General features: G+C 37.0%; 14 protein-coding genes, 1 long non-coding RNA gene, 2 other non-coding genes and 3 pseudogenes across 19 annotated transcripts; 7 read left to right on the forward strand and 13 right to left on the reverse strand.

Moving 5' to 3' along the window:
- The first annotated feature begins 634 nt into the window (after nt 1-634).
- LOC141825097 (root phototropism protein 3) lies at nt 635-3778 on the forward strand. 2 transcript variants are annotated; one of them, XM_074712491.1, is made up of 5 exons: nt 635-1032; nt 1163-1288; nt 1416-1485; nt 1661-2956; nt 3046-3778. In XM_074712491.1, exons 2-5 carry the CDS (start codon nt 1164-1166, stop codon nt 3610-3612), a joined length of 2058 nt encoding a protein of 685 aa, XP_074568592.1. In that variant the 5' UTR covers nt 635-1032; nt 1163; the 3' UTR covers nt 3613-3778. The 2 variants fall into 2 exon arrangements, with proteins under 2 accessions (XP_074568592.1, XP_074568591.1); XM_074712490.1 differs by having other exon boundaries at nt 635-937.
- A 4642-nt stretch (nt 3779-8420) lies between these two features.
- Nucleotides 8421-14038, reverse strand: LOC141824902 (superoxide dismutase [Fe], chloroplastic). Of its 2 annotated transcripts, none has more exons than XM_074712247.1 (8): nt 13934-14038; nt 13730-13810; nt 13455-13643; nt 11464-11635; nt 11205-11323; nt 9048-9074; nt 8917-8940; nt 8421-8836 (listed from the first exon to the last, which is right to left on the reverse strand). In XM_074712247.1, the coding sequence occupies exons 1-8, from the start codon at nt 14036-14038 to the stop codon at nt 8633-8635; spliced, it is 921 nt and encodes a 306-aa protein (XP_074568348.1). In that variant the 3' UTR covers nt 8421-8632. The 2 variants fall into 2 exon arrangements, with proteins under 2 accessions (XP_074568348.1, XP_074568347.1); XM_074712246.1 differs by having other exon boundaries at nt 8421-8851.
- Nucleotides 14039-14516: 478 nt separating this feature from the next.
- Nucleotides 14517-22397, reverse strand: LOC141824429 (uncharacterized). The gene is made up of 10 exons (XM_074711713.1): nt 22263-22397; nt 21567-21744; nt 21290-21447; nt 21029-21174; nt 19631-19693; nt 19441-19533; nt 18741-18902; nt 15570-15649; nt 15337-15488; nt 14517-15073 (listed from the first exon to the last, which is right to left on the reverse strand). Exons 1-10 carry the CDS (start codon nt 22366-22368, stop codon nt 14763-14765), a joined length of 1449 nt encoding a protein of 482 aa, XP_074567814.1. The 5' UTR covers nt 22369-22397; the 3' UTR covers nt 14517-14762.
- Nucleotides 22398-23387: 990 nt separating this feature from the next.
- LOC141825551 (BTB/POZ domain-containing protein At3g19850-like) lies at nt 23388-25229 on the forward strand. Its single transcript, XM_074712931.1, has 3 exons — nt 23388-23450; nt 23529-24626; nt 24725-25229. Exons 1-3 carry the CDS (start codon nt 23388-23390, stop codon nt 25058-25060), a joined length of 1497 nt encoding a protein of 498 aa, XP_074569032.1. The 3' UTR covers nt 25061-25229.
- Nucleotides 25230-25840: 611 nt separating this feature from the next.
- On the forward strand, nt 25841-26319 carry LOC141822746 (cypmaclein-like). Its single transcript, XM_074710079.1, has 3 exons — nt 25841-25933; nt 26017-26056; nt 26135-26319. Exons 1-3 carry the CDS (start codon nt 25841-25843, stop codon nt 26317-26319), a joined length of 318 nt encoding a protein of 105 aa, XP_074566180.1.
- Nucleotides 26320-26601: 282 nt separating this feature from the next.
- On the reverse strand, nt 26602-27671 carry LOC141825043 (GEM-like protein 7). Its single transcript, XM_074712411.1, has 4 exons — nt 27527-27671; nt 27370-27438; nt 27010-27284; nt 26602-26930 (listed from the first exon to the last, which is right to left on the reverse strand). Exons 1-4 carry the CDS (start codon nt 27651-27653, stop codon nt 26730-26732), a joined length of 672 nt encoding a protein of 223 aa, XP_074568512.1. The 5' UTR covers nt 27654-27671; the 3' UTR covers nt 26602-26729.
- A 1646-nt stretch (nt 27672-29317) lies between these two features.
- On the reverse strand, nt 29318-46185 carry LOC141825315 (uncharacterized). Its single transcript, XM_074712705.1, has 7 exons — nt 45865-46185; nt 37346-37587; nt 34688-35354; nt 34243-34603; nt 33201-33295; nt 30304-30498; nt 29318-30140 (listed from the first exon to the last, which is right to left on the reverse strand). Exons 1-7 carry the CDS (start codon nt 46051-46053, stop codon nt 29487-29489), a joined length of 2403 nt encoding a protein of 800 aa, XP_074568806.1. The 5' UTR covers nt 46054-46185; the 3' UTR covers nt 29318-29486.
- A 2475-nt stretch (nt 46186-48660) lies between these two features.
- Nucleotides 48661-56942, forward strand: LOC141824662 (uncharacterized). Its single transcript, XM_074711987.1, has 5 exons — nt 48661-49290; nt 52392-53340; nt 53432-53956; nt 54544-55002; nt 56543-56942. The coding sequence occupies exons 1-5, from the start codon at nt 48671-48673 to the stop codon at nt 56843-56845; spliced, it is 2856 nt and encodes a 951-aa protein (XP_074568088.1). The 5' UTR covers nt 48661-48670; the 3' UTR covers nt 56846-56942.
- A 757-nt stretch (nt 56943-57699) lies between these two features.
- LOC141825090 (single-strand DNA endonuclease 1) lies at nt 57700-70879 on the reverse strand. Its single transcript, XM_074712480.1, has 14 exons — nt 70753-70879; nt 70501-70658; nt 65203-65261; nt 64984-65117; nt 62918-62969; nt 62774-62846; nt 62583-62656; nt 61020-61079; nt 60552-60702; nt 59178-59286; nt 58982-59064; nt 58743-58843; nt 58521-58651; nt 57700-58277 (listed from the first exon to the last, which is right to left on the reverse strand). The coding sequence occupies exons 1-14, from the start codon at nt 70818-70820 to the stop codon at nt 57812-57814; spliced, it is 1719 nt and encodes a 572-aa protein (XP_074568581.1). The 5' UTR covers nt 70821-70879; the 3' UTR covers nt 57700-57811.
- A 5057-nt stretch (nt 70880-75936) lies between these two features.
- Nucleotides 75937-78441, forward strand: LOC141824859 (uncharacterized protein At3g49055). The gene is made up of 5 exons (XM_074712190.1): nt 75937-76840; nt 77030-77106; nt 77318-77429; nt 77512-77628; nt 77737-78441. The coding sequence occupies exons 1-5, from the start codon at nt 75968-75970 to the stop codon at nt 78106-78108; spliced, it is 1551 nt and encodes a 516-aa protein (XP_074568291.1). The 5' UTR covers nt 75937-75967; the 3' UTR covers nt 78109-78441.
- Nucleotides 78442-80875: 2434 nt separating this feature from the next.
- On the forward strand, nt 80876-87162 carry LOC141825027 (U-box domain-containing protein 33-like). Its single transcript, XM_074712393.1, has 9 exons — nt 80876-81133; nt 81277-81401; nt 81512-81630; nt 82061-82165; nt 83939-84431; nt 84819-84959; nt 85125-85655; nt 85743-86504; nt 86600-87162. Exons 1-9 carry the CDS (start codon nt 80923-80925, stop codon nt 86783-86785), a joined length of 2673 nt encoding a protein of 890 aa, XP_074568494.1. The 5' UTR covers nt 80876-80922; the 3' UTR covers nt 86786-87162.
- Nucleotides 83719-87589, reverse strand: LOC141825028 (uncharacterized). Its single transcript, XR_012601480.1, has 3 exons — nt 87438-87589; nt 84509-84590; nt 83719-84390 (listed from the first exon to the last, which is right to left on the reverse strand). It is a non-coding gene; the product is annotated as an uncharacterized LOC141825028 (long non-coding RNA).
- Nucleotides 87590-91066: 3477 nt separating this feature from the next.
- On the reverse strand, nt 91067-92442 carry LOC141823229 (protein RGF1 INDUCIBLE TRANSCRIPTION FACTOR 1-like). The gene is made up of 3 exons (XM_074710494.1): nt 92121-92442; nt 91722-91979; nt 91067-91602 (listed from the first exon to the last, which is right to left on the reverse strand). The coding sequence occupies exons 1-3, from the start codon at nt 92322-92324 to the stop codon at nt 91342-91344; spliced, it is 723 nt and encodes a 240-aa protein (XP_074566595.1). The 5' UTR covers nt 92325-92442; the 3' UTR covers nt 91067-91341.
- Nucleotides 92443-97241: 4799 nt separating this feature from the next.
- On the reverse strand, nt 97242-100778 carry LOC141823230 (rRNA 2'-O-methyltransferase fibrillarin 1). The gene is made up of 6 exons (XM_074710495.1): nt 100623-100778; nt 100450-100545; nt 99740-99817; nt 99462-99638; nt 97713-97781; nt 97242-97583 (listed from the first exon to the last, which is right to left on the reverse strand). Exons 1-6 carry the CDS (start codon nt 100761-100763, stop codon nt 97395-97397), a joined length of 750 nt encoding a protein of 249 aa, XP_074566596.1. The 5' UTR covers nt 100764-100778; the 3' UTR covers nt 97242-97394.
- Nucleotides 98194-98266, reverse strand: LOC141825830 (small nucleolar RNA snoR60). The gene has a single exon (XR_012601578.1). It is a non-coding gene; the product is annotated as a small nucleolar RNA snoR60 (small nucleolar RNA).
- LOC141825829 (small nucleolar RNA snoR60) lies at nt 98980-99051 on the reverse strand. Its single transcript, XR_012601577.1, has one exon. It is a non-coding gene; the product is annotated as a small nucleolar RNA snoR60 (small nucleolar RNA).
- Nucleotides 100779-102194: 1416 nt separating the features above from the next.
- LOC141824449 (7-hydroxymethyl chlorophyll a reductase, chloroplastic) lies at nt 102195-111871 on the reverse strand. Its single transcript, XM_074711742.1, has 19 exons — nt 111693-111871; nt 111510-111618; nt 111317-111401; nt 110093-110201; nt 109329-109413; nt 109182-109223; nt 108950-109028; nt 108482-108533; nt 108320-108382; nt 108020-108117; nt 107797-107832; nt 107664-107725; nt 105321-105348; nt 103505-103584; nt 103189-103258; nt 103031-103088; nt 102828-102889; nt 102655-102749; nt 102195-102574 (listed from the first exon to the last, which is right to left on the reverse strand). The coding sequence occupies exons 1-19, from the start codon at nt 111775-111777 to the stop codon at nt 102484-102486; spliced, it is 1389 nt and encodes a 462-aa protein (XP_074567843.1). The 5' UTR covers nt 111778-111871; the 3' UTR covers nt 102195-102483.
- A 3710-nt stretch (nt 111872-115581) lies between these two features.
- On the reverse strand, nt 115582-118552 carry LOC141824296 (uncharacterized; annotated as a pseudogene).
- A 14194-nt stretch (nt 118553-132746) lies between these two features.
- On the forward strand, nt 132747-134294 carry LOC141824447 (transcription factor MYC2-like; annotated as a pseudogene).
- A 2533-nt stretch (nt 134295-136827) lies between these two features.
- On the reverse strand, nt 136828-139159 carry LOC141823724 (putative phosphoribosylformylglycinamidine synthase, chloroplastic/mitochondrial; annotated as a pseudogene).
- Nucleotides 139160-140992: the final 1833 nt, after the last annotated feature.

Consider the following 140992-nt stretch of genomic DNA (forward strand, 5'->3'; position numbering starts at 1 on the left):
CATTATTTAACCAGCAGAATTTTTGTCTCAAATCCGCTCAGATCTGTTTTGTCTCATTGGGCAGAGTTTTTGTTTTAATTAGTTGGCATCAATTATTCGGTCCAGGTCGATTAATTTTGAATCGATTTCATAAAAAATTTTTTTTATCGATTATCAAAGTAGATAGTAATAATAATGATCTAACAGTTTAATATTTTTAAATCAATTATTTATTAAAAAAATTCATATGATAATATATCGTAATGGAAGCGTTCCGCCGTTGCACAGTATCCGAGAGCCACTGGGCTAATACACCTGAATACCCGTTTTATTAATTAATTATCTCGAAGACTGAAAGACGTTGACGCTTAGCGTAAAGAAACAGTACAAACCCTTTGAAAAGAGAATGTCGACGTGGTTTAATTCCTTCCATAAATGGAAGAAAAAAATATATATATTGGAAAAAATGAGGTCCTAGTGCTTCCAAGTATAGCAATTATACTGATTCGGTTAAGAGAATATTAATTATCAACATATTTACCAATTACCACCAATAATTGAATGATGTGCAGTGCCTTGGAGGAGGATCATCGGAAAGGTAGATCCACTCTCGAGCGGCTAAAAAACTAACATATCAATGGAAGAAGCAAACAGAGAAGCCACGAAGACCGACACATCGTCTTCGGGCAGATGAATAGAGGATAGAGATCGACCAACTAAACAGATCCACATCTTTTTCAGTAGATTTCTTTGTTTTTCAGATAAAGAGAAGAGAAAAAAAAATCTGGAAAACATCAGAGTATGAGAGGGCGCCCATGATACAACAGCTTAGAAAAGTCCATAAACACTATACATCCCATGTGATAATTTTATGATCATCCTCCACTCTCGCAGAGTGCAGTCCCCAACCCATAATTCTCCTTTTCTTGACTGAGCTCGCTGGCTATAATCGTCGCAGGTAATCTTCTTCATCTGAAGAATTTTATAGCGTTGTTGATTCAGGTACACATTGTTTGTGGCCTTTCCAGCTTTCTATTTGAGTCCGAGCTTCTTGTAAGTAATTTCTTGTGTTTTTTTTCCTGACCTTTTTTTAGTTTAGTTTAGTGAAAGCTTTTGCGGCAAATTCTTCTTCCATGTTTTGAGGCGTCTCTTTTGATTGATTTCTTTCTTCCAATCGTTCAAGTATGAGCATGTGGGAGTATGAGAGCGAGGCCCATGGCGGCCGAAGAGACCCCGGAGTGAGCTCGGTTGACTTCGAGAACAACGACAGCCTCAAGACCGATGTGTTCGAGCGCAGAGACCAGTCCTGGTATGTATCGATCTCATTCAACTGTCTCTCAGTAGAAGGAAGAGAAAACTTGTCTTTCTTTTTGGAGATGGCGCAAGTAAAATTGAACTAGCTAGATAATGAAACGATACAAATCTGGAATGTGCAGGTATGTTTCCAGCGATATTCCTAGCAATCTGCTGGTTAAAGTGGGATGTGTCAGCTTCCATCTGCACAAGGTTATCGAATCTTTTTGCTAATTTAGTTTCTTCTTTTCGTTTACTAACTTGTTTTGAGCGAAACAAAGAGCTAGCGTTTGAGACGATGAACTGTTTGATATATTCTTGATCGAGCGTTTGACGAAGAACTGTTTGATATATTATGTATGTATGTATTCTGGAATCTGGATGGCAGTATCCTTTGCTGTCGAGAAGCGGACGAATGAACAGGATCATCCAGGAATCATCGAGGGAAACTGAACCGAGCATGGTGGAATTGGACGACATCCCCGGCGGTCCGGAAGCGTTCCAACTGGCTGCTAAATTTTGCTACGGAATCGCTGTGGATCTGTCGGCCTCAAACATCTCCGGGCTCCGCTGCGCCGCCGAATACCTGGAGATGACTGAGGACTTGGAAGAGGGGAACTTGATCTTCAAAACAGAGGCCTTCCTCAGCTACGTCGTCCTCTCCTCCTGGCGGGATTCCATCGTGGTTCTCAAAAGCTGCGAGAGCCTGTCGCCCTGGGCGGAAAACCTGCAGATCGTGCGCCGCTGTAGCGAGTCCATCGCCTGGAAGGCCTGCGCAAATCCGCGGGGCATCCGGTGGGCGTACACCGGCAGACCTGCCAAGGCTTCTTCTAGCCCTAGGTGGAATGGGAGCGACTCCAAAGATTCGAACAGTCCCAGTCGGAGCCAACCGGTGCCGCCGGACTGGTGGTTCGAAGACGTCTCCATTCTCCGCATCGACCACTTCGTCCGCGTGGTCACCGCCATCAAGGTGAAGGGCATGCGGTTCGACCTCATCGGGGCCGCCATCATGCATTACGCATCCAAGTGGCTGCCGGGGATGGCCAAGGAACCCTCGGTGCCCGCCAGCGAGGAGTCATGGAGTGGTGGCACTCAATTAGGGAGTAGTACCGGACTCCACTTGATCATCGCCAGCAAAGAGGACTTGTCGAGCTCCCAAATTCGAGAGCAGCGCATGGTGATCGAGAGTCTCATCAGCATAATTCCGCCGCACAAGGACTCCGTCTCCTGCAGCTTCCTTCTCCGGCTTCTGAGACTGGCGAACATGCTGAAGGTGGCGCCGGCGCTGGTGACCGAGTTGGAGAAGCGAGTGGGCATGCAGCTGGAGCAAGCCACGTTGCCCGACCTCTTGATCCCTTCCTTCCAAAAGATGGATACGATGTACGATGTGGATTTGGTACAGAGATTGTTGGAGCACTTCTTGGTTCAAGAACAGATCGAATCATCCAGCCCGGGGAGGGAGCCATGCCTAGAGAAACACGGCATCTATGAGGCAAATCCAAGAAATGCAAGTGGGCCGACTGCCAAGAACAGAGTCGCCAGGCTGCTCGACAGCTATCTCACAGAGGTGTCGAGGGACCGCAACCTCTCCCTGACCAAGTTCCAAGTTCTGGCGGAAGCTTTGCCTGAGGCTGCCAGGACTTGCGACGACGGATTGTACCGAGCAGTCGACTCCTATCTCAAGGTAAGGATCGATGTACACATCTGTATGAATATACGGGTATCTATTATTGAATTGAATTGGCAATCTCGTGTGTATGCATATATATATAGGCTCATCCGATGCTAACAGAGCACGAGAGGAAGAGGCTATGCCGGGTGATGGACTGCCAGAAGCTGTCGGTGGACGCGTGCATGCACGCAGCGCAGAACGAGCGATTGCCTCTGCGCGTGGTGGTGCAGGTGCTCTTCTCGGAGCAAGTCAAAATCAGCAACGCCATCGCAAATTCATCGCTCAAGGAAACGGTGGAGTCTCATTTTCAATCCATGGTGTCCACGCGCCGGCAGCTACTGGAAGGGACTCCGCAGTCGTTCCAAGAGGGATGGGCCGCCGCCAAGAAGGACATCAACACGCTCAAGTTCGAGCTGGAGAGCATGAAGGCCAAGTACCTGGAGCTGCAGAATGACATGGACAATCTGCGGCGACAGATGGAGAAGGCGCCATCCTCCAAACCCAGCAAGCAGTCGTCGTCGCCGTGGACCACAGGGTGGAAGAGACTAAGCAAGCTCACCAAGATGTCGACCGAGGCGCATGAGGTTGGGTCTCGAATGCCAGGGGGGGCACCGGGAGGGGAGTCTGACAAGAAAGCCCAGAGGAGATGGAGGAATTCAATTTCATGAGCAAATTGTCCTTTCCTTTCTTCTTCCCTTTCTTTGACTTTTTTTTTGGTTCATCTTTATTCGCACTATCTATTTCTTTGCTTCCACAGTAGAACCGAACCGGCATCTCTCCGGAATCCCTGCATGCGCTTAATTAGAAAGGCGGTTTTTATTTTAGACTTCCTTTAAAAAAAAAAAGCATCCATGTTAAAAAATATTAAAAGAGTATTTTATTTTTCATCGTAAATGTATTTTTATTTATAAAATTTTTTTCAAAATTTAGTATGATATTTAATAATTTAATTAATCCTTTTGAGAACATTTACCACTTGCCTATAACCTCAAATCAAACCTTCAAACTACTCTAATATTTCATTAAAATTACTTGAATATTGATTAAAATAATTCTAAATTGACTAAAACTATTACACCTTAATTAAAATTATTTCAACATTATTATATCTTTTAATCAAAATTATTATATGCATATATCATTTTTGGTCAAAATTGTAATAATTTGCCAAGTGAATATAGAAAGTCCAAACAAGATGGCAACTGGCAAGAGAATATCTCTATGAGACTAGAGTAGTGACTTGCAGAAGTAGTAGTCTCTTGCAATCTAATGGTTAACTTACTAATGCTCTATTGAGATGGAAATGCTTTATTGATATGGAGTGAGAGAAGATTTATTAATGGAAGAAGAAGAAGAGAAAGTAAAATATTTATGTTCTTCTTTTAATATTTAAAAGGAATGAAATGTCATTAATGTAATATGTGTTACTTTGTTTGAAAGGAAAGAAAAAAAATGAAAATTAAATATATAAAGTTACAAAAATACTCTTACTTATTAAAAAATATAATGAGTGTAGAGGACGGAGGGGAAACTATAAAATTATGTAAATAATATTACACGTAAGAATTGTGATATGAAAGGTTGCTCTTTGGATAAGTATATATCTTTGAAGGAAAAGAAGAAGAAAAGATTAGGGTTACATGTCTCTATTTTTTTAAGTCTAGTCCTCAAAAAGATTTGCAACAAGGGTCGACATCGACGTTGTGGAGTGCGAGCGATTGGATATTGAACGGTGTCGATGCGCATTATGTGAAGAGCAACGATGCAAAGACAAGATACCTAAATAGATGAATTAATTTAAGAATTAATATTTTAAAATAAAGATAAAACTGAAACAAAATATTTTTTGAATTTTCCTCCTCCTTCTTTACACCCCAAATCAAAGACTAAGAAATTATAATGATTCATAAACAAGCAAGAGTAAAACTTATCCTTTTTTTTCCCTTCCCTCCTAATTCACTTTATCCAAAACACAAATTATAATTCTCTTTTTTTTTTTTGTTTATCTTTCCTTCACCATCTCTCAAATAAAGTGTAAGAAATTGATAGAAGTTTCAAAGTCAAACAGTCAATATAATTAACTATTATCGATTGAGTTGTAGACAAGTTACTTCCACAGCAATAATTCATTTCCTCATTACTATTTAATTATGTATATTTCTTTATATTTGTCTTGCAATATCTTGAAATATAGAATATTTGTTATAGAAATTGCACGAACAAATCAACTGCAAGGAAAGCTGTTAATTGTTATCCATTCTGATTTTGTTAGAGTTGATTGATCATACGACGGTGTAGTGGTAAAGATATTTGATTTGATGTGATTGGGACACACGTATATTTTATTTGATAAAAAAAAACACAGTGTAAAAACACAGTGTGAAATACGATTAATTATCTAGGGATCCGTGGGTCCATTGACGAAGCGATCATGCTATAGATCATAATTGAGTACTCAAGTGCCCCCAGGGGCGTGGCGTACTTGGTAATCGTATTTCCTCGTGTTATATATAGGTCACTTCTGCGGTTCGATTCCTCCGGGACGCGTTTCACTGGGTTTAATGCCTGGGGCGTGGCAGTCGGCTGTGCTGGTCGGGCACGTGGAAGTTTCCCACCGACCATTAGGGTAATGGAAGCGCATACGACGGTGCCAGTGAATCCTCCTGATTTATCATCGTTGGCCGATGGGAACTCTAGTTGAAGGCCGTGGGGCAGGGCCGGTCAGCTAAGGGGATTAGTTGGTGCCAAATGCCCAGATACCCCTTGTAAATAAAAAAAAAATAAATAATTGAGTACTCAAGTGAAACATGATTTTTATTAACGAAGACCAACTTGCGAAGGTCGGCTACTGACAACGTCCAATAGCACAAGCACTTCTTGAATTTAATTTGATAATCGATAAAAAAATTTTTTTATAGGATTGAATTCCTCAATTAACAACTAACATGGTTAAAGAAAATTATCACAGAAAGTTATCTAGTCGAACAACCCGCTCTAATTAATAAAATTTATGTGAGTTGATCTATGCTACGTGGTCTATATATCAGATGACACGATCAAAAGTCAATCTAGATGAAATGATGTATGTGATAGCCGATTAGATGGTTGGTCATCTAGAATGACTAAGTGATTGACAAGAATTAAGATAACGGTCATAGCGGCGGAGATGGAGTCCTTTAATCTGGACAACCAGTGGGATCAAGTTGGTCGACTAGAATGTGACTTTTTGCAACCATAAATAGAGTCCATGTCCAGAACATCACTTAATTACAACTAACAATCCATCAATACAAGCTTACAGTTCTTATTGTGCTCCTTAAACAAATTTCTACACGTAGTTCTACATTTAGGCAACTTGATATAATTATTATATATTACTTCTTTTGTCTGCCCTTGCTTACTATATTATTTAATATGGTGAAAATTTATTATCTCCACTTATCATGCGGGGAACTATCAACTGTCAGTCAAGGGGGCGTCGATCTCAACATATGCTTAGTCTTAGATTCTGACTTCGACATCTACTTGATTTCATATGTTGATCTCATCTCAATCTCAGATGGCAATTTCATCTTAGCCTCAATCTAAGGCGCATAGAGTATCGTGCCCCGAGTTCGCGACATAGTCTTGCGATAGGTATGAAATGCCAAGTTCCGAGTTCGTGACATAGCTTTACGACAAACACGGAGCACCAAGTCTCAAACTCGCGACATAATCTTACAACAAGCACGGAGCACCGAGCCTTGAGCCTCGAGCCTCGAGCTCTTGATGTAGTCTTACGACAGACACAAAATGTCGAGTCCCGAACTCGTGACATAGTCTTACGACATGCATGGAGCATCAAACTCCGAGCTCATGACATAGTATTATGACAGGCACAGAGCACCGAGTCTTGAATTTGCAACATAGCCTTACAATAGACATGGAGCATCGAATTCCAAGCTCTGACATAGCTTTACAATAGACATGGAGCACCGAACTTCAAACTCGTGACATAGCCCCATGACAAGCACGGAATACCGAGCTTGCGATATAGCCTTAAGACAAGTACAGAGTACTGAGCCCCGAGCTCGTGACATAGCCTTCCAATAGGCACAGAGTACCGCCCTGAGCTCGAGATCTTGTTATGACAATTTCATCCATATGTGGCACAGCGATGACACCTCATCAAGGTATATATCTCGACGGCAACTTAGCACAATCCAATCCGTCGGATTACACCTCTTTTCACTAGACTAATTAGGGGTGCTTGTGATGTGGTAGAAATCTGTTACCTTCACGTATCACATGTGGGGGGGGGGGTGTTAAAGTCATGATGAGCTATCAGTTAAAGGGGCGAAGACTTTAACCTCTATTCAGTCTCGAATCCCAACTTCTACCTCTATTCGATCTCAAGTCTCCACTTCGGTTCAGCCTCATGCGCCAACCTCATCTCAGTCTTGGGTCTTTTTTATCCGCTTCTAAGTTTAGCCCATAAACTTGATTCGTCCGTAAGATCATGAAATCCTAAAACTATTTTTCTCGAAAATAAGAAAAATATCTCGAAAGACATGGATAAATAGAGCATGTATATTAGAATATATCATAAACAAAAGTACGTATTTTGTAACATCTTTTAAACGGACATTGATATTTTAGAGATTGGATACATTAATAACTCTATTAAAGGTCACCTATACCCATAAGCATAGGTATGCACCCCCAGATTCTTAATTTTCCTAGGTTCTTAATCTCCTTCCTCTTACAAAATCTTAATTTGAGTGTCGAAGTAGCTTGTTAGAATTTAAACTTGGTGTCATTCTAACTTTCTCCTGAATGCTTTTCAGGTTCTCTTATCCTTTTCGACGATTACCTCTGGCGAGCGTACATGTCATGTCCTTTGTTGACTAGTGGCGTGTACATCATTTAAAGAATTTTTCATTATTAAAAAAATTCACAGCTAATATATTTTTCTATTGCATTAAATATTTTTTTAAAAAAATATGTTTTTAAAAAATCTTAAAATATATTCGTTTGCTGCCACGCGTTAAATAAGATAGTGTACCATTAAATAGGGTCTAACTGTTGGGACAACAACTGTTAACTGGTTTAGCATAAGACTGTCCAGCCAAGCCAGCTCCGGTCCATATGTCACTGCTATTTTATTTATTTATTTATTTTTATAATTAAATATTTAATTCTTACAAACTGACTAATTTTAAAATAGACAGTTGATCTCACATTCTGCTTACCAAGTTCAACATCACTAATAATTTAATAGCCATATACACTGCATGAGAATTAAATTTGATTATTTAGGAATGCATCCTGTCACTTACCACTGCACTAAACCCTGGGGGGCCACTGCTATTTAATTTCTGCTTGGGTATTTGGTGGCAAGACTCCCATAGCATCACAGCAACAATTGCCATTCCATGTTCTGTGCTGGGAATCAGATCCACAGCATCACATTGCAAATCTCAGTAAATTTCCGATGCTGACGGGCACAGATACTTCAACTTCTTCCTAATTAACCGAATACAAGTGTATTTCTGTAGATCAAAATGATACAGATAAAATGCTTATGCTAAATGAGCTAGAAATACACTCAACATAATACATCCAGCTACATCATCAAGGTAACTAACTTCCCACTGCAGAACATATGATAGTTGGCCAAAGCTTTCAGTCTCAGGATCCGATTACTCTTCATTCAGTTTCTGAGTCATCGCTCTCGCTGTCCAAGTACATCTCCACCGTCTCACTGCGAGGCACCTCCTCGTCATCATCTTCTCTCATCTCTTCGCGCCCTGTCTCTACTGCTTGTTCCATTGCAATCTGAAGCCTATGGCTGACAACTTCCCAAGAAACAAGCTTTTCCACAAATACTGAAACAAAATCAGCCCTTCTATTCTGCAGGTGCAAAAGCTGTGACAACACTGTTCTGTAAACATAGTAACTCCTTCCGTAAATCACATTTTAAGGAAACTGACCTCATAATCAAGGTAGTACGCATGCTGAGAGGAAATGGATTTCCACCAAGATTGGTATTCAGTTAATACAAAGAAATGTAGAAAGTGACACCAGGAAATACTCAAGAAAAATAGCAATTGGTAAGCTTTACCTCCCAGACATCTACAGCAAGGAGCGGCTGCAACAATATTACAATTTTTAGTTAGGTACGATCTAAACAGTAGCATTAGCATTCACAAAACAGGGGAACAGAAATATATTCTTACCAGGCATGCAACAAGAATGTTCATATAGAGATATACATTTAGGCAATATAGAAATGAAGCTACAACGATGGATACGGATTTTGGTAACATCAGTTTGCTGGCTCGTTAAGCTATTGAAGTAGTCTAAAATAAGATAAAATTCATTTAAATATAAATAATGATATAGTAGGGGAATCGAGCTCAATGGGGTAAAATGATCCATAGAGCTGACCCCACTTAGTGGGATAAAGACTTGGTTGTTGTTGTTTTGGATAAGAGGTGAGAATCTCTCAAGGGCTTAATTTCTAGCATTTAGAGAGACAGAAGATCTGAAATCTCATCGTTTACGTCAAGCTTTCATCCTTATTGGATTTCATCCTGGAGTGAAAATTTTGTAGATTTGAGTCATGTTTCTTGTGAGACTGCATCCTCCATGAAGTTTCTCCTCGTGAAGAGCTCTCTAGCTTGAGTTTCATCTTGTTTTGAAGAAGTTTACTTTATTGCCTTGGTTAAGGGGCATGATAATGGATTCTACTGGTGGTGTCGCATAGGACACGACCAAGGTCATAAATGGATGAGTGAGTTTTGAAGTCACAAATATCAATTTTAGCATTGTGTTTATTTACATTTATTTTCTACTGCATATTTATACCTTTAATATTGTCATTCATGCATGCATTTTCTATTGCCACAAGATTGTATTGAGTTTGTGATTGTTGTAACTTATGATTTGATAATATATATTTTAGAACTTTTAGTTAATATAATCACTAATATAAATGTATATATACATGAACATTAATAAATAACAAATCATATCTATTAATAAGGAAGCAATAAATGACAAAATTGTATCATAATATATAATAAAGTTAAAATATATGATAAATAGTAAAATTATATATATTATTATAAAATTAAATAATCTCACATTATTAATTTTATTCAATAAAATTAGTCTATAATTTAAAATTTGGTATTATAGGGCTTAGTTTAGAACTAAATCACATTGACAAATAGTTGGTATTTATAAGTCTTAGTTTAGAATCAAACCACATTGAAATTGGGTTTATAGGATTCTCTCAATCAATAGTATGTTTCTCAATTAACTCTAAGATAGAGAAATCTTTGTGGCAATATCGCCAAGCGGCAGGTTTAAAAATTTTATGTTGGAATTAAAAAGAGTGAAGAAGAGTTTCTCATACTCTCGTGCATGTTTATAATTACCAGAATTCAAGAATGGTTTGCTAAATCCGAGTTCTAAATTGCACGTGATCTCATCAATTTCTGCTATTGATTTGACCAAATTTTAATGGTTTTCAGCTATATTCTAGTGTATTTGGTTGGTGTTAAGATAGAGAAAGAGAAGTCTTTGGTTGGTGTTATTTGGCCCATCCATTTCATCTATATCCAAAGAGTCCAAAAAGGTAGATAAGGCAGTGTTGAGAGATTCCATGAAGAGCTAGTATTGCGTGCATGGAATTTTCTATGGAAAAGGAAGCAAACAAAGATAATAGATTCAAATGTTCCTCAAAGATAATAGATTCAAATGTTCCTCGGTAAACGAAATAGTCAAATATCTAATACTAGACGAGAAAGATGTTCACTAAGGTCTAGGTTGCTGATAATCATGATTTCAAAAGTCATACAAATGCCTAAGTGATGAGCAGAGTTAATATTATCTGACATAAGCCAATGAAAATGTCCAAATGATATTTTAATTTGAGTTTATTTTAATGATAATATCTTTTTGTTGTAATACCAAAAGCTTAATACATAGACATGGAAAGTCATACTTTCAGGTCAAGCTTGGATTCAGGCCAAAATTCAAGTTTGAGCTGGGATTGAACAAGAGAAAATGTACTCTTACGTACATAGGTTAGCATTTCTAAATGTACATCTTGCCTACATAGGCTAGCATGTCCATTGGTCAGCTCCAATTATGAGCATCTCAACAAACAATTAAAATCTAGAAGCAATGCTACGTAGAAATAATGCTTAGGTCAACTACTAAATGATTCCATAATCACAATAGTATATTTATTTGGTTAAATAAGACTTACAGCATAATTCCAAATGAGAGGGTTTATGGCATTTGGAGACTTTAACACAACAAGTCTGTTGTCTTTTTCCGAAGGACGAGGATTAACTGCATTGCCAACATCTAATTTATTTGCCTTATCTGAAACAGAAGAAAACGAGGATATTAATTCCAAAGAAGCAAAAGAATTACTGCAAGCCATTTATTTTGGTTTCTCATTTCAACATTGTGCTTAGAGTTTAGTAGAAATGCCTTGAACAAAGGACCATATCAGTACATACAGGCAAGCCATGCCCAACCAGAACCAAATTGTGTTACTGCAGCTTGTTTGAAATCTTCCAACATCTTATCGAATGAACCAAAGTCTCTCTCAATTAGCTCCATGAGTTTTCCAGATGGTTGTCCTCCGCCATTTGGTTTGATGGATTGCCAGAAAAAATCATGATTCCAAACCTACTAGCAGGCAAGAACAAAGTAAAAATGCTTAAGAGGTAATTTGCAATTCCAAGAAGAATCATGATGAACTCCAGATAAATGTGTTGGATTTTGTTTGACTTCTCATACAACAAGGAATAAAAAAGTGGATAACAAAGAGATTCAAAGCATAGTCAATGGCGACTTGAATCTTGTCTCTATTTCATAGAAATGCTATGAAAGAGAATGCTTGCTGAGACCTGTAGCCAAGCAATTGAAGCCATACAGGAATGAAGTTTAAGGTTCCCCCAACTACTCATATCCCTTTTTTCAGATGCTTGGAAAAAAGAATGTTGTTTCTCAGTGTTAATTTTAATTTTGAAATCAAATTAGTTTTTTCAAAATTTTACTGATAAAAGAAAAAAAAATGCAAATAAGACAACAAAACAAAATTGTATAAAGGAAAAAATGGTCATCTCCTATAGCCAACCTGAGCTCTGTTATTCCATAAAAGCATGCCTAAATGTTTTGAAGAAAGTTCTTACAGTTTTCATCTTATAAATTGTTTATCTTCCAAAATCTTGGGATTCAGGAGTTTTATCCAAAATGCACATCACAAATAATCTTATCCTTAGCATATTTGAGTGTGTGTGACTAAAATGTGTATTTGTAAGTTATTTCCCAACTCTAAAAGGGTTTAAACAGTTCGTTGTCTTAATAAAAGTTACTTTTAACAAAGCAAGAATCTTACTTCACCACAACTGATCTTCGAGTGGAGAATTCTAAACTAGAAGATAAGGATGAAGGATTCTTACTCAACCTGTCATTATTTCTAACATCTAAATCAGTATCTAAGTTCATGCTAAATCCTATGTCGGAACTTGAGCCAAATCTGTCTAAATCTCTCAACTCTGTCATTGAGATTGTGAAATTTAACAAGGCATACTTGAAGAAGAAGATGACTATCCCTGAACTAGTACAAGTACAAGAATCCAACCCAGATGCTAAGAATGAGGTAACAATTTCTAATTCTGCATTAGAAGTTCAAACACAATTTCATGTAGATGATGAGAACCTAGACCTTGCTGTTACTATTAGGAAAGGAACTAGAGAGTGTGAAAAACGACCTTTATATCCTCTTGCACACTTCCTTGTGCAATCCTATCTTTTAAATATTTTTTTACCATCACATAGAGCCTTCTTAGTTAACCTAAACACCATTTTCATACCTACCACCTAATCCGAGGCTTTATCGAATGTGAAATAGAAACAAGCTATGAATGAAAAAACAGAAGCATTGGAGAAAAACAAAACATGGGCATTGGTGAAGTTGCTATAGAAAAAAACTTATAGGTCGTACATGGGTTTATCCAGCGAAATATAAAGCAGATGGATCGATAGAGACGTATAAGAAAAGACTAGTAGCCAAGGGAATCAACAACATCCAAGGCTACTTAAGGATATCCCTACCTTGAGGATTACAATATATCCTCAATCAGTTAGTGAAGTAGGCTATTATTTGCAACTCAATCCAAGTAGATAAAGTGTGGTTTATCCGAAATTAGGCATTTGACTAGGCATGTAGATCAAGCAATTTCAGATTTTCCAAATTCTCTACAAACCTAAGATACAAACTCACAAGCACATCTGAGTGCATTACGAATGTCCAGCAAACATCGCACAGATGATTAAGGATTAAACATCGCAGACTAATTGCAGCAGTAGACATATATAACATAAACATTTGACACAATCTGACCTCTTTTCTAGGGGAAGATGGCGAGCAAGAAGGCATTGCTGGGTATAAAAGGTTAAGGACATGCAATTCGATTAGCAGGCAACAGTTGGGTAATATTACCTGTGCGGCATGAACAAAGGCTGGTAGTGGGTTGCCCTTGTTATATGTAGCAAGCAAGATGTCTTCCAGTCCCTTCCCATCCAGGTCCGTCCCTGCGATGAGACTGTTGAGGCGAACAACATGAGCCCGGTGATGCCCTCCCCAGTGCCACTCCAATGTCTGCCGCGTCATGTGCGGTTCTAAGCAATCCTGCGACGACGACAACAATAACTAGCATCAAAAATGAACTACAAACCGAAGTATAAAAGGGAAGGAAGCAGTTTAAGTTTGTGTACCAAAGAGTAAGGGAGAGGCTTCAGTTCCAATTGGGCGACGATGGCGGCGTGCCTCGGGAGGCGTATTCCGCCTGTTTCCGTCTGCATTCCATGAAATCATGCTCCTGATAAACCAAAGAAGAAGGAGACGAGAAGGGAAAAAAAAAAGGGTTTTGCCGAATGATGCAGAGGGAGCTGGGAGGGCGAGGAGGAAGCATTAGAGACCTTAATACCACTCCTTTTCTTCCTCCATGCGCCGAGGAACGTTGATATCGGTGGAGACGGCGTGCTCATCCTGAATGCGCCGTAGCTAGTAGCCTGATGCTGCATCATCCCGTCAACGTTATCTCCCTCCTGCTTCCTTACCTTTAATAGAAATTTAAATAATAAACTTAATTCTAAAATCCTAAAATACTATATGCATAAAAAATAATATTTTTTTAAAAAATACCTTTTATTAAAATCGTCTTTTTATTACTCATCACAATAACATTCCATTATATATTTTATTTTAAAAATATCTCTATAAGAGCATCTCCAACATAACGTTAATAGCGTGTTAATAACACCTTTTTATTATCTCTTCACATGATGTGGAAGAGTGAAGGAGGAGTGAATACATGAACGCGTTCAACATTTTAAACGCGTTCATGTCACAAGAGTGAATCTCACATACTTTTTTTTAAACTTTTTTTAGATATTATAACACAGCAGCGTTACAGATGCTTTAACTTTTAATGATCAACAAAAAAAAAAGGACGCTTGAAACTAATGCTGTTATCCATAATTAACCTCATAATTCAATTAGTTTAGAGGATAACATGATTTCAAAGAAGAGCAACAGAGATGACCATTTAGTTGGCATAATATGTGCAACGAATGACAACGAAGCCATATGATTCAAGCTGAAAAAAACACCCTATTCAGATAAAATCAGGGCATCCTTTTCTTTTTGGCATAACTCCTGTTACAAAATTGCCAGAGTACCTAAACTAACGCCTCTCAACGCTAGTATGCAATAGCAGGTTAGTGACGCGACGTAGATACTGCGAGCTCATAACCATTTGAAGAAGCTTAATCTACTGTCGTTCTCTGTGGTTTCTTCAGATGAATCTGATGAGCTCTCCGTTGTGTCGTTGGAGCAGCTATTCCCTTGGTCAAGTCGCATCCGGTTAGCATTATCAGCGATCCATTTGGCCACCTCAGGAGTTGACGCCCATTCTTGCAGCGCAACCTTAGTTGACTCGCGAGTAAGATTCTCCCATTCTTTTTTAGTCAACTTTTTTGCTGGTATCTTGTGATAGGTTGAGTAGTAGTGATTGTTTTGCTGCTTTGCTCGTTTATGTAGTGATGAATAGCTCGTTCCTGTAATACATATATAAAAGTGACACTTAGTTGATGAATGCCAAACCGGTATGTGTAACACCACTGATGTAGTGGTTCGCACAACCCTTGGAGAAATGCCAGTGCAAACAAAATCAGAAACAGATCATTTAGTATAATGCACATGAATATAATTTGTGCAACATATGACAAACTGTTAAGATTGCTTGATAGTAACCAATTATTTTTCCAAATTCCATCAATGCATATATAAAAATAAGTTCCACAGTCAAACATGTTCAAACCTCTTATTGGTGGTGAAGATAAGGTATATGGATTTGAGCTTGCCCAAAGTACTCTGGTCATCTTCTTAGATGTAGGAGTCAAAAATTCAGCTTGCCTATGGGACGATGCGTTTTGCTGCAATGCACTTCCATTCTTTATTGATGTGTGCCGCCTGAATAAGAAAAACAAACTATTTACTGGATGCAAAAGAAGTAAACTTAGACTAATAATAACAAAGCCACTAAGAACTCACCATATCTTTGAATGAAAAAGAGAGCAGAAATTCCAAAAGACAGCTAGTGAGACCAATGCCAAAGGAATATCAGGAGTGCTCTACAAAGAAAAAGAGAACATAATGTGGTAAAAAGGCTACTAAGTGTTAACAGGAAAATGGAAGCACATGGAAACTAGCTAGTAAAAGAGATAGCAGGATCAGCCAGCCAAACATATTATTAAGATAGCAAATAATGAAAAAAAAAAACAGCATAAGACATAAGAGAGGAAACAAGTTCATTTACCAGCTGGAAAATTAAAAGGGCTTATTATTATTATTATTTTTCTGGTTACCCCACAAATCTGAATGACTATTAAAGTGCAAATAGAACAGGAATTAAGAGTAAGTATACCAACCTGAGGGGCATATTGATAATCAATATTTTATCACATTATTGGTTCTATACAGATCTACTTTTTAAAACCAACTATTTGTTGCTAAACTTACTAAATTCTTCAGTAGCATTAATGTTGATTCGGTTATCATTCAGGATTGGCAAGACTAGGAGAGCATTTAATCTAGAGTAAAATTTTCAAAGGTTATATCACTTGACCATGGTTGAACATTCTTTTGCTCTATAGTTGATTCATCTCCACTTAAAATCAATAATCGTCTAAGACATCTTATCCCCCAAACTACAAATGATGACACCTAGTGTGTTTGATCATCAACATCTTGAACTACTAATGCATATCAACTTAAAAAATTACAAATTACTTGGCATGATTCCTTCATAATTAATTATGACCACAATATTCATTATACATAATTAAATTTTGTTTATATCTACCAAATTGAGAGTTCCACTTTGTATATGAGAGTTATATCTATCGAAACTAGAAACAAAATTGTTTTGGGTAATGTTTATTGTAAAGTGCTTAGTAATATGGTAACAACATTTACGAATTTAATTTCCTCTTCATGTCTACTTTAAATGCATTCATATTCTTGGTATCTACTTTATTCAATCATATTATAAGAAAAAATAATTACAATGCTTATTTATTTATCTTTCTAACTTATCTAAACACAAATTCAATTTTTAAATTGGAAAATATGCTAATTTGTCAAGAAAAATTTGTTTGTCTTCATACGTTAACTCTATCACGTTATGTAGATTCATCCTCACCATTATCTACCTCACATCCAACATTCTCATCCTATACAAACTTATATGTTTTCTTATTTTAGAACGAGTGGCCAAAAACGAATAGCATAAAGTCAAGGCATTGTAAGAGGAAAGTGCATTGATTTGTTCTCATCAGAAGAGACACTCAAAGACAACAAAAATGAAGCAAAGTTAGTAAAACAATTATTTCTTATACTTAGAAACGACAATCCAAAAAAAGCAAACAATTCACTTGTAGTTGAGTTCTCCTAAGTGGGGGAGAATAATGATAGAAGGAAACTAATAGCATATGAAAGGAAACAAAATTAGAGAATAATTAGAGAATTTATTGAAATTGGTGCATCTTCAATTTAATTTAAAGAGAGATTTTTATCATTTGGAGCAAAATGTTTGGTAATTTAGGGTTGTCGTATTTTGTTTTCTTTTTTGGTAGTTAATTAGGGATAATTGTATTCTCAAATATGGTCTAGTAAGATTTCTTGATTTATATTATTTGTTTCCTAGTTTTCATTAGGGTTGGCTCTATTAAGAAAAAGTCCCTCTAATTGTGTTGTTTCAATCAATAAGAATTTGCATTTCACTTCTCTATCGTGAGTTATTTTCTTCACTTCATTAATTTTGTTTCAATCTTCTATGTGATTTGAAAGTTCGATTTGGTTTTGCATAAATTCTCCACGGCTATTAAATTTATTTTGAGTAATTAATTTTAGAAAATTATTTAATAGGACCATATATTCTTGCAATTGTGCTTATATATGTTGCACATGTACTATGTAACCCATCTATTGTTTAAGTGGATAAGAACTTTAAAAACCTTGATTACGTAATTCCATATGATCATTCCAACCTTTCAATCATGTTCCTCCATTTCTCTCTGAGTCTTCGTCATTTTCTCTTGTCTATTTCTTCTCTTCTATTGGTAGAATTTTCTTCATTTAATCTCGACTTCAATTCTAGTTTTTTCGGTAGATTGCTTTGCAGCTTGTCCTCTTACCACTATTCTCTTTAATTTTTTTTCTCACAGCAAAACATATTCTATCTTCTCCTCCATCAACTTTTCTTTCCTATTTCTCCACTTTTAACTGGGACATTATCCTCTTTTTATTTATGTATATGTTTCACATATTATCCTCTTCTACAAGTCTAGACTGTAATTCTATCCTTCTCACAGCAAAGCATAATTTATTCATCACCTCCTTATTGCATTGTTTCCTGACGTGCTTGCAGTTTTTTGTTTTTTGGTTTATTATTTTGAGTCATTTGATTATGTTCATTTTAAATTGGATCCAATAAATATGATGTGTTTTGTTGTTTTTATATGTTTGCTTTTCAATTATTAAGGCAGTAAACAAGTTAACTTTGATTGTGTTCGAGCTGGTTTACTTTTCTTATCTAGCTTATTGAAGCTTATTTATTAAAAATGTTATCAAGCTCAATCTTTTATTGAGCTTCACTCGAGACATTATTGTCCTAGTATTTTGGTTAAGGCATTGCTACAATAAAAGAAATATATTATGTATTAACACCACATAGGTAATATGAAATTCTAAATTGTGTAAAATACAATTATATTTTTATATATTTGAATACAAAACTAAATAAACAACATGAAAATTGAGCTTTAGATAAACAAATATCCAGGTTTATGAATTATTGACGAACTTATCCATGAATCTTAATGAACCAAGTTCATCTCTTCAAGGCTGTTCATTTTTTTTACCAATCAAACAATCACAAGCTGAATATTAAATTTGTTGATGAAAACCCTATTCATCTATTCATTTACAGTCCTATCAATTATCACTTGTTTACTTTTATCGTTCATTTATTTTGATTAATTAAATACTCTATTAGATATTGCTTTAATGTTGATCACTTAGACCCTGTCGCATGATTCTGCACTATGCAATGGATCAGCTGGCCTAAAATCGTCATTTAAGTACCAGCTTATAATATGAATTGAAACACTACACATCAAACACAAATCATAAGATACATAAATTGTTGAGAGGATACCATACCTGCAAAACAAATATCACCGCTATTAAACGCATTGCCCACTTCACAAACTGATCTATGCCAGCATCTACACTTCCATCATCAGAGAGAACAAATTTTCTCACAATCCAGTAGCCTAAAGCAGCTGCTGCTAAGACTATTCTCACTACTATAAAAACTGAAACCTGTACAAAGTTACACATGATGTTTTCAGATGTAAGATTCAACAAATGGAATTACAGACTAAAAGATATCACTATAACCTATAACCATAAAAAAGGTTTGTGATTCTGACAAACAGATGCATGGATATTTAGAATCTACATGCCTAAGGCTTGTTGGGTGTGACAGGGGTCATAGTGTTAGACATAATTTTTACTAATTTAAGCTAATAGATGCAAAATTTTGAATTTAGATTTACATAAATTGTTGCTGAGAGATATATGTAACCAAAATAAGAACTTTTAAAGTCTGTTAAGGCCAGTATATGTTTAAGCCAAGTGTATTTCTAAAAGCACATAACATAAGTAACCAAGTATCCTGATTGACACATCCCCAATAAGGCCTAGGTACACAATTTAAACTATCTGCCTAATAAGCAGCAACTGATGCAAAATAAACAGAGAAGATTTTATTAGAGTAATAACCTAGTGTGAAAAGAATTATTAAAATATGAAAATGAAACTTCTCCACAAAAACAGAATTTCAGATGGGAACACTTACAGGATTGTGCAACTCTTTATTCAGTCCAAAACTAACCAGCAGAAAGTTAACCAATATGGAGAAGTAGTGTGCAACAAATGAACCAAGACCAAGCTGCAAATAACAAAAATAATGCAAGCCCTCTTCTATTCAAAAAAGTACCGTTTAGTAAAATAATGAACAAGGCACGAACAGGGAAAGAACTTCATACCACAGATCCACAGATTGTAATATATAGAATGTTTTTCCTCCCAGTAGGTAGTAACTTCATCCCCTACAACAAAGATGCAATTAAGAACATGGCGCTAAAAACAAGCCTGTCAATTTATTAGTTGATTCTTAAATTGATTCATTACAAGATCTACACTTTTATATGAAAATCCGTTCAAGGGATATATACCCAAGTGACAGAGAATACATATGTCATGGCAAATGATGCAACTCAAGCTACCGTGGGAAGTCAAAGTCTAGCCAGATAGGAGAACCAATTATATAGAAGGAAAAGAGCCTAAGGGGGTTTGACAAGCTTCCACCAATGATGAAGCAACCAGACACAATAACAGAAATTAAAGAGATATAGGAGTGCAATTGATAGTATATTCTGGTGATGCCAAACAAAAAAAAGTTTTTAAAGGGCTAAAATTTTTTGGGCAAATTCATACAACAGAAATATAGCAAATATAGGAGTACAATTGATAGTATAGTTGGTAGTATCAGACTATCCAGTGATTATTATTATTCTAAAAGAGAGAAATGTGTGAAGCATAAGATGTGTTATATAATAAAAAAACATAAAAAAGAAGTGTGTCAAGCTAAGTAGGCACCAATAGAAAATTTAGTTTGTGCTTTGTTAGTAGCGAGCTTGGGCCTAATTTTGAAGTCATACCATCAAATTATTATTTATAAACAAGGGGGCAATAGCTATGGGTAAAATTTACCATAGATGATCTGTGTGATTTCAGAGGCCCAACAATGTAAATAGAACCAAGTGTTGCAAGCTCAAAAAGTTAAAAGATGGCACATGTTCACTCAACCTAGTTGACACAAGGCCAGCTTATGAAGAAAGGCTAGTCATACATAGGACCTCAATCTACATGGCAAGTGACCCTAAGGAGGACAGATGCACCCTTTAAGGCCTACAAAAGGGGAGTTCAGAGCTGTGAACAACAATTAATGGACACCTCAGATAAGCTCATTTAGCTCTCTCTGCCTCAACCCAGCAACGTATCAACACCACCTAATCCAATAGTCTAGTTTCAGACACCACCAAAGCCAACCTCACACCCATTACAATGCACGAACTGCTCAAACCTTCACTGAAACCGATCCACTTCAATTAAGCCTATGGTAGTTCAGCCGAATTGAATCTAATTTCCTATTCAACCCAGCTGAGTTTGATAACTGAAGTCTGAGCTGGGGCTTAAAAGCTAGCAAATTTCCACATTTATTATAAGCCTCACAATTCTAATGCTTATTTGATTGAGAAGATGTAGTTCTACTATTGTATTTTCCTGCAAAAATCATGATATTGAAAATATGGCATGGCCTTGTGAAAGCATCCAATTATTAAAAAACAATTATCACCAATAGCATCAATTCCATCTCGTACCTGAAATAGGAGTATCAAGATAATGAGAACAACCCCCAAGGCCATAGAGCTACCGTAGTAAAATGGCACCCAACTGCTGATAATAGGGGCAACTAGAAGTAAGACAAATCCAAGACCAAGGAAAACTAGACGCCACTGTTGAAACTCTGCAAATAGTAAAAATTTAAAAAACAAAAGAGAAGGTGGGCAATAAGCTAAAATGTAGTTCAGATTTATTTAAGTTCATAGGAATACTAACAAAACTAGTAAAGATGGCTCAACCTTCATCAAGAGAAACTGTCAAGGCAATAGACATTTTATCATCAGTATTGATGTCAATATATCTATCTTCATAAGGTGAGATCACTGAACTCCATTGACCCTGCTGAGGAGATTCCCAGACTTCCTCCTTGCATTGACATAGACCCATAGACACATTTCTACAAATAGTTCAAATATGGGAAATAATTAATAAGTAAATTGTCTAGGAGAGGCACAATCAAATGATCTGTAATATATTTCGGAATTAACATGTGAAATAATCATCAAGGAATCTGACCTATGGAAGCATATTTGTATCTTTTTATGAAGTCTTCCAGGAGTGGCTTCATGAATTTTCAAATTGACTCGCACAACACTGGCATAAAACTTAAGGTTCAACCTTGATTTGCCAGTCACATGAACCCTCTGACAAATTGCCGTGCTAAATTCAAGAGTTGGATTTTCCAAATTAATATCTGCATCAAATAGGTGAGAACTCATAACTCTATGGAAAAGAATTCTAACACAACATGAATGTTAGCTCCAAGAAAAACAAGTCCAGAGGCAATAGTCCAAATAATCCATGACAAGATAACTCATCTTAAGCTTATTGCGAATATATTCTTTAAATTTTATCTCTTCTTACTCTAGAAATATTCAAATAGACAATATTAATCATTGAAACATAGAAAAGCTAAGATACAATCCAAAAGATAGATAGAGAAATATGATATCTTCAGAGAATGTATAAAAATAAAAATAAAAATCACGGCGATGTCCAGACAAAAGATAAAATTGCCAATATGTGTTCCCAACTAACAGTAGGAAACATGTGAGACTGCTGTTTATTTTGGATGCTACAGTCGGAGAAAATAAACCCATGCGAACACCAAAATGACGACTGGAAATGAAACCGTCAGGATCATTCCCTGGCTTTGCTAGGGCACGGGGAAACCGTGTTTTGGCTTCGGGATTCACGAAGAGGGCAGCGTACCACGAAGAGGCGTGTTCCGGTCCGAGGAGACAAAGGGAAGCGAGGCGAGCGCTAGGAGTGAGTAGACGAGGAGGAGGAAGAGGGGAGGAGGAGGAGAGTGCTCCATCGCCACCCACCTCGAGGACGCCTCGCTCTCTCCCCTTCTCTCTCGTCTCACGAAGGGAAATAAGGTTTCCTATTTAAGCAAAGAGTTCCCGTCAAGCGAACTTGGCTCAACCGTGAACTCAAATGTTGGCGTGGGCTTGAATGGGACTGGTTTCGAGATACCGAACCACACGGACCCAATGAGCCAGAGAGAAAGGGGCTTAATTGGAAAAAACGCAGATATATATTTCTTTTAACTCTTTAATTCATGCAAAAAGAATTGAAAAAAAGTCAACAAAAACCCTCTAATTATCTATATCTTCAAAAACACACTTAAAATTTTATTCACCGCTTGTCATATAAACCCTAAATTCTAAACACGCGCACCAATCCACGTGTCACAAAGGAAGTTTCCACTACTAACTTAGGGCTAAGATTTTACTAAGACATTAATATATATACATAAATGATATCTTACACGATTAAATTTATGTGATTGTACGTGAATTTTAATGTGGTTGGGATTTCTCATCAGTGTGGCAAGTGATCGCGACAAAATAAAAATCATAATTAACCCTAAAACTTAAATGAAGGCGACGGGATGTGACGACGGTGGTGATCGGGACGGGGAGGCGGCGATCGACGATGATGGCAGGAGAGGCGACAACGAGGGTGACAACGTAGAACAAAGAGAATTTAAAAGAGTAGACGAGAGGAAAATGCGACAAGGGCGACAACACATAATAGAGGATGAAATTGTAATTTTTGAGAGTTTAGGGTTAGTTGTGATTTTTGTTTCATCGCGATCGCTTACCACACTGATCAACCACATTAAAAGTCATGTATAATCGTATAAATTTAATCGCGTAGGATATTATTTCTGTATATATATATATATATTCTGATAACTAAACTAACTATGTGCATTACATATACATGTGACAATCATATGTATCCATCAAACAGCTGTAATCTAAGAAACATCAACCCTCCTTCCTCAAAGTGTTGCCCTCCCTTTTGCATACTCAACTTCCACCGGCAATGCATGAACTCTGTGACCTCGAGGTTCACATCGATGGCAGGCACGTCTTCTTCCTCCATCAGGTACTTTTCCATCCGAATTTCAAGCCAATTTCTTCTCCCTGAGCCATCTGACTCATTGGCAACTCTACTTTGTCGCAGAAAGTCCTCTGTGCATTCTCGGGCAAACTGAAGAGAATGGTACTGATGCAAGAGAAGAGGAGAAGCCCAGCGAAGGACCTGGGACTACGGATAATGGAGTTCCCGGGTGGCCCTCGTGGCTTTGAGCTGGTCTCGTGCTTCTGTTACAATAATGGAAGCATCGACATTAACCCCTCCAACGTCGGTCTCCTCCACAGCTCCGCAATTCTTCTCGAAATGACCGAAGAGATGGTCGACGGCAACCTTGTGCGCCAGACTGAGGCCTTCTTGGACGGTCTCTTCGACTGTGCATGGAACGACATCATCACAGCCTTGAAGAGCTGTGAGCTCTTCTTCCATGCTGCAGACTCCTGTGGCCTGCTTCAGAGGCTCATATCAACCTTACTTGCTAAGATAGCATCCAATTCGGAGAACACATTGATTTCCTCAGTCTCATTTCCTTCCTCCTCCTCCTCCCCCTCCTCCCCGGACACCTCTGGTTTCAACTGGGACTGGTGGTTTGACGGCCTCACTGTGTTGGCCCCGGGAACAGTAGAGAAGATCATGAAGGCTCTGGGGGCTTATGGATCCGACAACAAGAACCTTCTTCTGACCAGGTTTCTTCTGCATTATCTGAAGACGGCGGCGCAGAAGCCATGCTGCAGAGAGCAGCACAGTGGCCTCGCGGACACTGCAGTCCATGGTGTGGTGGAGGTGGGAACGGCAGCCTTTTCATGCAGAGGGCTGTTCAAGGTGATGAGGGTGGTGAAGGGATTGGGGCTCAGCAGGGAATGCAAGGGAAAGCTGGAGAGGGTGACAGGGCTGGTGCTTGACCAGGCCACATTGGATGACCTCCTGGTGACAGGCCATGGTGGTAATGGTGTATACGATGTAAATCTGGCCCTGAGATTGGTGAGAACATTTGTAAATTCAGAGGAGGGTGGTTCATCCTCGCAGAGGATGAAGAAAGTGGGCAGATTGATCGACAAGTACATCGTTGAGATCTCTCCAGATCATAATTTAAAGATATCAAAGTTTCTGGAGGTGGCTGAGTGCTTGCCAGATTCAGCCCGGGACTGCTTTGATGGAGTCTATAAAGCAGTAGATATCTTTCTTGAGGTAATTGGTTCATGCTTTATTTAATTTATATATATATATACAGCTGGCCTTCTTCTTCATTGATTTGTCCTCTCTGTTGCTAAATTTTGACTCATCAGTCACACCCAACTCTAACCGTCGAGGAGAGAACAAGGTTGTGTGGATGCCTTAACTATGAGAAGCTCACTCTCGAAGCCTGCAAAGAGCTCGCAAAGAGCCGGCGAGTTCCACCGATGGTAGCCGTGCAAGCATTGGCCTCGCAGCAACACAAGGTAGAAGAAAAATGGAGCAGCATTTGTAAATTGCGAAGCGTTGCTTCTTCCGAGTCAGAGGAGGAGGAAGAGGAGCAGCAGCTCAGGCTTAGCTTTCAGAGAATGCTGGTGGAGGTGTGCAGGAACATGAAAGGGAGGAGCGGAATAAGTCATGGTAGTAAGGGACTGCCAAGGCTCTGTTGAATTGCTAATTAAACCTGTCTCATCGTTTTGCTTAAAAATTCATTAATTTCAGTGGTATCCTAATTTGTTTTTCTTCTTCTCAATTTTATTTTGTATAAGAATTCAGTTTGTGATACTTGTACTTGTCGGGGTGAGATTCAGCTGAGGTTTGAGTTGTAATATTGAATGAAATGGGAAAGTTTCAGATTTCAGGTTGCAAGAATAATGATGCGATTATATATCACTGTAAATAAAAGATTTACAAGTAAAATCTAAAACATGTAATAGAATATTTAACATGTAGTAGAATGAATTATTCTTCACTAATCTGTAATGTTGGAGAATGTGCAAAACATCAGACACTGCTTTGGAATGCTTCCCCACGTGAAGTACTGAGACATCTTTATTGTTGCTCCAGAATTTCATTTGCAAAATACGAAGGGTGAAAAGTCTAGGACTGTCTTAGCTAGCCATCCATAGATTTTGTGAGCAACATAATTTAACCTTTTATTTACAGCCACTGTCTTAGCTGAGATTGCCAGTACTGTAGACACAGCCAACCTAACTCCACATGAACACCTGCCATATTGTCCCAGCACCCCTTCCTGGTGGCTTCTGCCTCCATTATTCAAATATACTTAACTCACCGACTTGAATTTAAAGGTAGCATGTCTCTTCCTTGCTTCCTCTATAAATCACCAGCTGATCAGCAACTGCGTTTTCTCATCAGTACTTCAGTTCACTCACTAGACATTAATCTTGCTTTCGCATATCTTCATCTTCCTTCTCGTCTTTCAATACATGGCTCTCTCGAGTCCCATCGTTGCGTGTCTTCTACTTGTCGTGCTTGGGTTTTATCATGTTGATTCCCGCTCAGTCTCTTTTGATCATTCGGTATGTAGGATTATTTTGAGGCAGTTCTCTATTGGTTTTAATTTGTTTTCAAGACTGATGTTAATTATGTTTGCAATTTGTAGATCATAGCGAATAAGAGATCACTTTTGGGAGTTACTATCGGTATGTTTTGATTAATATTGATAATCAAATATGGATTAGAAGAGGATCATATACATCTTCGTGTACACAAACATACAGATTGCGGCGCATCATGCGCAGTGCGTTGTAGCAAATCGTGGAAGCCAAAGATGTGCAAGAAGATGTGCGGGGTGTGCTGCAACAAGTGTAACTGTGTGCCACCCGGCACATCGGTGGAGACTCGCATCACCTGTGCTTGCTATGCCTCGATGACCACCCCCTCCGGCAAGCTCAAGTGCCCTTAAATAGCCACTTCTAGTGAATAAGTAGAGTTTCTGGTAGGAGTTTTGCTTGGTTTCCTTGGTCCACTGTCACTCGATGTGAGTGCAGTGGTGATATTGTATTCAGCATGAGATGATTTTGAATGTTCTTTAGACCATATATAAAGAATAAATTCTCTTTGGGATGCATGATTTGCTCGACACCTCTACATAAGTTCACTGATTTTTGCCATGATTGATCCAATTTTCCAAATTCATGCTTCCATTTCATGAATTGCTTTGTTCACAGAGAGTGAAATAACACTCCACTACATATATTTATACAAAATGAGATGAACGAAGGCTGTTCAGTCTCATAAGACTTCCACCTTCCACTCTATCCACCCAAAAAAAACAAAAAAAAAAGATCCAAGATACAATTTCAGACTATTTGATCACTGAGTCAACTGCAAAATCCCAACTTGCGAATCTGAAATTGCTTGTTTCAAGTGCTTGAAAGATCTCTTATAGCTCAAGAACCCCATGAACCAGAACTCAAAGTCATCTACTGTAACTATTTGGATGTACTTTTGACTTGGCTTCTCAGTGTTCTCACTTTGTATGGCTCTCTTGATGCTCCCAACTGGGATCAAAACCTGCTTAGTGAAGCAATTCAGTTAATATTCATCTTAATTGATTTTACATGCTCCATCATTTATCGATCAATCCATGTACCTTGTAGGGAACTCTGGTCAAGTTTCCCTTTGGAGAAGTGAGCCTGAGGGATCTGTCACTATGGAATGCTATCTTCTTGTTTGAGATGAATAGCAACCCTGCAATAGGACCAGCAGTGGTGTACAAATAGCACTGGAAGGCCTTCGACAACTTCTCTCCCTTTTCGATGCAGAAATTTTTCCGAAAGATCCTCTCAAGACCTCCGGCTTGAAAAATCTTAGCCCCCAGGTTGAACTTTCCCTTCAGAGTTTCTGAAAAGTTGGTTCCTAAACTCACTGCAATATGAGATGCATCAAGAACAAACTCATGTTACAACAGAATTGCATAAAATGAACTGAACTAGAAGGTTAAGTCTAGTACCGTGGTTGCGAATGTTTTCTGCCTTCTTGCTGAACTTGTTCATCCAATTGGCCACCAAATCAAAATGTCCTGCAGATAAAGTATCCCCTTGAGTTACCAAGAAAAAGTAAAAAATTCATTAACAAGCAACCGATGCAAGAAAGGAGATGGAACATACTTGGTTTGTATCCCGAACGGCCACATGATGCCGAATGGAGAGTTAGTCTTCTGTGATCAGCTGAAGAAGCATGTTGGAGATTCTTGAGTAGAATTCCAACTACTCGACTGCTGTTTAGTACCTCCATAGGTTGAGATGAAGCTCTTTAATTCTATAGTTCTGTAAGAGATGCCTTATTGTTTGTTCCAAATGGACTAATTTATAAGATGCATCTTGATTCATAGTGCTTCAGATAAAGCTAGAAGATAATAAAGATTTTGATCATCTATCTTTTGCTCCATGTGCTTAAAAGGGATTGAGACACCGAATCTTTCTCATGTGCTCGTCATTTGAATCTAGCTGACACAAATCTCTGTCAGCAGCTTGTTGTGTGGCCTTTAGTTGCTGCTTTGCTTTAGTTGTCTATGTGGAAAGTAAATCTTCTGAATGGGATCTGAGATTGATAAGCATGCGATTAGTACTTAAGGTTTGGAACACAACCCTTATGATGTAAGGGAAGTGGTCGAATCTTAATTAATCTTCTAAACCATGTTTAAATAAACAATTTATTTATTTTTATAGTTTTATTAACAATTAATCAAAATATTCTAAAATTTAACCCTTTTTAAAACATTAAAGGGGTATTATGGTATAATGACATAGTTTAGAATTAATTTTAGGGCCGAGGAATTGGTGGGCTAGCCCATTTGGGCTGGGGCGAACCCAATTGCATGCCCAAATCAGTTCATAGGGGCGTAAACAAGTAAAACTACTTGCAAGCTATTCGAATCTTGATTCGAAAAAAAAGTTCATTTAAGTTCGTTTAATTAAGTTAATGAGCCGAGCTTAAGACTGATTTTGAACTCAAAAATATTATTGAGCCGAGTTCGAGTTTAATGATATTTGGTTTGTGAGCTCGCGAATATGTTCATTTAAAGGCTCATGAACGTGTTCGTTAAGAGGTTCGCAAACGTGTATAAATTATAAATATTATATATTAACGAGTCAAGCTCGAACTAAGCTCGTTTAGTTTTTAAATGAACTATTTACGAACCAAACTCGTACTAAACTCGTTTAACTTTAAAATGAACCATTTTTGAACTGAGCTTGAATCGTTCGTGAACTATTTAATTTCATTATGATCCGAACTCGAGCTTAAGAATTAAAACTTAAATCAAACTCGAGCCGAACTCAAGCTTAGTGAAAACAAATTAAGCTAGAGCTCGACCCTCTTACTGATCGACTCGGCTCGGTTCGATTACACCCCTAGAGTTATGCTCAGCTAAGCAAGTGAGTAATGCTCAACTACGACGCATGGCAAGTCTAGAACAACCTAGTTTAGGACCATGGCCCCTTGTTCAACATGAAGCTTCCACTAGGGTCAGCCCCAGTATGTACTGACCTACCTGTGTTCCAGTCAGGCTGAGCAGTGAGCACAGTTCAAAGCATGTTAATTTGGGCTCGATCCAATTAATGCAACCTGGCTTGGTTCTGACAGAGTTTTAGAGCTGCCTTGATTTAAATTCAACTGCACGTGGCTACTGTGGGAATAAACTTATTAGCATAGACCGAGACACCTTTGATGAGACTTACAAGTGTAATATTTAACCCTAAGAAATGAATCCTTATTCCTAAAATTAAAGGAAATGAATCATTATTCGTAATTAAACATAATATGATTAAACAAAATCTATTCTATTTCATAGTGTCACGTGGACCTTTATATACTTTGGGATGCGATTCATCAAATGCTGATGCCAACAATGGGTCTACGCTGGACGTGCCTGTACGGAATGCATCAAAATAAAGGACTTGAAAATAATAGCAGAAAAAAACTGAAAAAAAGAGGAACATTACATCTGTACACATTGTCGACGATCGTTGTACAAACATCACTAAACAGACATATTTTGGCAGTTTCAATTTGAATAGAGAATCTCTCACCATTAAATCTGCTTTACCTGCCATTGTGTTTCTCATGTTAGCTTGAATCATAGCTTGCTGTTTTCGCATTCTCACGCATCTTTTCCACAATATGCCTGCCTTTTTCTTCAATGTGCCGTCTCTTCTCTTCCAGCTTATCCCCAACCCTCTTCCCAAAATCCATCATTCTAGCACGTCTGCTGGTTTTCTTTGGCTTATCGTCGTCTTCAGCACTTAAATGATCATTCGGCAACACTAATGACCTGGACATGGAAACCGTTGGGCTATCTGTGTTTCTTTGGATAGAATTCTTGTCAGGTTCACCGGTCAATAGTGGAGCCTTCAGATCAGCATTCATGGCATCATAAGAAGACTGAATAGAAGAAGTAGCAGAGCCAGTTTGATCACCAATGGCAGTCGAAGATGATGCTGGAGTAGTTGCCTGGGAAGTTTGCCCATCATGCATCACATCCTTTACTTTTTCAATTCTGTCATCCGAACTGTCTTTAATTTTGATACCACTATCAACCTTCAATTTTTCTTCGGTAGCTCGAGGCACTGATGACTCGGGTTCTGTGATGTCTGCATTCTCATTATTGGTCCATAGGAATGGTGCAGCTTTACTTGGGACCCAATCATCTTTTTCTGCTATCATCCATGGGATACATATGCTTTCACAATTAGGGAGAACCAAACTGTCCTTAATTGATGCCTGCATAGTAACATGTTTCGGAGTTACAATTTTAAAGGGTGACATTTGCATTTCAAAATGCAGGTCAGAATTTCTCAACTAGGAAAACCAACTTTTGGAGTTGATAATACCAACTGTAGTGTAGTGAAAGAAAAAAAAAATGATAGTTGAATGAAACTATCACCTTAATCCGATTGCCAATGAGCAAACCAATGTGACTATGGGATAATTTTCGATCCCCAATTGAAGAGTCCAAATTCCAATCTAATTCTGGCATATTGGTGAAGCCAAACCATAACTGATCAGATGGTGGTGGCTTTATATGCAACCGCAATGTCCCACGGAGAGAAACAATTCTTATTGCCAATGAAAGTGGCACCTTAAAAAACCAAAAATAAAGTCATTCAGGATTACTCAAAAAACAAGCATGAAGAAAACAATTTAACTATCCAGACCAGTAACAGGTTCAATGATGCAGTCCTCAACAAAAGTGTAGTGGACAAAGTGATGCAAGAGGTGAAGCTTGTATCATGTGGGAAATCAGAGTAATGTGAAATTTATATGGAATTGGCGTGTATTAGTATTTCCAGATTTAGAAAGTCCAGAATTGATCTTTGCTGTTATTTCCAGAACTTTATGTCACCCTTGAATAGCGAAACTGATTGATTGCTAAAGGAGGATGCATGTAAACTCAAACTTATTCCCTAGATCAGTTTAAGTTTAAGATATGTCTTAGTCAATTTTCCCAATTGTCTGTGATGTAGTTTAAAAAGTTTGGTCACCAGAGTGCAACAAAACAAAACATTCGCTACTTGTCCACCAATAGTTTTGTTACTTTATGTTTAAATTTAATATGAAATTTAAGAATTTCGTGTTATTTTCATTTAGTAGAAGATTTCTGGCATGCAGTGTTGTTGGTTTACCAGAAATCAATGTACTTGGATGCAGACTGGTAGATACTCTGATTATCCAAAATGGTAATCCATAGTTAGGAAATCATGATGGATTTGAACTTTATCCTTGTTATTGAAGATTTTTAAGTATATAATGCAAATAAGGATAAGAATAATGCAAAGAAGGAAACAAACATGCAGAAAAAAATAATTTTAAAGAAAACAAGTTGAAGATAACTTCCAGATTAAGGGTTTAGGGTTCAAAAAACTTCAAGAATAGATAATATTCAAGATTGGCGCATCTGCAATAAATGGAATTAAATTGGAAAATATTCAAGATAGACGCATTTACAATAAATCAGATTTAATTTTTGTTATTTGATAATTAATATTTTCTATTTTGATAATAAATAGAAAATAATTATAATCCTGTCAGATTAGCCTATTTTCTTTATTAGAATATTTATTTCCATATTTACTGTTGAGTCAAGTCTATAAAAAAACTCCAAAGTTTTGTATTTTAATCATCTTTGAATTAATACAATTTTCAATTTTACTTCTCTTAGTGAGAGTTTTTCCTCTGTGTGAGTTATCGCCTTCTTCACTTCATCCACTTCGTTCCTAGTTCTTGGGTGGTTCGATGATTTGATTTTGGTGTTGCGTCAATGGCAAGTAGAAATGCCATTGCAATATAATAAAGGATTTCCATGGAAAGACCTAGACCTAGCGAAGGCATTATGCTACAGTAGTTGCCAATGATAGGAGGTCCACTTTGAAATTTTGCACTTTCGTTGGCGGCAATGGCAAGTAGAAATGTGAAGGATAAAAAAACAAGCTATTGTAGCTCACTCTACTGCTGAAGTAGAATATATAGACAATAAAAGTACATTGTGACAATCAAGTAACCATCTATTCTACAAGCAAAATTCAGTATTCCATGAACATGTTCTATATTTTTTAAGAAGAATAGATTGCTGATGTTTTTTCCAAGCCACCTAGTAGAGCTCAGTAATGTTTTTTCTGACAAGTTGGGTATGACAGGTATCCATGTTTGAGGTCAAAGAGTGTTAAAAATAATAAATTTAGTCCCACATTACTATTTTCTAATAAATTATTAGGATGGAATCAATTTAGATAAATATTTGAGTAGCCTTATAGGTGACAAATAACAAAATAATAGAAAATAGGTTGCAATGGTATGATCACGCGCGTCCAAAGATGATTAAATGATTGACAAATTGAATGAATTAGAGTTAAAGGTGAAATAACATAGATGGAGATCAAGAATACTCTAGCCAGCCCCCGGGGCATAGCTGAGTTGGTTATGACAGAGCAAACATGCAGAAGAGGGCAAGAGTTCGAATCTCGGCGAAGCCGAGCAATACCCTCCTCCGTCGTGACCAACTGCAGCTTCTCGATTTACCTCCTCACAAATGGCCGTAGGGCTGACCGTGTGGGGCTGCTAGGGTGGCGGATTCCACTTTTTGCAGAAGAATACTCTAGCCAAAGTAACAAAAAGTGATACAACCCATCTAACATTATCAGTATTATACTTCGCGTCAAATTCAATAGAAGATAGATCCATATAACCAATCCAAAAAAGTAGGGCTACCACAGCTTGGTCATCGTGATATTAGGTTGGGAGGGTATATAAACATGGACTGTTAACCTCATTATCATATGTGGAAAAAAAACTTTTGATACTTTGCATCACAGCTATGGTAATAAGAACCCCATAGGCTGATATTCACTAGATTTCTAAATTTTTGCCAATATAAATTGCACCAGGGTAGACAATTGACATTTTTTTAATGGCCAAATATCACATCTTTGATGTCCATTTGACAACCCTAGTAAACAGATTGGTATAGACATTCACTTCAAATAATAATAATTATTATTATCCAAAACATAGAAGTATAAAAATCAAGGAACAATGACTTTATTTACAGATACATGTGAACAAAATCAATACTTGATTTTAGATGGCACTAAACAGCGGTTTTCTGCTTTTCTTCAGCTAGGAAAAAAACCATTGTGCAGATACACGTGTGTTTGTGGAAAACAAAGAAGTACATAATGATTTTTCAAAAACACACCATATTCATACCCAGGGATTATATATTCACTCATGCCATCTGTGCTTCAAGTTAATTATATTGTTAAAGTTCTTTGAATATAAACTAACCTGTGAAACTTGACCAGCAACAGAGTGGAGGATGGTCTTCCATCTAGATACATAGCTTGCAGTCCAACCAGCACTCTTTGTGTTTCTCAGGCTATCTAAACAACAATACTTGGTAAACTTAGTGATGGGACAACCTGAACGAGTATTCCAACCATCTGCATCTCTATAAGAGTAATTTTGCTTGGGAATGGTTAAGCTAAAAAAGGTATACCAGCCAACAAAAAAAAAGAACATACAATTAAGAGAAACAAATTTAAGGATGTTAATAATAACAGATTACATGTAAATTACAACTAATACACATAGAGGCGGGGGCAGGGTTGGTGGGGCGTGGTCAGTTATTATTAAAAAAAAATATCAACCAAAAGACAATCTATGGAAAAGACAAAATTACAAAAATCCAAAGGCAATGAAAAAAAGTGACAGTTGACATCAACTTCTGGGTAAAGTACAAACTCACTATTTGATTAAAGAAAGCAAAAGTTCATGGAACATACATGAGAACTAAAATAATGTCTTAAAAAGATTACAAAGCCTCATTTCATTCATTTTGAATAGACACACTGCTTATTACATAATTAACTAAATCTTGCAAACACTCACATAAAGTATCAGCTACAGCAATTAGTGATCTTAAAGAGAACAATGTTTTTGGAAATAGCTTGATAGTTGTCGTCGACTAATTGAAGCAATTCTATGCTTAGATTTCTAGTCAACAATTCAAATGAATCTGATAAGTGATTATATTAAAGAAGTTAAAAAATTCTGTTTGATAATTGATCTCAAGCATAATAGGGCAAGCAACGAATATCCACTTAAAATGGACAAAAAAAACCATGAATCTTGATTAAGAAAGATGATATGGATATGACTCAAATCTTCATCTGGGAAATCAGGAAATGAAGGGTAATTGTATATATTCACAATAGTGAGTTATAGTCAACTTATTTTTTGGTTTCCTACAAGAAAATAGCATATATAAAAACTTCAATATATAAACAGTACTGCCCAAACACATCAATATCCAGCATCCTATACTCACCTGCTTTCTCCGCTTCATTTCTGTTATCCATTACATTGGCTAAGTTTGAATATTTCAACTGGTTTCCATAATGCTCGATACCATCAAGTAAGTCTGAGTTTACCTCGCCAGCGGAATTTGGTTCTAAACTTGGTTCTATTATGTTCTTTTGCAACTCTGGTTCACAAACTTCAAGTCTTGTCTCTATATCCAACAATATACCACCTGAATATTCAATATCCACTTCCATAGACCACACCTCATTCAAGTCCATTGGGAGAACTCTCATTCTGTGAATGTAAGGTGGAAGATTTCCAATATCTAAGCCAGTACAAATTATTTCACCAATATAACTTGGTCTTCTCATATTTGACAAACTCTTCTGCTCAAATAATAAGAAGATCAGAGGCCATATAAACCAAAATATAAACAACTAGAATATAAAAGGGAAAAAGAAAAAAAAAACCTGGATACGTGATTTTACGATACTATTGATGTTGATACTTCTTTTAGCATCAAAAAATAGCCGTGAGAACAACAGATTACAACAAAGTGTACCCTCATCGTTAACAATCCTTTCATCAACAGTTGTATCTAAATTGCTAGGCCGTAAACTTTTGCTGCCCAAATAAGTAGAAGTTGGTGGTATATGCTGTCCTATATTATTTGACGAGGAACTGCCTAAACTTCTGTCTGCAGATGAACTTATTGATATATCAGCTGACGAATGTGACTTCTCAAAAATCTTCTTTTCACCATAGTTTGATGATGAAACTGAGCTCATTCTACCCTCTATACCATTCTTTGAAGTCTTTTTCGCCAGTTTTTTCCAAAATAGACGAACTCTTGAAGATCCATCGATCTTATTTGATCTGTCTGTAGTCTCAGAAAAAACCACTGATGGTTTTAGAAAAGAAGGATATTCATTATTCAAGGATGAGAGATAATCTTGGAAATCTTCACTAATCTTTGTGTACCAGTTCCTTTTTCCCTCATCAGGAGAAGAAGCAAGACGGAGAGCTCTGCACCAGGATTCTTTCTCCCAAGAAGTGTCAAAATATAAGTAACATGTCTTACTGCCCTTGTAAACTACTGAGTCTTTGCTCTCCACTTTTATGGGATACCTCTTAGCCCTATAGAAGCCACATCAGGAAAAGATAATAGATCTATATATAACAAAAATGTTTAAAGATGACTATTTTATCTCTAGAATAATGATTGTGCATTATTTGGCATTCCAATAAATTATGCATCAAACCTATAGAAAAAGTCATAAAACCATCTTGCATTTCTAATCAATGTGCAGTTTTCAGAAGTCATACTAGAAGAAAACCTACATATCGACTACAGCTGGTAATTTGAGGATGACAACAAACTGTTTTTGAACCAATATATTCTGAATTTTACCTTTATAATTCAGGGTAAAAGAATGCAATCTACAAGTCAAAAAAAATCAGTCGATTAGTATGTTAGTTGACCGGTAAACTGGCTTAACCATTTCTAAGGTCATGTCTACCTATATTGAGATCTACCCTTGCCCCGAGATACATTCTCTAAACACTCAACTCCCTCGGAGTTTATCTTAGCCTCAAAGTCATCTTCCTTTGGGCCCCACGTCTTTTGGATGCATCCTAGCCCACGACTACTCTCCATGTCATCCTTCATGCTTTTGCCTTCGACATCCATTTCCCTCTGCTCCACTCCGATGATCCTTGTCCTACAATCCCTCAGACGCTCCATGTTATCCTTCACCGATCTCCATGAACCTCGAGTCACCGGATGTCCAACTACCATGGTCACGTCAAGTCATCTCCATGTATATTTTACCAAGTCTTGCAAGACTCAAATACACATCAAAACCACAAGCAAACTTAACTTAAACTCTTTGTTCATACATTCACAAATAGAAATAGAACTTTTCTATTCGCGAAGATTGCAAATAGCTCAACATCAAGCTGAAACATCAACTATGAACAAAAGTACAAAACACATGTTCCTCGATCGAGCAAACCAATAGGTAGAGTCTACCTAAAATTACAATCCCTCATAATCTCTCACAACTCACATGTCTTTAAGTTTTTAATGTCGTCAATGCTTTACGCCCTTAAGCCCATCTCGTTTTGCGCTTCTAAGTCATCCCCACTTGATCATGTGAATCTTATTGCACAAGAAACCTACCAAACTCCTAGTGGCCTATTAGACTTTCAATCATCCTTCCAGATCAAGTTTAATCTTTTGGACTTTCAATCATCTTGTCAAGCTCTAAAACTCTCCTCTTGGACTTTCAATCAACTTGTGCATCCTACAAACTCAACACATATCGGAAATACAAAATGAACCTAATTTAAGCACTTTCAATCACATTAAAACATCAGAAGAAGCTGATCAAAGTCAACCTCGTTGAGGATAATTTCATAGCCAGTTTAATGGCTTTCTATCTTAGTTGAAGATAAATAAAATTTGCGGATGGCATGTTCACCACAATATTGATGATTGTAGCACCATGATTAGTTGACACACAGATTGCCAAACTGTGTAAGAACTTCTGTTATAGGCTTACAGCCAATAGATACAAGCAATCTGTTTATTTTACTCATATCAACTTTTTTTACAAACATAAATATTGTAAAATGCATAAACGTCTGTATGCACTGCTCTTCTACCTTAATTTCTTTTTTCATTAAAAACGATCACCATGAAACCAACATTAACAACCTGAATCAGTTTCATACTTCCAAACAGTCAAAAAGGAAAAACAGACTTGTGTAATCCACCATTGAAAACAACTATGACATTTTGCAATCAGCATTTGCAATGAATTGGCCCACTTCCTTGACCTAGTCCTTACTTCATCAGTATCACATGCTTCAATGACAAAAATTCATAGATGAACATAATTAGTTCTTCAAGTCAACGTGAACTAAGCTTAAACAAAAGAACTTATGGTTGAATTGTGGTAAGAACATATATATCATTTAAAATGATTCATTACTGAATAAAACACTGGACTGATCTACTAATCTTGTTTTCAATAAAAGAATAAATCACTTATTGAAAATCCTCCAACCAAAGAGTTGTGTCATCATCAAAACTTATTTATAGCAGAGGATTTTATCCAACTCACCACTTCCGTGAAGACAAATTTGAGGCAGAAACAGCAACCACCGTACAGCCCAAGAGTTTAATAATTGCTTGAGAACCATCAGAATCAGACAAGATCAATAAGTGATCTTTAATTTTAGCATATTTTCTGACAGGAATAACCTCCAGAGTGCTTTTATTCTTTTTCTCTTTCGGCACTTTTGTTGATGATTCATCAATGTTGATTTTTGGAACTTTATCTGGATCTAGTAACCAAACTGAACCCTGTGTTTCAAAAGTCAAAAGAGTGAAGATAGAAAACAAATAATTATAATACAAATTGTCATGTACATAAATGTATTTAAAAAACAAACAAAAGTTTAAGAGTGCCATTGTTGAGTAAGTAGGAATCAGCTAAAAATTAGCATAGTTGAGATATGTAAATTCAAATGCATGTGAGGAATTATTAAAATAAATAAAAAAATATTGGTATCCTAAAACAGTTAGGTGTAACTCTAATTGATAATAAATACAAAAGTAATATGCTAAAATGAGATGGACGTGTAAAGTTGACAAGCAGATTTCTCAGTTAGTCAAATTAAGTCAATCAGAGTCACATGTGTTCAAACGAGCACCAGCAGATTTCTCAGTTAGTCAAATTAAGTTAATTAGAGTCGAATGTGAGGCAAAAGGGCACCAACCCAAAGAAAATTCTAGATAGCATAATTAAGAATGATTTAGAGATTGGAAAATTAATAGTGATATAACCTTTTAGAATCCAAAAGCAAAATGAAATCATGGAGCTAATTCTGACAGACAGATGAAAAATATAACGGTTGATTGATTGTTATTGACACATAAAATCATGTTAGCATGACCAACAACTTCACATGTCTATTTGGTTTCAAACTACAAATAAGGCCAAATTTTTTGTTGCCAATGGCAAGATAATTACATATATCCTCAAAAAGATCTAATTCACAGACATAATTACAACAAAAAAGTGTTTAATCAAACCAAGCAACAATTAAATATCTAAAATAACTAAGAAAGAAGCAATAACAAAAATTGGATGGATTGTTTTAAGTAGTAAACACTAATGGCTAATCAATCTATTACCATTTCCAACAATGATATTTATTAAGAACACTAACAAGGAAAAGTAGATTTAAATTGATAGTGCGCAACAACAAAAATAATAACAATAATATTGTCACTAGTCTCAAATAAGTTAACTATATGAATCTTATCACTTAATTACACTTCCGATGCAAGGATATATGACTTGCCATATACTCCATTGAATTATCCCTCATGACCTTCCATCGTGATCAAAATCTCATTATTTGCAGCTAAAAATGCCATTGCACTAGCCAACCAACACTGAGATGGTAGCACCGAGTAAAGGTAGTGGATGTTGGAGACTTTGCTAAAGGAGAAATCAACATCGAGAAATGACACCAATGGTGATAGAGGTTTTACAAGAGGAATAATTAGCAGTGGAAGATAAAACCGACAATAAAGTAAGGCATAAATCAAACTCAAGCTATTCCTTCCAAAAAGATTCAAACACCTAGAGCCATCTATATTGTGCTTTCGATTCAAAGATTCCACTTTTCATTGTGTTGCCAGAGCGATGTTATTTAGCAAAGTGCTTTGATTAGAAGTGGTTTGTACATGAAATTTATGTTGGAAAATTAATTAGTTCACAGATGACTCTTAAACTAAAAAATACTCTGTTTTTACCCTTCATTTTTACCAGTTTCCAAGAAGAAGATACATATACAACTACGAAAATGAAACATATCGGAAAGCCTAGTCCTATAACATCTTAAACACAACAAATACCTAGCAACTGATTCTCCCAAAGAGGATGGTCATGGCCTCATGGCCATGACACATTTTTATTTTAAGTTACATGAAATGGAGGTGAACATAACATTTTTGAATGGGAATCTGGAGGAAGTAGTATGGATCAACTTGGAGCCTTTAATGACAAAGAACATTTGGTTTGTAAATAAAAAAAATGTGTAAACTAAAGCACGCATCATGCCAATGAAATACAAAATTTCATAATATTATTGCCTCATTTGGTTTCAAAAAAAAAAAAAAAAAAAAGGATCAATGTGTGGACCTAAAAGTTAGTGGGCATAAAGTAATATTTTAGTCCAATATATGGATCATAGTCTACTTTGAATTACTTCAGTATGCCACATGAAAGGAAGTATTATCTTTCTCAAATTTCTGAAACAAAAGACTGAAGTGAATCTTCTTATATCCTTGGCATAGAGATTCATAGAGATTAATCTTAAACTATTATTATTAGGATTATCAAAGAAGGTTTTCATTAAAAAGATTTTGAAAAGGTTCAAAATGAAAAAAAATTGTAGCCTTTGTATTATTGATTGTCAAAGAGGATATGTTCAGTCAATATCCACTTAAAAATGGAGCAAATGACAAATGTGTCATATGCACCCACACTTGAAATCTTATATATGCATAGATATATATAAAACATGGCATAGCTTGTGCGGTAGGGATGCTAGGTAGATGTAAAAAAAAAAAATCCTATAATGGATCATTAACAAGCTGCTCAAAAGATCTATAGTATTTACAAGGAACCAAAGGTTATGTGCTTACTTATAATACATAGATCATGGTTTCAAAAGTCACTGTGTCAGTCAATGCAGCACAAATTGAGACATGGTGGCAAGGTGAAAATCTCTACATGGCTGAGACATCTCCAACTCTAGCAACACGATCCCTCACAAGAGAGATAAGAAGGAAGCTTCTATGATGATCTTCTACTCCAGCAATGTGAGCCTTCAAATTAGGCAACATGCAAAGCTTCCATGACTACCTCTAGTCGTAGCAATGCGAGGTGCACATGAAGCTTCCACAACAGCCACTAGCAATGCAAGGTGAGTCCTCCAAGTAAGCCACAACCTCCTCCTATTCTTCTTTGTCTTGTTTAGGCTCAACAACCAACCCTTCTTTGCCTCCATCTTGTAAGGCTTAACATGTATCAAATCTCAATATTGTATTGCGACTCCTCTTCCTGCTTGGTGGTTTTGACACTGCATGTCAGAACGCCTAGTATTGCAGTAGCATTGTATCATTTCAACAATGACCAAAATCCCAATTCAGAATTTGATTGTTATGTTCACTATGGAGATTGAGTTTATAAGTTGCTTAAGGCTTATTGCATAAGCACTATAGTTGACAAACTTTATTTTTAAATTAAGAGTTGTCGATTCTAATGTAGGACTTATAAAGTAATAATACAACAATGAAGCCCTAGTTTCTTTCCCTAAGAATAACAAGAGTGGAAGTTGTAGCAAGCATATTAATATATAGTGGTGTAAGGTAGCACATTAAGAAACATGAAGTGGAATCCCATTATCTTAACGCCAAATTAATGATAGTAAATCTCAATATTGTACTGCAACTCCTTTCTCTTCCTACTTGGCGGTTTTGATACTGCATGTCAGCACACCTAGCATGGCACTAGCATCCTATCATTTCAACCAACGACCAAATCCCAATTCAAAATTTGATTGGTATATCCACCATGGAGACCAAGTTTATTGGTCGCTTTGAGGCTTGTTGCATAAGTACTATAGTTGAGAAACTTTATTTTTAAATTAAGAGTTATTGATTCTATTGTAGGACCTATAAAGTAATAATACAACAATGAAGCCATAGTTTCTTTCCCTAAGAATAACAGGAGTGGAAGTTATAGCAAGCATATTCATATAAAGTATCGCATTGTCAGGTATGACATTAAGAAACATGAAGTGGAAACCCATTATGTTAATGCCGAACTAATGATAGTAAATCCCATGACCAAAATCTTGTTGGCTATTAGCTATAAGGGTCATGTGGAGCATATGGAAATTATTAGTTCATTTGACATGTATCTTCTTTTGTAATCATGCAAGGCATTATTAGAAATAAAGTATATAAAAATCTAGTGCATGTGCAGCACAAATGAATAAAATCTTTGGACTTATCTCAATACTGATTATTTAAGTTGGCCCTTGAATGATTAAGAGTTCATAAATTAACTCTGTAATGCAAAGTGCTACATGGAAGGGAGTATTCTGTTGAGAAGGTATAGCTTCCATAAATTGTGTTTTCAAGTTATCTTTAGGTGAATGCTAGTGTCAAATGTACCAAGTGGAAGAATGTTAAAATAATAATCATTACTATTCATAAGAAGTCCACACAACAATCATTGAAACATTGAATCCAAGAAAATGATATTAAGTATGATACGACATTAGTATGATATAAGATTAGTCGTGAATAGTCTAGGTCTTGAAAATGACTAAATTTTAGATTTTCTAAATGTCTTTTAGCAAGTCTACGGAAGCTTCTACAATTTCCAAGATAGCCTTCTTTATGGTAGAAAAAAATAAAAGTTTCTTTCTTGATCCATGAGATAGGTCCCTAGTTGAGTCTATAGTCCATATAAACACCATGACTCTCCATCAATTATCACAGGATGTTCCATTAGGCATATACTAAAAGACTCTTGTGTCGATGCAATCGGTCCCTAAAAGACTTGGTCTGGTTTAAGGGGGAGAGTATTGTGTAGTCATATTTAAATCATGAATAGTTTGGAAAAATGATTGGCAAAAGGTTTAAGTTAGGCTTAATATATATCCTGATAATTGTAGTTGAGGAAAAGTCAAAGTAAGTTGAGGCTTAGCAAAGAAAAATTCGAAAAGCATTGGTGGAAGAAGTCTCAGAGAAGTGGAATCCAAGCAGACAAGGAAAATCCCAAATTGGTATTAGTTCAAGTGGTTCTTAGCAGATGTAAGTCCCACAGATCTGAGTGAACTCCTGGCAGGCAGTAGTCCAAGTGGTTCTGGAAGAAAGAGAAGTCCCAAAGGAGTGAATTCCTAGTAGGCAAAAGTTCAATTAGATCTTAGTAGATGGAGTCCTAAAAGAGTGCTAAAAGTGCAGCTGGAACTTGGAAGATGAAAAGTCTTCGAGGGGTACTCATAGCAGATTTGACAAATGTCAAAGGTGATTTACATGTCTAAAGAGGTGTTGAATGGATGGCTCGAGTGACCTAAATCAAGCAAACTTGAAGGCAAAACTCTAAGAGTTGGAGGCCTGTCGAGAAGGACTCAAGGGATGGACCATCGTCAACATAAAGACACATGAGAAGAGAGATATGAGCGAATGCCATTTAGGGCATTTTGGGTAAAAGCTTTCTACTTAAGGTATAATTAACTAGAGAACAAGTGTTCTGGGTCAAAGTCAATAAAGTACCTCAATTAGATTGTTTCTGAGTCGGCTTAGCCAAGTTGAAATGTTACTCATGATCAAACGATTTGTATTCTGACTTGAGTCAACTGAATGACAAAAAGCCAACTGAAGTTGTATGATATTATGGGCTGATATACTCTAGTCAAGAAAGTCAAGACTTGATCCAAGTGGAGATAACACGTCAGAAGACCGACCGACCCCATGCCCGACTCCATACCCAACTCGGCTCAACACCCAACTTCGTGCTTGACTTGGCGATCAACTCGACTCAATGGCCAACTCCGTACCCAACTCGATTCAATGCCTGATTCCGTGCCCGACTCGGCTCAACGCCAGACTCCATGCCCGACTCAGCTCAACGCCAGACTCCGTGACTGACTCAATGCCCGACCCATGCCCGACTAGCTTTGCTCCTAGTTGACTCCGTGATCTCCAAGACAGAAGTCGACTCCTCGATCAGTTCAATGTCGCCGAGTCCGCACTCCCGCCCAAGTAGCCTCACTCCATCGTTACTACCTCCTCCACTCCATTACTCATCATGTTGGACTGTCACCTGCATGACATATGGAACGGTAAAGTACTTAACGGTAGATCACCTACCCCATTAATACAACATGACCATGTTCGGTACTAAGCATGAGTGATGGGTGATCGGACCCTTAACCACCGCGATGATGGGATAGTCACCTTTCCGTAGATGTGACATCTCCTCTTATGACTCCATATAATAATTCCACTCCTTGCGAGTGCAACACGCATCGACCTTCTCCACTCTCTGCCTTTATTCTTCGTCTTCTCCATCTCCGGCCGATGGACTGACTTGAGCGCCAGAGTGACTATGCCAGGACACCCCTAGCCTCCATTCTAATCCCTTCTTCTCTTTGAAGCTCTTCAAGGGTACCGTCTTCTCCAGCCGGTCATGGGATCCGTGCGACTTCGTCAACATAAAAGCTAGGTGTCCGGTGCCTCATCCGGAAGCGATCTCGAGCAGGAACATCTGAGTTGACTACCTTAGTTGATTGTTTGTGTGGTTTGAATTTGAATTGACACGAGTGGTCATTTGTGCAGGAAAAAGTTTATAGCTAAGAATATGAGTAAACTAAAGACACCTGGAGTCGATTAAACTATGTCAATGGCAAAAATGTCAAAGGTTTACTCAGGTGATTCTATGGGTGGTCGAAGGAGTCCACTGAAGACACAATCGTCAGAAGACCAAGTCACAAAGTTATCCAAGTGAGTCAACTAATGATCAAAGGAATCAATTGAAACAACTCATCAGACAACAAGGTTGAAGTTATATCCAGATGTAGCAATTAGAGGCATTGGAATATACTAATGGCAATCGAATCAACTAAATGCTCTTTGAGTCGACTAGATATGAAACAAAATCATTGTGGATAGTTCAATCAACTAACCAAGGAGGTTTGAGTCCGCTGATTGTTTGCATACTGACTATATATAGGGAGTTAAGTCCCTTTGAACAACATCATTGTGTTGGGTTGCAAGGGTGCAAACATAGTCCCACATCTAAAGTACATGAAAAGATTATGGGGTTAAAAGGATGGAAAGTATCTCCATTGGTATGAGGCCTTTTGGGGAGAGCCCAAGAACAAAGTCATGAGGGCTTAGGCCCAAAGTGAACAATATCATACCATTGTGGAGATATTTTGATTCCATCGGTACTAACAAGTGGTATCAGAGCGAGACCGCTCTTCACCGGACTAACCGCCGGATGAGCCATGATCCAGATCTAACTATGTGGTTTGAACCTTAAACAAAGGAAGTGGGTGATCCCATATCTAAATCAAGAGGACCAGACACTAGGTGAGAAGTCCTAGTAGGTCGGGTGGACCGAGGGGCAAAAAGTCCTAGTTGCGACTAGGTGGGAAGTCCTAGTAGATCGGGTGGACCGAGGGGCAAAAAATCCTAGCTACGACTAGGTGGGAAGTCCTAGTAGGTCGGGTGGACCAAGGGACAAAAAGTCCTGATGGGTTGAGGATTCAGATATCAAAACGGTGTTGAGGGGGCCTGTGGTCCTTTGTTTGAGGGGGGGATTGTTGGGTTGTAAGGGTGCAAACATAGTCCCACATCTAAAGTACATGGAAAAGATCATGGGATTAAAAGGATGGAAAGTATCTCCATTGGTATGAGGCATTTTGGGGAGAGCTCAAGAACAAAGCCATGAGGGCTTAGGCCCAAAGTGGACAATATCGTACCATTGTGGAGATATTTTGATTCCAACGGTACTAACACATTGTACATTCTTGTGTAGCTACTGTTTTGAAGTGCTGTAAAGAACCTCGAGGAAGGGATACTTTGATCAGGTTCAATTTTCTATTTTACATTTAGTTTCTCTTTATATTTAATTCTCATCTTGAAAAGAGAACTATTGTATAATGATTCTCTACCTCTAAAGGGGAGAAATTTTTATGTTCAGTGGTTTCATAGAGTGATTCATCTAAGGAGTTATGGCCGTGAAGTAGCAAGCTGGTGTTCCAAAGCACGTTAAATATTTTTGTTAGAAGTGCATATTGTCTTTTATTATTTTCGTTGCTATATATCTGATAAATATTTGCTAACAAGATAATCAAGTCTTGCATTTGCAAGAGCAAAAGATAAGAGTTTCAAATTTTCACCTATTCACTCCCCTCCAAAAGCACAATGGTCCTAACATCTTGCACTAAGGTTAGTTTGTGTCTTCACAACTTGATCTTAGATAATCGTAGTCAGAGGTGTGATTGTTTAGCTGCATAGAATTATTCTATTGGAAACTGGAAACCATTATTTGTTTCATGGTTTTCATGTATATATCACTATGATAAGGTTTAGGGTTTCCACCTTGATCACATATCTTTCATGTAAAGTTTAGTTATGCTTTGTAATCTTTCAACTTTTAGTTGCTACTTCCACCATCAAATACCATTACAAAAGTGTGTTTCTTTCCAATCGAAAAGAACTTCAAGATAAATAACAATTTATTGATAGCTGTTTCTGGAAAAGTCATCGAGTGAATTTCTAATGTCCCCAAACAGATAGAACGCCGGGATTCCCAAGCCAATCTTCTTCGGCATATTATAAAAACCTCTAAATTTGCAATTTCCTAATATTGGAAATTAAGGGACTGGGCAGCATGGATGATTCCGGAAAATGCAAATCTATTCATCAAATTCTTCAAACACGCATCAACGAAACACGACCCTAGGTGAACTGCTAAAACCAGTCCAGTTTCACATCACTTGGAATAAAAGAGAAAGATCAATCGAATCCATCAAAGGCACTGACCTTTTTCTCATCGGGATAAGTGAGTGGCCGCTCCTCACCGAGATCGCGCACTTTCGCTTGCGTCCGAGGCACATCAGCGGCAGGCCGCTTCCGGCTGAGGCGACGGAGGAGCCAGAGAAAGGCGACGCCCTCGGCGGCCACGAGGGCCACGACGCCGGCGAAGAAGCCGAAGAGGATGGCTATGAGCATCGCAAGAGAACCCTAAACCAGCGAACGGCGAAGACTGGCGGAAGCGGAAGCAGATTCGAGAAGGAAGAAGAGGAGGGGAAGTTAGGCGAATCGAATCGGCACCTCTCTCGCTCGCTCGCTTCTTGATCTGTAATTTTTTTATTCGAACGCGCGTCTAATTATTCATGCGGATGTTACAAAACTAATCACCGCATGGAGTTTGAGTGTGAGTGGGTGTTACGGCAGTTTACCAAAACAAAAAGCATACTCAAACTTTTCACATTTTTAAAACGGCCCTAAAACATCTCTATTTTCCATAAATGTCCCGTCCATTTCTCTTTTATCAAAAAGACTCGTCCTAGAATATTAATTACTATTTTAATAAAACTTAACTAAAAAGTCATGAAGTGGAATTCGAACCCATAACGTAGTAACAATTAAATTTACGACTATAACATTCTTATGCTAAAAATTATATTTAAATGATATTAATATTGCCAGAGAAGTATAGTAATATTACGTAAAATTTAAAAGATAAGAAATATTTTTAGTATAAGATGATGATGCTAAGAAAATATTTAAGAGCATTTAAAATATTTTTATTAAGTCATAGTTATAAAATAGAAGTCATAAACTTCTATGCATGGTGCATAATTTTATTTTAATTAAAATATAAATTTTATCTACCACTTCCAAGCAAGTATTAATTAAGAAGGACTCAATGATCATTAAAAAGAAGATTTTAATTTCTTTGATGTAAACTTTGATTTTCTATACTTAAAGAGATACGTACGTAATTTAAATAACTTTATTTTTTAAAAATTATATCTATAATAATTAATTAATTATGAACAAAGATGAATCGTGATTTAAATTATAACTGTTGATTTAAATCACTAACGTACTTTAAGGTTAAATTTAAAAATTGAGATATTTTGAATAGGTAGTTTTAACTACGGAAATGTCAATTTTGAATCGTGGTCAAGTCAGTCGATCGGTAGGTGCCCTGATCAAACGGGAGTTGCCTGTATTAAATAAGGGAAACTCAAAAGAAGCGTCGCATTAATTGAGGTCGTCTCCAACTCTTCTCCACTTTCACATTGCTTCAACTTATCGGATCAACGCCGACAAGGGACTCATTTATGCCCTCTCTTGAGTTCGGCTGCGTAATGCGTATGTAGATTTCAGACATTTTATTTGAGGTATTTAACTTTTTTATCTAAATCACATAGTCTATTTTTAAAATATTATTTTTTTTTCTGTTTAGGTCTAAGTCTAAATTTATAATATTGTGATGGACCTATAAATTTTAAATTATTTTAAATTAAAATCAATGTATTTTTAGAAATATTTTTAAATGTATTTATACTTTCAAATTTGAATTTAATAGTATAAATTGAAAATAATATATTTTAAAATTTATAAAGATATTATAAAATTTATTACAAATTCATTATAAGATGTAGGACAATAATACTCATTAATCAACATAACAAATAGATTTTTAAAACTCTCTTGATTCGAAAAATATTAAATTTTTAAATGGTGTAATTGATTTATTTAAAATCAAAATTAATATATTTTTGAAAATAAATTTAAATTCTATAGCATAAATTGAGAATAGTAAATTTTTAAATACATAGAGTAAAAAATTAAAAAATATATTCTGAATTTAATTTACCGTTTTTAATTTACGATATTGAATTCAAACCATAAATATATAATTGAATTTTAAAAATATATTAATTTTAATTTAAGCAATTTAGAATTTTTTAAAATCAATCAGTTTTGGACGAAATTAACTAATAGATTTAGAGAGAAAGAGGAGAAATATTTTGAAAATAGATTATATGATTTGAATATTATGAAAATTAGATGTGTGAAATAAGAAATTCTGAAATCTGTGAACGTGATTAAGTAGAAATGAGATATTATTACTCATTTGATTTGGCCCTAAACTTGAAGAATTATTTTAAAGGGCGTATCGACTGTTCACCTATACTTTGGAGCTCTTTAAACTACCATGAGACTTGGAAGGCCTCTCTAATGATAAAACTATTAAATGTTTTCGATTATGCATAAATTATATTGTTAGAATAAACTGGATGAATTCTTTTTGTTTTTTGTTTTGTTTTTTAAAAAGGACTAGGAGATAAACTTGAAACGATACAAGTGAGAATGTTAAGATAAAATAATATAATACATATTTTTTTTCATCATCATTTAAAATAAAATAATTAAAGATCAAAGTCAAGGAAAATAAAAAAAATAATTCTATAGCAATAATCAATCTCTGCAATAGCATCATCATTTATTCCATTGCTCATATATATCATATATATTTCAATATCTTTCATTTTTATTTTTTATTTTAAAGTCTTCAACTTCAATCTCTTTATTTCATCATCATATTTTCTTTCCTTTTTCAATTTTTTAACGGTGGATTTTTTTTCTGAGATCATTTCTACTTCTTCTTCTGTCCACCATCCTCTCTTCCGAAGTAAACAGAACATTTATCTGCTTGGTTTGAAAATTGTCTCTTTATGCGTCAAATTTGGACCAATTGATAAGATAACGGTCGCCTCGATCTCCGGCTTTCAGACGCAATCCAAAACTTCCTCCTCCTCCTTTGTTTCCCATGGAAGCCTACAATTCCTTCCTTCGCCTCAAGAACCCTCCAAATCTCTTCTCCTCTGATTTTCCCGCATTCGCCTCTCCCAACTGTAACAGTCGCAAGTCTGCATCCCTTCGCCCCTCCAATTTTTCAAGCTCCGTCGATCTTAGAATTAGGGTTTTGAAGCCCTTCAAGGATGAATCAAACCTCTCCGGGCCGTCAAATAGACTCGAGAAGAACAAAATTCAAGCTGGATTTGCCAGCGACGCCGAGAGAATTCGCATAGCCGAGGATCTACGGCGGGAAACGGAGGAAATCCTGGAATGGCGCTCGGTTTGCGCGCAAGTCTCCGCTTTTGCCTCAACGAGCGCGGGCCGTGCCGTCTGCCAGAGCGGGAGTTTGCCAGTCGGTCGAGATCGAGAGGAAAGCGAGAAGCTTTTGGACCAGACGGCGGCGGCTGCGCTGCTTCCACGAATGTTAGACTTCTCTGGGATTGATGATGTTTCGGAGATTGTCAGGTCGGCAGTTGGTGGGGAGATCCTCGGTATCAGGCAGTTATGCGCCACTGAAGGCAGTCTGCGGTCAGCCAAAAGGGTTTTTGAGCAGTTGGCGCAAGTATCAGCTGATGTTGAGTCTGCTGGAAGGTGACTAAGTCTCCTTAGGTTCTTAGAACTTTGATATGCTGGTCAGTGCCGAAGTTTTTTTTTTCTTTTACTTTTCCATTCTATGGAAAGTATTATATAAACATTAAGGAATGGCTAGATTAGTCACCATCCTCACAAATAACAACTGGTATACAATTAATAGCTATAGTAATAGTAATCCAACGTCTAGCATAATTGTTATAGTAGTGCTAATCCCTATAATGACACTTATGGTAGCCTGCAGTAATCCTTTGCAACTCCCAAGTAGCTATGTTAGTGTTTAAACACTTCTCATATCTGCATAACTAGCACCAGCATGTGAAAATGGATCAAATAAATCAGTGTGTTGATAATTTATTCACATTTTGTTTACCTGGTATAGAGATAGATTTGTATTCCCTTGTTCTTTTTTTCCCTTTATTTCAATTGGTAGGAGCCACTAACAAGCTTAGTTGGTCTCCCCTCCCTTCATCAGTCCACCATTCTTCGCCTCTTTGTCAACAAATTCAGCCTTACTCTGGCTGGTCCGAACTATTGCCAATTGATCTGAAATCCAACTTCATTTGACCTGGGCCTCGGTCAAATCCTTTGTTATCTACTATAATTCCGCCACCAACAAACCTACTATTGTTGCCTTATCCTTGTCAATCACTACCTTTTTCCTTTGCTAATGTGTCACAGGCTCAAACTCGCTTGCATGGTTCAAACTCTTTTGTTGCCAAGTTTGACGTCATTATTTAACATGGGTGATCCTTGCTACTGCTCAGTAACAGAGAATGCAACCCAATTCACAAGTGGAAGTAGGGTGTAGCTTTGCCTCATGTGCAATTAGGAAATAAATAAAGTGTGTTAAGATATTATAATTGCGGCGATATGATGAAGGAGTAACAGACCCTAAACCGTAAGGAGATTGGATAAGAAAAGGAGAAGAGTTAAATATATAAAAGCTGCAGTGGTTAAAAAGGGGAGAGGAAGTGGAATATCCTTTAAGAAAGGAGTGCAAAAGAAGCCATTCTAAACACACACAATATCACCAAACATTACTCCCTAGTTCACACTCTTTGCAGGTAGTGTCGACCAGTTGCCACCACAACTGGCCTAGTCACCTTCTATGATTGATAATCTCTACCAAGTAGCACTCATCAGAAAGTGCCTTACATCTCCTACGTGCAAAACCTACACTACGCCTTCATTACATATACATCACCAGCAAGAAGAGTCTCCACCGCTTGTTTCTGTCGCAACTTCTCCTTCCTCACTCTATTCTTATGCCACCTTCCTCAGCATCATCAGTCTTTGTCTAACTTCTTTTGTGGGCAGGAGTTCAGATGCTCACTATCAATTTAAATGCGAGTTACAATTAGTAATGCCTTTTTTTTTGCATCACCCTTCTTTGCTTGGAAAAAAAAAAAGAATGCTAAAAATCCAATGCTGATAATGCAATTGTTTGCGAGCCCATCAGAACATTGATATCTCACCATACTCGTATTTCATCTGGATTGCTTCCCATTGCATCATCAATTGATATTCAGACCATCACACATCCTTTTATTTTTTTGGTGCATATGGGTGTGCACCTCCGTGGTTTTGATCCAGTTGTCCATATATCAATAATCTCATAAAATGCACAAAGCATCATAGCCATTTTTAAAATTAGTACAAAGCCCAAATTCCTACATTTCGATAGGGTATGCACCCTTTAGGAAATGCATAAGTAGCAAATCACTCTTCTCTAGTCTAGTTCCTTTGCTTGCCAGTGTTTGTCAGCAACAAGAGTATATTGTTTTTATTACTGCCTTTAAAGAATCTTTAACCACCTCATAGCAGTGATAAACTCATTCAACGAAAGTCTCTCCATAATCACTAAAATGATCTTCTTTAGGATCAATGGAATTTCTAGCTAAAGGGGGAGGGGGTGAATAGATGACACCTCTTAATCACAATTCTCGTGTAAAAACAATCCCCCATTAGTTGTTCAAGGATGCTTGTGTATGTCCATTCATGTCAACGATATGAGTACGCAACATAAACAAAAAAATATAACTTTGCCATCCAGGACACCACCATCATTTTAGCCTCCCACACCCCCACTTTGCTTCCATTAGTGCTTTCCTCATCCTTTGCTTTGCCACCAACTATGCCCATGGTAACAATTAAGGTTGGCCTCGACCTAGAGTATCACAACTCATCATACTACTTGTCCCTCACTCACATTGATTCCGCCATTTGAGGTTGGCCTCGGCCTATAGTTACCTATCCTAAATCTTGTTGGCCTTTGAAAGAGTGGTAAAATCTGCTTGGTATTTTGAATCCTTCCCAAATTTCTTTCTTTCTATTCTTCCAAAGATTTCAATAACAAGATCTCCTTTATTAAGCCCTAAGTTCCCCTAGGGTATGGTATCATAAGTATACTAATAGTGGGAAAACATAACGCAAGGAAAAAAAGCTTAAGCATGAGAAATTAATCAAGTGAGAGCAACAAGAAAGAGGCCAGTATGCTCCTGCATCAACAATTATAGAAGGGATAAACATTTAAATGAGAATTGATATGAAAATTTTAAACTTGAGATGTATGAAAGACATGACTCAAAAAATGTGCTCCGTGGTTCTGTTGTTCTATGGTGGAATCTCACTCCTAAACATAAATTTCTTTTCCTAATATACAAATGGGGGTCATATGTCTTCAATTCAAGACCTTCAAGATATTTGACATTGGCTATTTCTGGTCTAAGCTACAATATGCTTTAATTTGTACAAAGAGTTGTGAACTTTCTATTTGATGATTTGGCACCTTGGTATGCCTAAAAATAACATAGTGAAAGTATTGAACAATTCCTTATTGAAATCAGCTAAGCCAATAAGCTCATGGAACAGTTGAAAATAATCTAGTCAATTAATAATTAAATTAAGTGAAAATAGAAGTAACACCTAAAAGAATCAAATAAAATACAACTAGAAGTCTAATTATGCTATAAAGGAAATTATAGGAGAAAATTTGACGTTTCTCTCATTTCAGCATTGTCAATGACAAATATTTTCTTAACAAAATGTTTCTCTTTTGTTTTGGGGGCATAAGTTGAAAATGAATTTGCAATGAACAGGTACTCTGCTCTTCTAGAGATACTGCAAGATTGTGATTTTCTGGAAGAATTGACAAACCGAATAGGATTTTGTATCGATTGTAAACTTTCCATTGTTTTGGATCGAGCTAGCAGGAAACTGGAATCCATCAGGTTTGAGAGAAGGCAGAACATGGAGAAGCTAGAGTCACTTTTAAAAGAAGTGTCTATCAAGGTTTTTCAGTCTGGCGGCATTGACAGTCCTCTAGTTACAAAGCGACGATCTAGAATGTGTGTTGGTATCAAGGCTTCACACAAGTCTCTGCTTCCTGAAGGTATTGTTCTGAGTTCCAGCAGCTCTGGAGCAACATACTTTATTGAACCTAGAGATGCAATTGAGCTTAACAACATGGAAGTTAGACTTTTCAATGAAGAGAAAGCAGAGGAGCTGGCTATTCTTGGTTTACTAACTTCTGAAATAGCTGATGCAGAAAAAAATATTGGTAATCTAATGGAGAAAATTCTAGAATTGGATCTTGCTGTTGCTAGAGGTGCACATGCCTTGTGGTTAGGTGGCATTCGTCCATTCTTTAGTCAGGGATTTGACAATTCCAAAGCAGTTATAGCAAAGGATTCATTGGCAGTCGATATAAAAAATATTCAGCATCCTCTGCTTCTTGAACCTTCCCTTAGATCTTTGCATTCTTCTTCAGAAAGAGATGGAAGTTCTAAAATCTTTGGTAGGCTGAATAATTCAATGGACCCCAAAGAATTTCTTGAATTTGAAACTCCTGTCGCTGTGGACTTTAGGATAAAATGTTCTACTAGAGTGGTTGTGATATCTGGACCTAATACTGGAGGTAAAACTGCAAGTATGAAAACCTTGGGATTGGCATCTCTAATGGCAAAAGCAGGTATTTTTTTGTCAGCTAAGGATAGACCAAAACTGCCATGGTTCGACCAGATTCTTGCTGATATCGGTGATCACCAGGTAGTTTCTTTCACTTCTGAAGAGATGATATCTATTACATTTCAGCAATCAAAATCCATATGTTTCTGAAACTCTTATTTTCTAATTGAAGTCATTGGAGCATAATTTGTCTACTTTCAGTGGGCATATATCGCGTATCTGCAAAATAATAGAGATTGTTTCAAAAAATTCACTTGTACTGATAGATGAGATTGGAAGTGGTACTGATCCATCAGAAGGTGTTGCTCTCTCAACAAGCATACTCCTTCACCTTGCCAATAATGTAAACTTAGCTGTTGTGACTACCCATTATGCTGACTTAAGTCACCTGAAATCTGATGATTCTCGATTTGAGAATGCTGCCATGGAGTTTTGCTTAGAGACTTTGCAACCTACGTTCCATATTCTGTGGGGGAGTATTGGTAATTCAAATGCTTTGAGTATTGCTAAATCTATTGGCTTTGATGAAAAGATCTTAAATCGTGCCAAAGAATGGGTCAAGAAATTTGAGCCTGATAAAGAAAAGGAAAGACAAGGTTCACTCTACCAGTCTTTATTGGAAGAAAGAGAGCTCTTGGAGATTCAGGCCAATGAAACTGAATTTGTTCTTGAAGAAGTAAAGAAGCTGTATTTTGAGGTACAACTGTAGAGTATGCAGTGAGAATTTTCCATATTGTTGTGCACATGCAAACGATGGGTTAACTATTGTGTAAGCTTTGGTCCTATGCTTCTGAAGGCTAGATCTCTTTCAATTGCTAAGTACGGTAATAATTCCCTTGCATGTTCCTTTAGTTTGTAAATGATTTGATTGCAGAACTTAGCCTTCATTCATTCCATATATAGGAAGGCATAAATTAACTCCATTATCATCATTCGTTATCCAATTGCAATATCTCTTACATAGTTGCACCTCCAGCTTATTGCAGCCAGACTTGATAGGATTTTAGTATCTGCAGGACTATCTTGACTTTCACTTGAGTAAGAATCCGGCAACCTTTTTTCACTTCTCAGATCTGACTCAACACAGAAATGTAGAGATAACAAATACTATCTTATAGAATTTGCATGTAGTTTTTTTTCCCTACTTCCCTTTTTATGTTCTCATCTCTAATTATAACATGATGTTGGACACTACAACAAAGTGTCATTTTATCCCTGTTTCTTTCACTAGTTTTGCTTTTTTTAATGCATGCTTTATTTTATTTTTGTTATTGAATTATATAGATACAATCTGAGGCTGAAGATATCGATAAGCGAGTGGCTGCTTTAAAGGCGAGGGAAGCTCAATTGGCACAGCAGGAACTAAAACATGTTAAGTTGCAAATGGATTCCATAATCAAGGACTTCGAGAATCATCTTCAAATTGCAAGTCTTGATCAGTTTAGCTCACTGCTCCGAGAATCAGAAGCAGCTATTGCCTCTATTGTTTTAGCACACCATCCTGAAGAGGATTCAATATATGAGAGTGCAAAGAATAATAGTTATCTACCACAGATTGGAGATCAAGTATATGTTAAAGGGTTAGGAGGAAGGTTAGCCACTGTGGTTGAAGCACCAGTAGCAGATGGCATTACTACCGTTCAGTATGGAAAAGTAAAGGTACGTGTTAAGAGGAATGATATGAAATTGGTGGAAAGCAGACTGATTCGGGTGAACAATTCTGCTGTTGAACAAAGAGTACAGGTATGCAAGAAAGTTCATCCATTGCACTTATTACATTTTGGCTCTCCGATATTTATTTGGCTCTTAGCGTACACCTTGGAATTTTTCAAAATACAAAAATTTTCCAAAAAGGTTCTCAAAACATAGATAAATGAAGAAGAATAAGAAAGCTTTTGGAGCTCATGGCTAATATACATGAGAATTTTAGTCTCACCTCTAGTTTTTAGAGGACAATTGAGCTATTTAAATATAGTTGTACTTTTAAATTATATTTTGAAAAAAAAAAAGTGTATTAGGGTCACCGTGTGTTTTGCACATGGTGAGAGTCATGTGCAATGTATGAGTAGTGGGATCCACCGCAATGAACCTTAAATGTAACACTCATGGTTACATATCACAAATAAAGTTAATGTGGTAGACATGAGACACAATATGGCACGTTGTTGACACACTTTACACTTGCACTTTGCACATACTCATTGTCATGAGTTGTGTTGACATACATATTTAAATTATTTCCATATATAGCAACACACTCTGCTCTAAGTGGTCTTGCAAAAGGTTGTGTCTATGAACTAGAGCGTCAAACTAGTGCAACCTCAAGTGGCCAAACAAACAAAGAGCCCAAATTAAGATTGGATGGGTGAAGCCCAAGGCACATCATCTAACCAAAGGGTCTGAACTAGTTTATAAAAGGGTTAAGTTTGTGTTTGTTGTGATGCATTCTCCTCCCCCTTTAGAGCAACAACCTTCTTTCTCCTTGCAAATTTCAGCCTTTGGATTTACACTGATGAACAAATTTGGAGAACTCATTTTCAAATTAGGTGGACCATGGATTCTTGCTCGCTAGTGAAAAACACAAAAAATTCATTGGACCTTCGTTGCACACCATTGGTGGGGCAAATTAAGCTTTATGGAAAAGGTATTGTACACTCTCTAACCGTTAATTGCTAGGAGTTGACAAACCATGATTCTGATCCATTGACAACAAACTTTCTTACATTCTTAAGGATGAATCTTTTTTTTTTTTTTTTTTTTTTGCTGCGTAACATAGGTTTCTCAATAGTCCAAGAGATGAGAGATGCTAGAATGATATAGCATGAGCAGAGAGGTAAAAATTCATGTCCTCAGTTGACCAATCCGGCGGCATGTTCCCTTAGGGTTTTCAAAAGAGGAAATGGAACAATCATAGTAAACCAAAGGTTTAGTTTAGAATGCTACTTGATCCTTGTATTCTGCATTTTCCAAGTGCAACACCTTCACCACATTCTAACATTTCAATTGGCATTGGCTATACACCTCCCTCCCTCATGGTGGAGGGTGGATTGGACTGATTAAGTCCAACAAATGGATTTTTTTTCTTCAATTATTACTTGTAAAATTGGAACACATGCCTTTCATATAAAGCGTTCAAGATTTTTCTCAAGATTTCACTAAATTTTTCATATGAACACTGAATTCATGTATGATACAAAGTATCTTATTCATGCAATCAGCTTCACTCACGCTTGTACTTAGTGTTTACTTATATTATACTCTGATTGAGCTGTTGTGGTTGAAGACAAGGAATAGAGCACCTGCAACGCAGACAAACAAGAATGAGGAGGCTTCTTTCGGACCGGCTGTGAAGATGTCAAAGAACACTCTGGACCTACGCGGCATGCGAGTAGAGGAGGCTTCACTTCGTCTTCAGACGGCTATCTCAACATGCAGACCATACAAGGTTCTCTTCATCGTCCATGGAATGGGAACTGGAGCTGTGAAGGAGTGTGCTCTTCAGATACTTCGGAATCATCCTCGAGTAGCAAAGTATGAGGAAGAAAGCTCGATGAACTATGGATGCACAATTGCATATATCAAATAACACTTGTATGTTTGTTCCACTGCTGTTCAGTATATGTAAGGATTAAAGGGAAATGGAAGATTAGAATGGAGTTTTAAAATGGACCTTGTAATTATTATTATTTTTTAAAAAATCATTAGTAAGCACCGTGGTGTTCTCCATCCAGTAATATAAAAAATTATTAATGACTTTATATTTGAATTTAATGCTCTTTATATATTTAACTCTCTTAACTCTTTAAATGTTATGTTAGCTACGCTATAATGCATCTTTTTTTATATAGGATATATACATATATATGTAATTATTAATAGAATTTATCTTTGACAAAAGATATTCTTGTTGGACCATTATATTTATATTTCATTTCAGTTTATATTAAGTATAGAATTAATATTTTGATATATAGAAGGAACTAATATTTCAGTTTATTATTTAATTTTATTATGATTAATTGCTTTTAAGAAAAATTGCAATCTATTCAGTCCTAATTAATTGCCATAGCATTAACTATTTCTTTATCTGCAATTGTGTCAATAATTGAGCATTGGACAAAAAGAAGAGAAACAACTCAACAAAAACAGTTGAGAAATGCTTGTTTATCTCAATGAGTATGAAATCAATAATTGGATTAACTATAAAACCATAGAGACAATAACTGTTTTATTAATAGGGACTCAAACCATAGAGAATTGTGAATTATTTGACCCACTATAAATGTGAGAATGACATTCAAGTGAATAGTATGTTCCATTTTAGCTGTTATTTTGGTCCCTTCAGAGAGACAACCAACAAAATGATTATGTTCCATGAAGAGCTCATAGACCAACTAAACAATGAAGTGAGTTCAAACAAACTCAATTGGGGCACAATAATTTAGAACATTTCTTGAATGTTTGAATGTATATATGCATGGGGCAGGGTGAACAGTTAGTGCTAAATAAATCTAGCTTATACAACAGACTGCAAAACAATATTACAGATGGTCTAATACAGATCTTTTCTGATACTGTTGATAAAAGACCTAAGCTCTCTTGCCTTCTTCTCGTGCCCAGGAGATGATGCTTCATTATCTGACTGGCATATGTCAATTATATCCACATGCAAATCAGTGGACTTTAGGCTTTTGGCATCCTTACATGAAGAGGGCAATGGGGAACGGCTGCAGAGGTCAATGAGCTCGGGGATTGCATTATCAGAATTAGTTTTCGGGAAGCAATTAACAGGTTCAGGTAATGCACGGCTTTCTTGATCGATGTCACGCAAAAGGCCTTGAAGCTGTAAGTTGATTTTATTAATGGCGTCTTTGTTCAACTTCTTTGGCTTTCTGGCATTTGCTGATGGTTCATGGAGCCCATTTGCAGTAGCTTTGGATGACTTTCTCGGCCTTCCCGTTTCTTTCTTCACTTCTGCTTTCCTTTCCATGAATTTTGGAATTTTTTCTGGGCAGGCACTGATCATGAATGGAAAAGTTAGAAATGATCATGAATGGAAAAGTTAGAAATAAGTGACAAGGTTTGAAAATATTAATTTGTAATCAAGAAATTTGTTATACTTGTATTTTCCATTATACACCAGACATTTCACAATAGGACTAACGTCTCCATATTCTAAAGTTTAGTTTTGGGCTTTCTTCTATTCATGATTTCTCGCCCACCCCACCCCACCCCCATCACAAGGTGAACAACGACTTTACCTAATAATCAAATCAGCAGGGACAATGGAGTTACAGAGACCATCCCTGCGTTGCCAAGAAACCTCATAATACTCTTGTCCTTGCACTTTTCTCTGCTTTATTATCGCCGATACAGGGCAAGAAACTGGCATCTGTGGAATTTGAAAGTGAATGTGAAACAAACGGTGAGTATACACATAGCAGCTACTACTTAAACAAGGTTTAGTTTGTTTCAAGAGGTACCTCGTGTAAAGGAATTCTAACTCCAAACCCAGATGACGTGGAACGCAGATTAGCAAACTGCCTAAGATCCCTTTCAGCAATTTTGGGAAGGATATACTGATCTGCAAAATAATAAACCAGTACAAGGATTATTCATGTCCCATGCCCAGTGATTGTTTAAAGCAGTCTGCTCATTGGACAAGCATGAGGATTCATTTGTGGGAATCATTTTGCTGTAGTAAAAGGAAGTTAAGATTAACCTGTTTGATCAGGGCTCCAGCCGAAATTCTGTTCACACAAATGCTGAAGTTGTGTGCGTTGAAAGGGGTACTGAGTACAAACCCTGCAAAAAAAAAACATCGGGTATGGATACATTAATTGACGTAAGACAGTATATAATTTCTTCAGCACTTTGAGGGATGCAGAAGACAAGCATACGACCGGCTAGTTATGTACCTTCCCACAGCTTCTGAATCAGGTGGATAACATTTAGGTTTTAGGTAAGCATTGATAACTTCAACGTATTGGTGGTTGGGTTCCACGTTCTGCCAATTCTCTACGACAACTGAACAGTGAAAAAAAAAACTCATACAAAAAATGCGAATAAAAATGCTGAAATATTGAAGCATATACCATTTAAGCAAAGTTGAGAAAATGATTAAAAAACAACTATCCAACAAATAGATCAAAAGAATAAACAAAAGCAATCATGAGATGAGACTTGCAATCTGAGAGAGCCACAATCCAGACAAATAAACAAAATTTCATAAACCCCCCAATATTTAGACATGTATGTAGAAGATAGTGGCTCAGATACAATATTTTTTTTTTTCCTACTAGCCTTCTAGTATGTATAATCTTCAACAATTGTTGACAATTCGAGAGTGTGATATTCACGAAACAATGACATCCAAATTCCAAATTGCCATTGAATGGTAAACGACCCAATGGGCATTGTCAAATTCTTTATCAGTTTAGAGGTTCTAGTTTAAGATAAAGGCACAAACCTAAGTTCACTTAAAACTTCTATTAATATGATTAATTTACTATTATAATTTACAGTGCTTGACATCTTGACTTGATCACGAATATGGGATGCGATGCTTCTTCTGTAACTGATTCATGTTTATCTTTGATAGTGTCTAGTTTTTTTTTCCTTACAAGTTAATGAGCATACATTGGAACTAAAGGTCTCTTAGGGTCACAATTGGACATAATCTAAAAAACATATATTATGTCGGTCCACTTGGATGAAAGAACTAGCTAAAATGTTTAAGCTTAAATTATTAACAGCTCACCCATCAAGTTTATATAACTCATTAACCCACAACAAAATGTATAACTAAAGTGGGTGCTACATAATAAGCTAGGATTGGCATGGGACTGGAAAATAAATTGAATCACCAATATGACCCAATGCATCTAATGTCTAATTCATAAGCATCATAGTAGAGACTATTACTTTAGCCTCGTAACGAAGCATTTCTTAAAGACCAGATTTACACGTTGAAGCAAGCATCATGGTGTTTTTCACACATTAGCACCTAATTGAAGGACACTTAGGACAAGAATAAATAAAACAGAAAACCCTAGTATATAGGATACACTGAAACTTCATAAACACCATAAAATAAACTAAACCCCTCTAATGATCATTTCATGAGCACCATATGAAAAACAAAACCTTAGTTTGAGAATAAATAACATTTGTTTAATGCAGCAAGATGAAACTTTAAATCTACTCACATTGATAATGGTAAAATATAATTTCGATAATATGATTGAGCAAAATTCATTTCTCAAGTTCACTGTCAAGACTTTTGTTGTTACCATGTTCATTCTCCTTGTTCACATTACAACTGACGTTCTTTGTAATCTTCTTTCCCCTTTTACATTGGCTTTCCATATTCAATGCCACAGAAATAATTCGATGCAAGACAGAGTCATCCCCTAGAGATTTAACAATCCTGCATGCTGATTCCTGCATTCAAAATTTAGATTGTTGGCAGAACATATCTTTGCAAAAAACACATGCAGGATGAAAAGAAAAGGATTTAATTAATTCATCATATTTGAATATTTTAAATAATTCCGCCCATGATGAATTAATCCCGTCATGGCCGGTCCTAAGCCTAGATAAAAGAGGAGGATTGCGTTAGGTTGTCTGCCAATGTTAAACTAAGAAAAATATTCAATGTACAACAACAACCAACAAGCCAACCCCACCTAGTGGGATAAAGCTTGGTTGTTGTTGTTGTATTTGCAAATTTTAAATAAGCAATATAGCATATTACTCACCGGACCAAACCCATGAATTCCCTGAGAATAATCACTGCCAAGAAGAAGAGCCAAAGAAATCTGAGGATCATAAAGTAGTCAACCACCTCGAACAGGGATCAGCAATCAAATAAAACAACTGACTTGTCTAGCAATATGAAATACAACATAAAAAAAAAAATTTATGAAAAAAACTTAGTTGCCGGTCGTTTAAAACATACATACACCATGGGAAGGAATTCAAAAACAACCAAACCAATCAACATGCATTAAATATTCAGAAGATTACAACGTAATAATTTTGGTAAGCTGCTTATTGAGACATGTCTTCTAGAATTAGTGAAATCATTTATTCTCGAAGACAGCACACTTTTTCAGTTTATCTCCCAAGAAAAATTGCACTACATTCAGCAGTTTGTCTTCATTTGCTGGATAATATCATCATAACTCCATAAAAAACACCTCCTTGTTATTCTATTACACCTGTTGAACTTATACCACTGTTAGCATCTACTGGAATTTCGCATTTGCCAATACTTATTATAGTTTCCAGTTCCAGCACCTGCTGAACTTTCCCATCTGCCAACACTTATTGGACTTTCTCTATTGTTAAGTATCTCGTCGACCTCAACCTACTTGGACTTCTTTCACAGTTAAATATCCAGTCATTCTTAACCTATTTGGCATAATCAATAAACATATTGATGAAGCATTAAAACACAACTCTCGATCAATCTGACAGAGACCAACACTCTAATCCTTGATTTTTAGATTAGTCATTCGGGAGTATATATAAACATGAGTTTTATTCTTATATTTAAGTTTTATCTCTTGATGTAAGTGTACAAAAATCCTTGGCCTAGGAGGAATATAGCTCTGTATCTAAAAGACCAACGGCTAATAGATTCCATTCATATTCAGCAAGAATGCTAAAGGTAAAAGTGTCACACCCCGAACACCAAGGAGTGTGCATGGAAAGTGATGTCTAGAAGAATCTCAGGTTAAGCATGCTGTGTCCGCCACATTTTACTGGCATACAAATTTGCACTGATTGATCAACCTATCTTTTTCGAGTAATAGTACCAACTAGAAGATAAAATAATAGGAACTATTTTGAAAACTTAATGCCTCTAATCCTATGAGAATAGGACATCGATGAAATATTTCTACAAAAGAAAAGTGTTCCCTTGAGGATGAACTCTATCCTTCGTTGAAAAACTAGAGGGTATTCTTAAACCCAGACGTGTTGCAAGAATCGATGGCAATGACAGTCAAGTGACTTCTAGGCCTGGCCTGCTAATGGTTGTATAGTGAGGTTTGGCCTCTGAAACAAGAGGGTACAACCTGCCCTTTGATTTCATATACATTAAATTACATTCTATATTTGAAGATAAAGCAGCTAATTAGCTTTGGTAAGATATGGTAAGTTTTATGAGTGAATTTTTATATTTAATTAATCTTTCAGAAAATATTAAATCAACTACATATTGACACAGAAAGAACATCCAGCAAAAATACAACACTGAGGTTAGCTAATGATCCTCTCATTCAGTTGAAGAATTAAGAAACCTGAACAAAACTTACCAATGAATTCCTTCCAAATCCAAGTTTTTGTTCTATGTCTTTCATTTCATAGCAGATTACAGAGCCAGTATCTCCTAAGTTCATAGAAGAAAATTTAGATAACTTTGTAAAGCTAAAAAGGAACACGTAATGTTAAATTTCTTTGATGTTTAACTGAGAATGTACTTTCTTTCCCTAGATCATGAGCTTACCAAGAAAAATGTCTCTATATACTGTCCTAGCTCCAAAGAGGAAAATATCAGAGTCTGAACTGAAGCATCCATCCTGACAGCAGAAAAAGTATTTTACAGCAATTTCTAGATTGTTCCAAGTAAATGAAGACACTTTTAGCTTACACATAAAGATTCCATGTTGAGTGATGCACATTGCGCTTCTGCTTCCTCTAGCCTGGTTCACAATAAGAATATTCATGAAATAAGTAGAAAATTACTTTGACAAGTGAGCAGCGAGACCTCTCCCTGATTGAGGTATCACATTAAGCTCTAGTACCATATTAACAGTCTCAACACCAAGGTATCAAATTTTGAGATATGCTGCCCAGCACGAACGAAAGATAATGTTCTGATCCCCCAAAACTTGTCGGCACAAGGAAAATTACCCTATATAGCACGTGCAACATGGTTATTCCCTCAGTTGTTCATGCGTGTTCTCGGTCAACATGCATGCTCTCGCCTAGCATGCGATGCAACAGAAGTCATCAAATTTGATCAATCAGGGGGAGGAGAATAGGAGTTAATGTATAATGGAGCCTTGAAGCTTAAGGGATAGTACCATGCTATCGGCAACAACGACAACAATGTGGACGAGTCGGGCATCGAAGGCAACAACAAATCAAAAGTGGTGCACAAACAAATCAATTAAGAAAATACAGAGAAGACCATGTTGTCATCTCAATCATAGTTTTGCAGGAGACCATAGTCAATGGTGTCGCAGTCAGGTGGAATCAAATGTTTGCGTTGCTAAAGAGTTGCAATGGTTGAGAATATTGGTGCAATTGACCTGTTTGAGTTTCGATATTTGATCAATATGTTTGATGGTTAAATGAGACGTCAAGTAAAAGGGGAGATTATTGGTGCAATAGGCATTAAGTCAAGATTGACAAAGTTTGGTTTGATCAATATAGTTGATGGTTAAGTGATATGTCAAGTAAGTAAGGTTGACCGAATACTTGATAGTGCAGAAGTCCAAATAAGTCACGATTGATCTGACAATTGGCAGTTGAAAGTCCAACAAAAAATTGACATGTGTGGAGAAGTCCAAGTGGGTCATGGTTGACCGAACACTTGATAATTAGAAGTCCAACAAAGAGTTGACATATGTGGAGAAGTCTACGTAGATCACAATTGACTGAACACTTAGCAGTGAGAAGTCTAATAGAGAGTTGACATAAGAGGTGAAGTCCTAACAGGTCATGGAGGACCAAATGTTAGGTATAAGAGGAGAAGTCCAAACAGGTCATGGAAGACTGAATGTTAAGCGTGTGAGTGAAGTCTTAATAGGTCATGGAGGACTGAATGTTAGGCGCCTTGGTGAAGTCCTAATAGGTTATGAAGGACTTGATGTTAGACATGAGACAAGAAGTCGAAACAAATTAAGGAGGACTAGATGTTTGGCAATAGTGAAGTCCTGACAAGTCAAAGTTCATCGGATGTTTGGCAAGAGAAGTCTTGATAGGTTGAAGTCAACCTAGTATTAGGCAAGGATAAGACCCTAGTAAGTCAAGGTTGACCTGTACTAATCATATGAGGAAGTTATAGAGACATGGAATCTCTTGGCATTACATAATTAATATAATATATATCTCTTATATAACATACAAGAGAGGTGTTATAAACTCATATACACATTCTCTCAAATTGTGAGAAATCACAAGTTCTCGACCCTATAACTAGTCAGTGACATGAACATTCACTCCCAGTCCTGATCGCAACACCAACGATTATCATTCACCTCAGCAATTGTTATAATGATGTCCGCAGCTTTGATCTTTCTTACATGATTTGTATTTGTGTTACCTCCAATTTGTTGCTATCTCTGATGTCTGAACCTCTATGGTGTTGTTTGGTACTATTGCAGTATCGCTAACTCTTAAGCCTCAATTTATACCTCAACTCCTATGCTCCTCCCTCACCGTTGATTGATGGAAAAAATCAAATCTAATTCCCTCTATTGCATCACTTGTCAGCTAAAAGCACGGATGTTGATAAAGACCGTGCTTGACCAGTCAGGGAATAGTTATGTGGTACATGAGGCAATTACCCCATGCCGACAAGTTTTATGTTTGCATGAGATTGGAACGAAATTTTTCGACTGTGTCACTAAGGGCAACAACACTTAGTATTTAATATGCTTCAAGTAGAAAACATTAAAAAAATAAAGAGAAACAAGGAAAGAGAATTACCCATCTAAGAAAGGTATCCCAAGTGTTGTTCCAAGAAATTTTGCTTCTTTTATCATACATGAAAATTCTGAACCCTTTTTTCTACATATAGAAATTGATGAAGTTGCATCGGAGTTTGCATCCTCTTGCATGGCCTGATGCATCGAATTTCCTACCTTTAATATATAACGAATAACTAATTCTGCAAGAAAGAAAGAGGATTCTAGAAAGAAAAAGAACCTTATGCAAGCCTAATCGGCTCCTATAAGTGGATAGTTTTATTGAAGGAATCGATCCATCTAAAAAAGCAAATACAGATCAGTAGCAGCACAGCCATGGATGGTTTATTCACATTGTAATGCAGATAGCACTGAGTAAAAAAAATGTTATTGGTACTATCTAAACAGAGTGGAGGTGATACATTTAGAATGTGCATTTTGGACAAGGCTATGTTACAGAACGTTTGCTCTCACTTCTTCCAATTACCAGCTGTCTCAACTGATATCATTTGTTACCTAGGCATCAAATACTATGTCATAACAATATAAAGGCATAGATCTAGGTCTAACACATCATTTTGTAAAATAGAGACACAGATAGAGGGCAATTAGGTGTCTAGGAACTGATTGATGTCTTTCTGGTTCATACAAGCAGTAAAGAAATCACTTTCATAAACTAGTGTTGTATCTTACTTCTAATACTTTAAGTAAAACATCAATTTAAGTTGTTGTATCTTCTTCAATTCCAACACTTATTTATATAATACATGATGCAAATTCAGATAAGAAGAAGGAAGAGATCAGATCATAGTAAAAAACAAGAAGGACCAGAAAGAAATCAGGAATAATGTATTTGAATCATCTAAGCTTAAGATTATGAAATAAACATGAATGCTAACAGCATCAACTTCTAAATTATCTAAACATTAAGGGGCAGAAGAATTAGTTACAAGAAAATCCATGAAAAGTTCATAGATTGAGCAATAAGGCTGGCAATGTGCCCCCACATTACCATTATGTGGTTACTTCACCATGTGTTTTTGAAAAGGCACTACATTGTTTCTACTAGAATGAAAATATTCTAAGTTAAATGAACCCTAGGAATATCCATGTTTTTGCACTGAAAAGACAGAAAAGAAAATAATTGTTTCATATTGAAAAAAAGAAACATTTACCTAGACAAATCTTATGTTAGTGCAATTGTGCCCTAGGTGGCTGAACTCGACCTTGGATTTTGGTTTTTGGTGTTTTGTCAAAAAGAGTTTAAGTCATATCTTGAATATGTTTCTAATATGTGTGCTCAGTTGTACAACAACTCGGCAAGACACACATGGAGTTGTAAGCTTGTCACTTAAATGAAGTCGAGTATAAATGATGACTTGGTGTGGCCAAGGCAACACACTCAATGGCTTGGAGGTACGATGGAATTCAGTGAAGGTTGCATGAGGCATCCAAGGAACCACAAGACGAGAAACATTGAGGTTACGTTGGAGTAACTTGTAGAGTTTGACTTGGCGCAACCAAGTTAGTTAACTTATAGCTCAAGGTTCGATGGATATCGAAGAATAACGGAATTGAACATCTACAGGACCGCAATGTTGCCACGTGAAGCGAGATAAGGTTTAGTGCATTCAAAGGACGATTAACCTATCTAGGGATGTTCATAGTAGTGAAATCAAGCTACAAAAGGCAAGCTCATGTATAAGTTATGAGAGTTGAGAAACTTTATATTTGAGAAAGAATACTTCTCAACTTATGTGAAAACTTGAGCATTAGTATGATCCTAGTTAAGGCTCTAGCCGAATCAAGGGTGCTCCTAGTTAACCAATAAGCTAAGTTAACGAAAGAGTTTAAACAGCAGAATAGTTCTATTTAGAGCCAAGTCGATTAGGCAGTCGATTGATTGACGATTGATGGTAGATTTCAATCAACCAACGACTTAGTGAGAAAGTTGGAAGGAGTGGTTGATCTAACACTTTGGAGATCCAATGAGCAAATGATGTAGGGTTTACATTGGATCAATCGATTGAGGTAACAATTAGCAAACTATAAGCGGAAATGATCAAGATGATGCTGGATTGATGGTGAATGGAGTTGACTGATCAGTGATAGAACAATAGAAGAAAGTGAAAATTGACTATATTGGAGGCTATAAAAGGACAACGAGGAGCATCAAAATGTTGGCGAAATATAGATTATCTAATCTTTTTAAGTCTTTCTCTTGTATTCATTAGCTTCATCTTCTTACTTTCACTTATTATAAATCTTTACAAGAGAAGTTTGTTAAAAGAGGTTTTTTCACCTTCAGATGGTATTCAAGAAAAAGAAAGTAGCTTTAGAAAGTGACTCATTGATAAGTTGTAGGCCATAGAAAAGGAACAGAGGTTCTAAACCACGTCACTATTGGGGATCTTGTGACTTGCTAGAGAGGGTGAGTAACAATCATTCAACCTACAAGCTTGATTCTCAAATACTCTTGCTCTTGATATCAAGGTCATATAAATAATTAGCAATGGAAATAAACCATAAAGGAACTCACACTTAGAAGATCACTTACATATTTGTTTAACGTGGTTCAGCAACCCCAAGGTTTCTCCTCCACGGGCTATGATCCATCATTGGATCACTCTTAGAAAGAACCACTAACTTTCTCCTTCTCAATCAACTACCTAAAGTTAGAGAAACCACTTACAATGCTCAAGATTATAAAGGAATTACAAGGAGAAAAATCTAGGGAAATACAAGGCTCTAATAGTGTTTGACCGACCCTATGTTGCTTGCGTTGAATCAACCTCAAAGTCCTCCTTTTATAGCCTTCGAAATCCGCCTACCGTATGCAAGCTTCTCTAATACAAACCTCAATCCATTGACCTACCAACCTAACAGCACTAGCTCAATGCTTTAGAGTTGCTCCAACACCACCTTAATATTCCTTGTCATGTGATCCAACAAATGCCTCATAGCATCCTTCTCTGATCTCTTGGGCCATCAATGCCACTAAGTGTGCTGCCTTAGCCACATTAAGTCAACAAGCTCTCCAAGTTCCATGCCCTACATACTCAAACACACACATTAAATACACAAGGTAATGGCTAACTTAAACCCTTTGCCCAAACATCAAAATCCAAAGCTGCACCAAACCATTTGAGGCATTATCACCCCAACAGTTATATCACCTTGTTAGCTTTTGGTATGCGTTAACTTGCTTTATGTTTTTATTTTTGTTGCACAATCTTCAAAAAGTCAGGAAGAATGGGAGAACATTATAAGAACAAATGTCCACCAATAAAGGAGGTAAAGAAGGTAAATTCCAAACTTGGTAAATTTCATAATAATATTAATCCGTGTTGTAGGAGAAAGGAAGCAAAGAAAGGTTATGTCGTTTGTTTCACATGTCGTGAGAGGAGTCACTATCATACCAAGTGTCCGAACAAAGAAGTATTGAGAAAGATAAAAGGGGAAAAATATAAAATAAAAGGCATCCAATTTTTAATAAAAATTTCAAATTTTGTAAGAAAATTTTAGATCATAAATTGCATGTGTATAATTAAGGTTTCAAATATCATGATTAGACAAAAACTACAAACTTAGGAAACCATGAGAATAGATATATGCCTAGATCTAGAAACATTAGGTAAGCATGTTAGGAAAGTAAGAGTTCTAAATTAGATTAGGGAATCTAAAATTAAAAAACGAAGCTTTGAGGTCAAGTATTAACTATTTAGAGATTTACTAAACATAATACAACTCAATTGTCGAGACTCGTAATGTATGGGTGCACACACTAAGGCCAACGAATATCACATATAAGCGTGATAACTAAGGTTTTTAAATGTCGCATATAGATGCATAGCAAGGTCATTGGTCACCACGAATAGGCATGAGTCCTGAGGCTTCAACTGCCTCATTGAGCGGATGCACTGAGGCCAAATGACCATTGTGTATAGGCACGAGCATGGAAGCTTCGATAATCACAGCGAGCGTGTGCATCAAGGCCAAACAATCACTTGTACAAGCATGAGCACTAAGGCTTTAACTATCACGTAAAACACGCACCGAAATTAACGACCACCATGTTAAGGCTTCAAGAAACAGGTGCACGATGCCAAGGATTCAACCATGGACACAAAGAATTCTGAGTCCACCATCTAGATCCATTAGCTTGACATGAAATCCAAGGCACCCATTTTTACACATTCACAATGAGATCTTGATCACAGTTAGACCTAATTTTAAGGGCATTTAATTTGGATAAATGAATTGATTATTTTCTTGTAAATTAATTTCATCATTCAATTTACAACTCAATCTCGAAAATTGATTCTAATTTTTTAGTCAATTTTACACCCCTTAATGATCTCGCAAGAATTGACATTTACACATACCAAAGTTAGCATTTGTGTCTTCATGTTCACATATTAACCCTTCATTACTAGAATAGTTTTGGATATTAATTTTCAATTTGATATATCGGGGGATATTCTGATCCTGCCTAGGTGAGCCGGCAACCTATGAGAGCATCTTGATCGGGAATATCCCTTCACAACCCCTCTCCAATACATGCTAAAGGAACATCTTGACTAAGAACCCATCACTCCAATGCATGCTATGGGAACATCCCTGACCGAGAACATCCCTTACTCTAGTACATGCTACGGGAATACTCCCAACTGGGAACATCCCCTCACTCTAATGCAAACTATGAGAACGTCCCCGACCACAAACATCCTTTTACTCTAGTACATGTTATGGGCACATCACGACCGAGTACATCCCTACCGAGATAGACCCCTTTATAGGAACATCTTGACCGGAAACATCTTCTCACTCCAATGCAGACTATATAGAAACATCCCAACTGAGAACACCCCTCACTCTAGTGCATGCTATGGGAATATCCCCTCACTCCAGTATGTGTCATGGGAGCATCCAACATCCCCACAGAGTCAGACCCCTCCAAGACGCACAATCTATCTCCTCCGACCATCTCTAACAATCATAGCTGACAAAGTGGCAACTGGCAGTAACTGCCACTGGCCACGGCTAGGTGGCAATCGACAGGGCCTGCAGTGAACATTTGAGCAATGGCAAGCTTAGAGCTTCATCAGTCGGGCCAGCAGCAGGCCGAGGTAACAGCTCACATGGGCATCCGGAAGGTTGAGTATAAAAGGATAGGCGATTGGGAGAATCATGTACACTACTTTCCTACGCACGTGCATACTCTCTCTCGTTGGGGGGGGGGGGGGGGGGGGGGGGGGGGGGGGGTGTGCGGCGCGGGGGTTGGGGATTGCAGCAAGCAGGCCGCATCACAATCCATTCAATATACTAGCTCTACCACGAAATAGTTCGTTCATGTTCAACCAATTAGTTACGAAAACCAATTTCCGACAATTTCATGCGAGACTGCTAAAAGAAGAAAAAGAAATGCCATCTGTGCATTACTATGAGAAGAGTAAACTGTCTACTGACCCCGGAGAGAGCCAAAAAGCACAGCAATCGACTATACAGAACCAAGAAAAATGTCGGGAATCCAAAGGACCTGCGACTAGAATGAGGCTACAGTTGAGGGCGATTAGAGCTCTAAGGCGATGGAACAGGTTTTTCAGATAAACCTTCTCCTTCATGGACGCCGGTGTGCGGCCGGAGTTCTGCAACTGAACAAGCCAGCATGAAAGATCCACACACAGCCTCTTGTTCCTTCACATCGAAAGGAAAAACATTTTTTAAGAAATCCAGCAACGGCAGGTAAGAACACGAGAACGAGAATGGATTGAAGACGGCGGAAACTCACTGGAGATGATGAAGCGGTAGGATTTTCTTGCACGATTCCAAGATGTCCCACAAGTTCTTCACGCCCATATCGCATCGATTGGGGGAAGGAGAAGAGAAGAAAGCAGATGGATCCGTTCGATTCGATGGCGAGGGAAATCTCTAGAGTTCAAAAGAGGGGAAAACCCTACCGTTGCATACCAGTGTTTGTGACATTTGTTTCACAACTTTTTTTTCTTTTTTATTTTTTATTTTAAGAAATGATAAACGTAGTAGCATGATACACTATAAATACACTATATATATATATATTATCAAATTCAATTATCATGTCATATTGAGCAGTATTTTATATATTTTCTTTGTACAATGTCCATTTCAATTAAGTACGATAAAAAATAAAAATAAATGTCAAACGAAAAATTAAATCTAAGTATTGACAATTTAAGTAATCATATTATGTGAATTTGCATAAAATGACCATCCAAAATTTCTTAAGTCTCGTCATTTTCCATTAATCTAGTGTTATTTTGAAGATTTTAGAATTTTGAAAGGTATTTGTGAAAATAGATAAACTGCAGGGAGTGAAGTGAAAGAAAAGAAGTTTTAGTGGTTAATGTTAAAGATTAAGGATAAAATGATACAATCTTAACTAGTGTTATTTTGAAGATTTTAGAATTTTGAAAGGTATTTGTGAAAATAGATAAACTGCAGGGAGTGAAGTGAAAGAAAAGAAGTTTTAGTGGTCAAACTGAAATTTTCATTCTGTTATTTGACTGGTAGATGGGTTTTAGGATTTAGGATTTTAGGGTTTTGGGTTTTGGGTTTTGGGTTTGGGGTTAGGGGGTTTAGGGGATTTTAGGGTTTAGGGTTTTAGGGTTTAGGGTTTAGGGTTTTTTTTTTAGGGTTTAGGGTTTAGGGTTTAGGGTTTTAGGTTTAGGGTTTAGGATTTTAGGGTTTAGGGTTTAGGACTTAGGGTTTAGGGCTTAGGGTTTTAGGGTTTAGGGTTTAGGGTTAGGGTTTAGGTTTTTAGGGTTTAGGGTTTAGGTTTAGGGTTTTAGGGTTTTAGGGTTTAGGATTTAGGATTTTAGGGTTTAGGGTTTAGGGTTTAGGTTTTAGGGATTTAGGGTTTACGGTTTAGGGTTTAGGGTTTAGGGTTTAGGGGGTTTAGGGTTTAGGGTTTAGGGTTTTATGGTTTAGGGTTTAGATTAGGGTTTAGGGTTTTAGGGTTTAGGGTTTTATGGTTTAGGGTTTTTTAGGGTTTAGGGTTTAGAGTTTAGGGTTTAGGTTTAGGTTTTAGGGTTTAGGGTTTAGGATTTTAGGGTTTAGGGTTTTAGGATTTTAGGTTTTAGGGTTTAGGGTTTTAGGGTTTAGGGTTTTAGGTTTTTTTGATTTAGTTTAGGGTTTAGGTTTAGGTTTTAAGGTTTCGGGTTTTTGGGTTTTAGGGTTTAGGATTTTAGGGTTTTAAGGTTTTAGGGTTTAGAGTTTTTTTTTATTTAAACCACCATCTTATTAATAGAAGGAAAATGCATACTAAAAGGGGGACCAAACTTTACCTTTAGTATGCCTTATTACATGATTTTTACAAAGAATTATCAAAGCCAAAACTTTACTTTTTATACACAAAAATTAAAATTAAGCTCCAGTTGAGTCGCCCTCCGATCCAGTTGAGTGCCAAAGCCTTCTGTTTTCCTCCAGTTTCGGGTTTTTGGGTTTTAGGATTTAGGATTTTAGGGTTTTAAGGTTTTAGGGTTTAGAGTTTAGAGTTTAGAGTTTAGTTTAGGGTTTAGGGTTTAGGGTTTAGGGTTTAGGGTTTAGGGTTTAGGGGGTTTTTTTAGGGTTTAGGGATTTAGGTTTAGGGTTTTAGGGTTTTAGGGTTTTAGGATTTAGGGTTTAGGGGTTTAGGGTTTTAGGGTTTAGGGTTTAGGGTTTAGGGTTTTAGGGTTTAGGGTTTAGGGTTTAGGGTTTAGGGTTTAGGATTTTAGGGTTTAGGATTTAGGGTTTAGGATTTAGGTTTTAGGGTTTAAGATTTAAGGTTTAGGGTTTAGGGTTTATGGTTTAGAGTTTAGGGTTTTAGGGTTTAGGGTTTAGGGTTTAGGGTTTAGGTTTTAGGTTTTAGGATTTAGAGTTTAGGGTTTAGGGTTTTAGGGTTTAGAGTTTAGGGTTTAGGATTTTAGGGTTTAGGGTTTTAGGGTTTTAGGGTTTACGGTTTAGGATTTTAGAGTTTAGGGTTTAGGATTTAGGTTTTAAGATTTAGGGTTTAGGGTTTAGGGTTTTAGTGTTTTAGGGTTTAGGGTTTTAGGGTTTAGGGTTAAGGGTTTAAAGTTTTAGGGTTTAGGGTTTAGGATTTAGGGTTTACGGTTTAGGGTTTTAGGGTTTAGGGTTTTAAGGTTTAGGGTTTCTTTAAGGGTTTTAGGATTTAGGGTTTAGGGTTTAGGGGGTTTAGGGTTTAGGGTTTAGGGTTTAGGGTTTTAGGGTTTAGGGTTTAGGGTTTAGGGTTTAGGAATTTAGGGTTTATGATTTATGGTTTTAGGGTTTTAGGGTTTTAGGGTTTAGGGTTTTAGGATTTAGGGTTTAGAGTTAGCGTTTAGGGTTTTAGGGATTAGAGTTTAGGGTTTAGGATTTTAGGGTTTAGTGTTTAGGGTTTATGATTTTAGGGCTTAGGGTTGGTTTAGGATTTAGGTTTTAGGGTTTAAGATTTAAGGTTTAGGGTTTAGGGTTTTAGGGTTTAGGGTTTAGGTTTTAGTCTTTAGGGTTTAGGGTTTTAGGATCTAGGGTTTTAGGGTTTAGGGTTTTAGGCTTTAGGGTTTAGGGTTTAGGGTTTAGGGTTTAGGGTTTAGGATTTTAGGGTTTAGGGTTTAGGATTTAGGGTTTAGGGTTTAGGGTTTTAGGGTTTAGGGTTTATGGTTTAGGGTTTAGGGTTTAGGGTTTAGGGTTTAGGGTTTAGGGTTTAGGGTTTAGGGTTTAGGGTTTAGGGTTTAGTTTAGGGTTTTAGGGTTTAGGGTTTAGGGTTTAGGGTTTTAGGATTTTAGGGTTTAGGGTTTTAGGGTTTAGGGTTTTAGGGTTTAGGATTTTAGGGTTTAGGGTTTAGGGTTTAGGTATTAGGGTTTAGGGTTTAGGGTTTAGGGTTTTAGGTTTTAGGGTTTAGGGTTTTAGGGTTTAGGATTTAGGGTTTAGGTTTTAGGGTTTTAGGGTTTAGGTTTTAGGGTTTAGGGTTTTAGGGTTTAGGATTTAGGGTTTTAGGATTTAGGGTTTAGGGTTTAGGGTTTAGGGTTTAGGGTTTAGGGTTTTAGGGTTTTAGAGTTTAGGGTTTAGGTTTAGGGTTTAGGATTTTAGGGTTTAGGGTTTAGGGTTTTAGGTTTTAGGGTTTTAGGGTTTAGGGTTTAGGGTTTAGAGTTTAGGTTTTAGGGTTTAGGGTTTTAGGGTTTAGGGTTTAGGATTTTAGGGTTTAGGGTTTTAGGGTTTAGGGTTTAGGGTTTAGGGTTTAGGATTTAAGGTTTAGGGTTTTTAGGGATTTTAGGGTTTTAGGGTTTAGAGGTTTAGGGGTTTAGGGTTTAGGGTTTTAGGGTTTTAGGTTTTAGGGTTTTAGGGTTTTAGGGTTTAGGGTTTAGGGTTTAGGGTTTAGGGTTTAGGGTTTTAGGGTTTAGGGTTTAGGGTTTTAGGATTTTAGGGTTTTAAGGTTTAGGGTTTAGAGTTTAGGGTTTAGGGTTTAGGGTTTTAGGGTTTAGGATTTAGGGTTTAGAGTTTAGGGTTTAGGGTTTAGGGTTTAGGGTTTTAGGGTTTAGGGTTTAGGGTTTAGGGTTTAGGGTTTAGGGATTTAGGGTTTAGGGTTTAGGGTTTATGGTTTAGGGTTTAGGGTTTTAGGGTTTAGAGTTTAGGGTTTAGGGTTTAGGGTTTAGGGTTTAGGGTTTAGGGTTTAGGGTTTAGGTTTTAGGGTTTTAGGGTTTAGGGTTTTAGGGTTTAGGGTTTGGGTTTTTAGGGTGGGTTTAGGGTTGGGTTTAGGGTTTAGGGTTTAGGGTTTAGGTTTTAGGGTTTAGGGTTTTAGGGTATAGGATTTAGGGTTTTAGGGTTTAGGGGTTTAGGGTTTAGGGTTTAGGGTTTTAGGGTTTAGGGTTTTAGGGTTTAGGGTTTAGGGTTTAGGGTTTAGGGTTTAGGGTTTAGGGTTTTAGGGTTTAGGGTTTAGGGTTTAGGGTTTAGGATTTAGGGTTTAGGGTTTAGGCTTTTAGGTTTTAGGGTTTAGGGTTTAGGGTTTAGGGTTTAGGGTTTAGGATTTTAGGGTTTAGGGTTTAGGGTTTAGGGTTTTAGGGTTTTAGGGTTTAGGATTTAGGGTTTAGGGTTTAGGATTTAGGGTTTAGGGTTTAGGGTTTTAGGGTTTAGGGTTTAGGGTTTAGGGTTTTAGGGTTTAGGGTTTAGGGTTTAGGGTTTAGGGTTTAGGGTTTAGGGTTTAGGGTTTAGGGTTTTAGGGTTTAGGGTTTAGGGTTTAGGGTTTAGGATTTAGGGTTTAGGGTTTAGGGTTTAGGGTTTAGGGTTTAGGGTTTTAGGGTTTAGGGTTTAGGGTTTAGGGTTTAGGGTTTTAGGGTTTAGGGTTTAGGGTTTAGGATTTTAGGGTTTAGGATTTTAGGGATTAGGGTTTAGGGTTTTAGGGTTTAGGATTTAGGTTTAGGGTATAGGGTATAGGGTTTAGGGTTTAGGGTTTAGGATTTAGGGTTTTAAGGTTTAGGGTTTAGAGTTTAGGGTTTAGGGTTTAGGGTTTTAAGGTTTAGGGTTTAGGGTTTAGGGTTTTAGGGTTTAGGGTTTAGGATTTAGGGTTTAGGATTAGGGTTTAGGGTTTAGGGTTTAGGATTTTAGGGTTTAGGGTTTAGGGATTAGGATTTAGGGTTTTAGGGTTTAGGATTTAGGTTTAGGGTATAGGGTTTAGGGTATAGGGTTTAGGGTTTAGGGTATAGGATTTTAGGGTATAGGGTTTAGGGTTTTAGAATTTAGGGTTTAATGTTAAAAATTAAGGATGAAATGATACAGTCTTGAAAACTAGTGTTATTTTGATGATTTTAGAATTTTGAAGGGTGTTTTTGAAAATAGATAAACTGCAGGTAGTGAAGTGAAATGAAATGAAGTTTTAGTGGTCAAACTGAAATTTTCATTCTGTTATTTGACTGGTAGATGGGCTGCCCTTCCCCTTCTCTAACAATGGCGTCCTTCACCGCCTCACTTCTTCCTCCGGGTGTATTCTTGGCGCCATGGAAGAGCTAGGCCCGGATGAGAACCCTAATCTGCTTCAGCATGGACAGCCTACGAGTCACACCGTTCTACTTGCCGAGCTCGAGTCGCTTCGGAACTCCTACCGCGACCTCGACTCCAGATTCGAAGCAGCGCAGGAGTCCAAGTCCGATCTGCAAGGGCAAAACCTTCGCCTCTACCGCGCTCTCGAGGAAGCGTCGGAGGAGCGGGACTCGCTCCGGATAAAGCTCATCGAGGCTGATGTGTCGACCCGAGAAGAAGAGGAGTCGATTTGGTTAGAAAATTTGCAACTTTCTCATGAAATCGAGATTTTCAAGGGAAATTTCAATGAGATGATTAGGGTAAGGAATAGACAAGATGCGGTGATGTGTGAGATCCTTGATTCAATCAGGTATGCTAGAGACTGCTTCAGTAAGATTGGTGGAAGGATTTGTGCTGAAACTTTGGGGGAAATTGAGGGGAAATCCAATCTCGTCGATGCACTGGAGCTTCACTTGATGGAGTCTAAATCAATTTGTAAGCTGGGAGCTGCTGTAGGATCGAGGTTTGTGGAATATGATGACATGAGGAGGAAGGAGAAGAAGGAACTGGAGAACCGAATTGTGAGCTTAACTGAGGAAAACAGGGACGTTAGTAGCTTGCTAAGAGTGGCTTTTGCGGAGAAGGAGGCGCTTGAGAAGACCCTTAACAAGCAGAAAGATAGTGGAGAGCAAAAAATGGGTGCAATTATGCAGATAGCTGGGAGGGGGCTGCAGAAGGTTGGTTTTGGTTTTGTAATGGGGGTCATTGCCAACGAGTCACATTCTGATCAGTCGAGCAGCGCTAGTGCTAACTCCGATAGCAGCGAATGCGATGAGGAGGTTGTCAGTCTGGTAATGAAATTGCCTTTAGTTCCCGTTATGCTTGATTTTGTGCAAGCAAGCATTGGCAAGAATGTTCCTATGTTTGACAAGGACAAGAAAGAAAGCAAACTATTTACAAACTAGAACTAAAATTATGGCATTGAATAACTGTACGTTTTACTGAGGTTTTAACTTGCTTTTGAATGTTTGTATGATCAGGCTTCAACCGTTGACAGTATAATGAAAAGATTGCGCCATGAGGTAACTGAGTTGAGGCAAGCCTTGGAAGAGTCCAGGTACTTCATGCGATGTTTTCTTTTGTAATGCTAAAATTACTCAAATTGAAATTGTTCAGCATTGAATCTAAAATTACTCGTATTGAAGTGTTCGTTCCATCTTTAAAAAACAGATTAGATATTAAGTTTATCTTTAAAATTACTCGTATTTAAGCAGTTTTCTGATCCCAATTTGTAGTAGTGAGTATGCTGTTTATGTACCTTTCACCAGGTCAGAGAATGAGCATTTGCTGTCACTTGTAAACAAACAGGCTCAGAAGATTGTAGAGGAAGAACACCACATTAAAGATCTGGAAGAAAAGGAAAACATGATAAGAAAAAATGTAATGTTGTACTTGTACAGTTCTACTACAAAGCAAGTTACTGTCTTACTAACCTGACATATTCTCTTTTTAAACCTCAAAGGTAGAAGAGCTCACAGCAGAGATAAAGGAGGCAGGAGAAGAGGCTGCAAGATGGAGGGAGGCATGTGAATTGGAAGTTGAAGCTGGAAAAGCTGTGATTTTAGATCTTGAGAAGGAGGTAATCATATGGATGACTTGTTTTGCTTGGTCATTCACGTCATTGTTGTCATGTGAATTGCATCCACACACAGCCTTGCAAAAGAAATGAGTCTTTACTATTATGTAGGTGATTTTACTGAAAGAGGAGCTGAAGAGAACAAAGTTAGCCCTGGATGCTGCAAATAACAAGCTGCACTTGAAAGAGAAGCTTGCTAAGACGGCGATGGCTGCTCAAGCTGCCGCAGAAGCAACCTTGCAGCTGGCAGACAAAAGGTCAGCTGGGTTTCGAGAGCGAATTGAGGAGCTGACAATGCAGCTAGAAGAAGAATCCGAGCGCAGCGCCAGAAGAGAGAAGAGTGTAGGCAGGAGAAGGGTGAGATATGTTTGCTGGCCATGGCAAGCCTTCATATTCACACCAACTGGTGGAGCTGTTTCACAGAGAAGAGAGAGGAGAAGGATCATTATGCCAGAAATGCAGTCTATCTTGCGTTTCAACTAGCAGAATTTGTTTGAGCCATGTTTCTGGTTAGTAATTCTGCCTCACAACTTGTTCTTTATCATACATACTTTCCATGATAAACTAGGATGCTGTGATCATTATGTAAGTATTGGCGGGCACTAATTTGCACATGAACAACTCTGTTAAATATCATAGTGTGGCCTTGAATTACAAAAAACAGAAATTTGATATATTCATGCATGTGACTTGAGCAAGACTTTAAGATTTTGTTCCACCAACATGAATCATAGTTATGCATGGATGTGAGTTGACAAAGCTAGTTCATCCCCTCAAATGGATAGATTAGTTCGACGCTGAAATCAGCTTAATTCTACAAGAAGTTGTGTTGTCTTATTGAAACAAAGGTGTAATTTACAATTAGCAAGCTTCTTATCATGATGTCTATTATCTATAGGCATCCAGCTATTTCTGATTGGATATAGGAGAAGACACTGTTTATATTCACTAATATCCTAAGCTTTTGACAGATCTATTTTAGAGGGAAGGGATGGATTCTTAAGGCAAGTTGAATCTCTTTGATTAAAGTAGTGGTGTAAATGAGTCAAGTTAAGTTTAATTGTGTTCAAGTTTATTTATTTATTGAGCTTGAGTTTTTTTGTCAAACTCAATTAACAACGTTGTTTGTCTTTATAATTTTATTAAATATTTATCTAATTTTTGAAGTTTATATTATTTTTCTATTTTGATATAATATAGATAATTTCAGATTATAAAAAGTTATAAATCTTATGTATTTGAATAAAAAAATTTTAAAAACAAATTATAGTTAAATTTTAGTAGAATTAACAAATAAATTTATTTATAAATAATCAAGAATTTTATTTTAAAAAAAACTAAGTTTATTAGTATTGAAGCTTATTTATTTTAAAGTTGACTTCATTGATTTTATGATGTCATGTAGTAAAGTTGACTTCTTGTCATAATTTCATAGTATTGGCGTATATATTGAAAAGATTACACATCTAAAAACATAAAATATTTTTATTTTCAATTATTTTTTCAATATTCCATTTAACAAGACATAGTATCGTGCCAATATCAAATTATCACTTACAACATTACGCCATATTTAAATAAGATATCAAAGTTATATCAATTAATTAATTAATTAAATACTAAGGAAAATAGGATTTTTCAAGCTTTTCTAAGAAAGAAAAGAATGATATTGTTTTTTGCCAGAAATTAATTTATATAATTTAAAATTATCAGTATCACATGCAATCAAAGTGTTCACTACAACAATTACAACTAAATATATATTTTATAGACTCCGTGAACATCTAATATAAATTTTTTTTAATTTTAATTTTAATTTTAAGTTTATTTAATCTAAATATTATATTTTAAATGCCGAACCATAAATATTATTAGAATATTTTTTAATCATTTGCAAAACTTTGGAAAATAGGATTTTTCAAGCTTTTCTAAGAAAGAAAAGAATGATATTGTTTTTTGCCAGAAATTAATTTATATAATTTAAAATTATCAGTATCACATGCAATCAAAGTGTTTACTACAGCAATTACAACTAAATATATATTTTATAGTGCATACTCCGTGAACATCTAATATAAATTTTTTTTAATTTTAATTTTAATTTTAAGTTTATTTAATCTAAATATTATATTTTAAATGCCGAACCATAAATATTATTAGAATATTTTTTAATCATTTGCAAAACTTTTTCACGTGAGTGTTTAAGATTTCTAATAACTTTTTCTCAAGAATTTATCTGTTTCTCATATTTACATGGTCGGTCAGTCTATCGGATCATCCATATATATATATAATTAGGTCTCAAATGATATTTTTTAAATCGTTCTAAATATATATAATAAAGTTAACCATATTTAATTCATCCTTATTTAATAGTAATTAAGGATGAGAATAAGTCCTTTAATGATTTAATTGATCTGTAGACTATTAGTAAGGCTATTATTTAACATTTATCGATACTAATATTTGTTTAGAAATTTAATAACGAAAGTCTATCTGCATGTTTGGTAATAAAATAATTAAATATTACTAACATACTCAGAAATATTATGAAAAAATAATTTATAATAAATTTTGATTAACATTTTCATAATAAAACATTAGCAGTACTTTTAATAAAAATATAAACTACTAATTCAAAATATATTTAACCAATGTCAATTTGATAATTGTTTATATATATATTCTAATCAATTTGAGCAATTATAGATTTACCTGTATTTAGTTTAATTTTCTTTGTCAAAAAAAAAAATCATATAAAAGCTGTCTTCGTCCAATTTATTTATTATAACATTTAAAAATAATTAATTAAATAATCTAGTACAATAATTAATTTTTTTAACATAAAATATTTTTTTTATTTTAAATCAACAGAAATTAAGTTTTCATCACCAAACTTAATTAAATATATATATATATTAAAAGATATTAAACTTTTGAGGAAATATCCTGCGCGGGAGACATGGCATCACCTGCTTCGATTCAGAGTTTGACGAGTCCCGTTCTAGAAGCTCGCCTGCAATTTCTTCGCTGCTTCCACATCTCGATCCACGCCAAAAGCATAAATCCAAAGCCGCATCAGCAGCGGAGGCGCAGCCAAGTTCCCACTTCGCTGCGTTGTGGATCCAGATTCCAGGTACGGACAAACGGGCGCTCTTTTTGCCCCCCAAAAGCCAGTTGATCCCGTGGTTCGATCGGATGCCCAAATTGACCTAATCGTTTGACTGCGGCGAGGGATGGAGGCGTAGAGGGGAGGCGCGAAGCGCTTCCATGTCGTACCTCGTAAGAGCCTGATCGATGCAGGCCCGAGCGGCGGCTGCGCGCGGTGGCTTGGGCGAGATCGTGGAGGAGACGACGGCTATGGAAGAGGAGGAGAAGGTGTACGTGGCGGTGGCGAAGGAGGCGAAGGAGGGGAAATCCATCGTGGCGTGGCTGCTTCAAAACACCTCCGAGAACAGCACGATCGTTGTCCTGCACATCCATCGCCCATCGCAGAGGATTCCTACAGGTGTGTGAACATACGCGCTTAGTGTTCGGTCATTTGCCGCTTTTGCCTTCTTCAAAATTACCCCCAAAATGAGGTTTTGTTTGCGGTTTTTGGATCGGACCTTTCGTATCACCGTGGAACGATCTGATGAATTTGAGTTGCAGCAATGGGTTGGATTCCTGCGAGCCAGATGGAGGAGCAAGAGGTCGCAGCTTATAGACGCATCGAAAGAGAAAACATACGGCAAAGCTTAGATGAATACGTCAACTTGTGTAATTCACGAGTAAAGGTGAGATTTTTAGATCCTGAACAGTTTCTACTTCTTTGGATGAAGATTAAACTTTGTTCAAGAAATCTAGCCCGAGCTTATACCTTATTTTCCTAAATTTCATGGAACAGAAAGCTGAGAAACTCGTGATCGAGAAGGAAGATGTTGCTAAAGGACTAATGGAGCTCATTGCTTCCCATGGAATCACCAAACTTGTAATGGGAGCAGCTGCTGAGAAAAACTACAAAAGGTGTGTTTAGCTTATCTACATAACTAATTTCTATCTTTTTGGTATGAAGCTGTGAAATTGCTATTAGTTTAGATTTGAGCAATATTAACACTGTTTGATTAGAATTATACACCTAAAATGTCATTATAATTACCATAACTATGAACATTGCAAAACCTTATTTTAATCTTTCCTTCTTTCAATACATAACTGGGCTTGAGGAAAGTAGTTAACGATATAAGTCAATCAACCAACCAGCTGTGAACAAGTTTGAGATTCAAACAACTTGTTCAACGTAGGCAAAATGGAATTTAAATAAGTTTGAACATAATTCCATGCTTAACGACATAGTTTATTATAATTCTTAACCCTTTTCAAGCAGAATATGGATGATAATTAAATTATAGAAGCCTTAGGGTCAGATCTGAAGGCTTTTTAGAATTAATCACAGGAAAATGAAGGCTCCGCGGTCGAAGACGGCTCTTGCAGTGCAACGTCATGCTCATACTTCATGCAAGATTTGGTTCGTTTGCAAAGGGCATCTAATATGCACCAGGTAAGTCTTTATTTTTGTCGTCAAAAGGCTTTTTCTTTTCTTTTCTTTTTTTTTCCTTCTTGAAAGCAACGTAACTTAAGTTTTCAAAGAACACACATGTTTAACAAAATTGCTCTACCGTTGTCATATAATCAATTTAAATATATTTAAAAATCTAAAATAAAATTTAATTAACCCTTAATTAATTTTAATTTTACAAATCATTTTAAAATAAATTAAATTTACTTGGGTCTCCCAACCCATAGTAAAAGACCAATGATCTCTCTGTCTAGCCTCTAGTTAACTGAAGAGAGATTATTTCGCCAGCATTGAGATTTCATGGTATAAAATCATCAATGGCTCGGATTCTGATTTTTTTTTTTTTTTTAAATAGTGATTCAAGAAGAGAGGAGAGACTTATATATGTCAATCTTAGATTTTCGTTTTGATAATCAATTATTCAACAGTGAATTGAGGATTGAGTAGTGAAAGGAGAGAGGTGTGGTGCTGGGGATCACAATGCGAAGCGGAGGCTTGCAAGTAAAAGCACAGAGGCAAAGTGTGAAGTTTGCGTGTGGTCTTTAAATCTCAACCATCAAAAATAAGATTCCATAAAAAATACAATCGTACGACCCTGACGCCACCCATTGTCATATTCCAGTAAAAGATTGAATCCATTATCTCACTGGTCTCACACGATAGATCCCGCAATACTGCCACTTGACTCTACCTTCAGTCGATCTGTTTCTATCATCGCCTTCAACCTCCCTTCCTTCCGATTGAGGACCTCGGTAGAATTTTAATTAACCGTCATCAAAAAAATAATCAACTCTCCTAGGATTAGCAAATAAATTATAGTTAGTGAAAAAGGTTAATGAATTATATCTCTTTAGTAAAAGGTAGAATCTGTCACTCTAACGACCTCACACAATGACCTCCACCTAATTAATGATTTATGTCTTAAAATATAACCCATTAACCTAATTAATAAATTATATTTTCAAATAATTTACTATATCATATAATAATAAATATAAAATTAAATTAAATAAAAATTCAAAAATCAAATTTAACTTAAAAAATTATCAAATATATTCAAGTTCAATTCAACTCGAATTCAATAATTTTGAATTTGAATTAAATATTTTTCAAACCGTCTCCTTTGCATCCATACTTGACACTCATCAACTCCTACCTTGTACCACAACATGGCACTTTGAGACTCGCCAACACACTTTTAAGTCAAGTGTCCTGTACCACACAATGCTTCTACTTTATTTTTATTTTTATTTTTGAGTCACTAGTGAACTAGGAGAGCAAAAAGAAAGGAGCCATTGCCCTTTCAAACTGAGTAACAAAATAAATTCTTCCTAACGAAGCCCCCAAAGACTAAAGACACCTCACGCCAATCTTAGTACATTGTCCAAGTTTTGGCCAAACTCAAGCCAAACCTCAATCCACCTCAAGACCAACAGTCAAGGACTGAACCTCAGTTCACATGTCGGCCAAGTTGCAATGGCTGGAACCAAAACCAACGGCGAGTCAATGATCATAAAATGTTTTCCCTACTTGTATTCATATAGTTAAGAGCTCACAATGTAGTCCTTGTGAATAAAATTTGATAGACTAGCTTCAAGTCTTGTGATTCTCACCATAACAAATGGCAAGGTGTTGATTTTTATGGGATGAAAATTAAGGAAAATGTTCGACAACAAAATTCATTGCATCTCATCTGACATTTTTGAAGATATTTAATTTCCATGTTATGGATTTGTATAATCTATACTTCTTCAGGGAAGCTTCTGTTGATGGATCCTTTGCAGCTCAGTCATCCACGGCAAGCCCCACATCCAACTCCAGCCAACATGAAATCCATAGATCAATATCTTCGCCTACTGCTCAAAGTATTGCACCAGCAAAACAAGACAGAGTTACTCAAAGATCGTTCTCTGATAACCCTGTCCCTCATCAAGAACTAGCAAGAATATCAACTGCGGAGAAAATAGAAAGTAAAGAGCTAGAAAGATCATCGGCATCAACATGTGAAAGCAAAAGCAGTAAACTAGCAAGATCATCGACATCAGAGAGTAGAGGAAGTAGTGTTTTTGATCCTTGGGATGCGGTTTCAAGGGCTTCAGACCTGTCTGTTCTCGATGAAGAGGAGAGCAAAACGGCTTCTTTCTCAATAATGCAGAAGGACGAAGATAGTGACGATTTATCACTAATTTTACAAGCCAAGCCTAAGCCTGAAAAGTATAATCAACTGCAATCTCCACAATATGACCAGGTATAGTTTGATGGTATCGATACTAATTTTTTCTGATGAGGAACTTGATCATTAGGAAGTGTTTGTTTTTGTGTCACCTTATTGATCTTGGGGAGCCCCTGATTCATCTGCTTTAAGGAGGTCGTGCAAGAGTACTTGTTTCACTTAAAATTTAAGGGCCTGCAAAATGCTTTGAGTCAGCACGTATATTGGAATTCTAGAGATTGTTTAAGAACACAACCAGAATTTAATACTTAAAAGTCAGTAGGTGTTGTTCCATTAAATGCCTGATCTTATGGATAGCCGGTTCAAATAAACCTTCATCCAAAGTCTAAGACATTTCTGCTAGTTAAATTCATTTGCATAATTCTAACGATAAAAGTTCACCCCGATTCTGATTCATAGCAGGAAAATCTCAGTGTTGATGATGCCTTGTACAAACGGCTGGAAACTGCTCTCAATGAATTGGAAAACTCAAGACGTGAAGCTTATGAAGAGTTTCACAAACGCCAGATGGCTGAAAAATATCTAAACGAGGCTATAAAGAAGGTACTTATCACTTTTCTATCTAAAAAATAAATGCAATCACCAAACTGGACATACAAGTTTTAGAAAGCACACTGTCTGACCAGAGACTGTATATATCTAGATCAAGAAAAAAAAAAATCTATCCAAAAGGAAGAAAAAAGTTATCTAAGAAAAAAAATTCTGCAGATCAAAGTAGTTGAATATTTCTACACTAAAGAGTTCAAACAAAGGAAAGATATTGAAGAAACCATAGCAAAAGACAAAGCAGAACTATTGGCACTAAAGAAACAGCGAGATGAGGACTATGAAAAACTCAGAAAAGAGCATCAGAAGATGTCAGCATTGGAACTCCAGAACTCTGATTCAGACCAAACTCTCAAGAATATTAAAAAGAAACTGTCTGAGGCATATAATCACCTTGAATCAATCCGACAAAAGCATGATGTTTTGCAGTATGAGCATGATAATGCAATGAGAGAAAATGAAAAGCTAAATCGAATAAAAGAGGAAGCAACATCCAGCAGTAATGCAGCAGATGACTTCACAGATTTTTCCCTTTTAGAATTAGAGCAAGCCACTGAAAACTTCAAGGAAGAATTAAAGATCGGTGAAGGTGGATATGGATGTGTATACAAAGGTTTTTTACGCCATATTACAGTAGCCATAAAGAGATTGAATCCACAAGGTATGCAAGGAAAAACAGAATTTCAACGAGAGGTAAATTGTGGCATGCATTCTCCCTACGGTATTTAAAGATTTGGTCAATATGAAATGGATTCCTAAATTATTCTTCCGTTTATGTAGATGAACATTTTGAGTAAAGTGAGACATCCAAACATTGTGACACTCATAGGAGTATGTCCAGAAGCTTGGACTCTTGTCTATGAGTTTCTTCCCAATGGGAGCTTGGAAGACCACCTTAAGTGTAAGCAAAATACTCCTCCACTTACCTGGCAGGCCCGCACTCACATTGCTGCTGAGATATGCTCAGCTCTTATCTTCCTCCATTCGTGTAAACCTCTCAGTGTGGTTCATGGTGACCTTAAGCCTGCAAACATTCTTCTAGACGAAAACCTTGTAAGCAAGCTAGGAGACTTTGGCATTTCTCGCCTGCTAGTCCAATCCATTGAAAGCACTGCCCTCTATCATTGCACACGCCAACCAAAGGGAACATTTGCATATGTCGATCCTGAATTGCTCTTATCAGGGTCCATAACAACAAAATCTGATATGTACTCCTTTGGAATTATCATACTGCAACTTCTGACAGGAAGACTTCCATTTGGAATAAACAAAGCGGTAAAAGAAGCATTGGATAGAAGGCGTCTACATGAGATACTTGATGCTTCAGCAGGCGATTGGCCTTATGTTCAGGCTGAGAGGTTGGCGAAACTAGGATTGAAATGTTGTGGCATGAACAGGATCAGACCGGATGCAACAGAGGCATGGAAAGTGCTCCAGCCTTTGATAAAGTCCATCTCAATTTCAAGTTTATCTTCATCATTTAGATTAGCTGCAGAGGACACCCCTCTCATTCCATCCTACTTCATCTGTCCAATATTAAAGGTAAATTAGTTAGCAACTTGTGCATGAGCCTTATGTTCAGGGCAGTTAAAATTACCCATTTTGATTTTAATTCCCTGCTTACAAATGGAATTCAGGAGGTTATGAAGGATCCACAGATTGCAGCAGATGGTTTCACATACGAAGCTGAAGCAATTCAGGAATGGCTTGACAGTGGCCGTGACACATCGCCCATGACCAATCTTAAGCTTCCCCACCTTGAATTAATCCCTAACCATGCTCTTCGACATGCAATTCAAGGTTGGCTTCACCAGAAAAACTAACATCGCTAAACAGACTAGGATGAAAAAATATTGCAGAAGAGAGAAATGTAAGATTTTTGAATGCTGTTCATTCCGGTAGTTCATCTCTGTAAATTCAACCAACGTTCTATCATATGTTTATATATCATCTACTTATCATTATTATATTCCTAAGTTCATTGTATTCTGTACGCCAAAATCAGCCCCGGCTGTAAATATCATCAACCTATTTGCTATATTCACCCAATTAGTTTGGTTATGTTAGCTATAATAGCTCCAAGTTATTCCTACTCTGCACCTGCATCGAGTTTTCTTATCGTACAATTATACCAGTGAGAAAATGTACAAGACTGATTGAAATTTTGTTTAGATTCAAGGTTTCATGGTCTCAAGTCACTTAGCCAACTTTCTAGTACTCTTTAGGCATGAATCACGAGCAGTACCTTATAGGTGACTTGATATTTGTATGCTAGACATTATCCACACAGACTGGGAACGAGTTTTCATCTTAATAGGCGACATTGGAAGAGGTGGAAGAGAAGTTCCAATTGAATCGGTAAAATTTCATCATCAAGGAGACAAATTGTTCATCATCATAGTTACGGAATTTTCAATACACAGTTGTTATTGGAAAAAGGAAATCTTAACTGGGTTGGTTTTGGACGCCATGTACCTGCCCCAAACTGGTTTCTCTGAAGCTAGGGTTTCATCCCCCTGGATGAGGAGAGGAGCGCGGAGAGTTCACCGACGGCGGAGAGGCGAGATCTAGCGGTGGTACAGGCGGCGGAGGAAGGAGGCCCGCAACTCTGGCGTTTGCGACGTGGTCCGGGGCGAGCGGCGACGGATGGACCGCGCCAACCAATTAATCGAGGGCAAAATATGAAAAAGAAAGGCACTTCATTTTAATTTATTATTATAAAATTTCTCTCTCTAAAATTCGTCCAACTCATTGCAATTTTACTTGTCCGCTGAAACCATCAGATTGAAACTCAGTATTTCGAATTCTTCTGCAGAAGAACAGTATTTCGAATTCGATATTCAATGGCCGGAGTATTTCAGGAGTAATTTCTTACAACAAACAATTAGTCAACAAAAAATATAGATTGTGTCACTGCGAGTCCTTTCGGATGTACTTGATGATGTATGAAAAATTTTTATAGAATCAGATCGATCATATTTAAAATTAATCGATGTAAATTGAATATCTAATATTAAAAAATCAGATTGGAATCAATAGATAACCACACCGATCTTCTGGCATTGTCTTTGCATTGATCATGCTCCTCTTTTCTTTTTCGAGAACTCCTTGGCAAGTCTCTATGGAGCCCTTGCCTTCGAATCTTGCTCAATCTAAATCACTTAGTGAAAACCTTTGGGACTTCCAAGATTTCTATGTATTAAGAGTTTCATCTTTGAGACTTCATTTGTTAAAAGTTCTATCTCCAGGACTTCTATCCTTCAAGACCTCTTATACTTCAACCTATCAAACTAGTTAAAATTGCATCTGCACACTTGACATATCGGGAAATATCAACCTCTCCTTAAGTTAAGTTTCTTAGAGATCCATTGTACCAAGAAGAATCTCACCGACGTTGGTTGTGCAACAAACCCATTTGTGAATTGTCGAATTCTTCCTTGGGAGGGGGTTGTCGTATCCATGCCAAGGACCATAGAGTGGTGGTGACTTTCGATCCCACAAGACCTCACCTTTTTATGATTGCATTATTCCAACCGCAAAGTCTATCGATGTTTACGCCGTCAGAATTGTTTCCTTCTGCAACAGCCTAATGTGCTACAAAAAACATATTCTACGACGACGACCAATGGGTTGTCCCTTCACATTGGTTGCCCTAACCCTCATTGAGTGTTGCAATTAGTTAGTTGGTGACGTATCGCCATCAAAAAGTGACCTCCTTCAATGGGAGTACTTAGGATCTCCCTTCTTCCCCTAAGAAGTTGAATGACAAGTGAGCGTATAAAAGTCGGTGAGTATCAACATCAAAGTGGCCTCCTCCTTCAATGAGAGTAGAATGAACATGTTAGCAAAAGTTGATAGTAATTTATAGCTAGCGCTGGTCGGTATGTATGGTTAAAGCTTCAATCAATAAGAGTGACCCAAAACCAACAGCTAGTCAGTCTTGTGCCACCAATGTCCACATCTGAAGTGTTTGTCATAACTCATTTCATTTTCTCCCATGCATCTGATGATAATTGAATCAAATCAGATCAGTTAAATTAATTCAACTGACAATTAATTGACTTAGTTTACAATTCAAAATCATATTAATTGATAAACTAAAAGAACATATATAATCTAAAAGAACATTGATGAAATAATTATTTAAATAAAAATTGCTAGGTCAACAGAGCAACTTAGTCGATTAGAAGAGAAATTATTGAAGAGGAGATAGAGTGAAAGAAGAGCCAGAGAAAGGACCTTCCAACTACTCATGAATGAAGCCTTCATGCTGCATACGTTTTCCAAGAAGATCCTTCAACAGCCGTTGAATTTGAGGAAAAAGACAGATAGATTTAATATATATTAATTATTGATTTCATCACTGATATGATCAAGACATAACTAAATTTCGTCTGAACAATTTCTTCTTCATAGAATGCTTTCTCCAATTAAATAATATTAGACTCTCAATCAACTAATAATATAATAATAATAAAGGACCACAAAATTTAGGAAACATAGCAACACTCATATGTTCATCAAATCTAAAATGAAATGATAACTTCAACTGGCACGTGTCTAACAGAACAAGATGAGACTTTTATTCTCTGGCACGACAAGAAATGCAAAATTACAAGGCATTGAAAATTTTGAGAATGATTTTGAAATTATGAAAAAAGAAGAAAAAATTTGTAGGGAGCAAAACAAAATTTCCCAAAAGTTTGAATGAAATAACAAAGATGACTACTATTGACATGCTAGAAAAGGAAAGTACATTACATTAAATTTCTTACCGCCATAAAGTGAGGTGAAGCTCACCTCATTCGTCGGCCCCACCTAGTGGGGCCTCTGAGATAGCCACATAGAAACTTACTATTACCGGCTATTGTTAGTTGATGAAATAAACCATCAGACAGACATATCACATCCATGTCACAAAAAAACCTCACTCGTTTAGATCTCCAACTACAAGATGCTACCAAAAAACAGGAAAAAAAATCTTAATTATGAATTATCAGAGGAAGGCATTTGAATCCATTTTCTTAATCAATGACAGGTGTGCGAGATGGTGTGTGACAACCACCCACCCACCCAATCATGCAACTCATTCACAGACCTAATCGACTAATCTAGCCATGGATTATCATTTGCAAAGTACTTTAGCACCCACCCACCTAATGATCATGGTCCTCACAAAAGATATGAAGCCCTAAAGTGGTCCTAGAGAAGAAGTGCACGCATCATTCCTTCCACAGGGGCAGTTCATGACTCAAAGGCCATTCTTTTCCTCAACAAAAATTAAGTATCCCTACAGATCTAATGTTGAGATCGGGTTTCACTTTTTCTCTCCTTCATTTTAGGGTGTAAAGCAGAACAAGAGTTCAAATAAAGTGTGCAGAGGTTACCCAACCCTATGATTAGGGGCAGGCATATAAACAAGGCCAATCCCTTTCCACTCCTAACCCCAATCATCATCCATGTGCTGTGTTTGGCCTACCTGGACCTACTTCCATCTAATGCAATTCCACATCCTCAACACACAAACCGAGTTTGCATCTCCAGCAATTGTTTTACGAGATCAGCCACAATTCACTAGTGCCTAAGAGCATTGGAAGAAGTACATGCTCGATACATGGGATGGGACCAACAAGTTCTGCCCCTTGATACAAAACGCATCTGTTCCTTTCTAGTAGGAGAGTGATCTTCCACCTAGATAATTACCCTTTAATTTGTCCACAACACCATCTAGTTAACCTAGGTCATCTAACTACAGCCATAAGTAGTGTTTCAGCATCAAAAGTACTGGTTATAATTTATACAAGAACTCTGCCAATTGAAGCGAAACAATCCCAGTTAAATGAGAACAATGTAGTAAATAGATGTTATGGTGTAAGCTAAGACCAGTAGTAATAACACTGCTAATAGATTCAATTGATATATATAATCCAAGACAAACATCATTGAAGGGAGTATCCACGATGGAATACCTAGCAATGTAGATATGTAACAGTAAGCACAAAGCAATGCAATCAAAGATGAATCCTCTACTCTTTAGTTACAGATTAAGCTAGTAAGTTTTACCCTTGTAGATGTTATGCAATATTATTTGCAGGAGGAAGAGATTTAGAACAATGGCTCATCAATTCAGGCATATTGAGCAATGAAGAACGTATGAATTCTTAATGATGCACTTATTACATTGTGAAGAATAATGGAATCAAATTTATTCCCAGCTTAAATTCTACTTCATCCCCTTCTCTTCTCTCCTCTCTGTTGTTGTTCTTGTTGTATGGTATTCTTAGCTTGGGAATATTGAAAGTTGATTAAAGGACTGGTTTTGTGTGTTTTAATGATAATAATGTTACCTTTCTGTACTTTACAAGAGGAAGCGGGTTAATTAGGAGGCGAAAGGGGCGCGGTGGGGGATGCCCTTTCGCCTCCTCGAGGTGGCCGGCGGTGGCGGAGGGGGCGCAGGGCCACGAGTGTCGTGCGTTGTTCCTTCTCGCGATCCGCCGCCCCACCTCCCTCTCCTCCCGCCCTTGCTCTCTTCCGCCGCCGCCGTTGTCGATGACTCCCCGCCGCCGCCGCCGCCTTCGGCCGCCTCGTCGCCGGGGGTGAGCAAGAAGGTCGCGTCTCCGTTCCGCTTTATCCCCACCAACTACATTAGTTTTCCCGACGACCGGGAGGTCGATAGATTCGGATCGATTAGGTCGCTAGGACGAATCGATGACGATGAGATGCGAGAAGGGAAGGAGGAACAGGGGCAGTTGAACTAACCTTACATCCGAGGGAGCAAAACCGGAAGGGATCGAGGAGGGAGCGGGCACAGATCTCACATATGTGAGGGGACGAGGAGGAGGAGGAGGCGCCGCCGCCGCCGGCCCCGCCGCCCCGCCCGCCACCGCGTGGCTGCGGGCGCTCGTTGAGGAACAACACCCTCGCGCTGTTGATGACGTATGTCTGAACGCCGCTGATGTCCAATTCCTTCTGGATCTCTGCTACCCGCACCACGTCGTGGTACGACGACCGCCGTATCTGCCGCCGGCAACCCAAAAACCCCCTTATCACCACCGACATTGCACAAAACGAAAGAAAAAAAAATAAAGGAACAAAGGGGGAGGGGGAAGAATCAAATCTAGGGCTAGGAGGAGGAGGAAACACAATACAGCGACCGACCTGGATGACGCGGTGGCCGGAGTGGCGATCGGAGCGGCAATAGAAGCAGAAGGAGGAAGCGGAACCGCCACAATCAAGGCAGAACATGTTGCACTCGCTGCGGGGCGAGTCGGGGTGGAGAGGGCAAGCCGCGAAGAAACGGGTGGAGAGCAGGGGCTCCAGCCACGGCGGCACCAGCGACGCCGCCACCCGCCTCATCATCATCGCCGCGCCGCCAGTTCGATGCGGCAGCCGCCGTTCAATGCCGCTTCCGCGAGACGGCGGCGGAGCTCCACCGGCGACCGAAACCGAAATGGTGTGCCGAGAGCGAAAAAGGGGCAAAAAAGGGGCAAAAGAGAGAGAGAGAGAGAGAGAGAGACTTTTGAACTCAGCAACGCAAGCGAGATACAACGAACCGAAGCAACCGGAACGGCGAGCTCTCCTCTAACATATTAAAACCAAGGCACAAATCAAAATCAACGGCTGCATCGCGGCAAACGTTGACGGGGACGATCCACGTCCGTCCGATCCAGCTCTTTGTTTCACTCCGCCACCGCTCCACAAGCGCAAGGCTAAACATGACGAGAGAATCCGCTGCCCGGAAACCAACACCAGACGTCGACATTTCGGGCCTCATGACTCGACACGTCTACTCCCTGATGCCGCTATAGTCCTGTGCGTAGTACGTAACAGGGAGGCAATCCTTGAAGTGCACCACGTGGCGTAACGTATGGCCACGGGCGGCGTGGAGCTGAGGGCCGCCCGTCGCTTTGCGTGCGCGGGCGCGCGCGCGTGCGTGCCGCCGTCAAATGTCAATGGTGATTCTCCCGCTACCTCAACCATTTTGACCCGCCGTCGTCAACGGTGCAACAAAATTACCTACGTAAAATTATTTTTATTATTTTTAAAATAAAATTAATGTGATAGTATACAAAAATAAAAATTATATTTAAAAATAAATAAAAAAAGAAGAAAAAAGGGAAAATGTAGGAGGAAATTGATATTAGAGTGATTTGTGGGAGGGATGAGGGAGAATAATAAATGAGTTGGATTAATGTGGTGCAGCTGGACCGGGGTGGCCCTGCATGGCTGTACGTGATAGCCCTACTCCATCTAATTCATTGCCTAACCATGTGCTTATGGAATATATATAACGCCATTAATTTATATATTCTAATTCATTGCCATTCATTTTATTTCCAACTTAATTACGATGGCATCTCAACATTTTCAAAATTTTCAAGGAGCATTCTTTTCATTTTTACTAAATACTTTTTTATTAGAAAATAATGTGAGTTTTACAAAAATAATAATAAAAACTTTGTTTTATTTCTATTTAAAATTAAACTTTGTAAGGAGCTAGCACGATGGACGACATAAGAAAGGGTGACACATCCCTTTCATTATTATTTTTTTAAAATAAAAAGTTTGGGGGAAATCTTACGGTTTGCCTAATAATTATGTTTTATTAGAGATATTAATGATGACATTTGTTGTTTGATCTAGACTAAAATTATAAAAAGGCAAACTATCGTAATGTTCATCCTATTTTGCGAATCAAACATCTCGCTAAAGTCTTAATTGATGAATCATATCGACCCAAAAAGATCTCGTGAGGGAGGAAAGTGTGGTCCATGGGATGGACGTGCACATGGCTCATGCAAAGGTAACATGGTGGCGCGATGAGTACGTTATGGGTTGATTGGGTTTGGTTCTTTACTCGAATAAGAAAAGTAGTTAGCTTTGAAGGGAAGAAGGACAAGGTGTAAGTGTGGATGTTTGGTTTAATTTTGGGAGTTAACTTTGTTCTACAAAAACAGGCGTGAAGTGTGATGTCAACACAAGAATTATAGTTGAGGAGTAGATGAAAGGAAAAAAAGAATTATTGTACTTTAATAATTTTTCCCACTCATGTGTTTCTATGAAAATGTCTAAATATATTGGAGTTTTTCAAAAATGAAAATATTTTCGATCAAAAAAAAGAATCTCTTGGAACTTTAGTCCTCCATCATAATTTAGAGAGATAAAAAATCTCAATAAGAAATGATGATATACCAACTAAACCAGTAGTTTTAAAACAAATTAGCCTTTTTTAAAAAATAATTGATGATAAATTGAGATTTAACGAGCTAGTTAAAAAACAATTAGCTAAAAAATTTATTTACCTTTTTTTAAATATATTATTAATTTCTATTAATTAATATTAATTTACCCATGTATATTAATTGTTTGACCGCACGCATCACTATATATATTATTCTTGTCCATCAATTTGTTGACTATCTTTCATAACTTATTCAAAATTAATTAAATTATTGAACATATTTATAAATTTCAAATCTTTATATTCAAGTTTATTTATGTCATTATCATTTTCTAAATCAGTTCCTACAAATAAATTTTTTAACATGGATACATACTCTTTTTACCCGGGTCTTCATATTATATATTTGATACAAAGTATGAGCATCATACATGGAATAATGATATTAAATTGTAGGAAAAGATGGAATTTATCACCCTCAACTGCCCTATAAAGTCGGCCTTACAATCATATATATGAGGAGATAAATTGAGAAGTTGTAGTTGGTCACTATGGAGAAGGATATTTTTTTTGACTTTATCGAGATTCGATCTTTATTCATTATATAATATCTATCCCACAATAATCAATTCAATTCTGCCAAATAAAGTATTAGAATCGTGACGGTTTGAAGAATCCATCAATGATCCTACCATTGCACTGTATCCTTAGGGGCATGTTTAGATAATTTTTATAGCAAAAGGTGATGACCCTCACTCAAGGGCTCCTCCGGACTGCTCCATACGATCTGAAAAGGAGGACAAACTATGAGAAACTTTGTCCAACACAACAGCCCTCAGCACGAGGGTATGTGAACCAACGAAACATTATGCGTGGTGGTAATTTTTTAGCAATGGAGAGTAGGAGATGACATAGAAGACATAACTAGTTGGTGTGGTGACGACAACTTGCACTTTCAAACACTTATCTTTATATATATGGATTTTTTTTACAAAATATTTTATTAATTAAAAAGAATAACCAAAAAGGAATAATCGAAAGTCTAAATGCAAAAGAGTAACAAGGCACATTGATTTCTTTCTTATTAATTTTTTTTAAAGAACATAAATAATAAAAACATTGCTAGACAATAATAATAATAATAATAATAATAATAAACATTACTTGACAAAGTTAGCAAAGCAAATTGTGTCTATACTTGGAAATAGGGACTTAAAAGAGAAGCTAACAACTTCACTAGAGAAGGAGTAAAATAATACAAATAGGAAAGCAAATAATGCAAAAGATAATAATTAAAGAAAAAAATAAAGATAAATTATATATTCGTGCATTTGTAATAAAAGAAAATACAATACCAAAATATTCAAGATTAATTATTTTATCCTCTAGACGAGTTAATTATCTTTTTTCCCCTTGATCAATATTAAGTACTTGGGTGGTTTAACAGTGGTGCTATGTCATCAGTGTAATCGTCGTTCATGTCGATTAGTTGACTCTTTTGCATAATTCATTCTATTCTATGCCAATTAAGTTGTTGGACATGTTCACAAGTTCCATAGCCTCATATTCAACTTTACTTATAACAAAGAATGATATATAGATCCACCTAGTCATCTCATTTTCATAGTATGTGATATGTTGCTTGCTTGAATCCATAGAAAAATAATGACATTAAGATTGGACTACAAACCTAACAATCACAATGACTGATCTCTCTCACTTGAGGTGAGCAAACCCTACAATTATGGAATGGTGAGCAATATCCAATACTCTTTGTTTTGTCGCTATATTCTCTAATCATATTCCCTAGCTATTTTGGGCTTGTAGTTATACTCTCTGATAAGAAATATTTTAGATTACTTACTCTTCGTGCCGTGCAAGTTTGGTGGAGAAAAGTGAATAGTTTTGTTGGCCATTCTTAAGTCCTTATCAACTATATATATGGCAACAAAACATCTCAATCTCACTTTTCAATCCATCTTTAAACACTAATGGCATGTCCTCAGAGCGTAATGCAGACGATAGACGTATGATATTTATAGTGTAACAATCAGAGATCGAATTTCGTAAGAACTCACAACTTAAAATTCACCTCACCATGCGCCTCCTGTCTATATATACATTTTTGATGTAACAATCAAGGGTCAAATCTCGCAAAGAACTCACAATCTATAATTCACCCTACCATATGTCTCCTACCTATGTATTTAAATTTATCTCCTTCCGTACCTGTGAAGTCGACTTTGAGAAGGCCGCTGAGATGACGGATCCACCTTTAAACCCTAATGGCATCAAAACTTTAAACAATGAGCAACCAATTAATAGTTATTTGTACATCAATTATCCGTACAAACAATAAGATACCCTTACAGGCACTACTATTGCTATATGAACCTCTCATACCCATTGAGCCAAGTCTAAGAGAGTTACTGAGGTGGCAAATCCATTTTTAAACAACATCAAAACTTTAACCAATGAGCCCCGAGAGCCTAGCAAGGTGATAATATTACCAAAGTGGCAATTTCACCTTTTACTACCAATATATATGAAACACACGAGTTGAACCTCTTCGACTCAACATATTGGTAAAGTTCCAAAGATACTACTTTAAAATAACAATCCTCTTCAACAAAAGATAAAATCCGCCATCCCAACGACTCCACAATCATTGAAGAGATAAATCAAAAAACTATAATTAACCACAATAAAAAATAACATTATCTCGACTTCGTCAAAATTTAATCTTTACCCGCTGCAACAAATTTACTGCACCATAACCAACTCATTTATGTTCGAAAACAAAATAACAATACTCAATATATTGCCATCTATGCCTAAAAGTCAATGTCAACAAAATTTTCTCAAGTAACATCAAGAAAACAAATAAACATCTTTTAAAATTATCATTGTACTATGATAATAATGTCAAAATTCTCTCCCTATTCCCCTCTTTTATGGCCTCTAAACCCATAAAAGCTTAGATTTATTATCATCCTCAGTAAGATTAATCTATTTTTTATTAAAAAATATTTACGTTTGAAATAACAAACTTTCAATTTTCCTAAGACCAGGAAGAAGTTAAAGCGAAGAGATCTAACCACAGGAATACATTTGAGTTCGCAATCTAAATACTTCCTAGGTAATAGGTACTACGATCCAAATGTTTACTCAGCATCCAAAAGAGAACAAGCTGAGACATGAACAAAAACAAACATGAACGATTCACGGAAATTTGGTAGCAATTGCAGGGATCAATCCTCAGCTTTCAGTGACTTCTTCTGTTTCGTAGGCATGCGATAGCTGCCGACAACACAGGCATGATCCCTTTCAAATGGTTCCAGTGTGACTTGCTCCGCCGGTTTGAATTGTTCCGCCTGCAGTTTCTTCACTTCTTGGGCGAAAACAGCCTCGGCAGGAACCGTGGAGTCGATGCAGTTGGCCTATAATACAGAGCAACAGACACATAACATGAGCACTGAATAGTTAGTTGCAATGCATTTCAATTCATGAGGCAGACCAGAATGATCATCGCATCGAAAGCATATAGATGAAAGTAAAATCAAGAGTACCTTAATTGAAATTACAAAGTGTCCACCGTTCTTCAAGAAATAAGAAGCATTCAGAGCTAAGATTCTTGCCTGCAGGAATACTTAAGATAATGAAAAACTTCCAAGAACAAGCGTAAGGATGGTAATATTGCAATTCAGAATGGTAACTAGTTTTTTTCCCTTAACAATGAATTGCTTCTTGCCTATCATCAGAGAACAACTCAGTCAGATTCCCTGGCAATTCACTTTGTTACATAGAATGACTAAGAGCTATAGCTCTTGTTAATTATGTTAATTTCATAAGAAATTGGCATAATAAATTTGCCAATGAGTTTGTTGTAACCAAAAATGGACAACAGATATATAAATTCAGAATGATGTTAATTTACAAATAATATTTACGCTAACTAAACGGATAAGAATATAAAGAAGTAACCCAAGAAAACTGACATGGAGGAAAATAAAGTTAGACACATCATGATTCACATAAGAAATGCCTATGAGCATTCAGAAACTCAGATCTGCATCATCCATGATGTCCTGAAGGGGAATCCGAGTAACTTCATCATATGCATGGAACTAATCAATTGAAATTGAAATAAATCTTAAAAAACAGAAAAAAGGTTCATACAATCTTAACTTGATGTTGAACAGTGCAGTTGTTACAAAATTTGATGTTTCCATTAGAAAAGTATAAGCAAAATAAAAAGTAATGACAGAACTCTAACATGCAAGATAAATTCAAGAAGGATAACAATCACTTCAACTGAAGCCAAAATCATTTTATCAATGCATAATATGAAAACCAACCAGCAAAACAATGTGACCACTATATTAATCTGTTAATAAAAAGAGAATGACATATGAGAACAGTAGAGAATAGTCCTCTGAACTCCAATCAAAATGCAGTTAACTCTACAAATCACAAATTAAAATATTATATTGGAATCAAGGTAAATGGCATGTTAAAAAACCCTAGTGCTACGATCCTTACCTGATCAGGCCAAGCACCACACATGAAGAGATAACATCAACCATGCCAACCAACTCCATTATGGGAATTACAAAGCATGTTTTTTAGCCATATTAAAGAGATCTCTATCACTTTAGTGCAAAATTTCCACCGCAAGAGAAAAGAAAGAAATAGCATAGGAAAACTTCACAAAACAAAAGGAAAATAAACTTAAAAATATAAAGATACACAAAATTTAATAATTGTATAATGTATATATAAACATATATATAGGATCCTATAAAAAACTAAACTCTCTTTGCAGAAATACCGATGTGCATCAGAGACTCGAATCTGCATCATCCATGATGTCCTGAAGGGGAATCCGAGTAACTTCATCATATGCGTCAAATTTCTCAATCAAAGTTGCAATAAAATCTTTAAAAATGAAAAATTAAATATCAAAGTACATCAAAACAAAAAACTTCCAAATATTAAACTGAACATCGTGGATTGTAACATGTTGGAATTTTATGGCAGTTAGAAAGCCATTCACTGAAATAAAATGAATGGAAGAAAACCCAAGATAACTCAGAATGATAACTTCAAGAAGGATATCAATATCTTCAACAAAGTCAAAATCATTTTATCCATACATCATCAAAGAAACACAAAAAAGAATAATATATGTCGCACAAAAAAGAATAATGGCAGAACTCCAATAAAAAAATCTAGTTAATACAAAAAACTACATATCATAATGAAAAAAGTTGTATCAATGTAATGGTATGCTGAACAACGAGTGCTAAAATCATTACCTGATCAGGCTGAGCCACATCTGAAAAGACAACATCAACCATGCCAACCAACATCCTATATCTAGCCGGATGTCTAGCATCCTCTATTATGGGAATTACATTGGTATGCTTTTTCGCCATGTTTACAAGATCCCTACCACTTCTATGTGAAAATTCCACTGCATACACAACTCCTGTCTGTGAACAGGCATTATAATGAGAAAAAACAATTTGAGTTGTTGTTTATACAATTAAATTAACACTAGAAAACAAAATATTCAGCAGATAGACAGACTTACAGGTCCAACAATGTCAGAAACATGAGACACCGTGGTCCCTGATGCAGCACCAAGATAAAGTACACGAGTTCCAGGAGCCTAAAATACAAAACATAGCATCAGCGTCAAAAGAATAAACCATAGAACAGAATATAGAACAATAAAGAAAACACCCATTAAAGAATCAGGTTCCATCTTGTGTTTAACAAACAGTCAAGAATGAATAATGAGATGGTCATAATCAAGTATTCCAGACTGCACCTACCACATAACACTTAATAAACCAACCAGATAAGCAATCATAAAAGAAAAAAAAAATATTAATCAAACTGGATGTTTTACAAAGCACATACAAAAAAATTTTCGAATTATATACGACTTCTCTGAGATTACTGCCTACTAATAGAGCTCAACAGCTTGCTCAAGCTGCAACAGGACATATCACAAATTCAAAACCCAGAGCAAAAAAGAATACCGAACAAAGAGAGACAAACAAGAAATCAGATGGACATAATCGAGCCATTATAATTCAACCACCAGAAAGAGAACAGCAAAAGAACTTTTTTAATGTCTAGTACACAGCCAATAGTATCTTTTTGCATACCAATAAGCATAAAAAAACCAATAACGTAGTCACTGACATAAACTTACTATAAGACCATCTAACTGCACCTTAATCAAAGATGAATGACTAGCAATCCAGTTGTTTTGAGTAATCATGGACAACTTACAATCCAAATGTTGTCCACGCCACTAAGTATAGCTGCTGCAAGTTTTGATCGGAACGGATTCCATATCCTGTACTCAACTTTCGTCCCATCTTCATTCTACAATGCAAAAAAGTTTAAATTTCACTCTAAAGACATCACAACGACGACATGCAATGTCATGACAGATGAACAACCTGAACAGAAATTCGCTTCTCGCCATAAACAGATTCACCAGGTACCATGTTCTTCGTGCAGAGTGCGTCTTCCTTCCCCTTAGCCACGAAAACTCCGTCATGCCTGTGTGGCTGGACGACGACCTTACTCCCTCCCTTCATCCCCCCACCGCGGCCTCCACCGCGTCCCCTTCCTCCCCTACCTCCTCGTCCACCGCCACGGCCCCTTCCGCCCCCACGGCCTTCACCACCTCCGCCTCGACCTCCCGCTCCTCTCCCCCTGCCTCTCCCTCTACCTCCATCGCTCCGGCCCCTGAAGCTACCACCGCCTGAGAAAATATCCGAAACAAACCACTTAGCATCAGTTTTCATCTGCACAAATTATCCAAGCTTTGAAAAAACAAAAGATGATTGCTTTAGCGATCACTAAAATGGAAGGGAGGCTTTGCGATGAGCGATGGCTCACCTCTTGGAGGTCTCATGTCGGCGGCTAGGAATTGTGCAACAAGGAGAAATAAGGTGGTGCGAAGGAGAGCCCAGGGAAGAAGCAATATATAGAGACAGAAGCTTAGGGTTTAGGGTTTTGGTGACGGACCAAGTGCGAGCGGGATGCGCAGTTGAATCGTGGCCATTGGTTGTGATCTTGTCGCAAAACCCATGACGAACCAAATCCATATTCCATTGCATGCGCCCATATTTCTAGGGCCGTAGATAAAGAACAAGTTTAGTGTTGAATTTATTTATATTGATTTAATATTAAAAATAAATAAATAAATAAATTTAAATAATGTATTAAATTAATTAAATAAATTTAAATATATATATTCAATTCATTAATGTTCATAAATAATATTTATAAATAATATTCATAAACAATATTAGTAAATATTCTTATCAACCTATTAAATTAAATAAAAAATTAAAATAAATAAATAAATTTACATAATCAAACTCAATATTTGATCAAATAAATTTACAGTATAAAAATTTTAAATAATTAAATAAATTTGAATTGAGAGCTTGATAACATCTAAATGAACTAAGCTCAAGCCAAACTTGAACTATGTTCAAACTCATAAAAAAGAAATTAAGCTAAATTTAACGTTTCAACGGTTTGATTCATTTTAGATTTGACTTAGTTTGATTTGACTTAACTTAATTATTTTATCAAACAAATTTGAATGAGCGATTGATTGTTAATAAAGAAGAATCATAATGAAAAAAAAACTACATATTTTGATAAATATAAAAATTGAGTAGGTATTTTGGATATTATGAAAACCTAATTACGTGGTTGAGTAAATGCCAATGAAACTAAGATGCTAGAGAAACGTGGAAGAGGAGAGAGCAAGAGGAGTTTAGCATGTGAAAGAGTTAGAGGACAAAAAAAGTTCATCTACCAACAACATTTATTTCTTCAACTTCTCTTCATCTCATACTAGGATAATAGATTAACTGCTGAAATCAATAATGGCAATCCTTATTTGTCCTTTACAACCATCAATTTGATTTTAGATGAATCAATTTTTGGTGGAAAAGAAAAGTCAAGCAATGCCTTTTTTGAAGTTTCTTCTCTCCGACTGCTCAATCTACAGGTTGTCTCCCCTCTCTGTCCCTTTCATTTGGATCGCTTTCCACCAAATAAACGCACCGTCAATGCAACTGTGATCGAGAGACAGACTTATCGTCAAATAAACAACTAATTCTCTGGATGCAAATCTAGATTCACATTTATATACGTAGCAAAACCTTCATTGATCCAGAAATATTATCAGCCTTTCAGAACCAAAATTAAAAAATTTTAAACTGTACAGGATCTTCATCATGCTTTAAAACCTAATCACTATGGACCACAACAGGTGATCATAACTCCAAACACAGGTCAATCCCCAGAAAGCATAAGATCAATACTTGCATCTTCATTATAGCTTTCTACAATTTTCTTTGCATATGAGGGGATGTGCCTTTCAGCCCTGCAAGGATTGAAGCAATGGTATATCAAGGGTTTCCTTATCATAACATTCTATCAAATGATAATCATGAGGATTCTTACCTTTCTTTCCCCCATAGTCGATACACATACAAGTAATTCCTTATTGTGTGATAATCCAATGAATAGCGAGCAAACTCCAGACCTTTGGGGCCGATCTGAATTACAACAAATGCAGGTGTCATCTTCATCTTGAACATGATAGGGCCAGGATGTGTAAAGTATGGTAGACTCACCAGATTAAGCAGGAAAGCAATGACATTCCCAACAAACTTAGGAGCTGGTTGAGGACCTTTGCCTGAGTGTTAAAATTGAGATGGATGGTAAGTCTCTAAATCAGGTTTTACTATACATCTGAAATATGGATGCAAGTGAAATTACATAGTTCATAGTTAAAGCACAAGGCATGATGCACAACACAAATGGACCAATAACTTACCAGCTTTTACTTTATCATCAGCCTTCACAGTCTCCATGACAAATGGTTTTCGATAACCCTGAAAATAGTTATTCATGAATGATAAAGAACTATCAGCATGAATTTTTATGGTTGTATGGGCTAATTATCCTATATTCCAAAAGAGCCATCTGACATACACTCGTGGTAGTTGGAGTGATCTCTAAAAGCTTCTCAACGAGTTCTAGCATCTCCCTCCCTTTTTCATTCCTGACATATATGGAAGCACCAACAAGCTGGTAAGAGATATTTGTCTATGGAACTACTTTACGTAAAGCTTGTTCTGAAACTTTCAGCTTCTATTGGCAGACGACTCGAAAACGAACTAAAAGAGAATGCTGCAACAAGTTCATTACTTTGTCTATGAAACTTTCTCGCAATAAGTTCATTATATATGCATTTCAAGGATTAAGAATGCTCCAATTCATGTAATGTACATGACCATTTTCACATTACCTAACAGTGATGTATTGTGGATGCTCAGTCATGCTTACCCCAGAGTATTTTGGAACACCCATATATCCCACAACCAAGTCCTGCAGTTTTTTTCAACAAATTGTGAGAAATGGTAAATTTAATGTCCCAGTTTTCTTGGCAATAGCTGAAAGATATATCAAACATCACTGCATCTTACTGGTACTAGCATAAAACTCAAGTGCACAGAAATAATTCCTCTTAGGAAAAACTTAATTAAAAGTCATTCTCACATAAAGTTTTGATCAAGCTGAGCCCTCAAAGAAAGCTTGCTAAGTTGCAAATAATATAGCTGGTTCTCCTCAATCACATTCAGCTGTATGTCTTAGACGAGATGAAATGGTTCCAAATGATTATGATATTGCTGATTAGGACTGTATAGGGCTGTGATGTTAAGGAGAGAAGGAAATGAGAAAAGAAGGTGAATTACGATATTGCTGATTTAGGGCTTTGATTGAAGGTGTCACAAGGAAAAGAAAGAAAAAAGATAGAATAGAAGAAGAGGGAAAAGGACAAAGCCCATAATATAGACAAGATAATATAGACAAGAATAAAAAAAAAGAAATTTTAAAAGATGAAGGTGGTAGAGAGAGAAAGAAAAGAAATTATATCTTTGATGCCATATCAAAATTAAAAATTATATTAACTAAAAAGAATTATCAAATATATGGGCTGCTAACTCCTTTTATCTTCAGAAAACCCTGGAAATTCTAGTAGATTTTTCTAAACTTCTAAACTGACTCATAAAAAACTAACTTGCATGCAAACTAGCTACTATCATCTCTCATAATCAATAGAATATTTCAGCTTATACATAACTTAGCTCAAAAAGTTATAATCAAATTTTAAAAGAGCTGATCTATCTTTAAAAACTATGATAAACTTTTAAAAGCTAAAAATATATAGAATTAAATTCTATTTTAAAAGAAATTTCTAACTTGATTCCTAATGTTTAACCTGCAGCGCTTAATCAAGTCAAGCAATTATAAGATTAGCTAGTCAAAGAAATCGAGACAAAACATTTGAAGGAACCTTGGACAACCATTCATTGAGTTAAGCTCCATATGACTTGAACCTACATTAACCAACACTAGCGTGAAATATTTTAAATGGTTATTTCTATTTTTATACATGTGATTAATAAGGGTGTTAAGCGTCAACTCGAAGTGTGGATGTTGGAGTGTTGGTGCCAAGTATTGTTATAATTATGAAGAGTCCAAGTATCAAAGGCTTGGACTGACTAACCCATTTGTAATCTATGCTTCTTTGCTTGATCTCAACCAACACCTATGATACCACAACAGTTATAGAAAATACAATAAACAAGTATGCAACAGCAACTTTTTCTAGCATACATAGAAGAATCTTTGCACAAGGATTAACTAATGAGGTGTCCCTTAGCAAAGATGGGAATCTAGGAAGCATTAGGCTAAATGAGTACTCTTATACTATTAATGCTTGACTATTCCTAATAAGGGTTGTATGAAATGACACAAGAGCAATTAGCTAGTATCAATGGAACCTGAAGCAATTTATGAATAAAGCACTGAAAGGAAGCTGATGACATAGTCATTCCATGCAGCACCCAAACAACAAGAGTTACAAAACAATTAGAGAAAAAAAATACCTTCCAATGATTTTGTTGGCATCCTCATAACAGAAGAGGATATGATTAAGCACTAAAATTAACACACTAACTAAATTGTTTCCAAGTTTTCACATGAACAGCCATTTCAGCAATTCAAATTCAAAAATCAACAATAAAAAAATATTTCCAATCCAGAATTACAAGACTTACTGCTAATGCATTCGTGTAATCAAAGCAGCTGCAAGACATACAAACCAACAATTAGAATACTACTTATACCAAATCCTTAAATCAAAGAGTAGGTTATGGATTGTTATGTGCTTTGAGCGAAAAGCCTCAAAATGAAATCATTCATCAATAGCTTACATGGTCAAGCAAATCACGCATAGGAGATAGCCAACTACTTGGAGCATTAGAAGAATAATGAATTCTTGATTAAGAATACATAACTGAGGACATGACAAGAATTTCAATGGAAACCATGATCTAGATGGAGTGTACTACTGTTCTCACTTGCACGATCATGAAAGCTGGTTTTCTGAGTAGTATTTGCTTTTACATAAAAACCAACCCTCTAACAAGATAAAGAAAAGGGTAGTCAGAGTTGAAGAACATAATTAGACCATATGTTAATTTTTAAATGGATTTTTGAGATCTATGTGTTTCACATACCCAAGTTTAATGATGATAATGAAGCCATTATAGTGAAATTATTATTTTTCATATATCGGTTTCTTTCCTCTTATCTTTCTTTCTTAAAACACGATGAATCATTATTGAGTTTTTATTTATAGGCAAAGAAAGTATATAACTCTTTTTGATTTTGTGCATCCATCACGTATAATATATTATGTTTACATGGATGAATGGGTTAATTTTATTAATAAGTTCCATTATATGAAGTTTTTCATTTTTGGTTTATGTTTTTAAATTTTTTAGGTCATTTATTTAGTCACCAAATGGTAACTATTTAACATTCTTCCAATTGACCTAAAAATTGGATAAAACTAACACTTAAGATGTAATTATGATGCATTACAAACTTAAATATCAAAAATTCAAACTACTAAAACATCATAATTAGTCCAATACGATAAATGCTAAATGTGGGTAATATTCATCGTTCCATATACCACAAGCACTAGTATCTTATCATATTATACCTAAAAATGACACAATTTTATAGGAATTCATCATGTTATAATAAATTCATGTTTACATCATAACCACAAACTAAAAATGGTGCATATAAAAACACATAAGTGATTTCAAAGTGTCAACTTTATTGGTGCAATTATGCTAATATGTGATTGACATGTGGTTTTGATTTTAATGTTTAGACGGTTTAAGTTTGGAAGATAATTATTGATCTCATGTGTGTGTGCCAAGTGTGGAGGTGCAGGAAACTTAACACGTGTAGCGGGTGCAACAAATGGAAATCCAAGGAGATCAACAAAGATCAAATACTTGGCACATGGAAAACACTTGGCATGCAGAAAACACAAGTTAAAGACAAGATTAAGTTATAGTTGGTCAAGGAGACTGAATGCTAGGCATATGAAATCTAGGTAGATGAAGCCCCGGAAGCAAGGTGTTTCTAGGCATGGAAGACTTTGAAGGAAGCAACTTTTGGCGTGATAAAGTGGCATAGAGAGCCTCTTAGCATGAATATAAACTCCACGAGGAAGACTTTTAGTGTACATGTGCATTGGGGATGAAAGGAATTAGAGTTAGATGCAAACTCAATCTTAGAAGTGACTAGAGTCAAACTACCAATCGACTAATTTGAGAACACAATCGATTGGTATGTAGTCAACTCAACGGAGGAGTCAACTTAGGACTAAAAAACTCCTAAGATATTTTTGTACGACTAGAAAGTTGACTAGTCAGTCAACTGCTGAGCCATCTGGTTACAGAACTAGTTGACTGATGGTCAATAGTAACAAGCCAAAAGCAAGATGATGGTCAAGATACTTATACCTACAAGCTAAGTAGTTGATTAATGGTCACAATTAGTCAACTGATGTGGCCATTGGCTATCAAATCAACTAATGAGCCAACTGATGATGAAGAAGTTGTTGGTTGATCGTTAGAAAAGGTTTGTTTTGAAGATAGACTTCAAACTGAAAGTTGTGGCTATATATATGGACTTAAGAAGGAAAGAACCTAATCATATATACCATGTATCATAAGGTTTAAATTGTAATTTTACCTTGATAATAATAAACATCATGATACATACTTTTTTGATGAAAAATACAATTTAGATTTTATAGTTGGACAACAAAATCCTCTCAGGTTCACAAATATAACTCAATCAAGGAAACACAGTTTGCAAATCTTACATATCAAATTTACTCAATTTAGGGTTGGTTTGTAACTTAGGCTCCATAAATGCTCATTAAGGTTAAGCAATTAGGAGCCAAAATATAGAGCAATGTGCTAGACATCTGTGAGAATCCAGAAACACAAATCCTAGCAAAATACAAGGATAATAGCTGACCAAACAGAAGAGTAGCATTGTTGATGCCTAAATGGAAAGAAATGAATGACCTGTAGCAGGATGGTGCAATAACATCAACTAGTTCATTTGCTGGCAGGGAGAAGTAAGGAACCTGTTTTCAAGGGTAAAAACAGTCAGTGATCTATATAGCACAGGAAGGTTTATCACCCAAGAGAAATTTACCTCCTCAATGTGGCCATCTATATGCTTTAGATGAACCTGTAAGAATACTTGATTATTTAATACACAATGGTGTAATCTAGTGTTCACAACTTTGTCTGTTCATAACATTATCATTGACAAAAGAATTAATCTAATGCAAGAAAGATGAGTCTTTTCCTATTACTACATAAAACAATGAAGTGAAGTTTATATATGATTGCTGTGTAAAAAAAAAAAACAAAACCTTGTAATCTTGCATGAATTCATAATGCAAGACTGTATCAGGGTCACAGCTAGCTGCTTTCAAGAACTTTTCTAGGCCTTCCCGAGTTCCATTGTCAACTATAATCAAAAGGTCAAGAAAATCATTATTTTGCATTGCGTCTACTTTTACAAAAAAAAAATCCAAAATATAACTGATTTTTTAGCTGGAAAAAGATAGGCCAGTCTCTAGTAATTCAGAATCATTTGTTCAATATTAACTAAAATTTCACACAACATTAAATAAAAGTAGAAACTGAAGCTGTATGAAATTGACAAATACCACAATTGGTGCCGAGCACATAAAGCTTGTCCAAGTTAAGATATTTCTCAACAGATCTTAATGCTGCATTAAGAAATCAATCTGCATCTCAATAGTGATCAGTTATCACAAAGCACAGATTACAAGGACTACACAAAGACTGATCAGGAACAAGTTAAATACCTTGCACTTGGCAACCAACTCCACAGAAAAGAAGACGTTTCACTCCTGCAGCCTGATAAAAGAGAAGCACAAAACTTGGTAAAACTAGTTTATCAAATGTTATCGATAGTATCTGCTAGATTATACCTTATTATAAATTCTCAGGTCTCAAACCAGACATGTATTGTGCATCAAAGAAGAATCAACAGATATTTGCTAAGAAGATACATAATATTTGAAAGTATATGAAATTTCAGTAATGATAACAGAAAAACATCATCAATCATTTATGTAGTATAATAAAAATTATAGCGTTTCAAAGGGAAATTGATTTTACTGTGTTAGTGAAAATCCTACAAGGGCTCATTCTGAACTATTGATTTATTGTATTTAGCAAAATGTATCTGAAACCAGTGAGGCTAATTAAGAAAGGATGGCATGTAAGATAATTAAATAGAACATATTTAAAGAAAGAGAAAATCACAATACCTCTACAAGGGCAAGGGTGTTGAGGTTAGGAGATAATGTGGGCTTTACACCTTTTGCTGCATAAACTTCTTCTGGGGTCCTAACCAAACAAGTTCCACTAATCAGGAACAACAGTGAACTCTTGAAGATTGCACATCAGTTGAACATCTTCAACCATGCAAATAAAAGAATAAAGATCATACAAATAAATGTGAATCATAGGTGATTTAACTGCATGTGATAAAACTCAGACCTAGCTAAAATTGGTCTTGGAGAAAGCCTGTCGTCTGGATCACTGCAGAATTTGAAGCAGGTGTATTTGTCAGTAAATAGCACATCTTAATGAATGGTTGAACAAGCTAAGAATTTGGCTTGAATAAAGAGTAATTTGACATACAACCTTTGCACACAAATAACAGCATCTACGATATTTGCTTTAAGCATTTCTACAGCAATTGTTGTTACAATCCCAGTCCATTGTGCTCCTAGAGATAAAACACGGTACAGATGAACAGTCATGATTTCATTAAATTTATCCAATGATAGTAACATCCTCTAGTGTAAAGGAAAATAGAGTTAGTAAAATAACATCTTCAAAATAGTAAATCATTCATAAGATGCAAATATAATTGTCTTTGCATATAATGAGTTACCCAGAATCCCAGATAATGTATTGTTCATATTACTTGCATGCGACACCTAAAAATAATCTTAGAAACCAATTACATTTGGAAAAAAATCTGAAGGCTCCCTAAACTCCTACTAAAGATAATAAGGAAATGTGTCACCTGAAGCAAAGGGAAGACTAATACAATCCAGTTGGGGAATAATCAGAAATTAAGCTGAGAACAGCCTTTCGCTGTTAGTAAAAATAGAAGTCATTAGACATCTTCTAAGGCATCTTCGTGCTTGGACTGGAACTATAATGGTGGTTTTAGGATATGTGAAACTACAATATATTTCCATGCAAGATTTAAAATTTCGAACATGCCGAAATTTCAGTTTATGACTGCTGCAACAATAGGATTTCGGTACTGTATCGTGACATGCTGATATGATTTCAGTATTTTTTTTAAAAATATAAATGTATTAATTAAAAAATATTTTTATTAATATTCGAGTTTTCTTTACCTTCAAATTGAAATTATGAAGATAGATCAGTACCTTCTACAGGTTTTATCTTCTTAGCATACAGCAGTTGCTGATGAACCCCAAAATACATATCATCAGATTCTGTGGTTCTCCCTCTTCCATGTACTCTTGGTTCCAGAACCTGAAGAAGAAATATTTTTGTTGAATATTAAGCACACTATCACTAAAATCTTGAATGTTTGGTCATATGTTCAAGTTACAAACTGATAAACATTGAAATATTTTTTCAAACATTCTCATGATTTCAATCTATTGAAATATCAAGCTTTAAAGAAGTAACATGGCACCGTTGTTATAAGTCAAGGATAGCAACAACAACAACAAAAAATCTATGCTTCTTTTGAAGAATAGAATGAAGGGGAGCCTTGGCGCAACGGTAAGGTTGCTGCCATGTGACCTAGAGGTCACGGGTTCAAATCCTGGAAACACAAGGCAAGGTAAGGCTGCGTACATCCTTTCCCCGGACCCCGCATGGCGGGAGCTTCGTACACCGGGCTGCCCTTTTTCTTTTCTTTTGAAGAATAGAATATCAGCAAAATCTATCATTAGGTATCAAGTATTAAGTAACATGACGCCATTGTTATAAGACAAGGATAGAAAAATTAAAAAAGAAAAAGAAAAACTATGCTTCAATTGGAGAATAATATACCAGCCGAAATCCATCATTTTCAAGGTTACAACTCCATTAACCCATCCTCAAGCCAAAACCACATATCAACTTACTGAAACAGTAGTATTTTCGTTTTCTGAAATGTACTCAGAACTCAGAAGAATACCACACTGAACAGTAGAAATAAGTAGCGCACGGGATGACCAAATGTAGTGAACAAACCTAACGTATGGATAATGCAATAACCATAGAATCCAGAGGAATCCACAGAAATACCTCGCTAACAATTAATGCCGACAAGTTATTGAAAAGGGTGAACACAGAAAGTAACAAGCCAAATATATGAAATGATACCAACAAACGTAGAAGCAAAAGAAATTGAAACCAGTTACAACACCGGGCAAGAGTGGCACAGATTGTTCATTTGTGAGTTATCTCTGTAAACATATAAAATTCAAAATGTTATCCCAAAATTAGAAGATGAAAAGATCGTAAGCGATTATATTATTTTAAAAAAACGTAACTAGAATGGCTATTCCCAACTAGCTATGCTCCGTAGTGAATTTAGAACAAATAAACAATGCTCAGTAAAAAAACACACTCGACGGAAAATCTGGAAGGATCACCTCGATCCGGGACATGCCATCGCCTAAGAAAGCGCAGGCATCCTTCACGTGGGCAATGTAGTAGGTATCGCAGAGCCCGCAACGACTGGCCAAAACGACATCAACGGCGTGTAGAACCCGATCAATGAAGGATAACAAAGAAGGAGAAACAACAATCGGGTAAATGAATAAACAATCTAGAGGGATGCATTACCTGCAGTGATCCTTTGCGGGGTATACGCCGCCAGGACGGATGGGCTTGGATCGCTTCCGCCAGTCGTCCTTCAACTTCGAGGAAGGATTAGACTTGGAGGTTTCCTTATCTAAACCGAAGATTGATCAGAAAAAAAGAATCGTGGTAAAGAATATAAAAAAGGAAAAGAAGAAGGGATGCTACCTGCCGGTGAAGAAGCGGAGCAAGTGATGGGGAAAGGAAGGGCGAAGGAGGAAGAGCAATAAGACGCCATGGACAAAGCGGCCATAGATGACGGCGTCAGCGAGGGAGGAGAGGAGGACTCACTGGAGGAGGAGCAGGAGTAGACTAGCAGCTCTCCTCGTCTGCTCTGGCGTTATCGTGTTCCGTGAGTGAGCAAGCAAGCTGCTGCTGGAGCGTGTGGCTGGAAAGAGTTGGACACCATCTGTAGCCTTTTTTTTAATAAGTGTTTAATTTTTAAAATCCGATTAATTCAGATAGTCGATCTGATCTTTAAAAAGAAAATTTATTGATAATTGAAATAAATATTAATATCATAAAAATTTTAAATTCTTAAATATAATATATTTTAAATAAAATTTAAATTATTGTTGTTTAATAAATTTGTCATTTAAACTATTTTCAAATAGAAGATATGACCAATCAAATCAGATTTGATCTATAAATTGTTATGTACGAATTAAATTGATTAAATGTTGAAAATGAATGGATAGAACTGACAGAAATTTCTATGGTCTCCTTTTTTTTCTTTCTCTGTTTTAATAATTCAAGCTTTCTTCTAATTATAAACGGATGATTAAATATCATCTTAGTTCTATTATAAACGCATGATTAAATATAATTAGATTAAAAAATCATATAAAATAATTTTTATTTTTTATTAAAAGAATTATAATAAACAAAACTAATTAAGTTATATTATATAAAACTTATTAATATTTTTTTTAAATACATTACTTTCGATCAAATCATCAAAATTTATTTATATTTTCAAGTTGTGTCATATCACTTTTTAATTTTATCGACAGTTCTAAAAATATCAATCTTTAATTTTAATGTTTAACAATAATTATAGTACGCGGGTCAGAATAATCAATTAAGGTTAGATTTATGATTCCCGGTAATTTAAGATTATTATTTTTAATTCTATTTAAAAATATTTTTAAAATTTATAAATATAAAAATTATGTAAATTTTAAATTGCTTATATATCTCGTATAATAAAATGAAAAGTCACTAGTTAGCTTTTCTTTGGCATTATTACTCATTTTAATTTTTCGTGTTCATGTAGTATTAGTTTCTTTGAAATTAAAATTTAAAGATCTATTTAATTTTACAATAACGCGATAAATTTTTTTTTTTGCTATGATTAGAGGGTGTGATAATTTTTGTCTTTTGTGACCCAACTCATTATCTATTTTATTAAAATAAAATTTTATAAAATAATTTCAAATCCCTATTGAGTATCCATACACGTTTCATCTATTTTTTTAATAAAAATTGTACTTTTATGAATTTTAAATTATTAATGCTATTAACATTCTATATTTCACAAAGATTACCTTGTAAATTATATTTTAAATTATAATCTTTATAAATATCATATATATTAGAAATTATATAATTTTTTTTTCAAAATTCTTTTGAGTCAATTGCTCCTATTGTAGATAACATAAGTGTGATGATTTACTTGTTTTGAGCATGGAGTGATATATGATGTGTGTTGTGAAAATTTCTTTTGTCTTTGCATGAAGTGATACATGATGTATACCTAGATAATAAATTTTTTTCCACGAGATATCCAACTCTTATGATCTGATTAGTCAATATATTCGTTTCGAGACAAAGTGCGCAACATTAGCTAATTTACATAATAGACTAAACAAACTTTCTCATTAGTATTAGTATCTATACGTAGGGAGAATTAGGCATTAATGAAATTGCATGTTGGCTTTCAAATTTTGCAAAACTTATTGAATCACTTTCCCTACTAGTGTTACTTGTTTGTAGATTAGAACAAATTTTGTCATCTAAATATATTTAATTGGGTTAAGAAATATATATATATGTTTAGATTGAGCAAAAGTAAAAAATAAAAAACACAAAATTTGTTGTCACAAAGATCTGAAAAAACTATTTTAATGCTTGTTAATATAAGTGCATTTTCTATCCTCAAGCCTTGCACTGGTCCCCAAAATGCAATTCAATTCGGTCCCAAGCCCTAAACGTGGTTGCCATACACACTCCCATGCTTCACACCATCAACCCGATTGCACATAAATCCACACACAAATAATTTATATATATTGATGGTACCTGGGGTTACAGCCCAAATGGCCGGTTAGGCTTCTCGACCCGTTGATCAGCTTCGCAAACACTCCTGACTCACTAATACTTTTCTCCGAACTCTTAATCTTCGTTTAATGATGTCCCATACAAACATGAGAAAGTCACTCAATAATTGCATCCCCGAGCACTCAACTTTCATTCAGTTATATATAATTTGGACTCGATAAAGTCACTCGGGAATTACATTCCAGAACACTTAGCGTTCATTCAGTTGTGTATCACTTGGACTCAGGAAAATCACTTGGGAGTTGTATCCCTGAGCACTTAACATTTATTCAGTTGTGTATCACTCAAACTCGAGAAAGCATTCAAAATTGATGCTTCCGAGCACTAAAGGTCACTTGGGAATGACGCTCCCGAGCACTGGTGTTCATCCAAGATCCATTTGGTTTCATGATACCTACTCGACTTCAACTTTCGGTGATTTGGCATCCTAGCAGATGTGAGTCATTCTGTATGAAGATTCTCATAGGTGTGACTCAGCAGTTGTTGTCCTCTGATTCTCTAATCACCCCTCATGTTGATAGCTGACAGACACAAAGATGCAACGTAGAATTTCCTTAACGGTTGTCGCCCCTTGACACCCTAATGCCCTTTCAAATGGATAGATGGTGAGTACATAACAACTTTCATGGAGATTCCGCCAGAATATATATGAGCTAGTACGGATCCAATGGATGTCCCTCGTCTTGCACCCTAACTGCCTCTCAAAGGGATAGATTTCCACAGCCACATTTTAAATATTTAATAATTAATTATTAATTTTAAAATAAATATATTAAAATATTAGATGTGCAATATCCTACATAGAGATTTCCTTTTGTCAACTATATAACAACTGATGAATATAAGTTAAGGTATAATTTTCTTTTTGTGTGAACTCTTCTCCATTATATATTCTCTCTCTTGCATCTTGGAAAATTCTCTTTTTTGATTCGGTTTTGACTTGAGTATCAGAATAGTCATGCCAATAATATTAGCCAACATACTTTATTTCACAAGCCCTTGGATCTTGACTAGGTAGGAGATCAATAATCTCGACTCTTTTGTAAAAAAATATTCGGGAGATGAGGAGATAAATATTGTATATATATATATATATATATATATATATATATATATATATATATAAAAGAAGCAATTAATCAAAACCCTAAAAGTGTCAGCTAGTGTAGTTCTTTATGCAGAGAACATGCATGCATGCAGCCTGTATCACTGCTGCTGCCCCCTGCTAAATTCTGGACTCCAAAAAGGCTGAACCCTTCTGATCGTATTCCTACGGAGACGACGTAGATACATAGAGAAGGAACATTTATCTTTTTGCAATATAAAAACAATTAATTTCATTTAATTAATTTATCCTGAAAGTGCACATCAACATTAAATGGATTCAGAAACAAATTAAATAAGAAAAATGGCGATGGAACTCCCGGCCCGATCGAGGATTAAGTACTGATCGAATGAGCTCATCTTCTCTGCAGCCTCCTGCATGAGCAGCGCCGTGACGGTGACGGTTTCAATCGCCTATATGATAAGAACACACACCCCAACTCCATGCATGCTTGGAGAATGCATGATTAAGCAGCGACATGACATTTGTTTATTGAGCGATTTGGATACACTGGCACATAAGACCCACATCCACCTCATGCAAACAGTGAACAGATTCGACAATTATTTTAGACAAAGAAACAAAGTGACGAGTTGAAATACTGGCCACGTTTGTTCTTTTCCAGGGCACAGAGATAGAGAAAATGAAAGCAATAATGGCAGCATTAGAAAAGCAAAAGAAAGCAGTACAGCATTTCAAGCAGGATGGTTTTAATTATACACTCATGATTATTGAATTGCGCTGCGCTACTGAAGCCGGATAAAGTAGGACAATCCTAATTCCTAAAAGAAAGAATAGTAATTGAACACACCATAATTATTATATTGCGAGTGTGATTGCGTTCTAGTTCCTTCAAGATTGGAGGCTCTGGAAGAAGAGGCTCGTGTCGTGTAGTTCTTCATCCACCTCTTGATCGAGGTGATGTGGTGTTCCAGGTTCTTGGTCTTGGCTTTCCCCTTCCTCCTCCTCCTTCTCCTTCTTCTTCTCCTTTTTCTTGGTCTCCTTCCACTTCTTCACCTCCTTTCTCCTTGCCCCCCTCGTTTTCGTCACCATTGTGGTCGTCTAAATTTGGAGCTGATGCACCGTCTTCGAAATTTTCGTCTGCCACATTGCCATTGAAGTCGAACCCGAACTTGAGGCTTGGGTAATCGGCGGCGGCCGGTGGCACGACGATGGCGTCGAGTAGCTCGGAGTTGTCGGTTCTTTTATCTTCAGTGTCGTCGCGCTTCTCCTTAGAATCATGTTCTTGATCTGTTAACCTCTGCTTCTTGGGAATATTGTCTTTGCTGAGCGAGGACCGGGAGTAGAGTTGGTCGAGCTGTTGGAAGTAAGGGCAGGTCTTGGAGTGTTGCGGTCTCTTCTTCCCGCTTTCTTTGGTTTTTCTGAAGTACTTGTTGATGTTCTCCCACTTTTCCTTGCAGCGCTTGGCGCTGCGGAGGTAGCCCATGGCGGCCATGGTGGTGCTCACTTCCTCCCACAGGGGGCCCTTCAGCCCCGGTTCCTGGAACCGAGAATCAAGTCCACTGCGGACTCGGATCAACGCCTGCACCTCCGTCTTCGGCCACCTACTCGAGCTGAATTGCACCTTGTTGCTTTCTTGGTCCCCGAATGCCGCCTCCTCGGTGCAGGGCTCGGTTTGGGGGTTGTTTTTGTGGTAATTATTGTGTTCGTCGGAGAAATGGGGCTTAGGAGGGAGATTTAGGCTCTCTCCTGTGATCTTTTCGAGGAAGGCTATGATGGCGGCCTCGCGGGAGGAGGCGAGTTTGCGCTCGTGAGCGCGGGCCGCCGCCTCGCGGCAGGACTTGGCGGCCTCCTGCTTCCGCCACGCTTCCTCGCGGCTGGTCCGTTCCTGCTCGCGGTTTTCCATCACCTCCAAGAACTTCCGGTGGAGGCTCTCTTGGTGGTCTATCAGTTGCTTAACCAGGCTCTCGAAGAAGGCCGCAACCGAACTCAGTTGCCGCTGCCACCGCCGCCGCTTCCTCCTCCTCCTCCCACTGCTGTTTCTGTTGTTGCTACATTTTTTCCCTGGCCGCCCCGCCTCCTCTCCCGCAGACGTCTCCGACATTCCTCCGACACAATTGGCACCCGAAGGCAGGCCCGGAGGTGCCATTGCAGCGGCGTGCAACAGGGGGGTCTCATCGCCGGTGAGCGCGGAGCCAGAGCCAGTCCGATTGACACCGCCACCGCTTCCGCCTGGCTTGTAGATGGCCTCTAGTTCACTGAAGATCTTGTAGTTGCTGCTCCCTGCGCCGGCATCCTCTTTGCTCTTCTTGGACACCTTCCCGGCGGTGTTAATTGAGATCTCGGGCTCTTTGTTCTTGCACCTTTTGTTATTCGTGTGGATGTAGTCGATATCCAAATCCAATGGCCTCCTGAAAGTATATATTCAATTCGCTTATTTTATATTTGCATTTACAAATGTATTTAGAGGACATGAATGCTTTCTCTTTTTAAGTTTCTCTTTTAAGCTCCTTTTCTCTTTTCATCAATAATGATAAAAAAGCAAGTCTTAGGAATCAACATCTAGCAATTCAATTCCTTTCAGATGCATCATTTCTCATGGCCAATGAAGCTCATAAAATTATTGTTGTTCAATTGTTTTAGCATAGAACAACTATGAACGAATCGGTTAGTTGTTGATTACCAGGATAGCTCTTTAATGGAAGACTCATCGTCTCTCTGCGGCCAGTGATGATGAAGACGACTCTCCGATCCGTCGTCGTCTCCTCGCAAGATGCCATCCTCATCGTTGATCCCCTCGCGGCTTCCGCCCCCACTGCTCTCGTTCACTGCAAGCTTAAAGTTCATGGCCTCCGCCAGAAAGGATGGCAGCGGGCCGCCGCCGCCACCAGCTGGCATAGTGACGCGCGCCGAAGAGGCAGAGTTCTCGGGGCCGGAATCCTGGTCCAGTCCAAGCTGCTGGTGGTGCGGCATCTGCATCCGCCGCGGCTCCAGAGGCTGGTAATTCAGCTGCTCGTGGTGGTGAGGGTGGAAGAGCTGGAATTGGTGCAGCGCTGCCGTCGGCGGCTGCTGGAAGAGCTGCTGGGTGATAGGAATGGAGTGGAAATGCGCGAAATGGGGAGGCAGCACCGCGCCCGGTGGCGGCGCCTGGTACTTGAGAGGGTTACTTCCACCGGCAGCGGTCGAGTGGACGATGTCGGCCGTGTTGGAGAAGAGCGAGGTGGTGCTGCCACCACAGCTTTCCACCATGAATTGCTGGATCTCCGACACTCCTCCGTAACTCGACTGCATCTCTCTCTCTCTCTCTACTTCCTTCTCTTACCCTTCTTCTTTAACTCTTGCGTATCTTTTGGTTCTTCTCCTTGCTTGAAGTCAAGAACTCATCCAGATCTGCGCTGCTTTCTGGTCCTGTTTAGTCCGGAGGACATGAAGCTGCACTGCAGCATGTAACCTCAAGAACTAGCAAACAAGGTACCGTTTCTTGTTCACAGAGAGGCGATGAGAAAGAAGCCGAGCTTCCTTAATAGAGGTCAGAGCAACCTAGAACCCATTGTGAAGAGGGCACTCCACATCTATGATCTACAGTCGCTGCTGCTGCTCGAGTTGTAAACAGATCAGGGCAAGGAAGAGAGAGAGAGAGAGCGAATAGAGGGGCGGTGTAGTAGTAACACTGTGGTGGATAGAAATAGTACTAGATGGTGACGTCATCATGGGGTGCGGGGGGCAAACCCTGAGCATCTCATTACAATCCGCATTATGATCGATCGGGTGCTGCCAAAGATGGCACATGCTGAGCACGTGTTGGAGGGTAGAACCGTGATTTTCTTTGTATCTAGGGGTAATAATATACTTCACGCTCCATACCAAGATAAAATTAAAATATGATTTTTTTTTTTTTTATAACCTAAATTGTTTTTACTACAGTGGACATTTTGGTTACCAATTAACATGTTCAAAGATTGTGAATTTATGATAAATTTTTCTAACGCCAATTTCAAAGAATCAATTCGTTGTTTCAATGGCTCATTTTTCTAATTTTAGTTCTTCAATTCTAATGTCATGCAATTTAACACGAGGTACGATGAGACTAAATGTTTCTTTTAAAATAGAAACTTCTTTTTTCCTTTTCCTATTTAATGAATTTACTAAATTAATTAATTCAACTTCTTATGAGGAAGAGTTTACCTCATTGTATCATTCTTAGATGAGTGGAGCAAATTAATTATAGACACTTAATGAATATGATATCCACTTGATTAAAATAAAAAGTCCAAATAGTTTTGACATGTGATAAGTGGTCCTGATAAGTCGTGAAAGATTGAATGTTAGACGTATGATTGAAATTTCTAACATGTCATGGATTAGATGTCCAACAATTAATGAGAAATCCTAATTAAGCATGGAAGTTCTGAAAGAGTAAATTTTAAATAAATACAGAAGTTTTACATAAGTAAACTCTAAACAAGTATGAAATTTCTAATGGGTCATCATAAGTTGTGCAAAATGAATAATTAATATTATAGACAGCCCGAATGTGTTTCGCTCCTTGTGAAGAATCTTACTAAAAATTGAACTATCTAGTAGTTTGCTACATAGCATTAACCACCAATATGTGATGGGTGGGGTAGAACAAGAGAAAAAATTAATTAAAGAATATGCATGAAGGAGAAGTCTAGGTAGGATTCAACCTAAATGGATCAAAAGGGTTTTGTCCCATGTTTTAAATTAGAAGTCATCTACTCTAGAAAAACTAGAGAGGATTATTAGTCAAAAGGTCCACATGCATGCCCTCTAGTATATATAGAGAAAGATCTAATATACCTACTAACAATGATAGAAGCTTATTTTTGTCCTTTTAAATAAGTTTAACCTAATAAATATGTCAGTGATGCAACTTAGACAGGCAGAGATATCCCTCAAGGAAAGTGCTCAACAAATTAAAGGACCCCTCTTCTTTGATGAAGAAAAGAACTTCGATCGATAAGAAGACCATTCGAATTATCCTTATGGCCAAAAGGAGAGAGTAGGAGTTCCCTAACAAGATTGATTTGTATGGTGTTTGTTCTTCCTTGGGACGTACACTAAATTTGAGTAAATGCATCAAAACTACGCATTCATATAACCTGAGTTGTGGACCTGCATTTTCATGTGAAGTGTTCACAATCTCTTATCCGAGAATGGATGAGCATGCCTGCATCATACGAGTTGACCTGCAAATATCACTATATTCTACAAAACTGTTTTGACTGAAAGAAAAACAAGAACTTCGCATTGATTTTCTTTTCTAAAACTTTGCAGTAACTAAAAGCAGAAGGATCTGGGGCCGGTTGGGAATAGCTAGCCTTTTAACTCCGATATGAACCCTTCATCTTTTTTGTACTTGCACTCTTCCCAATGCTTCTTCAAAGTCTAGCTAGGCATTTCTGACCAACCCATTAAGAAATACAATAGGAACAAAACACTGAACTATCATGTCATCTGTTTTTAAGATCCTCGATAATTAAAATGATCCATGCAGTGTCATGTCCTTTCTTCACTGTTTCTGTAATCTTTTCTCATGTGTATGTGAATAAAAGCAGTGCCAATAGTTTGCTAGCAATGATCAAATAATAAGGTGAATACTAGTAGTTGTACAGAAAATTTTATTTTACCTTTGATATTTCACATATTATTTTTTTTAAAAAAAATTCTATACTTCAAAATACTCATTGCATCATCGACTATGACCAATTTAAGATTGAATCATCATCTAAGTCAAGATCTAGTTAAATCCCATAATATATGTTTTCAAGCTTTGCCTTTGGTTATTCCTCATCTGCCATGTATTATGTCATCTTTAGTCTATCTAAACATCCAAATGTCAATCGTCCAATTACTCTCGATTTGGTTGGACTTTCATTCGTCATTTGACTTATTTGGATTTCTAAGTTAACTAAATATCTAATCAATATTGATCTATTTGAACTTCTTTAATTGCACCTACAATAACACATCAAATATCTTGCACCTACACACTTAACAAACTTCATCCGTAAACACAAATAGGTCTAACTTGCAACCTTTACCCAAATATCAAAATTACTCAGTCACACTCAATTACTAGGGATATAATTGCACTGCAATCTCTCCACTCAGGGAATGATTGCATTAATAATTTTGATGTAGTTGGTAAAACATTTTAAATTAGACTTAATTAATTTATCTTACTCTAATGAATATCAAGTGTGCAAGTGGATAAACTTGATAAAGAACTATAGGTGTAGGATGGAAAAGTTCAAGTTGATCTAAATTAACTCAATACTTGATAGCTTAAAGAAATCCAAGTGGATGAAGAATTGACTAGAGAGTTAGCAAAGAAAAAAGGTTCAAAAGGTAATAGTGGAAATCCAAAAAGTGCATGGTAGACAGCAAGTCTAACAAGGCGCTATCAAAAGTTCAAGAGGTGTTTGGTAAATACGGAAGAAGTTCAATAATTGTCAGTACAAGTCCAATAGATTTTGGCAAACAAAGATATAAAGCTAGCGTGATTAGTCGGACGAAGAGGACATCTGAAGTATTAGGAAAAAGCCTAGAGTTAAGATATGAAAATAATTATGGAAGAGATATATAGTTCATGATTCAAAAAATATTGAGGTTGTTATAGAAAGATCTAAAGATTTTTATTATCAGTATTATTTATTTTTTTTATTTCTTGGTATTCTTTTGTATCAATAGGTTTTAGAAGATTATTTTCGACATTCGCAGACGATTAACAGAATCAATATTGCTCGCACAATAATTGTTATCCGATCCCATCCGACGTTAATTGGTATCAGAGCACTCGGATCCGATAGATCACTGTTGTGATCATGATCGTGGTCCGTGACAGACAAGTTCTGGTTCAGGCCATGATCATATCACTTGAGATGAGATACTTCAAGATCTACAAAGATAAATCACAAAATTATCCCAACGTCTAACAACGCAAGATCTAAAAGATCATAAGTTCTTTTTATATCCTAATTTTTTTCACTTTTAAAAACTCCTATCACAATGTAAAAACTATGGTCAAAAGAAACAGTATGAAGTTTTTAGGTTTGAGGAATTTGTTGATTGACTTAACAAAGTAGAGAGAATTTTTTATTATGAGAAAGTGCTCGATCATGTAAAAGTCAAATTGGTCCTCATCAAACTCATCGATCGAGCATCAACATGGTGGGAGCAGTTGCGACGCTCGCGAGACAGACAAGGCAAAGTCAAAATCACTGATTAGGAGAAGATATGAAGAGTCACTTTCTTCATTTTGGCTACACTTAGACTATGTTTTAATGACATCAGGCGTTGAGGCATGATGCAAGATCGGTTGATGATTATACGAAGGAGTTTTACCAGCTGATTGAGGGATTTAAGATCAACCACCCCGCCACTTACAACTTGAAGATAACGTCGGCTCCGCAGCGCCTCTACATCCCCCTTCCTCCTGCGACGACAAAAACAATCATGAAAATGCAAATCTCGACAATATTGAGTATGATCAGTCCTACTCTCTCAATCGTTCGATCACAAGAGGGGGCGAAGATGATGACAAGATCGAAATATTTGATGATCCAGTTTATGATGATACTGACGAAGAGGAGATAGACCTAAACGAAGCATTGATCGAAGACCAGAAGCCCACTTTGTACGACGACAATCAACAATCTGGTTCATTTATCAACGAAACTTCAGTCTCCATCGTCTCACCTTGCATTAATTTGGCGCCCCAATTTATTCATCATGATGAAGACGAGACCGAGTCAACTGGCGAGCCAATATACGACAAGGATGAAGTTGTCAATGAAATAGTCGGTGATCCAATTCTTTATCTCGACGTCGATGTTGGTAGGTTGCTCGATCAAGCCCTTGCTAATGCTTTCGTATGCATCGACACTTCCACTGCACAGGAGGCTTCTCTTTCAAAGAAATCACTAAGCCTTATCCAACACTTTGTTGACTATTCAAATGATTTAATTTCACAAACATGATGTCGTATCAAATAGATTTATCTAAGGATATAAAAATATAGATACTTCATTTATATTAGAAGGAATGAACAAATACAAACAGAGATTTCAACTAATGGAACTAAAGAAATAGTAGATGATTGTAATTTAAATGAAGACATTCTTATGGACAAAGAAAATCAAAAGAAGTCAACTATCACTTCAACAATATCTCCCTCTTCAATACATATGTCTTGTCAATCTTTTTTCTTAAATTCCATGTTAACTAATTTGTCAACTTTAATTATTGTAGCTGCTCTAATTTTTTTTTGACATCCTGCGGAAGGATCTTGGAAGAGCTAAATTTCGAATCTTGATCATTGTATTACTTAAGAGGTGAGTAGTAGCTCATTGAATCGCTAGGTCTGACTCTAGTAGTCAAGCAGGATTTAAAGGCAAGTCAAGCTCGGAGAGCTTTGAAACTTTGAAGATAAGAGGTTTCCAAGTGAATAGTTCCTCACTTTAAATATGTACATGTTCATCTTGACCCTTGCAATCGAAAATAAAATAATTTATTTCATTTTCTAAAAAAACAATATGCCATTTCGTATATGTTTTTTACTATTCAGTCAACCAAAAGCTAGCACCATAAAAGAGCTAGCGTACATATCAGTTTCATGGGGTGTGGTGTATTATCTCTTCCTCCCTCAATATAGCGATAGCAGCATTCATATTTAAATATTTAATGCGTGGAGCAGCAGCTGCATGTATGCACGCTGGCACTTGCAACCGAAGGCCGCATCAGATCAATGCTCAAGCTGCGGAAGCAAATGGCCGGTTCCCCATCAAATTAATACCCTCTACTTAATTAATTTCCCCTGATCAAGCATGCGATTTGGACTAGTCCAAACCATCTCTAGCTCGATCTTTCTTTCTTTCTTTCTTCCTGCAGCGGTAGTGGACCGCCAACAATGAGACGGTGCCATGCAGGCAGGCAGGCAGGCGAAGAATTTAAGAGTCGTGTTGTCCGCTACTACGCCCACCCCACTCACCTTCCAACTACTGGACACGATTGCCGGTCGACGTTCCCATCACATTTGTCAGCTTCCGTGCGCGCTCCGACACGATTCGATTCGAGAGTTTGTGCATGTGGCGGATGCATCGGCGATGGAGCTGCCGCCTGCCACAGCTAGCTTTAATGGCGTTGGCGAAGTCTAAATGGTCGCCGTACGCATCCTGGGGACCTCACGCCATGTGAGTTATTCCCTGGAATCGATCGATCTCATGACTCCAATTTGAGCTAAAGATCCAGATGGTGATCGGTCGATCGATCGCAGAGCGGCACGGTTTTGGAGTTTTAGTCGAGCTAGGGAAGTAGTCGTCGTCGATCGATAGCAGTCCCACTCGGGGCCTCCGGAAAGATGCACAGCGACCACCCCGTTGCGGGAGGCGTTGAGGCCTGACGGTGTCGTTGGGTTCTTTTCTTGGACTTGATCTTGAAATATTGGAGACCGTAGCTGCCAGACAGTAGTCGAAGCGACAACAGATAGATGTATTATCATCAATCGCTGTACATGACCATACTAACTGATGGATCGGATCTTAATTAAATTAATTTATAACATGTTTAATTGGTTCATAAAATTATTAATGTTATGAGATTGACAAATTAGAAGAAGTCTTGTATTTTATTTGAGCTCTCTTCTCTTTGTACTTTGTAATTTTTGAACCGCTAAGAAATTTATCCGTCTCTAGTAGCTAGTTGATGGAGAAGAAGAAAATTAATGATGCTTATTTATAGATCATAGGTTAGAAGTTTAGAAGTTGTTGAACCATCATATTAAACAGATATATGTTAGTGATTGATAAGTATGAATACTCGACCAAACTAGAACAGTTAATCAAATTAGACTACTCAAGCAGATTGAAAGAAGGATCACGTATGTATATCTTCCTGATTTAGAGTATGGTCAATATCAACAGTATGATGGCCATGACAAGAGGTGGGTGATACCCAGCAGCGAGAGAAAGAGAGAGAAGCATAGAGTTTGCAGCTAGCTGCAAGAAGTCATTAAATCCCTCTAATATTAATCAAGTTTCTTGCAGGATAATTAAGACCTTGGCATGGCCATATACAATCTCCAAGGAATTAATTAAGAAATGCATGCATTTAATCACTCTCCAATATTGCAAGATGTTACTGATCTAAACTTAATTCCAGCAAGCTATCAATCTGTGAATGCATCTGATATATAGATCTACATGCACATGCAAGTTGTTGAGGATGCTGCTCTTGATTTTGACCAGACCATCCCGAGGGAAATCATCATCAAACAAATTAAGACCTAATTTCTCATAAGTCCTTAAATGATGCTATGGTTGGATAATCAGCCCATGGAAAGAATAGTCTTACAACATCCAGCCCATGGAAGTCTAGGCATTTAAACTCATCATCAATCACTTCTTCTGATTTTCCTTTAATCAAAAAATGAAATCCGCTATCTCCGCGGCCACACGACCATCTGCGAGAAGGTAAATTAAGAAGCTGCAGTTGGCTACGACGGAGGAGGATATTGCCTCGGCTTCGTCGAAATTTGACCCTTACCCACTTCAACAATCAACTATACTCTGAAAATAATCAATCAACATATCTTTCAAACATAGAGCCCATCATAACAATAACAAGACCATTCTCGTGCAAAAGATCACCTGGTGGAACAGCAAGAGCATCAGATCGAGTTCAATCAAAAACAAATTAAGCTAATTAATGCAGGCACACTTAAGGGTTTTCCCAGACAATTCCATTTTATTAAATCGAAGCTAATTTTCAGATTTTATTAAAAATCCATTTTCATATTATGTTATTATCTAGCTCCACTACGATGGTGAAACAGGCATTGCCACGTGTGCTGACACATTCATGGACCCACACGGCAACACATGCCAGAATAATCCCATGCATGCATCCATCCATCCATCCATCCATCCCTAACGCATTCATTCATTCATTCATTCATTCATTCCGTGTGCATGCACCGGCCAACCGCTCCCCTCCTTTTCAAACGCAGTTCATGAATCTCCATCACTTCTCATATTCTCTCCTTTATAATTATAATCATTTTGAGAAAAATATTTATTTTGTACCATACATAAATAAATATGATGATTGATAATGTTTCACATTTATAAATAATATTCGGCTAATTAAGAAATGTTATTGATTAATAGAAGACGTAATAATGTTAGCTAGCCAAGACATTTAAAAATATATATAGTGCCAGATGGAAAACAAAGAATTTTGGAGACGATTCAATTAGCATAAAGAAAAAAAATGCATCTGGACAAAGTCGTTTTTTCAACAAAAGGACAATAAATAATAATGAATGTTCCCCGGTCATATCACAGCTCCATCTCCATCAATCAAAATCCAAAATTATCAAGATAAATAATCAATTAATAAATGAATTTGGTGACGTTGATCTCCCCCACACTTTGCACCTTTTGCACATGCAACGCCATGATAAACGTGACACATTGTATTATGATCAGACATTACCTAACTAATCAACCAATTTTCCTATTATTATTATTATTTTGTGGACGGGCTCATTTTATTAATCCTTAGTATTTGGAACGTAGTGTTTTTTGGCTTTTGTGTCTTTGATCGTGTACTTGTGATTCCATCCATCGAACTGACCGTATAATTTGGCCTTTCAAAGTTTCATGAGAAAATTAATCGATGGTTGTATTAATGAAAATTAATGGAAGGGCGTTTATTTGGTTTTGATATGAGGAAATGAATGAAGTTAGTGTGGCACAACATGAGCAAACTAAGCTTGAATAATTTAATCATAATGATTGCCCTAATTGAGCTAAGCAACCTATATATATATTCAAGCAAAATTAATGATTGATACTTAAGGTGTGCGATGACGAGATCGAAAGAAAAAATTGATTGAGTTAACCAGCTAGATGGACAATAATCAAATTGAAACTATCGACAAATTTAATGGGGGCCAATTGGTCAAATCATTCTGACTGCTTACCAATTCTTTTTAAGCATATTATCCCATGATCACATGCCTCGTGAAATTTATATATATATTAGTCTTTGAGCAATATATATTTTTATAGAAAGATTATTTATATATATAAATTGGAATAACACAATTAAAAGTGGATATGCATGAACGACTCATCTTTTCCTCGCTATCACATGCAAGATTCGTGTCTTAATTGAAGTTGTAGTTGTCTTAAACCAACAAAGTAAGATTCATATAGAGGGTTCTCAACTTCTCAAGGACATAATGTATAATGATCTTTTGGATCGGCATTAGTAAAGTAAACTCAAGTACAATTCTAATGAAAGAAACAAAAAGATTTAATTATGCAACTTTTACATCATGAAATCTAGCTACTCATGAAGAATAATACCATTATTGTCGATGCATGTTCACACAATCAAGAAAAAAAATTATACTATGATCTTGTCATGATTCGAAAAGTCTTCAAAACTCTGATGGGGATTTAATTTCTAGCTATGCTTTTGCTCGACACTATCACTAGCTTTGCTTGTTTTTAATTCAAAGGTTTTGACATTTGGATATATGTATTAGCTCATTCGACGACTAGTGTGGAGATGCAAAGTTCGACGATAAGCATAGACTTTAAGATGCTAAATAGGTTGTTCATCAAGATAAAACTTTGCAATCAATACAATATGATGGATACTCTTTTTTTTTTAAATTTTCTAAAGAAATAAGCAGAAAATGTTGACATTCTTATGTTTGCAATTATTATTTTTGTTTGGCAAGTAATGCAATTCTCATTACTGTAGAAGACATACATGGAATGATATACATATTCAGATGAGATGAGATGAGTTTGCGTGTGAGATAAATGAGAAAAATAATGTGAATGAAGCATGATCATGTGCGAGACATCAATTAATTGACCAAACTTAATTGTGAATGTTGTACGAAATGGAATATTGGACTTCATGGCTCTTTGTCTATGCGTTTCCAATCCAAATAACTCAACTATAAAGAACCAGATATATGTAGTGTGAAGTAGAAGACAGGAGTTTATGGTGCAATGGTAAGGTATTCAGTAGTAATTTATTTAAATATTTACGATTTGAATCTTAGTTATGATGTAGTTGAATAAAAAATTTAAGACGTTGATTATTGGATGCAGAATCGTATATATTTCTGATTTATTTTGGATGAAAATTTTTGATGAGATCAAATATATATATCATATGAGACAGATAAGCCTTTTGTTCAAGAATATATGAAATTAACTAAGGTAAGGCATGACAAGGCATGACATGCATTTCATGCAGGTACTGTAACAACTTGGGAAGAATGTGGCAAATGATAATGAATTACAAAATAAATTATTAAAAAAATATAAAGTAGTTGAAAAGTAGTACTTTATAAAGTAAATTTATATGGAAAAATTATTTTTGAAAATTAATTAGGTTTTTTTAATCAATTAGTCGATCGAATAGAGACGTGGATTGATAAGTCTAGGTAGATGGTCTTAGTAGATAAAGTCAGAGCATCATTTGAAGGTTGAGTGATAACTGGTAAACGGTCGGTGTAATTAATATTTTAGATGGATAAAAAATTGATGCTTGGAACGCAACTATGACTATTGAAATGCTTGGCATGTCAAGTTATAACGTAAAGTAAAGTGGCTGCTGTAATTCATCTATCATATGATAAGATTGATTAAACTCAGGTGAATTTTAATATTTAATTAATATATTTATTGACGATGACAAGTATAAAGAAAATATATTAGAGAGGGAGATTGCGAGTGGAATTGATCTCGAATCTGGTTAATCAAAATTAATATATTGAATATGGATGTTTGAGCGAAAGTCAAGTAGATCAAGATTGATCAAATATTTGACAGTGGAAAAGTTCGAGTGGATTATAATTGACTAGATACTTGCGGCCGAAAGTTTAATATGAAATTGTCAAATAGAGAAGTTTAAGTGAGTCATGATTAACTGGATATTTAAGGGCTGAAAGTCTAACAATAAGTTAACAAAGATAAAGTTCAAGTATGTCAAGATTAATCAAACACTTGACAATGATAAAGTCTTGACAGATCAAGATTGATTGGATATTAAACATGAGATTGGTAATGAGAGTAGTGGGAAACGTGGACAGTTACCAAAACTGTCCATTTGCCTTGTGACTTATCCTACTACTTGACACTGAACAGAATAGAGATTATTCCGAAGGTGGAAGATGAGAGGAGAATTGATAAGGGATCAAGATCGAGAACTTGAAAAAACGAGTAGAAAAGCCGACGACGACGCCGCTTCTAGGTTTTTGCCAAAAAAAGAAAATTTTTATTATTCAATCTAAACACGCCTATAAATAGGCTATAAACCAAAATCCTAACTTGACAAAGTCAAAAATACCAAAAAATCAAAAATAGAAGAAAAAAAATACTATAAATAGTAAAAAATAAGTTTGGAGATGCGGACGGAACACTAAATAATATCGGATGGGTTTGAAAGTGGGCCGGTATAGATTTTATCCCGTACTAAATAAAGGTCTCTGAAAGAGTTTTGAAACACACCCGATCGTGCCTCATTCTAATTTCCGAGTCAAAAATTATGATCCGTTGAAGTTCGACTCATGTATTATTCCTGCATCACTGTGTTATTCCTGCATCACTACTCTCTCTTTTTTATAAAGTGTGCGTCCAAGTTTTGGAGAGCGGCGATAGAATTTTTCTGAAAGTTGCGTCTTGCGAAAATCTCTTCGGAGGAAGAATATTCATTGTCGACAACAAGAAGAACAAGATTGATAAAGATCGATAAAGAATTTATAGATCCGAATGCATGAATTATTGAATAAAAATGATAAATTCTTACAACGATTCTTTATATCGATCTTGTTCTTCTTCTTTATTGTCGAAAGGACGTTACAGATCAAATAATCCTTTGCTATTTACATATCAAATTTTTATCAGTAATGGATGTTTTCTACTACTTCCATTACCAACAGCTTCTTGAGCAGTTGCTGCTCCACCCAGCAACAACGCGGCCGATGGCCGCTGCCTCGCCAGGTAATGATGTTGCTGCTCGCGAAATGGCCATTGCTTGCAAGGCAGCGGCGCAGTCGGCTCGCGAGCAGCTGTTGCTTTGTGCATCTATGTCACTGTTTGGTGGGGTAGCAGCCGCATGTGAGACCACGCCTACACTGAATTAATTAATATTTATCGATCCTAGCTCCATCCATCATTAGAACATCATAGTAGAAAGGGTAATTTGAGAACAAAATTTAGGATGAAATGTTGTTTTGATATTTTTTTAATATAGGACATCTTTTTGAGTTTTGACCATCATTAAAAATAATAAAAAAAAACGCCCTTACCTTTTTTACTCGTTTAACTCGTGGCTTTTTTAAATAATTCAAGTATTTCGATTAATTTGGATAGTAATCAATTTGATCGTATAAAAATATTTTAATGATATGATATTGTCCACTTTGGACTTAAACCCTCATGGCTTTATTCTTGGACTCTCCCCAAAAGGTCTCATACCAATGGAGATACTTTCCATCCTTTTAACTTCATGATCTTTTCCATGTATTTTAGATGTGAGACTATGTTTGCACCCTTGCAACCCAACAAATTTGTAGTTCATGATTATCTCTAGGGTATAATTGAGTTAATTACAATGGAACCGAATTGTCGAAGTGGACAATGGTCGAATCTTGACAAAGCTAGGACAATGTCCTCCTCCATCGTGGCCAACTGTAATTTTTTATTTACCTCCTTACAAATGGTCGTGGATCCCAATCATGTAGAGTTGTTAGGATGATGAATTCTAACTTTTTACTGAAGTGACTCATGATTAAATAGGAATAATAAAAAAAGATATATTAATTATTGGCTCGTCGTATCAACTAAAAGTCGTCTGTTAAAATTGATGAAATTTATATATTTTTATAATGGTATGATATTATATATTTTAAACTTAAATTTTTATAATTGATTTTTGAACTTTATCTAAAATTGTCTATGATTTTTTATATATATTGTGAATGTAAGATGTATTGGGTTGCAAGGGTGCAAATATTGTCCCACATCTAAAACACATAGAAAAGATCATGAGTTTAAAGGATGGAAAACATCTCCATTGGTATGAGACTTTTTGGATTGAGCCCAAGAACAAAACCATGAGGGGTTAGACTCAAAGTGGACAATATCATACCATGCATTGTGAAGATATTTTGATTCCATCAGTACTAACAAGTGGTATCAGAGCGAGGTCGTTTTTCATCGGACTAACCGTCGGATGAGCCATGATCCAGATCTAACCATGTGGGTTGAACCTTAAACAAAGGAAGTGGGGATCAGATCGAACCTTAAACAAAGGAAGTACAGATCTAATTACGTGGATTGAACCTTAAACAAAGGAAGTGGGTGCTCCCGTGTTTGAATCAAGAGGACCAGACACCATGTAGGAAGTCCGTGTTGGGTTGCAAGGATGCAAACATAGTCCCACATCTAAAACACATGGAAAAGATCATGAATTTAAAGGATGGAAAAGCATCTCCATTAGTATGAGACCTTTTGGGTTGAGCCCAAGAACAAAACCATGAGGGTTTAGACTCAAAGTGGACAATATCATACCATTGTGAAGATATTTTGATTCCATCGGTAGTACTAACAAAATGTCCCAACAGCATGATCAATTTAATCTTTAATTAATTGCAGAAGAGGAAGGGATTTACAGGTGATTCTAAACGATGATGATCTGAACTGACTTAATTAATTCAATCACATTTGAATTTAAAAAAATAGCAATTCATATTTCTAAATTATTTGATTTCTTTCGTCATATTTTATTTCTAGAAGACATTGTACCATCAATCAGATGTTGTGATTTTCATAACTTCAAAGAAAAAAAAGGACACGCGACGTTGATCACATTTCAATTAACGATAATAGCAATTCATATTTCTATTTCATATTATTTTGTTGTGGAACGTCGGCTCAAAATTTTTAAGATTTGAAGAAAAAAACAAAATCAGTTATTTCCAAATACTTTTTTAATTCAATACGAGGATGCAAAAAAGAAGCTTCTCAAATTAATTTTGACTATAGACAATTAGGAAAGCAAATTTTAATTTTGCTTAGTTGATTTTATTTTATTTGAGTTTGAATATAATAATTGATATCGTAGATTCTTTGCCTCATCAGTGCTAATTATTGAATAGTAACTTGTATGTCATATGATCATTGTAATCTGTTGGCATCATATCAATATTCTTTTTTAAAATTTTGGAGATCAGTCGATATATCGAATCATTAACTACTCAGCTAATCCTTAAATAGAAGCATTATGTGATTTTGTATCCGAACTTGAGTCGATTAGTTAGTCAACTAATGATCAAATATACTAAAAGGCTCATGGAGTCTATTAGATCAAGTGTCCTAAGTCTAGTACTTTTATTATTTGTAAGATCAAGTGTCCCAAGTCTTGCCTTCACCTACATGCCAAGAGGGTCATTTTACAAAATTTATATTTCTTTACTTTTCTATTAGTTTTTTTAACAAATATTTTCTTAATATATTTTAAATAATTTTAATATATAATTCATATAGTTTAAATATTTTCTTAATATATTTCTTGAATCTAAGATAGGCCAACCGACCGCTATGGCAAAAGTTGGAAGGACCTTGAAATGGCCCAGTCTCCGTAAGCGCAGCCGGGCCCACTGTCCCGTTGCTCCCCCTCGCTCCCCACCGGCCTTCCCTCCGTTATTAAACCTCCGCCTCTCCACCACCAACCTCAACCATCAACCTTAATTTGCACGAGCGGGCAACGCCACCGCGATGGAGATTCCTTCCAGCTCCCACCGATTTTTGCAGCCGGCCTCGGTCACCATTCCTCCTTTCGCTGCCACCCAACTTCCTCGGGAGACCCTTCAACAGCGCCTCCACTCGCTGATCGACGGCGTCCGACAGAGATGGACATATGCCATCTTCTGGAAGTCGACGCCCTCCGACGCCTCTTCCGTCCTCGTCTGGGACGACGGATACTACCATGGTTGCGAGGAGGAGAAGCGCAAACCTGAGGCTGGGGCGTCTGTGCTCTCCCGGGACGAGCAGGAACACCGCAAGCGCGTCCTTCGGCAGCTCAATGCCATGGTTTCCGGAGGCGACGACTCGCCTGATGAGGAGGTCACCGACACTGAGTGGTTCTTCCTCGTGTCGATGACGCAAACGTTTGCTCCTGGCGCCGGGCTCCCCGGCCAGGCCCTCCTCTCCGGCTCCCCGGTGTGGCTCACTGGAGCGGACGCCATGGTGGAGGCGCCGTGCGAGCGGGCGCGGCAGGCCATGGCGTTCGGGTTGCGGACCATAGCCTGCGTCCCCCTCGTCGGCGGCGCCGTCGTGGAGCTCGGATCCACACGCGAGGTCGACCAGAGCTCCGAGCTCTTGAACAAGATCAGAGCCCTGTTCAGCCACACAAACTATTCTGGTCGCCCTCTACCATCGTCGACGCTGCCGTTGCAAGATCCTTGCGCGATGTATATGCCGATTCCCCAACCCGCCGGATCCCTCTGCGTAGACAAACACATCCCCCGCGAGATCAGGCAGTCGACGTCTAGCAACGACGAGGGGTTCCTCTGCTCGTCCGCTGCGGCGCCAACGACGGTAGTGAAGTTGGAATGACTCTTTGCCGGAGACGGCTCTGACCAATCAGAAATGGAAGCGTCGGCGATAGAGCCCGAAAAGCGGCCGAAGAAGCGGGGGCGTAAACCGGCAAAAGACCGCCAGGAGCCGGTGGACCACGTGGAGGCGGAGCGGCAGCGGCGTGAGAAGCTGAACCAGAGGTTCTACGCGCTGCGCTCCGTGGTGCCCAACGTGTCCAAGATGGACAAGGCCTCCCTACTGGCCGACGCCGTCACCTACATCAACCAGCTCCGCCGCAAGACGCAGGCGCTCGAGGCCGAGCTCGGCGCTCTCAGGTTGGAGATGGAGGCGATCGCCGGCGGCAGTCGGCAAACACCGCCGAGCAATCCTTCTGGCGGGAGGCGGTTTATGGGGGACGTGGAGGTGGAGGTGAAGATTCTGGGGTGGGAGGCGATGATCCGGGTGCAAAGCGACCGGCAGTGGCACCCGGCGGCAAGGTTGATGGTGGCCCTGTCGGAGATGGAGCTTGAGGTGGACTACGCCAACGTGTCGGTGGTGAAGGAGCTGATGATCCAGCAGGTCAACGTCAAGATGACGAGCCGGATTTACACGCAAGAGCAGCTAACGGAGGCGCTGTTCGCTAGAGTCGCCGGGGTGGGGGCGGTCCGATCAGGTAGGGCTATTTAGTTGTTTATCGTACAAAATTATAAATTATAAATTTATTTAATAATTCAGACATCCATACAATAGTTTTCTTCAACGTGATAAAAATTTCAAATTCTTCTGTATTTTGGATTAGATTTAAATTTTTTTTCAGCGTAATGGTAGAACCTATTATCTCAACAATTTTACATGATCAATCTCAAAATTATCTCAAAATTATACGGGAAAGTAAATTAAAAAGTTACAATTAACTATTATATAGAAGGACATTGATTGTCAAAATTTAATTTTTATCTATTTTAATAAATTGTTCATCATTAATAATCAATTCAATTATATTCTAAAAGCTTAAATCCTCTATCCATCTTTTATCATCGTTTATTCTATAATAATCGATTCAATTATATTTTGAAAATTTAAATTCTCGCTCTTATCATTGTACGTTTTGAGGATGTACAAAATTATAAATTAGATGATGTGGATGACAACGATGATAATAATGATAGCACGTTGTTAGATTGGGCAGGAATAATTAATAATTGCGTCTACAACACAACAAAAAAAAACACCAATAAACTCCCCTTCGAACCTGAGTCATGCCAAATCGGTGAACCAATTTACAAACGTTCTTTTATCTCCCTGTTATTGCTAGACTTTTTTTTTGTCTCTTTCTTCTCCAACGTACACTATCATTCTTCTTTAGCTATTTTTATTTTTATTTCTTCTCTATTTTTATGTATATTATAATAACTTGAATCTCTTATTCATTCAAAAATACTTTGCTGCCTTATAAACTTTAAAACAATCTCAAAATAAGTACATTTTGACTCTAAAAATCTAAAGAATATATAAAAATATTTACATTTCTAAACTTAAACCAGATTCATATATCAATTTCGGTTAAACTTGCTATATAATTTTAACTCAATGCTTGAGATCAAGAAGCATAGATTAAGAAGATACTCGTCTCCACAGGTGTAGCCAAATTGATATTCAGATGGTAAAATTATCATACAAGAGCAAGATTAGAATTTTCCGAGGTTCATTTCCTTAGGGAATACGCTTCTCTCACCTAAGAGGCCACTTGATACCGTGATCTATCATCCTTCCATATGCCTTAGGGCGAACTGTGGAGGGGCGCATGGGGTGAGCATTATTACCTTTTGCCAGACATGAAATACTCAAAGTACTTACGATAGGTGCAGTGGTTGAAATCAAGTAAGAGCTTGGTGGACAAAAAAGGAGACTTGAATCGAATGGATGAGGATCTTAAATGATACATTGTGGATTAAGGAAGGAACCAAGATCGAGTTATAGAATCGATGGACTTCAAATTTAGATGAAGACTGGAAGACATGGAATCGATGTACTATGCATGTATATTGTACATTTGGATTGATTCCATACATTTGGGTTCATTTTGAGTACGCTGATTGTATTCATATGATCTTTTAGGTAGAGCATGTTATTTAGAGACCCTAGAAGGTGTTTAATTGATTATCTTGAAGCTTAATTGCTTAAAGCTAATTCATAGCGGTTGGAAGCTTAAACAAACTAAGATGTAACTTAAGTCATCCATGGAGAAGGCTTCCTAGCTTGTTTTAGTCGATTGGAACTTGATCTAGGTGTGTCCACCAAGTTAGAAACTTGTCAACACAAAAGCCCAAGCTAAGCCAGATTGAAATGTTGAGGTCTCTAATTGTCTTATTATATAGTAGAAAACATTTACATTTTAAAGCTTATACATATATAGTATCAACTTTTTTCTAAGTATCGACTATAAAAGTACTACGCTAAGACTAGAATTTATTGGAAGGAGACATTTTGATTTCACAAGAAAACAAGGGAATCAAATGCTCCTCATTAATTGATTAATTTAACGAGTTGTAGATGAAAGGGAGTCCAAGGATGATTCACATAAAGGATTTGAGCCAACTTTACTTCCACCCTAATATGAACTAAAATGAAGGGAAGAACCTCCTAATGCATAAAAAGAACATTATTCATTTCCATAACTTAATATAGTGTTCATCATTGATGATATCAAAGCTGAATGAAACCTCCCTCCTCGCCCATGTCGTAGTTTACAACGAGTTATATACAAGCATGGAGCATGGAAGGAGATATTGACGCCCCCGGGGCATAGGTGAGTTGGTTACGACGGAAGGAGACAAGGGTTCGAATCCTGGCGAAGCCAGGTTAGTAACCAACTGTATTTTCTCGATTTACCTCCTCACAGATGGTCGTGGGGCCGACCGTGTGGGGCCGCTAAGGTGGCGGATCCACCTTTGCAGAAAAAAATGGAAGGAGACATTGAGAGGGTTAGTTCCTCTCTTTCTCCCTTTGCATTTCCCCTAAAGACACAAGTCATGCAAGCAATAACAAGCTTGCTAACAATTGTATTTGTGAAAGGGAAAAAATAGAAAGAAAGAAAACAAATAAACTGCAAATGTGAGAATTTATATTATTCTCAACGCTCTCCGTAGTTTCAAATCCTGTCTTGTGTTATGGCAGGTCAATTGAATGCAAAGATTTTGCTGGATCTATTGTCTGTCAATTTCTTAAATAAAAGTAAACTAGTAGCTTCACAAGCCACAAGTTTCTATTGTCTGTCAACTTTTGTTGTTAAGAAACATTTTGAACAAACTGAAGGTAATTTCAAGACCCTTTTCAAACAATCTATTAATGTAGTGCCAGGTGAAATATCTAGTGACTCCGCTACTGGAGGTACTCGTTTGAACTCGAAGCTTTTCTGTGGCATATCCAAGCACCTTTTCAAGCTCAAGATTCTCAACAGGTGGTGATTGAGGAAGCCCATTTTCTTGGCAATGACAAACAGTCAAGCTATCTATTAAAACAATTTGTCCACTACCATTGATCGTGCCAATAACAGCCATAGAAACCCTTTCCCTGTCACATATAGATTGCAACAGACTCTTATTCTATGGTTTAAGTAACAAAGCATCCTGTTCCTGGTACTCTGCACCCCAAATTTCTAGAACTGACATTGTGTGATCACCAACAACTATAGAACGAATGTCAATTTGAGCTCCTTCAGGATAGATTATTTCTTTTACAACATTACAGTTACCCCCAGCCCCCTGATCATGGATGCTAATAATAGGATTTTTATCTCCCATTTCCACACAAGCACGTACTACACGATATAGCTTCTGAGCCATCTCAGCGTCTCCTCGTTGCACTGCATTAAAATCTAATTCTGCATCATTCTGCCCACTGACCATGCTTGAAGCTGCACCACCTCCCATTCCGATTCGATAAGCTGGACCTCCAATCTTGACAACAAGCATTCCAACTTCTGGTTCTCCTTTTGATATGTGCGCATGATCAATTTGTCCAATACCCCCACTAAACATGATAGGTTTCAGCCATTCACGTCGTTCACCATTTGGAAGTCTCATACCAAATGTCCTTGTGTAACCTTGAATCAAAGGCTCTCCAAACTTGTTGCCATAGTCAGATGCTCCATCACTTGCAGAAACCAAAATTTGTAAAGGAGAAGCCAAATTTGATGGATATGTGAAAGATGAATCTTCCCATGGCGCATAGGCCCCCTCAATATGAAGATTACTAACACAATAGCCAGCTGTAGAAGCTACAACAAAAGATCCCCTTCCAGTAGTATGTGTGTCCCTTATTCGACCTCCAGCTCCTGTTTCTGCCCCACGGTAAGGAGCTATGGCACAAGGAAAATTATGGGTCTCTGAAGTAAGTAATACATCGAGTTCACGCATCATATTGTCAAGGGGGCATTTCAGGCCAGACTGGGATACTGCAAATCCCTTAATTGCACTTGAATTATCCTTTGAAACCAATCACAGAATTATTTGGATTTGCCTTCAAAGTGCTCTTCACAATTTGCATTAGTGTTCTGTTCATTGTCTCACCATCTATAATGAGCTTCCCATTGAAGAACCAGTGCCTGCTATGCTCACTGTTTGACTGTGCAATATCAAAGAGCTCAACTGTTGTTGGATTCCTCTTAATGTCATCTCTAAAAAGCCTGGTGTAGTATTGAATATCTTGTTCATCAAAAGCAAGGCCCTTCTTTACATTAATCTCTTCCAATGCTTGTCTTCCCCTCTCGATGACTAGAATCACTATAACAGGATCAAGAGTAGCACTAGTGTGAAATGTAGCAAGCTTTACTGGATAAACACTTTCTGTCTTCCTATCATGAACAAGTGATGCAAAATCAGTGATCTGGCTCTCCTCCGGTGGTTTGCTTCCTTTCCTAAGACGCAAAAGGAATCTCCCTGACAATCTCCATACGAGTCACTTCCGTCAATGGCAACTTCTTTTTCAAGAAAGCTCTCTGCCTGAAGGTTCTCAGGCTCAAATGTCTCCTGCAGAAGCCACGTAAGTGCTCCAAATTTCTCCTTCGATGGTTCACCATCAAGACGTATGTTGAAACAAACTTCAGCTTTTATCTCAAGAATGTCACCTGAAACCTTTACTTGGACCTGCCTCAGCAGCTCTGCAACAGCATTGTCATGAAGCAGTGGGCGACGGAAAAAGTGTATGATTTTTGGGTACACTTCCAGTGAATCAAGTTCCTCTACTAATGAACCGTGTTGGCCTTTCGAAACTGCATCTCTCTGACTCAACATCAGGGGCAACTTTGGTGCTAAAACTCTACCAACTGACAATCCATGGCCATGCCATCGATTCAAGCCACCTCGAATAAGTGAAATCCATCAGGTTGAGAATACTTGCGCCTACAAAGATCAGACCTCTGCCTTCCCTGGAAGAAGACAAGGAGGATTTTCAAAATGCAGACACACAGACAGACCTACAACAAAATAACGGACGAAATCCAGGAGGAAAAAAAAAGCGAGGATGTTTACCGTATTAGTGCAGATAGCATGGAGGCGCGAGAAACCAGTTGTAGCCGCATCCCCAAGAACAACCATTTAGACCACTGAAAAAAACAAAAACAATAGATTGATCGACCCACAAAATAAACCTTGATAAAGACAGAATGCAGGCTAGGGGAGCATAGATCCTCAAATCCGGAGAAAAATTGCGATCCAACAGGAAAAAAGCGCTTTGAAAAAGTGGAGGCGAAGACACAAAGCTTACCTTGGAAGTCATGGATAGTAAAACGAGCAAGGGTTGCAGACGGAGATGGTGGAAGGATGAGGAACTGAGGTATAGGTGATTGCCGGAGGGGCGTGTCGGAGAAATTCGGCAGGAAAAAGGGCCGGGGCAAGAGAGGGCGGGCGGTTGGGGATGGAAGTTCTATTTCTAAAAATGATGTTAGACATATTTTAAAATCAAAAATAATCTCTTAAAATGATTAATTTTTTTTTTTTTACAAATATTTTTATGCAATAAATTACCTCCAATAATGAGATGATTAATAAGCCACAAGTTGAAGTGTCTTATCCCAAGTGGTAAACATGGAGACACCTGTCGCTTGAGGTTTCGAGTTCGAATCCTCATAGCAACATATATTTGTTGACTGAGGTGCTGTGCGATTCATGTGTTAGCTCGGCTAAAGTGTTGTTTCGGCAGTATGCTCTTATCAACCTAGTGGTACCGTGCCTCCAAAAAATTCCTTAGGGGGTTTTCTGATATGGGATCGTTTCGGCGGTGGGGTCGGTCACTATAAAAAGTTTACCCACTACAGTTTTGCCCCCACGGGCGGGGTCAGCTGGTCAGGGCATGGGTGCTTGCAGCATGAGGTGGGCGGTTCGAGGGCTCATGGTTGCATTTGCGATAACATCAATCTGTGCCATGTTTCCAAATCCCTCGGCCACCATGCCCTGGTCAGTCCCGCATTCACCGTGATTTACCTCTCCACAGATGGTCGGGGGGCCGATCGTGTGGGGCCGCTAGGTTGGCGGATTCCAACCTTTGCAGCATTAATAAGCCACAATATGTGTAATTAGACATTTAGTAAACTAACTATTTTTTACTAAAGTACAATATGTTTTTTTAATTTGCCGGTAAACATAAATACAATCTAAATCTTTAAATCGAAATGATCATTTTTTTATTATTTTATTTTATTTTATTAATGTGTACTACACAACAATTGATTTAAAATTAAACCGATTTAATCAAAACTGAATAAATAAAAAAATGAATTAATCGAATCAATCAATTTTTTAATAAAAATTGAACAAATCAAATCGATAAAACATCGATTAATTTAATTTTTGATCGAATTATTTAAACTTTTCAACAATGATATTTTTATTCGATTTTAACTAAGCCTAAAATAAATGTTTAAATAGTTTGAAAATTCTAACAATACAAAAGATGAAAATAATCTTAATAAAAGAACTAAAATTTTTCAGAGCCTTCAAAAAAGCTTTAAACGAGAATTTTGGGCTTAAGACTAAGTCATTATAGATAACATCTAATAACAAGAATAGATTTCTGAATAAATTTTAATTTGATATGTTATATATATTTTATGATTCAACTTGCTGATTTAGAAAATCAACATCGTAGTTTGTGTTGATTTTAAAAATAAGCACCAACAATGCTAGTTCAACACCATACTGTGGTGTGAAAATCAATATCACATAAATTGAAATTGAATCAAATTATTTAAAATAATTAATATTTTAAGAAATAAAATAAAATAATGAAATAATCAAACTTTTAAATTCTATTGATTAATTCAATTTAACCAAACTTTTCTCACCCCTAAGATATCTTTCTTTTAAAATTTATTAAAATAATATTCTATTCATAATTGAATTTTTAAATCCTCTACTCCACATTAAAATAAT

The sequence above is a fragment of the Curcuma longa genome, chromosome 3 (genome assembly GCF_044706935.1).
Source record: "Curcuma longa cultivar G26 ecotype Majalengka, Jawa Barat chromosome 3, ITB_CL_G26_1.1, whole genome shotgun sequence".
Taxonomy (NCBI): Eukaryota; Viridiplantae; Streptophyta; class Magnoliopsida; order Zingiberales; family Zingiberaceae; genus Curcuma; species Curcuma longa.

Excerpts from the sequence above, each read along its gene's own strand:
- LOC141825097 (XM_074712491.1), top strand. The coding sequence starts at position 1,164 with ATGAGCATGTGGGAGTATGAGAGCGAGGCCCATGGCGGCCGAAGAGAC. Across the intron at positions 1,486-1,660 it reads TCAGCTTCCATCTGCACAAG|TATCCTTTGCTGTCGAGAAG; the intron begins GTTATCGAATCT and ends TCTGGATGGCAG. Across the intron at positions 2,957-3,045 it reads CAGTCGACTCCTATCTCAAG|GCTCATCCGATGCTAACAGA; the intron begins GTAAGGATCGAT and ends ATATATATATAG.
- LOC141824902 (XM_074712246.1), bottom strand. The coding sequence starts at position 14,038 with ATGCAGCATCAGGCTACTAGCTACGGCGCATTCAGGATGAGCACGCCG. Across the intron at positions 13,811-13,933 it reads AGAAAAGGAGTGGTATTAAG|ACGGAAACAGGCGGAATACG; the intron begins GTCTCTAATGCT and ends CATGGAATGCAG. Across the intron at positions 11,324-11,463 it reads TGGTTGGGCATGGCTTGCCT|ATAAGGCAAATAAATTAGAT; the intron begins GTATGTACTGAT and ends CTTCTGTTTCAG.
- LOC141824429 (XM_074711713.1), bottom strand. The coding sequence starts at position 22,368 with ATGGAGCACTCTCCTCCTCCTCCCCTCTTCCTCCTCCTCGTCTACTCA. Across the intron at positions 21,745-22,262 it reads CCGGAACACGCCTCTTCGTG|ATATTAATTTGGAAAATCCA; the intron begins GTACGCTGCCCT and ends TATTTGATGCAG. Across the intron at positions 19,694-21,028 it reads TCTTGATACTCCTATTTCAG|GGGATGAAGTTACTACCTAC; the intron begins GTACGAGATGGA and ends TCTTTGTTGTAG.
- LOC141825551 (XM_074712931.1), top strand. The coding sequence starts at position 23,388 with ATGCATGAACTCTGTGACCTCGAGGTTCACATCGATGGCAGGCACGTC. Across the intron at positions 23,451-23,528 it reads ACGTCTTCTTCCTCCATCAG|AAAGTCCTCTGTGCATTCTC; the intron begins GTACTTTTCCAT and ends ACTTTGTCGCAG. Across the intron at positions 24,627-24,724 it reads CAGTAGATATCTTTCTTGAG|TCACACCCAACTCTAACCGT; the intron begins GTAATTGGTTCA and ends TTGACTCATCAG.
- LOC141822746 (XM_074710079.1), top strand. The coding sequence starts at position 25,841 with ATGGCTCTCTCGAGTCCCATCGTTGCGTGTCTTCTACTTGTCGTGCTT. Across the intron at positions 25,934-26,016 it reads CAGTCTCTTTTGATCATTCG|ATCATAGCGAATAAGAGATC; the intron begins GTATGTAGGATT and ends TGCAATTTGTAG. Across the intron at positions 26,057-26,134 it reads ACTTTTGGGAGTTACTATCG|ATTGCGGCGCATCATGCGCA; the intron begins GTATGTTTTGAT and ends ACAAACATACAG.
- LOC141825043 (XM_074712411.1), bottom strand. The coding sequence starts at position 27,653 with ATGGAGGTACTAAACAGCAGTCGAGTAGTTGGAATTCTACTCAAGAAT. Across the intron at positions 27,285-27,369 it reads AGAAAACATTCGCAACCACG|TGAGTTTAGGAACCAACTTT; the intron begins GTACTAGACTTA and ends CTCATATTGCAG. Across the intron at positions 26,931-27,009 it reads TGACCAGAGTTCCCTACAAG|GTTTTGATCCCAGTTGGGAG; the intron begins GTACATGGATTG and ends TTCACTAAGCAG.
- LOC141825315 (XM_074712705.1), bottom strand. The coding sequence starts at position 46,053 with ATGCTCATAGCCATCCTCTTCGGCTTCTTCGCCGGCGTCGTGGCCCTC. Across the intron at positions 35,355-37,345 it reads AATTTGTCTTCACGGAAGTG|GGCTAAGAGGTATCCCATAA; the intron begins GTGAGTTGGATA and ends TGGCTTCTATAG. Across the intron at positions 33,296-34,242 it reads AAATGAAGCGGAGAAAGCAG|ATAGCCTGAGAAACACAAAG; the intron begins GTGAGTATAGGA and ends ATTGTTGTTTAG.
- LOC141824662 (XM_074711987.1), top strand. The coding sequence starts at position 48,671 with ATGGAAGCCTACAATTCCTTCCTTCGCCTCAAGAACCCTCCAAATCTC. Across the intron at positions 49,291-52,391 it reads GATGTTGAGTCTGCTGGAAG|GTACTCTGCTCTTCTAGAGA; the intron begins GTGACTAAGTCT and ends TGCAATGAACAG. Across the intron at positions 53,341-53,431 it reads CTGATATCGGTGATCACCAG|TCATTGGAGCATAATTTGTC; the intron begins GTAGTTTCTTTC and ends TTCTAATTGAAG.
- LOC141825090 (XM_074712480.1), bottom strand. The coding sequence starts at position 70,820 with ATGGGCGTGAAGAACTTGTGGGACATCTTGGAATCGTGCAAGAAAATC. Across the intron at positions 70,659-70,752 it reads CTACCGCTTCATCATCTCCA|GAACAAGAGGCTGTGTGTGG; the intron begins GTGAGTTTCCGC and ends TTCGATGTGAAG. Across the intron at positions 65,118-65,202 it reads GCCGATTAGGCTTGCATAAG|GCCATGCAAGAGGATGCAAA; the intron begins GTTCTTTTTCTT and ends TCGATGCATCAG.
- LOC141824859 (XM_074712190.1), top strand. The coding sequence starts at position 75,968 with ATGGAAGAGCTAGGCCCGGATGAGAACCCTAATCTGCTTCAGCATGGA. Across the intron at positions 77,430-77,511 it reads AAAACATGATAAGAAAAAAT|GTAGAAGAGCTCACAGCAGA; the intron begins GTAATGTTGTAC and ends TAAACCTCAAAG. Across the intron at positions 77,629-77,736 it reads TTTTAGATCTTGAGAAGGAG|GTGATTTTACTGAAAGAGGA; the intron begins GTAATCATATGG and ends ACTATTATGTAG.
- LOC141825027 (XM_074712393.1), top strand. The coding sequence starts at position 80,923 with ATGCAGGCCCGAGCGGCGGCTGCGCGCGGTGGCTTGGGCGAGATCGTG. Across the intron at positions 81,631-82,060 it reads GCTGAGAAAAACTACAAAAG|GAAAATGAAGGCTCCGCGGT; the intron begins GTGTGTTTAGCT and ends AATTAATCACAG. Across the intron at positions 86,505-86,599 it reads TCATCTGTCCAATATTAAAG|GAGGTTATGAAGGATCCACA; the intron begins GTAAATTAGTTA and ends AATGGAATTCAG.
- LOC141823229 (XM_074710494.1), bottom strand. The coding sequence starts at position 92,324 with ATGATGATGAGGCGGGTGGCGGCGTCGCTGGTGCCGCCGTGGCTGGAG. Across the intron at positions 91,980-92,120 it reads CCGGCCACCGCGTCATCCAG|ATACGGCGGTCGTCGTACCA; the intron begins GTCGGTCGCTGT and ends TGCCGGCGGCAG. Across the intron at positions 91,603-91,721 it reads TTTGCTCCCTCGGATGTAAG|TTGGTGGGGATAAAGCGGAA; the intron begins GTTAGTTCAACT and ends AAACTAATGTAG.
- LOC141823230 (XM_074710495.1), bottom strand. The coding sequence starts at position 100,763 with ATGAAGGGAGGGAGTAAGGTCGTCGTCCAGCCACACAGGCATGACGGA. Across the intron at positions 100,546-100,622 it reads AGAAGCGAATTTCTGTTCAG|AATGAAGATGGGACGAAAGT; the intron begins GTTGTTCATCTG and ends TTTGCATTGTAG. Across the intron at positions 97,584-97,712 it reads ACTTTGTAATTTCAATTAAG|GCCAACTGCATCGACTCCAC; the intron begins GTACTCTTGATT and ends TCTGTATTATAG.
- LOC141824449 (XM_074711742.1), bottom strand. The coding sequence starts at position 111,777 with ATGGCCGCTTTGTCCATGGCGTCTTATTGCTCTTCCTCCTTCGCCCTT. Across the intron at positions 109,029-109,181 it reads CCAAGACCAATTTTAGCTAG|GACCCCAGAAGAAGTTTATG; the intron begins GTCTGAGTTTTA and ends TTGTTTGGTTAG. Across the intron at positions 105,349-107,663 it reads ATTGCACCATCCTGCTACAG|CTGCTTTGATTACACGAATG; the intron begins GTCATTCATTTC and ends TATGTCTTGCAG.